Below are 144,179 nucleotides of genomic sequence, written 5' to 3'. Positions count from 1 at the left end.
CTAGGGCTGGGCTAGCTCGTGGGAGAAAACTGGCTGTTGGTTGCACTATCAGGAGAATGCTTAGCCACGGTTACACAGTGGTGTTTCCGAAAGGATGCAAGAGCCTTTTCCCATTTCCCTCATCCACCTGGGATAAGTCAGGACCAGTGAAAACGAAGATCTGTTTCATTCAACCTAGACACTAGGCAGCTGGATTTAAGCTAAATTAGCTGAGGGAGGGAGCTGTGGACGGTCTAGATCTTATAAGAGTAAGCTTTGACCCTGCCCCCAGAATTCTGGAACATACCTGACTAAATCAGAATCAGATTTCAGTTTTATTAATGAATATACATCACATAAAGTCCAAAGGACATAGAAGGCTATGCAGTGAAAATGTAAGTCCCCTGCCCATACATATACCATGTCCATTCTCCCAGTTTCTTTCTCCAAAGGCCATCAGTGTTACCAATGTCTTATATGAATCTCTGAAAGGAACCTGTACATTTCTCAATGTATAATCTATTTCTTCAAGATGATGCTAGCATTCTTTATGAAAAAAATTGTGTCACATTTTATATTGTACATCTTGAGGATCATTCCATATTTGGACACACAGAACTGCCCCAATATAGTAACAGCTCTGTAACTTGTCATTGTACCATGCTTTTTTTTTAAAAAAAAAAAATTATTGAAAATAGATTCTTCTCTCATACAATCCATCCTGACCACAGTTTCCCCTCCCTCCACTCCTCCCAGCTCTTCTCCCGACTTCTCCTCTCCCCCAGATCCACCCCTTTCCATTTCCCTTCAGAAAGAAGCAGGCCTGAAGAACAACCAAACACAACAAAACAAGATACCATAAAAACAAGGCAACAGCCCTCTTATCGAGGTGGGACAAGGCCACTCCGCAGGAGGAAAAGAGTCCTAAATGCAGGCAAAACATTCAGAGACACACCTGTTCCTACAGTTAGGAGTCCCACAAAAACACCAAACTCATAGCCATGACATATATGTGGAGGACCTGACGCTGACCTGTGCAGGCCCCGTGGCTCGCTGCTTCGGTCTCTGTGAGCCCATGTGGTACCGTCTTGATTGATTCCATTTGCCATGTTCTCCTGGTATCCTCCATCCCCTCTGACTCCTACAATCCTTCCTTACCATCTTCTTTGGTGGTCCCCAAGGGGAGGGACCAGATGGAGCCCTCCAATTTAGACTTTCTCTCTGTATAATGTCTGGCTGTGGGTCTCTGTACCCGCTCCCATCTGCTGCCAGAGGAAGCCTCTCTGATGACGACTGGACAAGGCACCCATCTGTGAGTACAGTAGAATATCATTAGAAATCATTTCATTGTGTTTTTTTTTTAGTCAGTTGTATTTGGTTCTAACCTAGGTCTCAGTACCCTGCTTTAATTTAGTTCACCCCCTACTGACGTCCCTTTGGGCTGATGTTAGTCTTTTGCTTTTAGAAGAGCAATGTTGCCTCAGGTATCGTGAATAACAGTTTGTAGGCTAAAGCTAGAAGTGGACATGCTGGGTCTAGAGACATGGCCCTTGGAATCTTGATACACGTTGCATCACTGTCCTGAGTAAAACCTGAGTTGTCTTCCCAGCTGTGCATAAAAATGCCTACATCTGCACCAACAGTATGGGAGCAAGATTTTTGACTCCCGCCAGCTTGCTGAGTGATGATATTTCATTGTGGCATTAATTTGGATTCTTATGTAATGAGACCCATTTTGAACCTTTCATGTATATATATGCTTTGCATGTGTGTTTTTGAATCTCCTTCTCTGTGAGCTTACTCATCTCCCTTTTCCAATTTTGTAATGAATTGTTGCTCTTTTTTTTTTTTCCTTATGATCTGTTGGTACTTCTTGGATAGGGGGATTTCCCGTCTCTGTGTTTTCTGTTTCCAAGTGACAAGACATGATTGGTTGATATCTTCGTGTCACCATGACTCCCTTCCACTCATTCTTTTCACCATGTGAAGGAGCAGTCAATTATCCAGTGGCTAAGTTTGCTAGTTGGATGCATGGATAGCTAGCTCAGCCATTTCTCTGTCCCTCCCTGCTTTTGAAATAGTTCTGCAGCGAACATGCACTTCAGATAGCCCGGGGCTATACCCTAAGCTTAGTCACAGAGGTCTGACACCTGCCAAGTGAAGTCTGTGGGCTTCCAGGACTGAGGGGGTAGATCTGCAACACTTTGGAATCTAGAACCAGGAAATCTACTGTTGACACACTGAGGTTGCCTTTCCCAATGGTTCTGTCAGTAAGAAAGCTGATTTTTGAACACTAATCCGCCTGTGTCTTTGTTAGTAGAGTTTTCACAGAACAAAAGTGTTATTTATTAGACCTCTTAAATTCTAATGAGCTTTAGAAGTATCAAAGAGACTAATCTAATCTTCCTGCAGTTTGAATCCCGAGACTGTCTTTTCAAAGATTTTACTTTAATTTTTTTTTAAATCATTGGGGGTGTGTTTTTCTTCTTCATATGGAAATCTAATGAATTGATTGATCTCATATTTTCTGGATATTGAGGCTTTGTGCTATGCTTAGAAAGCCATTTCATACTGTTAGATTATATAAATACATGCTCCTGTGTTTCCTTCAGGTAAGTCCCTGTTTCATTCTTCATGTTCAAACGTCTGTGAGGTCCCTCCCTGGCGTGCTCTGAGGGATGATCTTTGGGAGGGGGCAAGGAAGGAATTCCTGGGGACAGCTGGGGTATCTCCCTGGGACCAGAAGAGGAAGATACTTTTCCTTCTTGCTGTGACTCAATGATATCAACTCCTAACTCTAAGCCCAAAGTTTGTTTCTAGACTCACCAGAATTCGAGTCCAGGTAGCTTCCACTGGACCAAGAGCTCAGGAAACACTGTGTCCCTCCCTGAAACTGATGGACATCATAGCAGACCATAGAAGCCTTGCTGATACTTTGAGCCTGGATGTGCTGGGTCTCTGCCTTTCTGGAGCTGACAAGGAAACTAAGGCAAGCCTGTAGCTGTGGCCTTGAAGGAAGAGAGTTTGCAGTATTTTGCCTCCTTCCTTCTGATCAAAATCAACCCCAGGCTGCAAACGTGGGATCACTTAGAGACCAAAGTCTTCCTGCATCAGGTCCTTGTTATTCTGTAAGTTCCTTTCTCATGTTATAAGGGAACATGCCTTCCGGGGAGCATAGCAGGCCATGTGCTTCTTTCCATCGGCCCCTCTGGGCTCAGCAGACTGAGGACCACATCATTTTTGTCCCACCTGTCTGTCCACAGCCCCTCCTTCTGCCCACCAGCCCATCCCAAGATAATCAAACAACCTTGTGCTTTCTGTTTTTCATAAGCGTAATTGAACACTGAGACATTTATTGGTCCCTCTCTGATTCCTTGTGTGAATTAGTATGACTCTAGATGAACATCAAGGTGCATTTTATAGGTGTTTGTATACAGGGTGTTTGTTTACATTGTATATATTATACCACACACTGTCTTTTCCTACTGCCAAGATCGATTCTGTGTGATCTTCTCTTATTGTTTCTTTCTAGCCAATCTCCCTTCTCTACTCAGATAGCTCTAAATAGCCTCAGTATACAGATGCACAGGCAGTATACTACAAATTACCCGACTACCATTGATTTTATAATTTATACAGCTGAAAGTTAGCGTGGAGTCAAGGACTGTGGCAGCCTTGTGACCATCCATCCTGTGGTCACAATTTACATAGGCAATTCCAATTCTTTTGTATAATTAATGACTCATATGTTATATCCTGGAGCCACATGGAAAGATTTTTCAGGTTACCTGCTGTTCTGTATTATCCATGCTTAAGTCTTATACTAATGCATGTGATTAAGAGTTACTCCCACTTTCTCAGCTGAACCAAATCGAGGGGGTCAGAAGGAAATGTCAGTTCCCCATTGAGGTGTGTGTGTGTGTGTGTGTGTGTGTGTGTGTGTGTGTGTGTGTGTGTGTTTGTGTGTTTGTTGTGTGTGATTGACTGATTGAGATACCATTGGGGCTGAGGAGATCAGGGAGGACTCACTCATCTGATTCTGAGAGGAATCTTTGCATTTAAAAGATTTTAGCTGTAACGTTATAGCCATGTGGGTGAGCTGCAGAGACAACTTTTGTCCATGTGGGAAAAATATTGGAGAGAGGAGGCTTTTGTTTTTAATTGCCCTGGGGCCCATCAACTCTGTAGCCAGCAGGTTTGAGCAGAGTTTTTCCTGCAGTGAAGCTTTCAACACTTTGTCAGTTCAGGATAAGCAGGAGTGTTCTCAGCCTTCTGCTATAGATACAAGAAAGACAGAGGAGTTGTTTTCTGTGATGCTACCTACTGGAGACTATAGAACTATGACTTAAAGCTTATCAATCAAAGTATCTCCCCAGAACTGGATCTCGGGAGGCCAAGAAGCAAGAATGACTTGGGATTTTCTTGGATTACAGAAGGGTGTGCCTAGGGCCAAGTGCCCAGTGATGGTGGGACTGGGATAAATGTCTACTGGGGTGGTGCTGTGTTCAATGGTGTCTCAGCCTTGCTGCCCTGGGTTCAAGTCTGTTTCCTGAGCCCATCTCTACAGATTTCCCCTGCATTCTATAGACTATCCAAGTACTACTTGTCCTAACAGCCCATTTCTGCTTAGGTCTATCAGTGTAGACTTATATCCTACATAATCAGGAGTCCTGAGAGGACTTCTCTCTCATTATGATCATGGTGACCCTCGCTGGCAAGCTAATAGACCATCTCCCTGGTGGAGGGGGTAGAGGAAGCCTTTATTTGTGGTTCTTGTTTGCCAGTTTCCTTGGCATAAATATATTCACCCACAGGCAATTTTGAAATGCCAATTTCAAAACCCAGGCCTGACAACATTCCTGAAGATGTATTCATCAACTATTAGAAATCTACTGAAGCCAGCCCCAGCACAGTGCTGCTGAGTCCTGGAACCTGGAGGCTCATCACAGGGCAAGAAGGATGTCGTCAGCATAGGACTTTTACAATCAAGGCTACAGCTTGACCACACTGTATGGAGTCCAAACAGAGGAGGTGAACAAAATATAGTTGGTGAACTGGGGCGTTAGAGTTGAGGCCAGGGCCCAACACTGGGGAAAGGATCTGGCCAGCAAGAGCCCCTTTACTTTGTGAAAAGGGGATGTATTTGTATCTATGCTCATTGTTGTGACCAAATATGGAACAGAAACATCTTGGGGGAGGGAGGACTTATTTTGGCTCATGATTTCAAACAGTTTCATCCATCCATCCATCCATCCATCCATCCATCCATCCATCCATCCATCCATCCTTGGTTGGTCCCATGTATTTGGGCAGAGTATTACAGCCTTGGGAGTGTGTAGTGGAAAAGAGCTATCTGCTTCATGGCTAACCGGAAAGCAGAGATGTGGGAATGCTGCCACTTTGGCTGGCTTTCTTCTTCCCCCCTTTTATTCCTTCTGTGTTCTAGCCCCTGAGATGGCATCATCCATATTCAGGGTGGGTCTTCTCTGGAAGCACTCTCATATATATGTAGGGGTGGTTGTCTGTGCTTTACCCCTGAACCACTGCCCCTAGGTGGCAGCAGGTAACTGCTAGGTACCTTCCCTCTGCAGGGTGTGGCCAAGGGGGGGTGACCCTTAAGACCTGGGATGTGTATGTGCTTGCTCTCTTGGCTACCTCATAGTCTTGGATGCTGGATCCTGGGGCTGTGGATCAAGGCAGAGTTCTCCAGAGAACCACGTTGGACTGCATCCTGGATCCTGCGACCAACTCCCTTATGCTTATTGTGAGTTAACCCAGAATAAATCCCTTTTGATTATCAGACAGACTCCACGGAATTACCTCATTACCCATAGGCAAACCTAGTGGTGTGCCTCGCCAGTCTTCTAGGTGATTTCAGATCTAGTCAGGTTGACAACAAAGACTAAGCATCATAGAGAGCAATGTTTTTATGCTAAGCCCCGATTATTAGGGTGGTACCCGACATGCTCATGTCGTAAAGTCCTTCTAATAAGAAGGCCTTCTGTGTGGAAGCCGTGGCAAGACAGCTCTGCAGGAAAAGCTGGGGCTGAGGGACTGAGTCTCAGGAGAGTGTCTCCCCGTGCATGCTTTGGGGCATTGGCACAGGGAATGCCTGCTGTGTGTCTGTGTGGTGTGCATGCTGTGGTGGAATTGGGCCCCAGGGACATTCGGCTCTGTGTGGCTCCAGGCATGTGTCTTGGATTACTGGGCCTCAGCGGGTGAGCAGACAGCAGAACCCCGTGTCAGAGGACATGAAGAGGATTTGAATGTTTAATAAGAAAAGGATGGTCAAAACATGCTACAAGAAATCCACAAAATGTCACTGGCATCAGCTGTCCCGTTCCCTCTGGCGTGTGTTGACAGGGTTTTGTAAATAGTCTGATTAATCCATGGCCTCTTACGACCTAGAAATTCACAATTGGGATTTGGTTTGTTCCTGGGACGCAACATGTTGGCCAGTCGGAGAGAGAAACACAGGAGACACTTGATGATTTCCTGGCCTTACATCAGAAAGGCCTTGAAAATAGCTCATGGGCTTCCAAGAGCCACTGGGCTCCACACGCCAGCAAAGGTCACCCTCCTTGGAGGTCTGAGACACCTGGTGTTTTATGACCTGTGGGTTCTCAGCCATCCTGGTTGAATAGTCTATAATTAATTAGGACTGAGCAAGCATGAAGCTCCAAAGACCATAGGCGAGGCTACCTGACCATTCAAGGGACCCAAATAGACCCTTCAACTTCCCTCCCTTCTTGGCCTCTAAAAGCATCCTGCTGGCATTAAACCATAAATCACTGGGGGGGGGGGGGGCACTTCACCAGCAGCTTTTTATGTAGGAACCCCATTAATCCAAATCACCCCCAATTTACCGTTCTCAACAAATGACATGGCCTAGCTAACGTTTGCTAGTACTTTTGCTAGTACAAGGTGTCTCAGGACTCTTGGTTCTTGACTCATCCCTTAACTCCTCACAGAAGCCCCACTGGCATCTATTGGTTGTAGAGGCTGAACAGAAGATAGCGTGAGGCCGAAAGGGTCAAAGGGTAGCTGGTACTGTCTGTGACCATCCCAAGCAGTTGGGCGAAGCCTGCATGAGAGTCTTTTTCAGTGCCTAAACCCTCCCAGGGCCTCAGGTGCAGATATTGAGAGAGAAGTCCCCTGCATCCGGCTTTACCAACTATTTTACCCAGGCCCTTTGTCTGAGGACCGCAAGAATCCCGATGAGATTAGGGAAGCTTAGTTTAGCAACTTTGGGCTTTGCTTACACATCCTTCTCTTACAATCATGTACTTGCCAGCTGAAACTCTTACTTGCACGTACTGTGAGCATACCTCCCTGCCCAAACAATGTGTATAGCAATCTGCCGGCAATACCTGAACCCCACTTGCATTGAGATGAACATATACCAGCTGTTAAAAGTGGAAGCAAATCACCCAGCAATGGGCTGATCCAGCTTGAACTGGTTTTGGGTGTGGGAGCAATGGTGGCAGAAAGATACTCAAGCCAGGGCGGTGGTGGCATACGCCTTTAATCCCAGCACTCTGGGAGGCAGAGCGGGCTGATCTCTGTGAGTTCAAGGCCAGCCTGGTCTCCAAAGTGAGTTCCAGGAAAGGCACAAAGCTACACAGAGAAACCCAGTCTCAAAAAAACAAAAAAAAAACCCCCAAAACCAAACCAAACCAAACCAAACCAAAAACAAATAAACAAACAAACAAACAACGATACTCGTGTGAAATTTTAGGGAGAGTCTCTTATTTACCATCTTATACTTATGCACAATTGAATGTGTGTACAACAATAACAACAAAAGAAAATCTGCTTATCAAAGCAAAGAATGACCCGAACCCTAGTAACTAAGATCCTCCATCTCTTGAACCCCATAAAAGGAAACTACAAAGAGTAATCCTTAAGTATTTTTTGATCACGTGTCCCACTGTTCTCTGATTCCAATCTTTTCTCTCGCTTTGCTTTAAATAGAATTTCCCTGCTTCTTTGCAGTTTGTGTGGGCTTTTATCTCATTGAATAAGAGGCCAAGATCCTGGAGTGCATGGTCCCCATCCCGACCACTGGGAACACCAAGGGGAACTCGGAGCGAACTCTCTGACCTACTCCCCTTCTCTTTGAATAGCTGCACAAAATGTCATTTGGCTGCAAAAATTAAAGAGAAAGCATGTGCTCAAAGGCACTTTTGGGGGGATAAGAATTTCCCAAATTATTTAGTTTTCCTCATTTATAGCATGCTAAAGTAGCAATTCACTTAGTCTTGAATTAATGTGTCCCAGATCAATACAAAAGTTACTATCCGTCTATGTTTCCAGTTTTCATAGCCTAGAAGGTAATTCCCTTCCCCCAAAGTGACACCATCCATTATCAGCTGTAGAAGTGCTGGACCACGTGGTTAGGAACTGGAAGGAATTTCAGAGATAACTTTCCACTCAGGAAACTTGCACTCACCCCTGACTGTGTTGGAGATAAAAGGCAGGATCGCACTTCCTTGAGTCCCAGATTATTATGGGGTCTTCTTGTTATACAGTAGCAGGGTATTCACTTATGAAATAACCTAACGAGGTGGGATTTATGGTGCTGCTCTGAATATTAACAGTGCTTTGGACACTGAGTAGCAGTGTGTGTGTGTGTGTGTGTGTGTGTGTGTGTGTGTGTGTAGGGTACTGGGAGGGTGCCCGGATATTTTCTTCTTTCAATTTCTGTGCCACTTAGAGCACTCAAAAGTGATTAAATCAACTGTGCTAGGGAAAAGCTTGTGCTGAAAATCAGGGCACTCAACAGTTTGGCTAAGTTAAGGATCCAAGATGAGATAGGTGTGAAGGGACAACTTCTGTGAAATTCTGCCTTTTGAGCCTTTGTGGCTGGTGCCAGTAAATGATCACGGTACTTGGGATGTAGCATGTGGCTGTTACTGGGATTGGTGAAGTGCTCATTAACAAGGATTAAGGCAGGGCTTCCCTTCTTGGATCTGACTAACCCTTGAATGCACATGCTCTTGAGTGTGTGTGTGTGTGTGTGTGTGTGTGTGTGTGTGTGTGTGTCTGTGTGTGTGTGTGTGTGTGTGTGTGTGTGTGTGTGTGTGTTGGGGCAAGATGAGAGGACTCCCTCTTGTGATGGAAAGAACACATTTGATGATGTCATTTGATGTAGCGATATGTTGATGTGGCATTAAGAACACATACTGAGAAATGCATAGTCTTTCCTTTTCTTTGCATGTGTTTAAAAGTGGCCATCGGCAGGCAGGCTCAGACATAGGAGGGGCTTGAGGGCTAGGTGACAGAGGCATGAGCCATATAAGTTACATGATGGAAGCAAACTAGTTGAGAAAAGAAACAATGGGGCTTTGATAGACGGGAGGGAGCTGAACCTAAATCTCTTGTCTTTTTTCTCAGATCATCTATAGCTGTGGTGGAAACCCAATTGAGAGGTTGCGGTCCACAGATGTTTGCACATGCTCACTGCCACCTACAGCTCTCATAGGCCCTCACCCCTCCTCCATAAGGGCTCTATGTTTTCCACTCTTCACTGGGGAGGTCAAAGAGGCCAACGCTAGGGCGTGAAGTTGGGAAGAGTCTGGACAGGCCTGTCTGGCTCTCTGTGGCCTCAGGTATGGGCAGCCTCCCCTTCTGCTAGCTGTTGGGCTCCTCCTGTGCTTGCTTCTGAAGACTTACAGTGCACATCATCTCGTTTCAGAATCCTAAAAAGTGTTGCAGCGAAGGTATTCCTGTTTGATCACAGAATACTAGCTGCTAGGTTGCTGCTACCTAGTGCACAGAGCATAGCAAAGGGTTTGTTTTGACAGCCTTAATGCACACTATAGAACCCAGACAGATGAGTAGAGATCCAGGAGATCTTGAAACTTGCCCTCAACTCAAGGCTCTCCCAGTCTCAGCACCACCTAGTCTATTGCTCATTTTCTCCGTATCCCAAGTGCATCACCTACTTTTCTGTTTGTCACAATACAACACCACGACCAAGGTGACTTGTAGAAAAAAAGAGCTTATTGGGGCTTACGATTCCAGAGGGCTGTTAGGGTCTGTGATTGGCCAAGCAGAAGCCATGGCGGCTGGAAGAGCTGAGAGCTCACTTCCCAAGCCACAAACAGGAAGCAGAGGGAACTAACTCAAAATGGCACAAATCTTTTGAAACCCCTAAGCCCACCCCCAGAGGCATACTCACTCCAGCAAGGCCTAATCCTCCCCAAGCAGCCACCAACTGGGGACCAAGTATTCAAATGCATGTGACTTAGAGACTTAGGGTGGATGTCTCATTCAAACGGCCATACCATGAATCCTCCTCTTTGGACACGCGTGGGGTGTTCCTGACCAAATTGCACCCTTTCCCATCCAATTTGTATGTGAGCCCCCCCCCACACCTCCTTTCCACAGAATGACGTTATATTTGGAGACCAATTACTTTGAAGAAGTAATTCATTTGAAATGGGGATGTTAGTATTGGTGGCCTCTAATCCAACCTGGTTTGTCCTCATTGGGGGAAAAGAGATTGAGACATACACGGAAGAACAAAGATCTGCAAGGCAAGGGTAAGGCCTCTACAGGATCTAGACTGACCAACGTCTTGGTCTTTGACTTCAAAGTTCAGAGTCCAGAGAAATAAACTTCTGTTGGTTGAGATGCCCGCCATGGTTCTCTGTAACGGCAACCCGAGCTTTGCCAACCAGCTGCTCCCCAGGCAGAGCCCAGAACTGAAAGTGCTCCCCACTATAATGTACTTAGGCTCCCAAAATCCTGGGATCATGCTTAATTTCTGCAACAAACAAACTCAGTAGAAAACCAAACAGTTACGGCGGCATACTGGGTTTTGCTCTCCAGTGTGCTTTGGTTCCATAGCGTGCCGTGTTGGTTCATGTAGCTGCCACGAGACCCTGTTGTGTGTGCCCATGGAAAGCCCGGGTCAGCTTTTCTTCCCCTGCTTCTCTTATGATCAGCTGTGTGTGCGCTTACTCTTTTACCTTCGTGTTGGGCCTCTTTGGGTAGAAACTTGTTCCGTGGTCCGTATGTGTGTAGCACAACGGCAGACGTTTAAGAGATGCTCAGTAACTATTTTCCAGGCGGAAGGAAACATTGCCTTGGCGTTCACCCAGTGGAGAGTAGAGTTTGGGATGCTGGGCCTCCCACCTGCATTTCTGGATCAGGGAGGGCTGTGAGGAAGGGTCTTTGAGAAGACCCTTGAGAGATGTGGTGGCGGTGAAATCACATGGCAGAGCGAGCTAGGCTTGAAAGAGCTGCCTGATCTGAATGTCTGAGCCGCTGTCCATATTGATGGACTGGTTTTCCAGGACCTCAGGGTTTCACATGCAGAGCGGACCCGGCAACCACAGGAAGACAAGGGTGGGTGACATGCAAACTCCCTGGGCTGTGGGCTCAGCTCCCTGGTGAATTTCCTTCCGGTGACCCCAGTGGAGCCAGAAGGCACAGGTGACTGGAAAGCAGCCAAGTCTTGGGCCGACTTTGGGTCCCTAGATGGGTCATTGTGAGTGTCGGGTCACCGGCACCAGACCGGTGGGCTGCACGTGCAACTTGTCATGCGTGGTGGTAGTTACACAGCAGTCTATGTGACCCAGCCTGGGCGAGCCACCCCCTGGAGCGGCACTCTGACACCCTCCCCTCTGATCTAAACACAGGTTTTTAATTTCCCAGTGTTCTGCCCTTTCTCCCTCTTGCTGGTTGGCTTCTCTGTCACTTCATTTCCTGCTCAGTTCTCATCTTACAACAAAGGTGAACGGAGCTGACCTCTCCTTGCCCCAAAGCAGAAGCAAATACAGAACAGATTTTTTTTTTTTTTTGTGAATAAAAATAGACCCAAATACCACCAGCCAGTCACTGTGGTGCTCCGCGAGGTCCATCTGGTCTACTTCATACTGGCCCTACAGTTTCAACCCCAGGGCAGAGAAGCAGAGGCAGGGCCAAGCCCCCGGGGCAGGCAGTAGACAGAGGCCAGCTCTCTGAGCCACACTGAGGCTAAACCAGGTGGTGTTGGACCACTCTTTCCTGTGGAGGGCAGTTGGGAACATGGTGACCTCCTTTCAGGTTGCCCTTACCACGGGACCATGTAGGAAAAATCTAAATGCTAATACCTCATGGGGAGGAACTCTTTGGGACATTGGGGAAAATTACAAGAAGGATGCCACTTCCTAGAGTAGCAGCAGTGACTGGTTAGAATCGGACGGACCCTTGCTCCTTCGCAACAGGCTGGGCTATGTTAGGCAGGACACTCCATCTCAGTGTTTTCATCTATGAAATAGATCCAGTGAGGCAGATTTGAGGGTGAGCTTCGAGTTTAATACAATACCACATGGGAGGCGCTCATCATGGGATCTATGAAGTAGGCTTCTACCATTTTGCTATTAGCTTAACTATCAGTGGGGGTCGTCTGGACCCGCATACCCCCATCTTTCATCTCTCAGAACTATCCCGAAGTGTTTTGTCAATTCTCTGCACAGACCGATGCTTCGCTTTGTCTCTGTGGGTGACAGTTGTCTGGTTTCAGAGCAGGTTCTCTGTACCTGTATTTGCCACTGGGCACAGCTCCCATCCATGTTGGCCAGCATGTATGCTCATTAATGCTTCATTAAATAGTGAGATGTACAAATGACAGGTTCTTTGAGCCTGTATTTGCCACTGGGGCTCAGCTCCCATCCACGCTGGCTAGTAGATAAGCTTCTTAATGCTTCATTAAGTAACTAGATGTACAAATGATTGCTGTTTTAAGAAATTATGTCAAGATAATTTTGAGATGCAAATTTAAGTTGCATCCCTCCATGTATTTTCCTTCCCGATTGAAGTGTAAGAGCAGCTATGCTTTCTGGGCCTCCCCTGGTCTTCAGAGAGCCGTTGCTAGGTTCAAAAGCAGCAGCTTCCTGTAAGACACTTTCCATACCAGATTTTGTTTTCAAAAGTTCTGAAAGCACTGATAGGAGTATAGTAGATGCATGGAAAGTAAGCAGCGGGAAGGCACAGGAAGCAGGGAGGGAGAGGGGAAATATGAGGGAAAAGGCATTCTTCACTATTTTCCTGCTCCCAAGTCCCACAGAAATTCACAGAAGCATCTGGAACATGAGCAAGCTCTGGGGCTTCTATGAACAGCTATGGTTGCCCACGTGCTTTGGAGGTAGCATCTTTAGAAGTGGTCAGCACCTGGAGAATGTGGGAAAACTGATCCTACAGCTTCCTAGGGATGGAGTGGGATACAGAATTTCTGTGCACAACTAGCTGGGACTGATGGTTGATGAGCATACAGGTCCTCTTGGTACCCAGATACAACTTACACACCTCAAAAAGGCATAGGCCATGGAGAGGCAAAAGTTAAGCAAGGGAATTAGGGCCAGAGCTGAATTGTTCATCTCCTTTTGCACTATCTAGGCACCAAGTCTTTTTGCAGAGTGTGTAGGAAGTACCCTGGGTCTGTGTTTGGAGAAATGGCACATCTGGATATGAGCAGTGTCCTTCCGGGTCTGAGGTGCTTTAGAAGTGTGATGTGCTTGGTAGGGCGCCCACTGCGGGGCTTGACTGTTGAGCTCAGGGTGTCATTCCTGTGAAACCTGTGTATCAGGGTGCATTTTCCCATGAGCAAGAAAGTTCTTTATCTTTTTCTGTAGAGCAACTAAGTTTCACAAAAGGACTCTTTATACTCTATCTAATGTCTAATGGCTGTGACTTTCAGGGCTCCTTCTCCCTCCCTGTGCCATTTCAAACATCATTATTCAGGAGGCACTTGGAAAAGCCCAGGCCCTCAGATGTGAACAGTGAGGTCGGGGTGCATCAGAGTGGCCAACTCCATGCCTGCTTTGCCAGGGAACTTCTGCTTGGTTGACCCTGGAGTTACTGATTCACATCTCCATGGGACACCACGTGACAGGCTCTCATCCTCCTCAGTTCAGCCTGAGAGTGGGATAGGGTTCCCTTCTCCACTCTGCTCTTGGTGTTTCCCTCTCTAATGGCAAGATGCCCCCTGTTGCCTTTTAAAGAACCAGCTGCCAATGCCTTGCTTAAGAAGACAAAAGTAGATGATGTCCTTGTTAACATGGTCTTCCATGCAAACTTCCAGACTTGCTTGGTGATAGATATTCCCTCCTGTTCTAGAACACAGATGGTGGGGGTATTATTCATTCTTTTCTTTACATTGGTGTTCAGTTCAGTGCTTTGCTTCTATCACATACCACGAACCAGTTATCTCTTCTTAAGTCATCTTTCTCTTTGGGGGCCACAGCCCTTCACCAGGACTGTGCCCAGTTGGGGGACTGTCTTCAGGACAGAGCCCTTGCCTTGGGACTTTGATGATTTTCTTTACAGTTAGATATATTTCCTCATCAATGATAGCTGCTTCTCTATAGAAAGACATGCTGGAAGGAAGAGTTGAAGCTGATCCAGCTTGATGGGGTCAAGGAAAGAAGGCCCAGGAGATCTATTAACTGTGTCCAGTAGTAGGATTTGGAGTCTGCTAAGTGGGTTGGGAAATAAATGCCTGTCTAACTGCTGCAGGGTGTCATGGAGGCTGTGTGGGCAGCATGTCTGAGATTCTGCCCTCTGGTCAAAACCTTCTGCTTGAAGCTTCTACCGTTAAGCCCCTGAGCTGAGAGCATCTCTGGGCTTTCTGGTATCATATTTGTGCCTTCCTCTGTCTCACACAAGGTCAGGCATCCACACAAGTCCTGCAGCATGTGAGGAAAAGCTGATTACAAGATACCTGAAGGCAGAGGTCATCTCATGGAGTGTCCAGCAAAACTCCCAGAGGTAAGTTAGTACTGGCCGAGTGAAAACATGAAGGAAGGACACAGACAGAGTGAAGCAAAATGACCATTGGAGGCTGCTGTGGGGATTCACCGGGTCATTATTTTCCCTTTGGGATTAGAGAAACTCTTTATCTGTGGATCCTCAGAGACTCCTGTAGGACCTGGCTTCCATAGTGACTGGAGATGATGTACTCCATGCTCCTTGGGGGACTACCCTTCAGGTCATCATTCAAACTTTAGACCAGGTCTGGGACCAGTTAGCACATTGTGAACTTAAGGCAGTGGGTATTGTCCAACAAGAAAGAAGAACTGGAGAAGGGTATTGTGTGAAAAGCATTTCACTTTAGTTATATATATATATATATATATAAAACATGCCAGATGTGGATTGCAGTGTAAGATATATTTCTAAGTGTGGTTCAGGTAAAGCAGTGGGAACACCTCTGAGTCACTAGGGAATTCCATGCTTAGTGATGGTCGGGTGGTGGTGGTGGTGGTGGTGGTGGTGGTGGTGGTGGTGGTGGTGGTGTTGGTGCGATGCTGAGTTCTTTTCAGGCAGCTTCTTCAATTGCAGAATAAAACTATGCAAATCATCCACAAAATCTCTTTCCTGAGACCTGGGAGGCAAATGGAGTGGCCTCAGTGAGGAGTTGGAGGCTGAAACTCTGAGCTGTGATGTGTTCCATTCTTACTAAGTGCCTGGGGCACAATGCTAACCCCACTTCCTCCAACTTTCTCTCTGAATGGTGGAAACAATGGTGTCCGTGTGCCATGCTGCCCTCTGCTGGCGGTCTCTGTAACTCGCCGTGGCTTTGACTCCTAGCTTGGATTCCTAATGGCTGTAGCTTTCCAGAATCTCTTGTCAGAAAGATCAAGGTGAGGTCAGTTTCCAGGTGACTTTGTGGATCCCCACATGTGTGTTGTGAGTCTCTGCCAAGGCACTTCCCATTCAAATACCCCCTCCGTGGGGAGCGGGAGATGGCTCAGTGGATAAGAAAACTTACAATGAAAGCAAGAGGATCTGAGTTCAAATCCTAGGTACTCCCATAAAATCCAGATGTGGCTGCTCGTGCTGGTAATGCGGTAGTTTGAATGCAATTGTCCCCCATAATCTCATAGGGAGTGGCACTATTAGGAGGTGTGGCTTTGTCGGAGTGGGTATGGCCTTGTTGGAGGAAGTGTGTCGCTGTGGGGCAGGCTTTGAGGTCTCCTATGCTTAAAATGCCGTCCAGTGTCTCAGTGGATTTACTGTTGCCTGCAAGATGTAGGACTCTCAGCTATTCCTCCAGCGCCATGTCTGCCTGCATGCTGCCATGCTCCCTGCCATGATGATAATGGACTGAACTTCTGAAACCATAAGCAAGCCCCCTCAGTTAAATGTTTTTCTTATAAGAGGTGCTGTGGTCATGGTGTCTCTTCACAGCAATAAAAAGTCCAACTGAGACAGAAGTTGGTACCAACAGTGGGGTTTGAACCCATGTAGACATATCCAGTCAATTGCAGCCAAGACATTATAAGCAAATGTCTACTCTATAGACACAAGGCTGACTTCTGGGCTGAGTTCAAAGCAGGGTCCTTAGCTTAATAATGAGGAGATGAACTTCCTTTTGAAAGGTCCTATGCTGGAAACATTTTGAACAGAAGATAGAAATAGTCCTGGAACTAATGAAGATGTAGAGAAAACGTTAAGTACATATTTAAGTTCTTGTCCACATCCTCTCATAATGAATCATGGAGAAAATGTCTCTCTTATTCTCTTGGTTGGAAATGGCCATTGTTTCTAATAGGAGAGAACAAAGCATGGCCTTCATATCTCCCCACGCCAGAGATTTTCTTGAGGGGCTTTAGTGCTCACAGAAACATGGACATAGAGTGCAATACATGGATTGAAGTGACATTTAAAAGGTTAATAGGACTAAATGATATGATCACAGATTTAAAAAGAACACTGGAATGCTACAAAATAGTTCACGGCAACATTTCCCAAAGCAGGTGACATGAAGGATTATCTTAACAGAAATGTGGGTAAATATTAGTTTTAATGGCTACATCTTCATTTCAACACAATAAAAACATACATATTTCATACAACTTACCTGTGATCTTGTGACTAATTTTGTGACCAGTTTTCTTAGAAAAAGCCTGAAGGAGAAGCAAAGCAAAATCAAAGATGAAGAAGGGAAGAAATGTTAAAGAAAACTAATACTAATATGTAGTTACAATTACGAGGTAGGTACCTAAACAATGAAACTTGAGGAATACATTCCAAAGAAATATTTTTTTTCCATCCAAGGCTGGGAATTCAGTCCAGGGCTTTGGGCATGTCAGGCGAGTACTCTTAGCCCTGAGCTGCATCCCCAGCCCAGAGCATTAACTTTGTGCCATTAAAAGTACTTTTAGGAGTAATTCTGGAGTTCATTTAGAACAAAAACAAATACTCAGAAACTACCAGCAACTTGGGACAAGGCTCAGATACTGTGGCTGTGTTTTCTGAAGTTTTGGGAATGTGGCCACCCTTGGGTTGCAAGGGACCTTTTAAATCTCTGTCCCCGTGACTCCACCAGTGAAGTTCACTATCAGGCAGGAATGACTATGCTCAGTATCTCTTTCCCAGTGGCTAGACTTTCTCCTAAAATGGAGCTCAGAAATCCTCCCAGGGAATCAGAGAGTTCCAGAACCTTCCCTCCATCGTTACTTGGATCTAACTTCTCCCTAGTACTATCATACCCAACAGGGCATCATAGTAGAGGGCAGGATAACAGGTGAGGTTCCTCTCTACCACCTGGAAGTGTGACCATGTGAAAAGTCCAACTGTATCCCTTGAATGAAGACAGGGAACGGGCTCTTCCTTTGCTCATATTAAGGCTTTAGAGACAGAGAAACAACTAGGGAGGTTACATTAGAGAACATCTAGGCTACCCAAGATCTTTTCCAAGGACCTTCCTCATAAATATTCTGAAGCAGAGAGTGCATTCTGCAGCTGGACTTATTTCAGACTTCTAGGGGTGGGTGAGGTGGGTGCCAGCATGCATCAAGGTGGGACGTGGGATGCTGGTACTGGATAAGGTACAAGGAGGACTCATCTTTCTGAGTGCTCTCATGGAGCAGGTACACAGAGCACCCAGAACTGGTGCTGGGGATGCCATTTGGTGGTCTGGGAGTTGCTGATTGCTTTCTCTGTCACAAAGCCTTTGATTTCTACTGGCTCATGTGTACACATGTGGGTATTCCTGGTGGCCTGACCATTGAGCATAATTAAAAGAAATGATTGGCTTTCTCTTGATGCAAACATCTGGTTTTACTTGAAACAAGATGACTTAGCTGTTTCAGAAACATTCTTGTAACCCTGGATTCACATTTTCTTCTTAAAATATATATTTTCTCTGTTCGGGCAGCATGGTAATGTAAACACTCCATGTAACTGACAACCGACACTTTCAGAAGTATGTGGGGCTCCAAGCACCGGAGGAACCGCAGAATGATTGCATTTTTGATTTGATCACTGGAAATCTGTTTCAACAGTCACTCTGATTTAAACAATTACTCTGATTTATACTCCAAACGCTGTAATTTGCAGAAAATGTAACCATGTGAGGACATTTTTGTAGAGTATGTCTTGGCAACTCTGTTTTGTTGTGATGTCATTCCCTCTGGCTTCGAGGAAGCAGAGAGGGAACAGGAGGAGGGAAACGGGTTTTTCTTTTGATGTGCTTTCTTGACTGCCATGGAAAATGTTCCCAAGTCTTCCTGGCATACCCTACCTTACTCCCTGCCCCGAGGGCTACCTCTGCAGGGCTACAGATGGCATTCAGAATGAATGCAATATCAAACCCTCCTGTAACTCAAATAATTCAGCCCAGAGGATGGGCTAGATGATTTTATTATGGTCCTGTTTCCCATTCCTACAATCTAGGCAGGATAGGTGGGATGTCTCCTGTTACATGACCTATACACAAATCCATGGTCATGGGGCTCAATCTCTTCATTAACCAGGAAAGGAGGCTCAGTGGGCTTGAAGAACACCATAAGGGTTCTAGAACAAGGTAGAATCAGAGGCAAGAAAAGGAGCATCCTGCAGATGTTTATAGATGTAAGTGATGGCATGTTGGTCCTGTTCGGTGTGTAGAGACTTCATCTCAACAAGATGAGAAATATGTCAGTTGCATGTTTTATTATTGCTATGGTAAAATGCCGGACAAGAGCAGCCTAAAGAAGGTCTGGGTTTATGTTGGTTCGCAGTTCTAGGGAGCATATTGTGGCAGGCAGGGTGTGGCATCAGGCTGGCTGCATTGTACTCACAACTAAGAAATAGAAAGTGATGAATGAGTACTTGTCCTCACTTTTTATCTCCTTTGTATTCAATGCAGGAAACATTCTCATGGGAATGGTATTGTTCATATTTGGGGTGGGTCTTCTTGCTCCAGTTACCTTAATATAAAGAGTCCCTCAGATGCATGTCCAGAGATTTGTTTCCATGGTGATTCTAAATCCTACCTATCTAGTCAAGTTTAACTATCTAGTTGACTATCTAGTCAAGGTTAACTATCAAGGTTAACCAAGTCATAAACTTGAAAAAAAAAAAGAAAAGAAAAGGTGGCCTGTGTTTTGTAGGGTTCAGCTTGTGGGAGTTGATATTCAGTATTAGCTTTGTTTGTACCTGCCACCCTCCTAATTCACCTAACTGTTCTTGTGCTGCTGGGGAGAAAGCCATGAAGGGCTTGAATGTGGACTGGCCCCAAAGGCTCACATGCTTGAATACCTGGTATCCAGATGGTGGCACTGTTTGGGAAGGCTGTGGAACCTTTAAGAGGTGGAGCGTCAGTCGAAGAAGTGAGTCATTGGGGGGTGGGTCTTGAGGCTTCATGCCTTGGTAGCTCTTTCTCTTCACTCTCTGCTTCCTGGGTATGGATGCAATAGAAGTACCTTACCCCCTGCATTAACTGACATACATGCCTGCCACCATGTCTTTTCACTATTATGGACTGTGGCCCTCTTAAACTTCAGTCCAAAATAATATTCTCTCTCTCTCTCTCCTCTCTCAAGTTTTTATTTTATTTTATTTATTTATTTATTTATTTTTGGGTCAGGATATTTAATTACAGCAACTAGAAAAGAAACTAAGACCACCTCCCTGGTTGGCTCGGGATCTACCGCATCCCCAGAGACCAATGACCTAAGAGGTCCACCCATGCATCTGTTCCAAGGACACTGAGCCACTTGCTAGGATGGCTCCCTTGGATGGCCTGTAGGGATGCCTAGATCCCAAATGTGCTACAGGGAAGTTGGAAATAGCTCAGAAAAGGTAGCACACGTTTCTAGACCTCCCCTCTGCCCCGGCACGTTCCACAGGTAGAGTTATCCTGGTGTTACGGTCATGTTGGTCAAAGATCACAAGAAACTCACCTTGGCATCTCAGTGGGTAACAAGGTGACATGCATTTATTTCTGGATTTCCTCCCACCCCAGTTTTCCAACATTATGGAGCCTGTTAGCGTCACCCCCAGATTTCTTGCATATCATCTCTACTGTCTCTAATCCCTTAGAACAGGAAGAGTTGGATTCCTGGCTTTTCTCTTCCTCTGCTTTCTTCTCTGTTGGGCAGCAGGTATCATAGACTATATTGCAGAAGGAATGATGTGACTTGAATTTCTGTCTATGTTTTCCTCAAAGTTACACTTGTCTCCTGACTGGACCTCTGTTCAGAACTCTATGTAAATACCTGATTGCCTTCTCGACTTGGGTATCTAATTATAATATTATCAAGCCAATCGGGTTTTCTGCCTCTTTCCTCCAGAATCTCACCTCTGTACTATGCTTTTCAATCTTGATGAATGCCATTATCATCCGTTCAATTGATCACGTGAAAAATGTGTCATCCTGGAGTTCCCGCTTTCCCTCATGTCCCACATTCAGCTCATCAGCAAATCACATTGGCTCTAACTTCAGAATGTGCCTTGCACCCTAGGCACTTTCCATAACATTCATGGTTACTTTATTCTAAGCTACCCTCTCCCTCACATGGACCACAGTGACAGCCTCTGAACTGGGGTTCCTGTCTCTATTTTTGTCCCTACAGAACTGACATTCTTTAATTTTTTTTTGTTTTCTGAGACAGGGTTTCTCTGTGTAGCTTTGCCTTTCCTGGAACTCACTTGGTAGCCCAGGCTGGCCTCGAACTCACAGAGATCCGCCTGGCTCTGCCTCCCAAGTGCTGGGATTAAAGGCGTGCGCCACCCCCCCCCCTCCCCCCCCCCCCCCGGCCAGAGCTGACATTCTTATCCTGTGTTTTTTTTCATCCTCTGGGGGACATTTGACCATATCTGGAGATATAGTTGGTTGTAAATGCTGTGAGCATCTTAGAGAAAGGCAACTGGTATGTAGCAGATAGAAACCATGGCTGACATTGAAAATTCTACTTTGCTTAAGATACTCTATTCCTCCCAACTAATTCCTTGCCTCCAAAAGTTGAAAAATACTGAGAGAGAGAAGCCCTTCTCAACACAGCAGCCAGTAGTCAAGCTAATCTTCCTAAAGTGTAAGTTAAAATATTTTATTTCCCATTAATACCAATAACACTTTCTATTGCTGTTAAAATTTTTTTTTACTGGTTTACAAGGCTCTATAAAACCAATTGCCCACCACCACCTTCTCCTATTTCTCATCTCTCCATTTGGTCTATTTACCACAGTAGCCAACAGCATGGATCTTTCCTCTTGTCTTTCATCTCCTCAACTTGCTCTTGGCTCAAGGCTTCTCCCCGGCTGTCACTCCTGTTTGGGGCACTAGGCAGAGTTGCTCTATGCTTAGTATGCGAACATTGCTTAGCTGCTGTCTCCAAGCTGACATCTCAGGTTAAATGTTTCTTCCTCAGCGAGTCTTCTTCGATCTCAACATAAAACAGGCCTCTCGTCAACCCTTGTACTGCATCCACCATGTTACTCAATTTCATCTTTTTCACACGACTTACCCATGCCTAAATCATTCTTTCCCTACTTATTTGTGATCTGTCTCTCTATGCTAAGCTTCTTGGGGATAAGGATATTTTAGAATGGTACCATACAAATTGCTGGCTACTTAGCTGTTTGGTTACTGATGGGTTGGCTAGAAGCAAAAATGATTTAGCACATCCCTTTCTTGTCCATGCCTGGCTTTTGGGTCTGTCATTTTACTGTTAATCATATTTCAAAGACAGAAGCCGAACATTAACTTTTGTTGTAACAGTGCTAAGTACTCTGTCCACATTCCACCCACACATATCTTTGCTGGCTAAGGAACAGAGAATGCAAAAGAGAATATATAAATATATATATATATATTACATATACATATTATATATAATTGTATATATTTAAATTGATATTTTAAAGACAGTCCCCCATTGTAAGTGGAAGCATATGAAGTATCCACTTGTTATTTAAAGTGATACCCCACTTCCCCTTTGCTGTCCACAGTGGGTGAAAGGACTTTTCTTTGCTGGTTGGCCATTCCCACTGAGTGCTGGTCAGCCGTTCACATCCTTGCAGCACAAGGATGACCTAACTAAAACCATTTAAATTATTCCTAGCACTGAGAGTTATAGGCAGAGGCTCTGCACTCTCAGAAGCTATTCGGAACAATGGGCTGCCCTTTGCCACTACAGATGGGGCTTAAGATTACACGGTTCCAGGACACCGGGTGAGTGTGTCTCGTGGGTGGGAGTGTGACTTGGTGACTGAGCGCTCACTCCTCTGCAAGTGGAGTGTGTGTGTATGTTTGGGCCCACTCACGGTACTCCAGAGGCCGAAGACTGACCATGGTAAAGAACACCCTGAGCATTGACCCAGGGAAGGGCGTCAGAGGGGCATTTGAATTAGACCATTTGCAAGGACGGCGGCGGTTTTGCTGATTTTGCTTCCTTGTGTGAATATGACCCAGCTCCGAACCCCTCCTAAGTTGGTTTTAGAAATGTTTCTTAATTTTTCTGAACCTCTTTCATTTCCTGATCTAAAAACCAATCACTGATAATTGACTTATGCTCCTCCAAATACCACACACGCTGCACTAAGCATGACAGGCTGCCTCACCCTGCCATCCTCTGCCTCCGTTAGAGGGAGCTCACGAGAACCCAGGAACTGTATGTCTTGCTGATAGTTCTGGGGTCTTTGTTACTCAGGCTGGGAGGTGGGGGAGAGGGAAAAGCATAGAGGTTTGGGGACTTCCGTCCCAAATGGAGGGTCCTCTGGCTGAAGAACAGGACATAGCTAGAATGGGGACAGTAGGGGCAGGGGGATGGAGCCAGAGTAGTCTCAGTTGGGGGCCAGTTTTCTCACTTACTGATGAAGAAGAATGAGGTTTGAAGACTCTGTCAATCACAGTAGGTAAGAGGAGGAGGCAGGGGAAGATGACTTTTAAAAAGGGTGTCTATGTGTTAGGATGGTCATGCTGCTGGGGGATTTCCTCGAGGGACCATGATACTGATGGATGCTGTCTTTGGTGACTTTGATGGCCAGACCAACGTTTCTTTTCTGAGTCAGGATTCTTAAGAGAATATCTAGGAAACTAGACTTTATTTAGTTGAGAACCAATTTGCACTGTTGTTGGGAGGATTAAATAAGGATTTTGTGTGTGAACCTTTGGCGTAAGATCTGGTAAACATTAGGTACTAAATAAAATTCCATATTTGTTGTACTGATCCACGATGAGGATGATAATCTCTCTCTGCTCTCTCAAAATATTGAGTCTCAAGAGTACACATCTTACTTACTTAGCACTTCTAGTTTGCTGCTTATTTAGTAACTGTTCTTACTGCCATGAATTTTCTCTCAGCAGCTCCTACCCTGGGCTCACGAGTATGGATTTTAGACCCACTATACACTGTTACTTTGGGAGCTAGAACAATGGAGCCTCAGATGTAAGGGCACTGCATTCCTTTTCCTAGATCCCTAGGCTATGTCTTTGTGAAATCAGAAGAGGTATAATTCTAACGAGTAGATCAACTATAGATCTACTTCTTTATAGTAGATAATAATAGTAGATAATAGCTGGGTTCTTGCTGTGCAGCCTGGTAAGGGGTCCCAAGAATCCTCTGACAAGCCTACCTTGCTCCTACCCTATGTCAGTCTCCAATAAGCCCAACTCGTGCTCTGTGGTTCCGAGAGCAGTTTAGTCCTTTACAACTGCAAGCGCAGGGCAATTTAGTTATGGTATCTTGTGTGAAGCATCAGGACAAGGTGTGACCCAGGCATGGACACTTAGAGAGAGCTCACGAGAACCCAGGACCCAGCACAGTGCCTGGATCAGCAGAAAGCCTCTCTCTAGCACTGTCCTTGGTTCCCATCACAGCCCTTTCACTGGGGATATGCTTCCTCCAGTTGGTCAGGGCTCTTCCCTGAGAGGCAGTCACACAGAATGATAAAGGACAGATGCTGCATGCTTAGACCTGAATTCTAGTCCCCTGCCCCAGCAGCTGATGACCCAAGTCAATGACCATATCTTTAGTGCATCAGCTTCCTAACTTGTGACGTGGGCTGTGCTGATGATCTGTCCCACATAGTTGCTATGAATGTACTTGAGTTAATATTGCTGGGCATGCAGTGATCAGTATGTGTTTATAAGGATGATGATGATGATGGCGACTTTCTTCCTCATGACAAAAGCATCCATCCAGGCCTGGGTACAGAGTTGTTTGTTCTAGAAAATACTCTTGCTTAGCATAGCTTAAAGCAAGTCACACTCTGAAGGTTCTGGAGGAGGAGGTGACCAACTCGGCATGTCTCTAGGAGTACTCGTGGCCCCCCTGTGGGAAGGAATGATGGAGAAAGTCTATATTCATGCTGCAGAGAGCAGAAAAGGGCAGCAGCAAGTATAGCCCCGGGCACACTTAGCATTTCATGTGACGCTGAATCGATGCAGATAGCAACAGTTATTGATAGCACAAGGGATTCTTCCCTTTGACCACAAATGCTCATTCCTTTCTGGGAGTGAACTGCCCATGTTGCTATGTGAATGATTAAAATCTCTAAGTATTTGGTTGTCACAGGAAGTGCTTTGGACATGAAAAGCTTCTTCCCATGACCAAGCTCAGTACCCTGAGGATGGTAATAAAAGCCAGCATACTAGGTTTCTAGGTTTCCTTTGGGAGAATATTTTTAAGAGTTTTTTTCCTTCCTTCCTTCCTTCCTTCCTTCCTTCCTTCCTTCCTTCCTTCCTTCCTTCCTTCCTTCCCTCCTCCTCCCTCCCTCCCTCCTCCCTCCCTCCCTCCCCCCTCCCTCTCTCCTCAATATTCTGCACCAGGCAGAGGTCAGGTCTTTCTGGGATGAATGGGTAAAATGAAGTGAGCTGGAAACCTGATGTGTGAAACCCGTTTACCAGAACTGTCTGGGTTTTACACTATAGTAAATTTCATCTAAATTCTCATTTCTACCTTTAGTAGACTTTCTCTCCCTCAGTATTATGGGTTACACACTTAAAGATTTATCAAATGCACAGTGACATCATGAGGCAAAACTGGTCTTTGAAATAGAAAAGACAGTACTAGAGTAAGACACAGCTTGGAGGCCGAGAACTATAGAGTGAAGCTGGGCTGTTCCCTAGGAGGGCTGTCTTCCAGTTTTCACCCTCCCCCCCCGCACCCTGACCCAAAGCTTATCAGGGATGATCTGGCCCCATGAATAAAGTGGGCACACAACTCTCCTCTCGTAGGCATTTCTTACCAACTAGGTGGGAGGATTCAAATGTGCTGCATTGACCCTGGCTGTCTCCAGGAACCTGAGACATCCCCAACCTCTGCCATGCTCAGGTGACCCTAGATACTTTACTCACACTTGCCTTAGGGACTGTGACTTCTTTGGAAAGAGCCAAGGTATGTCCAATGGAGTGGTATGGGTACCATCTCCATTTTGGGCTATATGAATGGAAAGGAAAATCCTAGTAAGGAGCTTAAAATGATAAATCCAGGCAGGTCAAAAGATCCGTATGGGGCCGGGCGGTGGTGGCGCACACCTTTAATCCCAGCACTTGGGAGGCAGAGTCAGGTGGATCTCTGTGAGTTCGAGGCCAGCCTGGGCTACCAAGTGAGTTCCAGGAAAGGCGCAAAGCTACACAGAGAAACCCTGTCTCGAAAAACCAAAAAAAAAAAAGTTCCGTATGGGATCACTGTGCTGAAGCAGTGGCTCCAATGGAGTTAGCTCGTGTGTAGTTTTGAGACTTTTAGATGGTGGACAGGAAGGAGATGTGTAATAGGTGAGTTGTGTAGCCTTGTCCTCAAATCTCAAGTGTTCTCCCCTTAGCAAGTGTGGATGGAGGCTCTGCCTTAGAAGGTCATGATTGCCTAAACTCAAGAATACAATGTTCCCAGATGGGACAGAGCCTCACAAGCTGCTCTCTCAGGGGTTCCAAAGATTTTGAGGTATATTGAGGCATTGGATTTTATCAGCATTTTATGGTTAATAATAGCCATGCTTATGTGTTTTTTTGTTTTTGTTTTTTTAATGGTGGCAACAGTCTTTGTATATACTGAGGAATATTCGTAAGTGTCCAGAAGAGAAACACAGGATAAGTCGAACTAAAGATTCTCACTTATCAATGATAAAGCCACTTTTAAAAACGGAAGAACAGAACTCATGATTCTCTAGGTAGGCATTTGGGGCTGGGATCACCTGGGTGGCCAGGCTCAGCTACTTTTGGTTCGGATGCCTCATCTGTCTGCGATCAGCTACTGGGTGGACTGGAGGCTGGATGGCTGCAAAGGGTTCGTTGAGATGGCTCATCTCTGACCCATGTAACCTGTCATCTGCCCAGTCTAGATTTTAGTCCATGACCATGATGGCACAACCCCAAGAGGCATGTAGAAGCATGCAAAGATGCTTGAGGCTTGATGTTGGAGCTCATCTAACATTCTGGTCTCTGCATTCCATTATTTAAACCAAACCACAAGGTCAAGAAATGGAGTCCACCTCTTAATGGTAGAAGCTGCAAAGAATTGGGGCAATTTTTGCAATTGACCACAGGTGTCCCTTATGCTTTTGTTAGCTTTAAGGATTTGCTTCCAACCTTTTGAAGTCCCTAGAATCATTCAGGAAAGTGAAATCCGAGAAGAATGCTGGTGTTTGAGAGATTATAAGGATTCATTTTTAATGTCAAAAACTTTCCTAAGCTCTGAAGAATAGTTCAAGGACCTTTCAAATGAGTGTTTGAAAAAAAAATTACTTAATAACTACATGTTACTGTGAATTTGAGAAAATCTTGAAGTAAATTTGTATCTTTAATCATGCTGGTATTTATATGTGTTAAAAAGTATTTAAAGTTCATATGAAATCATATGAAATAAGATGCATTAAGGTTATAGGCATTGCTCAGTGTACAGAAAGTTGCACGGAGCTCCTTGGAGTAGCTCTCGGACGTGGGAAAGACCTGGGGACCCTAGTACAGGGACCATTGTTCCAGACCAAATGAAAAATTTGTTGAATGCTTTTGGATTGTACCTCCCCCTGTCTCCTCTGCCCATAGGGAGTGTGCAATGACACCTACTGGGACTGTCCTTACTGGGAGGCTGCCCTGGAACCCCTCCCCCATAACTCCCCACATCCTTTGCATCCTCTCCCTTCACTCTCAAACTATCTTTTGAGTCAACCATCCAGGTAGAAAATTCCACCATGAAAAAGCAATTCTGTCTGTGGGACTCAATGTGTGGCCACCGCTGATGGCTCCCACTATTGCTCTCTGATGAGAAGGTGTGGCAGGTGGAAGCTGCCTTGCTCAGCCACTGAGAGTGGAGGGATAGTGGAAATTCTGCTCCTCTGGACCCTGAGTTTCTTCTGGAAGAAGGAATTGAAATAGATACTTTAGGAGCCCGGTAACGTAGTCCATACTAATAACCTCAGCACTTGACTAGCTGAGGCAAGAGGTTCACAAGATTGAGTGCAGCCTAGGTTATATGGGGGAGACCCTGCACACACACACACACACACACACACACACACACACACACACACACACAGTAATACGGTAAGGGATACCTTTTTCTCTTACCTTCTTGCTTGTCCTTATTTCTCTGATGTCCTGTGCTAAGGCCTGATACCTTAGCAGTATCCTAGCCATCAAGTAGTCAGACCCTTCCCTGTATGCGTCATCCATGCTTTGCAGTTGGTGCTTTGGCAATAGGCTTAGCACACAGGAAACCAACAACTCTGGTACAGGCTGTTTTGCTAAGGGCTCAAGCACTATTTCTAGCTGGCTACAGCTTCCCCAGACATTCATGGAGAAGCAAAGGCAAAGGACCACAAGGAAAGAGGGGGAGAAATGCAGGAGAGAGCTGGTCCATTGGTTTGGGAGTGTTCTTCCCGGGTGGGTTTCTTGGAGGCCTGGCTTTGATGCTGGAAGACACCTTTCTATCTTCCAACACATCTCCATTCTGACTTACACCAGAGCCAGACATGTAGAGCTCTCTTCCTGGCCACGTTGACAGTAGTTAAGACACATTAATTTAACAAGTTGCAGCATGGCTACCTGATCTCATCTGTGCTGAGTTCTTACAGGTACCATCTTTGCCATGAACTCTTCTGTCCATGCTAATGTCTGGAACAGGAAACTGATTTAGATAATTATAGTGTGGTGGCCGAGAGAGTCACCTCACATGTGCATATGGAAGTCATAGACTAATGAAGAGAAGGAGCCAATGTGAGCAGAATAAAGGTGTCACCAAAGCTGAGGTTTAAAGAGTTGTTAGAAGCATAACCTAAACTGAGAAGTAAAGGAGGATTTCAGGTCTGAGAGGTGAGCAAGTTTATCGTAGAGGCCCTGATATAGGAGTGGGAAGACACTGAGGATGGGTGGTTGAGGCCAACTTGTAGCGGGCTGCTAAAGACGGCTGTTGAATTATGAAGGTATGGGCTAGTATAATTTCATTTCCTGTATCTTCAAGAAAGACATGAAATTGAATGCTGATGTTATCTGATTTGATGCAAGCAGCATCCTTAAAAAAAAAAATCACTACCAAATGCCCCCAGTTTTGAACAGAGAGATCTCAGAGCCAGGACAAGGGGGGAACAGGTCCACCTAACAAATGCTTCCCATCCTTGCATAATTTCCATGTCACCAGCAGACATTCCTGGCTTCATAAGCAGAGATAAATGTGTGGAAATTAGAATGAACCACGGTACAAATGTTCCTGTGTTGTGACACACTATCACGGTCTAGCTTAGGAACTTGTGTGGCTTGCTGTCGGGTGTTGGGGACAGTCGGGAGACAGTTTGGGACAGTAGGTCTGTGATGTAGATCTCCCCGGCTAAGGAATAAAACCTTTCAAGGGTGGAGGAGATCCACAGAGAACTGAAGGTGGCAAATCCAGTCCCTTCAGAGTCCCACTTCTAAAGCCATCTTCATCACCTGACCTCCTGTGAATGTCACCTGACCTCCTGTAGGTGTGACGGTCACAGGAAAATCAAGAGCATCCATCACTCTTATTTTCCTCTTTGAACTAGAATGCTAAAGGAAGCTTTACCATTTCCTACAACAGTGCATTTCAGAGTTCACGTTTCCTCCTCAGGGGCTGCTCTGGATGAGATCTCCTCATTTCAAGCCTGATTTCATTCAGGAAGTGTCTGAGAATTAGGCAAGAGCAGTAAGACCAGCAAACTAAAAAATCCACTGCATGACTTAGCTACTGTCTCCCTGGTGTGCGCCTGGTAGGAGGTCAGTCCTCAGGTATTGAATGCTTATTTCTTGCCAGCTTCCTCGTTGTCCCTGACACCACTGATACCACCTACACCATCCTTCCCATCTTTCCAAAAAAAATGTTGACATGACACCGAGATTAACCCTCCATGGACTTTTGTTAGCCTTCCATGAGGAACTTGGGTCCTCCTGGGAGAGCTAACATGGAGGGTACACTGGCTGCGGGTTATCCTCACTCACCTGCTTTTCATCCTGCAGAGAGAGAAGTAGCCTTGTTGGTTTGGCGATCCCCCGTGGTGACAAATAGATGAGAGTCCAGAACTTGTCTGTCTGGGAGGGGGTGCAAGTCAGGAATCTAAAGGCTCATTTTCTATCTGAGGGACACTGACTTGTCCTTCAGACCCTTGAATCCAGAAGTTCCTGGCAGTCCGGGAGTGCCAAAAGTATAGAAAACATCTATCATGGCTCAATAATGTGGTGATATTTATTCATTAATGGGGCCAGTGGGACAGAGTTTTGGAATTTCTGCTGTTTGGATGTTAGCCTGTGTAGAGAGGGCCAAGAAGAATGAAATCTGCTCCCAGGAGATTGTGGTGGCTGAAACCCAATGTGTGACTTCTCAGTTTCGGGACTTGGATAGGTAAGTGGCAACAGAATATCATTTGTGTCTTTCCAAAATCCGTATGTTGATGCATAGCCTCTAAAGTGATACGATTATGAGATGGAGCACTTGAAAATGGTTAGGTTACAAGAGTTCTTCCATGAATGAGATTGGTACATTCATAAAAGAGGGCTGGAATGGAGCTTGTCGGCCCCTTCTACCACTTGAGGATAAGCAGAGGTGCTATACGTGAGGGTCGACCCTCACCGAATGAGTTAGATCTTGAAATTCGAGTCCACAAAACCATGGACAAAAAATTCCTGTTGTTAATAAAGTACTTCGTTAAAGATATGCTGTTGGGGCAGCCTGAATGGACAAAGAAACAGGTGCTCAGCGATGACAGAGAGAGGACAGTGAGGTGACTACTTCTGTTCTGTTGGAACAAAAGTTTCTGCCCCATACACTGATTCCCCCTGGGACACGAGAAGCTCATCCCTCTGGCTCACAGCTATTATAGTCAGACATAGGCTGACAGTCCCACGCTGTGATTTACCAAATGTGTGTCTTTGGGTAACTTGCTTAAGCCCACAAAGCCTTAGTTTCTCCAGCTGTAAAATGGAGATAAGTATAATATCAACTTCAGAGTAAAGGTTAAATGAGAAAAAAAACAAAAAAAACAAAAAACAAAAATGTGCAAAACACTTCCGCCACTGGGGTCACGTATGTACTCAACAAACATGGCTTTAGTAACAGACTCCTGGTGCTGCCATTGTATCTGCCCTATGTTCTAGGTTGGCAGGTAGCAGCAGAGGGAGTCAGAGAAGCCACCAGCTGCCTGCTTTAAATGGTATCAGGGAAGACTCTGTCACATATTGGAGATGTCAGCCAAAGAACATCAGATTTCTAGCCAACCATCTTGTTTGTTCAGCTACCAAGAGTGGGCTAGTTATCGGAGGTAAAGCCACCACAGCTACATTTTTTTTTTTTGTCTCAGGAAATTTAGCCAGAGGAGGAAATTTGAGTCATGGCTTGGTTGCAACCCAAGATGTGGACATTTTCCTTTCTGATAGGCGCATCCACTGCCCTCTCAATGGCCCCAAGAAACATGCAGGAACGGAGAATCTCAGTCAGCAGTCAGCCCAGGAGTTGATACCGTTTGAAAGAGGGTGGAGGATAATGCAACTGCCATGGGATCAGTGCTTTGCACACTCCCTTGTAGGAGGAACAAACCAATTAACTAATGGAATGTGGAGCATCTCGGGGAGCTGCAGGGGTCTGGGCAGCCAAGAAAAGTGGCCAAACAGGTCCCTGTGTGGATAGGAGTTTGCTGCTGCTGCTGCTGCTAAGTCTGGCCAGAAGTAAAGCTTTAAACTGGCTCTAGACATTCGCTTGAATTCTGCTCATTTTCTTTCTCACATGCAGACAGTATATTCCACATGCAGACAACAGTATAGCCCTCTTGGAATGGGTGAATTTCTGTATCGGGGCCAAAGGCCAGACCTGGTTCTTCCCATGCCAGAATCTTGAATCTTGAGTCCCTAAGAACTGGTGGTTCTCCTGCTACCTTCTGTGGCAATGGTGCCTGATCTGTCTTCTCTGATGACTCTTGCCTGTTCAGGCTGAAGATCCCATTCTGTCTGTCTCTTTGTCTCTGTCTGTCTGTCTGTCTGTCTGTCTGTCTGTGTGTCTGCCTGTCCTCTCTCTTTCTGTATCTGCAGGTGTATACACCCACACTTGTGCATTTACAGGCCAGAGATACACATTGGGTATGTTTTTCTTCCACTATCCACTTTAGTTTTTTAAGACGGGAGCTTTTTACTGAACCTGCTGTCTCTGTCTACCTTCCAATACTGGGTTATAGGTGCATGCCACTATGCCTAGTTTTTACATGAGTGCTGGGAATCTTAACTCAGGTCCTCAGGCTTTCACAGTGAGCACTTCGCCTATGAAAACATTTCCCCAAACGCCAAGGGTGCCAAGTCTTTCTATGATTTGACTCTCAGAGACAGAGATTTTCAGTGGATACCCAGTGAGTTAAGGGGAGGATCTGGAGCAACGTATGCAGGGATCAACTAGTGATGTCTGTCATGGATAGAGACATAGAGGCTCAGTAGGAACCATCATGCAGTGAGTGATTTAGAAGTGTTTGTAGGGCGAATGGTCAAGTGAGTAGTGAGTGGAATGGAGAGGGAAGGTATCTTGCTGAAGGTTATGTAGATAAGTTGTTGTAGAGTATAGACTAGAAAGCTGTTTTATTTTTTACTTTTTTGAACAGGGTCTCTCTATTTAGCCCTGGCTGGCCTGGAACCTGGTCTACATAGTAAGTAGAGATGGTAAAGTACTTAAGAGCACTTGAAGAACCACCACATGAATGCCTCTTTTGAGAGCCTCATGCTTGATAAACCCACACCAAAGCCAGGAGAACATCTATACCTCAACTAGAAGAAGAGACAATTCCACTGCCAGCTTCTGATAGTTCCTGAAGTAGCTTTGGCTACAGAGATGTCTCCGTACCCCACAGCAATATCATGGCTTTTAGCCTCTGTGACTTCTGGAGCTATATCAAGTCATTTGGACACAAGAATCACAAGCATCCCTCTCTGCTTGAGCTGTTTATCAGAGAACCCTCCAGAGACATCTAATTCTACAAGGCAAAACTGTAGCTGAGATTCCACACGAAGATCTGCAGTGTCTGTCAGTGTTCTAGGATTGGAAACTATTGTGACCTCTACTGGGTCAAGGGCCCGCTCTTCTGCATGGGACCCGGCTGGGTTTCTTCATAGCACCTAACTCCACATGCTAACCTCAACACAGAACCCTTCCTTCCCAAAGGACTCAAGGAACTGTAGAAGTCAACCCTGACCACAGACAGAAGGCAACTTTCAGATCCCCACCTAGGACTCTAGCCAGTGTCATAGGACAGATACAAAGGGGAAGTGGAGAGTTTGCCCAGAGTCTGCTGCTGGAGAAAGAGGCTGCGTCTGTTCCATTCTGGGAAGAGCAGACCCAAGAGTAGAGTAGGAGGCTGGAGAGTTGTCTCCCTGGAGGAACAGGCTGAAGCCACCAGAGCTCCACGAGACGCTAAACAATGAGGTTGCTGTCCTGGCCCAAGGCCAAAGCCAAGGCTGATCTCCTTGGCACCTTGTACCCATACAAACAGATTCCTTCAACTCATAGGAAAGACTCAGGAAGCATAAGGCACCATCCATCCAGGCACGCTTTTCCCATCTCTACGATGCATGGCAACCTTCCTAAACCATCACACACAGCAATGCTCCCGGGGTACCGTGTCAAACTGCACACAGGTCTTCTTTCCTCCTACCTTGTATTTGTGCTCCTCAGCAGTGGGGATTTGGTTGGTGCAGCCTGGCTTGCCCAGTGCGAGAGGTTTGGTCGCAAGTCCTAGACTATGCAAACACTTTCTGTCTCTTCTAGTTGAGATATAAGCTATTAAGCTAGGGTCCAGTGTGTGAGTCCTGTGCAGGGTACTCAAGGCCAGATAACAAGGCTTTCTGTTGGCTTTCTTTCTCAAGGACCAGTCTTTTGACAATGGCTGCTGTGTCCTGTCCACTTCCAGGGATCAGATATCACAGCCCTTGCTTTCCTGGGACTGTGAAAGAGGGGGTTGGAGAGCAGAAAGAATTTCAGGAGCTAGAGTCTCACAGTGAGGCTGTATGGGGCACATAATGGTTAATTTCAACTTTCACTTAATTTTGACTTTCAACTTGACTGGATTAATCAACACCTAGGGAACTGGGTATGGTGGCGCATGGCTGGAATCCAGGTACTCAGGAGGCAGGGGTAGGAAGATTGCCACAATTCTGAGGCCAGCTTGGCTACATATCAAGCTCCAGGCCAGTCAGGCTACATAGTGAGATCCAGTCTCAAAAAACCAGATCAATTAATTAATTAAAAAAAAAAAAAAGAACACTTTGGGGTTAATAAGGTATACCTTTGGGTTTATCTGTAAGGATATTTCCTGAGAGGTCTAAGTGAGCAGGAGGGATGTGGGTGACACTGTCCCATAGGCTGGTGTTGGACTGAACATAAAGGACAACAGGACAAGGCCAGCTGAGCATCAGCATTCATCTTTCCCTGCTTCCTGACTGTGGACACAGTGTGGCCGGTACCTCAAGCTGTGACACAGTGGACTATAGTCTCTCAGTCCTGGAGCTAAGACAAAGCCTTCTTCCCTTAAGTTGCTTCTTGTATTTGGTCACAGCAAAGCAACTAACACACGGCATCTTTAACTACTTGGGAGGAAGCGCCGAGCAAAAGCCTGAGCTGGAGATGTATACTGGTGGGGTGGTCTGTTCTTTTTGTGTTCGTGCAGGCATACACATATGCGAATGTGTGTGTATGTGAAGTTGTATTTAAAGACAAGTGTGTCTACATTTTTGTGTCCTACATGTGAATGCATAGCGCAGGTACCAATGTGACATGCGCATCTATCTCCGTGCTTGCATTTCTGCTTTGGTTATGATGTCAAGAGGTGATGCTTAGGCTCTTTAGCACCTCGCCTCCCAGGTGCGCTGACCCATCAGATCAGACACTGTTAAGTAATCACTAGGAGTCGTTGGAGCTCCAAATGGCCCTATGGGAGGGGTCAGAATGACAGGTGCCGGGAAGTTTTTAGGAATCTAGGGCAGCAGCTAAAATATTCAACATTTCGATAGCAGGTAGCCTTCTTCATACACTAAACAGTGATTCTGATATTTTTCCAAAGATAAACTCGAGTGAGTAATTAGGGAAGCTCTGGCTAAGGTGGGCTTGGTTTTCAGTTCAAAGAGTGGCACAGTTGGAGTGGCCATATGCACATTTGATAAGGTGGTGAAAGAGGAAGGGAGATAACGCTTGTGCAGTGTGTCTGGCATGAGGAAGTAGTTAACTGACGCCATCATGTTCATTATGAAAATAACCCGGTGTGTTTCCACGAATAGCTATGGAGATAATGCAGATCTAGAGTTTACGCCTAGTTTGCTGTAAACAAATAAACCACCAAAGCAAAGCTTTTCAACCCCCACCCCCCACAGGCCCCAGTCTCTCCATCTATATAATACATACCACAATATGTCCCTTTTGGTTTATTGTAGCATCATTAACCACTGTTCCTACCAGGTGATCTACAGATGAGACCTGTTGTTATTCCTTCAATGACAGTGGTGGAGCCAATGATGTAGGTTGGAGTCCTCTGTAGTCTGCCAGAACCTGAAAGCCTTTTTAGACCACTGGACTAATTGTGTCATTTCACAGAAGGGATTGCTGTGATCTGGAGAGGTGTGACAGGGAACTGACCCCAGGCCTTCCTGGGCCTCTGACCCAAGGATGCCCGCTGAACCGGAAGGAGTTTCCAGCTGGGCATGACTTTGCTCACTTGACTGAGTCCTGGGCTTCACAGCTGATGGTGGGCCTTTTGTGAGATGCCTGTACGGGCTAAACTTTTCATTATTTACAGTGAACTTGGACTTTGATCATCATGGATGACTTGGTTTCATTTTTTTTCATGGATTGTGGTAATAGACACCCTCCAAGGCCTCCAGATTCCTAGTGACTTTAGAGAGAAAGGAGAAATGAGAGGCTATCACTCTCTTCCCTGTTTGATGACCGACTTTGCTGGGCTTGCCAAGTGAGCTGACTCTATTGCCCAAGACCCTTCTCTTCATCTTGGAAGGCCCGGATTGATGCTGGGTTTTAGTGGCAAAGGCAGAAATTCCATTTGACAAGGCCTACCAGAACCCAGGTACCAAATACCACAGAATCCAGTTGCTGCTTTTATTAGGGATGGTGAGAGAGCCAGAGGCTGGTGAAGTATTTGCTTGCTACTCTGCAGAGCATGTTTTTGGAGGAGGAGCCAGAGACAATAAAAATAGCAAAACTTGTAGGGCATTTGCGTCCTGTCCGATACCTGAGCAAATGGCACATGTTAACTTTCACAATCTTCACAAGGAGACTACACTGAGTACAACGACCTCCTCAATTTTACGTAGGAAGAAATGGACAGTACCGAACATTCAGGAACTGCCAGGCCATGCCCCTTGCAGGAAAGAGAGGAATTAGAACTCAGAGAAGGGGTCTGGCGTCTGTTCTTTCTGATCCTCAGTTGGAGGATGGGGCAGAGTGCAAAGCCTCTTCCTCCCCTTTGCGGAGATTTAGGCAGAACGCTGGGAAAGGGAGAGCAAAGGCATTGATGTAGGCAGAGAGAGGCTCTGGAGCTTTGGGGAGGGGCCAGCTGGGGCTCCCAAAGGGCAGCTGATGCCACATTCCAAGGCTGCCACGCACAGTTGCTTAGAGAACCTCAGGGGGATGTTGGGAGCATCATTAATCATGGGGACCCTTGTGGGGACTGACTCTACTTTGCCCTGCTTCTTCTCCCCTCTTACTTCTAGAATTCTCCGTGAGAAAGGGCTCCCATAAGAAGAGCACTTCTGGGTACTCTAGGATGGGCTCCTGGAATCACTGATGGTCTGTGGCGGGGACCAGCTTTGCCAAGTTTGATTGATAACGGCTTTGCCTAGCCCTCCCAGAGAGCCCTGGGCTCCCACCAATAGCTACAGAAAGATCAAGGCTTGTGAAGCCAAGGTCTGGCTATGGGAGTTCCCAAGCCTTGCCAGCAGAAGGAGAGAGGGCTGACAGCTAAGAGGAGAGAGAACCCCTGGTAGGGGAGGGGTAGGTTGAGAGAGGGTCTCCTAGAGGAGAACAGTGCTGGGAGCTTTGTAAGGGGTAAAGAGGTGAGGCGCCATGGGGAAAGGGAGGTAAGTGGTCGAGGGCTACTGGCAAAGCCTTACCAGACATTTGTGAGCTTGTGTCCTTATGTGTCAGCAGGACTGGTGGCTATACAGTGATGGAGCACTGGCCAAAGGGTCTCCTCACAGGGCATGAGCAGAGTTTACCTGGTTCATTTTTCCCCGATGTGTTTCAACTCTCCCAGTCCCTCTGTGCACGCTATGGAGTAGGGATACTCAAGGTAAATGGATTGTGGGAACAGAAGAACTAAAGACAAGTCGTCAGGTGTCTCCCACCCCTGCTGGACTATCCTGGCTGAGCCCACCTCAGGCAGAAGGGCCAACCAAGCTCACTGGAGGTGGTGTGGCTCTTTCCCAGCCCCTCAGATCTCTAGACTTGATATGTTGAGAGACCCCTCGTGGCTCTTTAGAGGTACTGCATGGCGGGCAGCTGCTTTTTTTCCTTAGTATTTCTCCTGCAGCCCTAGTTAAGTGACTACACACTCTCCCATAATGTATGCCTGAGAGAGATGCTTGAATGAGTCAGGGGGAAGGCACAGCCCTAGTTAAGACATTTCATGCTTTAGCTTCCAGAGAGGCAACATCCCTGGCCTAGTCTTGGAGCAAACTGACCCAAGGCCATGGCATTTCCTGGGAGACCGGCCATTGGTATTTGGAGGGCTCCATGTCTCCCTCCAGGGAAGCCCACAGACCATTCAGATGCACTTCTTTTCCCCCAACTCTCAGTGTCTTCCCGTGTCTAGGAGAGGAAGCCCATCAGTCTTTACACACAGGGAAGAATTTTAAGCTGGTGACTAGTTCATATCCCAGCAGGCAAGGGGCTCCTCTCGTCCCTGGGCAAGCCTGAGGCCAACACAATGCCCTCAATGGGGAGGTGAGAAGCGGCATTGGAGAGGGGAGAAGGGCTGGATTCTCAGGGCTCTCTGAGGCTTGGAAGTCACCTCTCTGGGGGCTGCCACCCCCAGCTTTATGTTTGGTTCACAGGCAGTCCTATTAGACGCTGGCCGTTAATTCAGCGTCCATAGAAAATATGCTCTTTTTACTTTTTGACCTTGGGGCCAATTTCCTTTTAAAATAATTCATTACCTGGAGGCCACTGGTGTGAAACCTCAGCAGCAGGGCCCCAGCGACCCTCCCTCCTATAATTCTAAGGCCTCCCCTCTCTCACCCTCCCTTAGGGGGTCCTTGGCCTCTGGGTGTATACACTCATGGTTTTTTTTCCCTCTCTCTCTCACACATTCATTGTGCGATTTTCCTTAATTTGGTGTCCCGCCAGGTGCCGGTGGGGGACCACTCAAATACTATGTCAGTGATCTCAAAATTGAACCCCAGGGCTTTTTTTCCCCCTGCCAGCGGCCCGAGCAGATGTGTGGCACACTTTATTAACTCAAGTACCCACGAGTTGAAAATTTCATTAGTTTGAGGGGAGGGCTAAGTCCCATCAAGAGACCTGGTCTGGACAGATTCTTTGTGTCAACCTGACCCCTAGCCAAACGGATTATTGTTCTAAATGAGACAAGCGATCTAATGTTCTGCCTATTAGGCACCCACGGCCTGTAACCTTTTAAAACACAAGTGTGGGAAAACAGTGCGTTCTGCTGCATCCCTGACTGCACATTCCTGCCAGGTGGCAGCCAGTACCTTAGCAACATCCCAAGGAGCCCAGCGCTATCCCGGGCTTCCCTAAGGCCAGGTATTGGGTGGGGTCAGGAAGCCACCTGCCTGGGGTGAAGGGGACCAGACAAGCAGAGATCAACCTCCATTGCAACCCTGTGATGGGTTAGGGGAGAGCTGCGGCCAGCTTGTCCACTGGTAGGAACATCTGGGGGGGGGGGCGGCCTGGCTTTTGTTCATCCTGGGTCATCCTGGCTCTCAGCTTTGTCGTGGGACCCAGAGAAGGGGAGCCTGGTTGGTTTGTTGTGCAAAGAGGCCTTCAGAGTTCTGGGATGGAGCCTCTAGGGCAGCCCCATCCCCGCAGAGACCTTCTTTCAAAACCACCTCACCTGGCCCAATCCCCTTGTCTTGAGAAAAGGCAGCCATGCTAATCCTGTGCAGCACCTCAGAGGCCCCTCCAGCCTGTGGAGGAGACAGTAGAGCTCCATGGGGGCCCCCCCGGTGTGTAGGAAAACTAACACTGGGAAAGAGATGGAATGGGGCACAGCAGGGGTCCTAGTCACAGGTGGAAGGTGGGCAGAGAATGTTGCATTCTGCCCATGGGGGCTGAGAGGGGAGTCTAGGGGAGGAGGGTGGGTGTGATGTTGGCATAACCTCAGCAATAGGATGAGAAAGCGACACAGGAAAGCGTGGGTCAAGGAAAGGGAAAGAATGGAGCTACTGTGAGTTGCTCAGAGGCCCCCATGACTGTCCATGGTACACTTTCCCTGGATAAACCTTGGGGTTTAGACACAGGTGGCCTGCAGACAGAGGAAGAGTCCTAACAGAGAGTACTCAGGGAACGTTTCTGATGGCCCTCCTGTCTCCAGTGGGGCCTGTGATGGAGATCCAGCCTTTGGCACACCCAGCCCTCTCGAGGTGGAAGGCTGGAAGCCTTGGAATGCAGCCGGAGGGCCTGGGCTTGGATCTCTTAAGAGTTTCAGTGACCTGGCCTCCCAGAGAGCAGAGGGTAGGGCTACAGTGGCCCCTACCTTCTAGCAGACAGAAAGCAGAGCTGGTTGTAAAAACTTAATTAAATGAAATATTTTAACAAGAAATTCCGAGAACAGAATGCCCCACTCGTAAGCAAGCCATCACAAAAATAAAAACTGACAGGAAGCGTGTGTTTTGTTGAGCAGGGGAAAGTTTCTACCAGGAGAAATAAGAAAGTGCCAAGGGCGGGGCTGCATTGTGCTAGTACTGAGCTGCTGGTTTCTAGGGGGCAGAACTCCACTTGTCAGGGTCTGTGTGGGGCTAGAATCATCCGGCTTTGAAGCGTTTGATTCTGTCCACTATAATTCACACACGCGGACCTTTTGTTAGCATCTGCGATGAGCCAGGAAGCGCATGAGGCTGTGAGTGTAAAATGCCATCAGCAGGTAGTATGACGGGGTACCATGGAGGTAAAACTGAGATCAGCATTCAGGACCATTGGATCCCCTGACACCTTCAAAGTCCAGGTTCCTTTACAACTTGATTTGCCTTTCCAGCCTGGCCGTGCCCTTCTCAGGTAGGGGAGGCACTAAGGAGGGCATCTGGCTGAGTCTGCAGGTCCACCAAATTGCAGTCTCTAGATAGAATATGCCCTTCTGGAGAGACAACAATAAGCCCTATTTGCACAGCAGGACTGAATACGGTCTAGGACTCTTGTTCCCACACTGAGTCCTGTAGACCAGATGATCCTGGGACTCATTCTGCCAGGTCATGTCAGAGATGCCTCACCTGAAAGAGCTGAGAGAAAACAGGGGAGATGAACCATTGGGCAAACAGTCAAAAGCCAAGTCAGCTCAGGAGAGGGTTGGAAGTTCTTGAAAGGCTTCCAGGAGGAGGCAGGACTTGAGATGACCTGGAGAAGGCATTCCTGGAAGGGATAGAGAAGGAATGAAACCTGAGATTGGGTAGCAGGGGTGATATGTGACTAAGAGACAAGAGAAGTGTGCCCCGGAGGAAAGAGTGTAACCAGGGTCATGAACTGATTCCTCAGGGCAGCCTTGCCCAAGGCCTGGATCAGAGGATCCTGCTCCAATCTCAGTCCAGGGCACAGTGAGGAAAGTACACTGTCCATGCAAGTCAGGTAACTTGCCTAGTTTTTGATTATTTCTTGGTCTAGAGGTATCTCTGTGACAGCAGGAAAAGGCCCCTTTGCTATTGAGTGTGCTCATTGAACATATTTTCCCAACTGCCTCAACAGACCTGGTACCAATAAGCTTTATAACGCTCCCCCCGAACCTCTGAAATCTGCATGGAAGACGTATTTTCTCCAGAGGAACCTTTGCTTTATAAGAATAGTTCCCATCAAACTGTCTCATATTTGTAAATTTCAAGTACTTTTTGATTTCACCCACCCGTGTTTTCCAGGATCTAGTGAATACAAGGTGAAGCCGAAATCATATCAGGTCAAACTACAGTAATTGTAAGTTCTGTCCTCCAGTCTCACCTCATTTCTTCCTTTGGGGCCCAGGAGAACCTGGCATTTTGACATCGCAGGTCATCACCTACAAAATTTATATTCAAGAACCACACAACTGAGTTATAAAAAGAAAATCACATGATGTTTTAAGTGAGTTTGTGATTTTTCATTGGGCTGTATTCATAAATATCTTCGGTCCTACATGCAGCCTGTGGCCTGCAAGTTGGACACACCTGCTAGGCACAGAGTGGGAGAGAATGTTTTGTCAGGATTTGGAATCCACAAGGCCTCTCTCCTGGAAAGCTACAGGCTTCATCAGGCCCTCTCGGTGCAAGACTCCAATCTCTGCTTTTGGGAGAAGACATGTGTCTAGGATGTCTCTTTACTCACCCACCTTGTTCCAGTAAAAGGACTTGAAAATATTGTTAAATGGAAGCTGTAACAATTGTCCCAATTTTGTTTGTAAAATGAGGAAGAATTGTTTTTAATGCTGCCTGTAGTTAGAACTGGCTAGTTTAAAGGGAAGGGAAATGTTTACAAATTTGAGGGCTGCTTGATCTCTCTCTCTCTCTCTCTCTCTCTCTCTCTCTCTCTCTCTCTCTTACTTTGAGACAGGGTTTCCCTGTGTAGCTTTGCGCCTTTCCTGGAACTCGCTCTGTTGACCAGACTGGCCTCAAACTCAAAGAGATCTGCCTGCCTCTGCCCCCCGAGTGCTGGGATTAAAGGTGTTTTGATCCTTAGGAACTTCATTTGCAAAATGGTAAGATCCTCAGGAACAAAAGCTTAGTTCTGATTTTTCTGCAGGGTTACGGCTGCCCTGTGGACTATGGGATGTGAGGCTCTACCAACGCCCCATGCACAGCCCACATGAGGGTGCACTGGCCACAGATTTCAGATCATCCCACACTGATGGAGCCTTCTTATACTTGGTAGGAAAGATTCCGGACGGGGAGCTGGGGGCAAGTTGAAGGAGAATAGAAAGAAAGTGATACGGAGATGGGAAGAGATGGCTCACGCGGACAGGCGTGTTGTAGACCAGAGAACTTCAGGAGGGTATGTGGGACGAGGCTTAATGGATCTATCCAGATGTTAAAGAGGACATGGCTCTGCAGACCCAGGCAGCATGCACTTGGGAATAGTGACTTTTAGGCTTGGCAATTCCCTGTTCCTTGGATTTGCTTAAAACAGGGCACACTATAGTATAACACAATTTGCAGGATGTCAATATTGGTCAGGCGCTAGGGATGCTGACCTAGAAGTTGTAGTGTCAAAGGTCACACAGCCTGTTATAGTGGCGTAGAGACTTGCTTCTGGTAGGCAGACCTGTTTATAGAAGGACTCTACCAGCTCAGGATATAAAGCTCCTAGAAGATCAAATTTCCTCAGGGCTTTTTCTGTCAGGACCTAGAGCCCCCATGAGGAGCCTGGAGGAGCTGGGTACCCCTGGAGGAGAGGGGAGTTAGAGGCTAGAAAGTCCTGTCTTCATGTTATCCTCTGGGGAGTGGGGACTGTGAGTGCGTACCATCATAACACTGTGCCTTTGCTATACCCAGGGTTGAGGAGAGATCTTATATCCTCACTTCAATCTTTTGCTGTCAGAGAAAAAGAGTTGGTGGGTCAAGGCGTCTGGGCATGTGTATGGGATAGGGTGGTGGGGTGGAGTCAACATGCTATCTCACATGGCAGCGAGGAGCATCTGTCATGGAAAACATTTGCTCAAAGGCGCTAGCCTTAGTCAGTCGGGAGAGCACGGCATCATTAAACACCGTGGATTTCAAAAGCTCCCCGAGTTAACTGATCTAAGACAGCCGTTCTCAACCTGTGGATCGTGACCCCACTGAGGAGTCAAATGACTCTTTCACAGGGTCAAATATCAGATATCCTGCATATCAGATGTTTATATCACAATTTATAACAGTAGCAAAATTATAGTTATGAAGTAGCAATGAAATAACTTAATGGTTGGGGGTCACCACAACATGAGGAGCTGTATTAAAGGGTCTCAGCATTAGGAAGGTTGAGAACCACTGCTCTAAGACTTCGGAGAAAAAGGGAAGCAGTGAGAAAAGTTATGAAAGATGAACCCTGTGGACTAAATTCTAATTCTATAAAACCAAACTCCCTACCTAGGTGTTGCATTAGGACAAAGAAAGTAGAGATGGCTAAGGCTGGGCTCTGGAAAGGTAGCTGGCAGGGGGCGAGGCTAGAGGTCATCAGGAGAGGCGAGAGAAGGCTGGTAGGGACCTCTCCTGGGGTAGAAGGTCACCTCCGGTCTCCCACGGAAGGACTTACACATTTTCTTTTTGAATTTGGAAGTTTAGGATAATGCCTGGCCCAGGAGGAGAGGCTTGCTAAATGCAACCAAAGACATGAAATAACTTCCCCTTGAAATGAAGAGTCAGTCCATCTAAAAACCCAGGGGTCACGAAGAGGAAAAGGCGACAGAAACTAGTTTAGTGCTTAATGTACGCCAGCCAGGCACTTAAATATTTTTCTGTTCCTTCTTTTGTATTCATTAGTCAATTCATTAATATAATTTCACTAGTAACATAATAAACGCTCAAGGTACCCCCTCAGTAGCAGAATAAGGCCATAGCAGTAATGGTACCTCCCACCCAGCTGTGAATTGTCGCTGTCCTTTCTCCTGTAATCCATCCTGAATCCTCAGTTTATCGTTCTCCTGTTTTTAAAACTGTACTTAAAAAAAGTCAGGGTTGGGGATTTAGCTCAGTGGTAGAGCGCTTGCCTAGGAGGCGCAAGGCCCTGGGTTCGGTCCTCAGCTCTGGAAAAAAAAAAAGTCTTTGGTTTTTCACTGAGTTTGAACTTTATTCCGTCTTCTGAGACTTGCCATTTTACTCTGTATCGTATTGGTACAACTGACTTGTCTGTCTCCTTGTAATTGGACTCACACATCACTAATTTTGACCGTCGCCACTGGGACAAGATCCATTTATCCCTGTTCTGTGTGCCAGAGTTGACCTTTGTTATCTAATCCATATTTTCATTTCCAACTATTTTCATTTCCCAGCAAAACCATTCTGTCATGCTCTGAAGTTTACATAATTCATGAATCAGCTGATACTTTTTCCTGAGCAAGAGGATGTACTGACTTTTGGGGTCTTCTTTTCTTGTTTTCTCTGTTCTCAGCAGAGCCACGGGACAGTGCTCTGTCATCCCCCCACTGATCCTTTCATAAGCTTCCAATGCAGCACACCAATGTCCCAGGGATGCAGCTCTGCTCAAGCCAGTCCAATTCTAGCCTAAGGACTTTGAGTCTCCTAAAGTCATCTTGGTATCTATTACTCTGTGAGGACCTGGGTACCCTTCTTGACGGACCCTCTTTGTTGGAGGAGAAGGATGTGAAGCCAAGAGGACATATGGGAAGCTGGGGGATATTTGTGGATCTGGGTTCTTCACAGAGCTGCACTCCCTTCAGGCCAGTGTCTGGTTTAGTGTCTCTAGCAGGCTCTGTACCGTGAGGCTTGATGTTCCTGTGGCACAGATGACAGACACCCTGAGTCAAAGCTTCCAGACAAAGGTGGGACCACCGGCCTGCAGCTCAGATAGCAGGTCACTCCCAAGGCATGAATGATTCCTCTACTCTAAGACTGGAGTAGATAGCGTCAGTCCAGGGGGGAAATGGACACAGGACCAGAGCTTAGTGCCCATTGCTTTGAGTATCATTGAAGTTCCTCTTAGATCCAGAAAGGCAGGAACCATTTTGGAGGATAAGAAGAACAGGGCTCTCCGCTCAAGGAGACACATGTACCTGCCCCACCAACGTTTTATGAGGCTCTGGAATGTTGTTTGTTGGTGACCACCCAGCCATCCCACCAACAAATGGAGCACCCCGAAGGGAGTTGTAGTGACCTCTTAATGTGAAACAGCATACACAGAGATGAGCTAAGAGGAAGGGTCTGTTTCTGCACATTTATCTCTGGTTATTAGACACTTTTAGAGGGAACATCTGTTTGTCCACTCTGGCTCCCATATTGTAGGCCCCACTTGAAGGCTGTTCTGGCCCCTTCTCTGACTGAATGGGGACTAAGTCATAAATTAGAACTAGAAGGGGGCCCTAGGGTGGGATGTTGGGGGGGGGTTACTTATCTAACTGAGAAAGGAAGACTTGAGATCTTCAAGTATTCAGCCTTCAAATGGTAAGCTGGAGAAAATGGAGACCACACCAAAGGTATGTGGTGAGCGCAGTTCAAATGAATCCATTCAGTACAGAGTTTATGCTGGGGACGGTGTGCTCTGTGAGCTGGGGCTGGACCTGGGAGTCAAGTCCCCCCGAGCATGGTTTGATCATGCTCACAAAGTTCCAGGGACCCGGGCAGGGCGCCATTATTTGATTCCTCCTTTGATTGGAACCTTGGATGTTTGCTTTATTAGAGGACAACTCTGTGTTTATAGGAGGGCTTACCACATCACCTGACAATATGTTCTTAGGAGATGTACAGGGTGATTCACTCGCTGGACAAAGAGGCCAATTAATTATGCAAGGAGAAAACAGTGTGTTTTCTTATTAATTTTCCAAAGATGTGTATGACCTGTGTTATGTCGTCCCCATTCTGTTGTTCTCTAGCACACATCTCTATCTTATCCCAGTAGGAATTTTCCATGTGAGCACAGCAGTATGAATTGGAACCTCCTGTGTGATCCCACAGGTGCATGATGGTTGTGGCCGTCTCTGAGGGACAGTCTCTCACCTGCCCCAATGGTCCCCTGCTCATCACATTCTTTCTGGTTCTATTTGTATAGGTTACACAGGTTCAAAATGGTATGACTCTGAGGTCTGCCTTACTCATTGCTATTTTTGAGAATACTCCTAAAGTCTTGTCCTACATCTCCACAGCATCAGTATTATGATAAGGGCACACATCTTATGAATGAATAAAGCCTTTTTTTTGTTTTTTGTTTTTTTGAGACAGGGTTTCTATGTGTAGCTTTGTGCCATTCCTGGGACTCACTTGGTAGTCCAGGCTGGCCTCGAACTCACAGAGATCCGCCTGCCTCTGCCTCCCGAGTGCTGGGATTAGCCTTTTTTTTTTTTTTTTTACATCAAGTGAGTTGGTTAGTTATAAAAAGGGAATTCTATCTATTCCTTCCTTCCTTTTTTCCTCCCTCCCTCCCTCTCTCCCTCCCCTGATTCTCTTGCTCTTTCCTTGAGTTTGCTTTTCATTCTGCCATTTCATGACTGTGCTGGCTAGTGTTTTTTTTTTTGTTTGTTTTTTTGTTTTGTTTTTTTTTTGTCAATTTGACACAAGCCAGAATCATCTGAGAGGAGGAAACCTCAATTGTGCAAATGCTTCCATAACATCTAGCTGAAGGCAAGAATGTAGTGCATTTTCTTAACTAGTGATTGGTATTGGAGGGCCCATCCCATTTTGGGTGGTGCCATTTCTGGGCTGGTGGTTCTGGGTTCTATAAGAAAACAAGCTGACCAAGCCAGGGGAAGCAAGCCAGTTAGCAGCACCCCTCCATGGCCTCTGCATCAACTCCTGCCTCTGGGTTCCTGCCATGCTGGAATTCCTGCTCCAGCTGTCTTCAGGGATGCACCGTGGTGTGGAGGTTGTAAGTGAAATAAACCCCTTTCTTTCTGAATTGCTTTTGGCTGTGGGGTTTCATCACAGCAACAGAAACAGTGACTGAGACGATGACCTAACGTGGAAGCCCTCACCGGAAGCTGGTGCCGCAACAGTGTTTCCTTTCTTTTAGAACTATGAAAACAGTTTATCCCTTATAACTCGCCCAGTCCTTCCCGTGAGCTCCATCTCTCACCAATTCCTCTGATTTCTGACCCTGAACTCACTAATTCATCTTGAGTTTTCACAGCCTTTGCTTTGAACAATGAGTCACTTGATCCTGTCGGTTCTGCCTTTATGTTGGCTTTTCTTTGAATCCTCCTCACCATTCCCAACACTTATGACTTCTCAAGTCCATTTTTTAATATGGACCCAGGCACAGCCTCATATTCCAGATCTCTCCCATTGTAAGTCATGAATATGTTAGCACATCGATTTCTATAGTCACTGGTCAAATGTTCCACTGGATGCCCTTCAGTATCGAGAGCACCGCCTTTCTTCCCAACACTCACATACTCTGAAGTCCTGCCAGGCTGGCCCTTCCATGTAGTCCTCCTTTTACTCTCCCTGTGTTCTAGCTAAAATAGAGAATCCAGTGTTCATGCGACACACTTGCTTATCTGTTCCTGCTCATGTTTGTCCTCTTCCTGAATTGTCCTTTCTCTTTTATTGTCCATGTATCACCGAGGTCCATCCCCACCCTTCCCACGACAGCTTTCTGCTCCTTAACCTCTTCTAATAATCATCACTGTCACTTGTTAATAGTCATCAGAAGACAAAACCCCTCCCTTCAGTTAGACAGATGGACAGATGATCTACTAATCCGCCTCACCATTGCAGGGGATGTTTAGTAGGGGCTCACTGAAGAGGACCAATTGTTTCACCTCCTTTCTTTCTTTAACATGAGCTCACCTTAAACAACCACCTCATAATAATAGTCCTTTGCTTGTAGACAAAATTAAAAGTGGCAAAAATATAGGGTTATTATTATTTTTTGTTATGTATCCCTGGATGGCCTCTGCTTGTGTTTTTCTTGCCTTAGCCCTCTGAGGGTAGGAATTATAGCCATATACCACTATTATCCCTGTCTTATAGGTAATAGAATTGAGGCTTATGGAGTTGAGGAGAACAACCTCTCTAAAGTTCAAGAGGAAGGAATACAGCTATTATTTGAACCCAGAGAAATATTCTAAAACACACAAGCAATCCATAGAAGAGCAGAGTCCTAACCTTCCTGAGGACTCATCTTTCTTTCGACTTTATTCAACATGATGAAGGCATTCGAAGCCAATCACTGCACACGATATGAAGGATAGCAGTCAGGGAGCTGAGCAGGTGTGTTGTGTGATTGCACGATCACAGAATTCATAGCTCTCTTTCTCTCATTTCAGTTCCAGATGTTGACATCATCTCATGAGTACCCAGGACCTTCCTTGGACTCCTCATTTCCCTCCAAACGAAGCCATAATTACAGGCTTCATTACAGTTTGAAGATTCAGCAGGTCATTGCGTTGCTACTCTTAAAACTCATTATGGAAATTCTGACAGAACTAAGCTTGGAGCAAGTTGTGTATCACTCTTGAAACTGAGCCTAATTTTCTACCTTTTTTCATACCCAGGATAGTCTTTTTGGCTCCTAAGTTCTGCATAGAAGAATCATGCTAAGGTATTGATAAACTGTTTCCATTTTTAAAGAATGCTTATGAATTGTAACAATGTGCTTCATCAAAGGACACAAAGGGGAAAATGGTGGAGATTGGAAACCGGTCTTTTCTAAAGAGCCCTCGTGGAGGACTTAGAAGTCACCAACTACTGATCTCTAATTCTTCAAGGGTCTTACTCTTCCACTGTTTTCCAATGTCATTGCTGTGATGTGCCATTTGGTCACCTCCCCACTCGTTCCAGTGGGACTTCCGTTGCCCAGGTGCTTTGTGGCTTTCCAAGAGCTCCACTGAGAGGCAGATAAACATTGCTCACACTCAAAAGCAACCTTTGCAATGAATGCTCCTGGCAGGAGTAACCCTCGGGCTTTGCTGACACTTGGGATTGTCAGAAACCGTATTTACAGCAAGAGGATGTGAGGATGGAAATGGATGTTTGCTTGCAGAAGCACTTAGGGAGTCCATGTCTCTTTCCCACTTACCCCTTTTTTTTTGCTTTGAATGAATGAGTCCTGGCTAAGCTGTAGGGAGATGTCTGGGGTGTCTACTAGTATCCTCAACCTCTTGAGTCTAGTACGCCTAAGTTATTCCCTCTCTACTACTAGTAGGCCAAGTCAGATAAAAGTCTAGTTGGTTGATCCCAGATTCTAAGACAGAAGAATCTTGTCCAACAGACACAGACAGATAGTCGAGGAAGATGGTATGGCACTTAAAGGCATATGACGTATATGTGATGTTCTTCAGGTTAAATTTATACAAAACCCTTTTCCTGTTCACTTAGTTAATGTAGTTATTGAGATCAATTACCTATTTTTATAAGAAGAAAAATATTTTCCTCCATACCTTCTCCCTTTATTTTTATCACTAAAATGTGAGTGTGTGTGTCCTTGTGGAGGTTAGGAAGGCCAGAACCTTTGAATTGATACACTCATTCTATTGTTTTAATACAAATGAGCCAAGCTGAAGGGTATGATGCACAATAAAGAAGTCATTTATTTGTTCACCCCCTCCCAAGTTTAACAAAATAACTCAGATCTTGATTTTTTCTCTAACTTGTAAAAATGTGTCTTCCTGAGTTCCTGGTTCTTATGCCAGTGTGGTTCTAGGCCTAGTTCACACGTGCATCTTACTGTCAGCTGCAGGGCTGGTTCAGTTGGATGGTTTTTATAGTAGCATGTCAAGTCTCCTACTATGTGAAAGTTTAATTGGAATAGATGAATAAATGAATCAGAAAGTGATAATCAGTTCTCCTGGGGCAAGCTTAATGTAGGGGCTCACATTATTGGCTGTGGCCACCTGCAACTCTTTCAGTAACTTGGTGATGTATCTTAGTAACTCATGGTAGCTTTGAATGGATAGATCAATCAGTCTTGTGGACTCGGCAATGAATTCTTCATAGTAATCAGAGAACTGGTCAGAAAAATCCTGCAGTTTGGAACTGAACTGTTGGTGGTACTCAGAAATGGTTCCCTTCATTACAGTGGGCCAGCTTTTAATTGTTTCCTTTGCCATAATAGAAAGCTCTGCAATCTTCTCCTTCCCTTTTCCATTTATATCAGCAAGGATGCTAAGACATTCTTGGATATCCCTGGGCATGAATTGCTCAACCTGAGTTGTGATTTTGGAAGCAAAATCAATAGCCCTGGCACTGTGTTCAGAATAGAAATCCCTCAGGATAACTAAGAGGGACTTGATCAGGTCGACCACCTTTTCTTCTACTTCATAATATTTTACTGTCCAGCCAACCATGCTTGGATCAAAATACTCTTCACGAAGAGCCTTTATGTACTGATGGACCTGCTGTAGTTTGTAGGACCCCTCCTGAAGTATGCTTTGAACAGAGTCATTGAATTCACTGAAGATAGGATATAGTTCTTTTAGGAATTTCAAAGCATTTGGGATATGTATTTTGAAGATTGTATTGATATAATCAGTGAAGCAAGAAGATTCTTTGTTGTTTAGGCATTGAATATGTTCTTCTGTGATGTCTAAAATTCTCTCCAAAATGATCTGAAGATCACTTAGTATTTCTGTGAAGTTAGTATTCTGGAGGGCTTTAGAGTACTCTTGGATTAAGTCTGATGAAATGTTTAAGAGCTTCCTGTATTCCAGAATCACATCTGGCAGTTTGCTGGCTTTTGAAACAAAAGGAAATTTAAATTTTATGCCATTGATTAAGCCCAATTTCTCAGCTAGGTCTTGGACATAGGAAAGCAGTTTTTCTAAACTGCCATAGAAACTTGAACATAGCTGAGACAGTGGCTTCAACGTTTCCCTCATGACCATCGTACAGAGTTCATCGATAGTATACATTCCGCCATTACCTGGGAGCTGGAATGTATTGTTTTTCAGGAAATGAATGAATGAGTCAGTGAGAAACGTGACTGCCATGTGGTACTTGTGAGTAACATATACTAGGCTGTCTACCACGGTGTCCTGGAGTCTCTCTGGGATGCTTTGGCCCTCTTGAGCCAACATTTCCTCATACAGATTCTGGGTCTTGCCTTTCCACTCCTGGTAGGCATCATGGGCTGCCTTCTGGAAATCCATGTTCATTTTATAAATCTTCTTTCTAGCACTTTCAGCATTGTTCTGCAGACTCCTCCTGAGCTCTGAAGAAGCATTTCCCAGGTAGCACTTATTGACATAATCATAGATAGCCTCTGTAGCCTTGGGCACATTGCTTTTTAGGGAGCCCAGCAATCTGGAAGCTGCCTCTTCTTCCCAATTAATTTTGATGTGCTTTCCATCCTCAGGCTTCTTGAACCTCCACTCGGTTTTGAATATGCTGAGTTTTCTGTCTAGAGGGGACTAAAACCAGAAGAATAAATCAGATGAAAAAAAACATACTCTCAATGACTCTGATTATATAATATACTACACTAAAATTTCATTAGCACTTAAAAGTAAAAACCAGAGGAGAGTCGTTCATATTCTGAAGGGGGACTTAGCCCTCCTTTGTTAGTTCATGTGTTTGTTTTGTGGTTAAATAGGCCCACTGATGTTAATTTCTCTTTATCACATGCTTCCTAGAGGATAAAAAGGTATGTGTGATATCTACTTAGTGGCATTTAACACTAAAGACTTCTTGGAATGGAAAATCGGGAAAAGGAGGAAAGAGATAGGAAAAAAAAACACATTCTAGAATAAAGAAGAAAAAGTCCAGCTCAAGAGCTCTAACTTCAGCATTCACTTGCCAAGCTAATGACTAGCTTTAGGCTTATCTCCTTGTAGCAATGTCATCTTTGATTTGGTCCCAGCAGAGCTTATAAATGACATCATATGAATTTGATGTACCTCAATCTAACAACTTCACTGTGGAGAAGAATTATGAAGCCTCAAAAAAGAAAAATCCAGAAAATATGATTTAAAAACTGTATACATGGCAGAGTTTGTGCATGTCTTAGGAGATTAGGTATTGACTCTTGTCTTTGCCCAGAAAGCCATAAAATAATAGTGCTAATTGGGTCTCATGGGCGTGTCTAATAATTAATCTCAGCAAAGATGTACTGTAATGTTTTCAGGACAGTAGTATCTCAAGGAAGGCGTGTGACTTCTCTTTTCTCTAGTTTGAGAATGCTGTCAGAGAGGCGTCTAGAAGGAAATGAATCATCTCTACTTCTCTACTTGCTTTTGAGCACGTGATACTCATCAGCTGAGACCCACCTGAGGAAAGAAGTAAACATTCAGCTCCACACTCTGGTCATCTCTGCTTGACTCCAGACCCACAGTGCCTATGGCTGGGGAGACTGCTGAGGCAGACAGACTTTTCTCATCTTCTTTGTAGTGCAGATGGAGCTCAGTCAACATGGGGCTGGTGATGTCAAGGTGAGCCTCTCCCTGCCAGACCCTGAAATCAGAAAAGAAGATGAGTGATAACAAAATGGGGCCAGAGACAGCAAGTGTCTCAGCAAGTTTTGAAAAGATTGCCAAGTGACAGTAAAACTTTCATACCAAAGTCCTTTAAATACACCATCATCCTTGTACTCCACATTGAAGTCACGGTGTTGAAGTGTTCCTTTGTTCTTACAGATGAACATATGATCTTCAATTTTGTGTGTTCCCACAACTGTATAGGAGAGATTTTATATGTCATTGGTACATCATTGTAAGTGTGTGTGTGTGTGTGTGTGTGTGTGTGTGTGTGTGTGTACTGAAAACTTGGACAGATACCTCAACCAATCATCTAACTTAAAAATTTAAAACATATCCTGTGCAATTTGTAGATTTTTTGAAAAATTATTATTACTATTATTATTATTATTTGTGGTAGTACTGGGGTTTGAACCCAGGGCTTCACACATGCTAAGCATGTTCTCTACCACAGAGCTATATTCCAAATCCCTATGATTTTTTTTATTTTAAATAAATAGAAGGTATTATTAGTCTTTAAATTATTACAGAAAAAAGCTATTTTCTTTAAATTTGTTCTTCAATGTACGTAGGTATTCTAGTTTTGTTTTAAAAATATATGGTGGAACATACATGTTCTCCTTTTCATTCTACATTTTGCTACAGATAACAATTGTTCCTTTAATGCTAATTAAATATGTAATTATTTACTCAAAACTCAATTGAAAACCCATAGTATCCAGGAGAGGTGGAAGAACATTTCCTTACCTTTTAGGTCATACTCCAGAAACTGCCAGATTGAACTGCACGTGGAATCCAGGGAGGTTTCAACATGATCTGCTTTGTTTTTCAAACCAGCACTCCAAGTGACATTATACACAGGAGAAGCCACCCCAACATGTGTAGTCAGTGCTCCAAAGAAAGGAATGAAAATTCCTGCAGGTACAGAGAACTTGACAGGTGGGATCTCAACGGTTTGCTCAGGCAGGGTGACGCTAGGCAGATCCACACCTGCAATCATGTTGGCTATCTCATTCAGACCGAAGCCAGCATTGCCAACTGGAAAGCTCTTTGGAAGTGTGAACTGGGACACAATGAACTGAACTTCAGGTATAGTTACCTCAAAGGCAGGAACAGAGGAGTCCTCCGGTTTAGAGTATTGTGTTAATACATCAATCCCAGGGAAATTTACCTTGGGGAGCATTGTTAGGTTGAGGGCAAATGGTGAGGTACTTAATTTCTTATAGATTTTTATTCCACTGAAGTCATTTAGTTTCAGCCCCGGTATAATGAATCTATCAGCCAGTTCTTGCACAGGCAGTGAAAAGAGATAGCCATTGGGGTTTTTGGTATACACAAGAGACGTTGAAGCCTGAAGATACTGTCTCTTTCCATCCATCTGTAGGAGTTTCTGCAAGTATACTGGTAGAAAGATGGTTTGTCCTTCTGTGGATCCTGCAATATCAAGGTGTACCTCTTCTTGGTCATTGGAGAACTGCACATTGTGCTGAAGGACCTGTGAATCAATCTGGGCTTCACTTTTCCAGATGACCTTCTGGTTCTTAGTATTGGCTTTCAGGGTCACTTCCTGGTCAAAGTGATGGAGATCAAGAAGGGAACTGGGTTGACTCACATGAACCTGTAGAAGGGTTGACATTGTCCATGGGGAGAGCTCCAGGGTGGCTCTGCACATTTGCTTTCCTTTTGTGACAAAGAAGTTGTCTACCTGCAAATGGTTTTTAATACTGTGTTCCCATGTGGCGTAGATGCGTCGGAGAGTGGCTTCCCCAGCAAAATTTTCTCCTACTTCAATGTTCCAGATACCATCAACTACGGAAGCTCCTTGTAGCCTTACTGAAGACCGAGTACCCTTAGGATTCAGGTATGTGTTGGCCTCGCTGGCAACACTTCCTGAATATTCCTGCGAAAGGACAGAACCTTTGATATTTCCTTTGGTGGATGACTCAATGGAAAAGTAGGAAGTGAGACTTTCCAAGCTGAACTTGTGGTTGATACCTCCCTTAGCAGTGGAGTGCAGCTTTGAGGAGTTGAAGTCGTAGTTTAGTTCAATGGATGATGAGAGAGTGGGCTTTGACTTGACATTTCCGTTAAGTTCCTGCTTGAAGTTCATTGTTAAAATGGGAACATGGAGGCTTGCAGTTGTTTTCACGGATGCTTCCATGTTTTTCTTGGTTAAGCTAATGGTGCTGTCATGATTGCCTTTTACAAATTTGTTAGTGAGAGAAACAGCTATGGCCAGTCCTCTTTTCTGCGTCAGACGTGAAGTACCCTCCAATTTGTACTGCAGGGCATCCGTGACAAATGAAGAGGAAGAGAGGAAACGAGCAACAATGTCTGACTGGTTATAAAGTCCAGCATTGGTATTCAGTGTGATGACACTTGATTTGAAAGAAAAGTCATAGGTAAAATTGCCCAGGGCTGGAATATAAATATTGTCAATAGGGCTCAATTCCTTAAAATCTGGGAGGGAAAACTTGAGAAGATTCCTAGGGAAATGAATGAGGGAATTTTTTGTTTTGTACTCATCAAACTTAATTTTTGCTTCATTATAGGATGTGGTAAGAAAATCTAATGTACTGTCTCTGACTTTCTCAAATTTCCTGTCCCAGGAGTTGACATTGTTGAGAATAAACTCATAAAAAGTGCTCAGAGGAATCATAAAGGCATGCCTGTCTCTGTTCTTTTTATATTGAGCCTTTACACTTAAATCAAACGATTGCTTTGTTGTCTTCAAAAATTCTTTCAAGCCTGTTTCTTCCCATATGGAGAAATCCTTCAGTAAGGGAGTTGTGAGCCCTGTATAAGGTAGAGTAATTTCAGGAATTGTTAAAGGTATGTTTAAGAAATCCAAGTTGGCATCTCCATTCATCCCTATATGGACTTCCATGTTGTGTTCATTGTTAATAGCAGAAAAATTTTGATTGTATTTGTACTGATTGAATCTAGCACCTGCTTGCCAGCTTGCTTGCTGGGCATGAGGGCTCAGAAATAGTGCATAGTTATTCAAGAAGTCTATTTTACCAGTCAACTTTAGTGGAAAACTAACTTTCAAATTCCCTTCATTATTTGTGGATGCAGTAATTGTAAACGGGTGTGCCGAAAAGAAAAGAGAATTTTTCAAAGTCCCGATAACTTTTCCATGTAAGTCAGCATGGTGCTGCCCAGTCATTTCTGCCTTTGCGTCTCTGAGCAGTACTGTTCCCTTGCCAGTTAGAATGCTGGAGCCCACGTGCTGAGATTCAACTTTCGATTCAACTTCAAACTTAGAATAGTTGAGGAAGCCAGATTCGTATGCCAGTTTTTGGATGACCCTCAGGTGCTTGCCATTTATGTTATTAGACAGTCCAAAAGAAGCAACGGGTCCTTCTACAGTGAAGCTAATTTTGGATGAATGTATGCCCTCATCTGAGAAGTTGGGACAGGCCCAATTCCATGACCCTGTCCCTGAAGAAGTCCATGCCACATGTCCAGCTTCCAATAGTGTCTTGATTTCATTGTTAAAGGAAGCCTTACTGGAGAAGTCCAGCCTGGGGATACTCAACTTGTGAAAGTACTTTGTATGACTGTCAAGGGTGAGCTGATTGTTTATCTTGACAATCATACTGTTATTAAACTCCACTGTATTTTTCTCTGTGTATAAACTGGCAACAGTGTCTGATTTTCCCTCAATGGCCTTTCCCGAAAATAATAGCTCACCCTCATGCTCCATCCTCACATGTTTACTGGAGAAGTTCATAGATTCCTTCAGGACCAGAGGGTTAGGATTAGGATTTAGCTCCAAGAATTGAGCTTGTGCTTCAAAATCAAAATTGAGAGCTTCAAATTTGGACTCTCCCATAGCAGCGACAGAAGCCACAATCTCAGCTCTGTTCTGTGAAGTAGTTACATTCTGTATGTTGGCATTCGCATCTAATGTAAAGAGGGGAGACTGGATCTTCAGGATGCCATGAAGTTTGCCAAAAGCAGGTATTTCAATTGTGTGTGAGAGACGAGGAAGCTGGAATTCTGGTATGTGAAGATCAGGAACTTGAAAATCTTTGAAATTGACATTTGGGATTGTGAATTCTGGAATTGTGATTTCTGGTACATGGAAGTCCGGCAGAGTGAGTCTTGCAAGAGGGATGTTCACCATCTCCAGGTCTCTCAGGTACACTTCTGGAAGAGGCCACTGTAGCTCACTGCTCAGCATTTGGTCAATAGTTCTGATAATCTTTGCTTTTATTTCCAGCAAGTCTATTGTAAAGGAGGGGATATGGAAGGTATTGAGGAGAGTGAATTCTGGGGTAGAAAATCTTGATGGGATTTTTACATTCTTCAATGTTTTGAAGTTTATCTGAATTGATGGGATCCTCAAATCCGTCAGGGGGACTATGAAGTCAGGAGTCTGAAAGTTAGCTTCTTGGAGAGCACGGAGACTGACCTCAAAGGCAGGCATGGTCCCCAGAAATGTTCGGATTTCGGGGACAGTGAACCCTTGTTCCACCAGCCTTTTCACACTCTCAGCCCAGTTTTGGATAGAGTATTGCTCTGCAAAATCTGTAATGTTCTTAGCAGTTAGAATCCACCAGTCAGAAATATAGGTGACCAGTGTATTGTACACTTGGCTTACCAAGGATAAGAAGTGTTCGAGTTCCCACTGAATGTCCATTTGATAAAGTCGGTCTCGCACATCTTCTAGAGTGTCTTGGAAATGGGCTTTTATGTGAACCAGAGCATCCTGCAGCCAATCAATAAGCACGGTTACTTTGGTGTTTTTGAGTCTTTCCAGGTAGGTGGAGACCGTGGCTTTGAAGTCTCCTGCTAGCAGTTTCAACGCTTCAGTTTTCTGTGGAAGTTCAAGAGCTTGGATTTCAACATTGATTCTCCGAGTCACCTCACGTATTTTGCTGTTGGTTTCATCTATGAACTGGTGATAGTCAAATGCTTTTAACATCTTCACCAACATGTCAAGATATCTATTTAGTTCTTGGATGACATTTTTGAAAGACAATGCTTTCAGCCGCTTGACAGCATCATCGATAAACCCAACAAATTTCTCATAGTAATCTCTTATCTCAATTTGTTGTAGCACATTGCTTAGTTTCTGAAGAGCCTCACCCAGGCTGTATCTGTGGGCCAACTCTACTGATTTATCCATTAAAACATGGAGTTGCCGGTCTACTTCATATTTCTCAATTAACTCATGGACTATAGCTCTAAAAGTATTGATTTTCTCAGTTACTTTAAAATCCTCAATAAGATTCCTAACAAAGTGTTGGACACGCTCAATAATGTCATTTATTCTTTGGAATAGAATTGCAGTTCTCAATTGATCTAAATGCTTGGTGACATCAATAGCTTCAACCTGTTGTTTCAAGTCTGCAGCCAGCTGTTGAATGTCTATAGTCTGAATCTGTGTCCTGAGCTGCTGCAGTTTCTCTTGTATCTGGATTCTGATTTGATATTTAGTATCCACATTTTGGACCCAAGAGGCTGCACTGCTGCCGATTTTGTTAAGATCAACATTTTCAACAAATAAATACAGGTTATGGATTGATTTTTCTAGATTTACACGGATATGATACTGTTCATCAAGAATTTTTAACGTTTCAATGATTCGATCAATGATCTGAGCAATAGCTTTTTTAAAATCCTGTGGATCATAATTATCTCTAATATACTGATCAAATTGTATCACGTATGTCTCAAGTTGAGAAAGTTTTTCATTGAAGTTGATTTTGGCACTATCTAATGCAATTAGTACATCATTGTCTGTAATTTTATAATTTTCCATAAAAGCAGTTAATTTTTCCTTAGCATTGGTTGCTTGTCTCTCCCAGTCAGATGCATTCAGATAATCATGGATTTGCCGTGGAAGTCTGCTCAGGGCTGCTTTGTACTTCCTCACAAACTCATCAATATTGATGCGTTGCAATTCTCCCTGCATGGCTTCCAGTAGAGTTATGATTCCTCTTCGATTTCTCTCCAAATACTCCGGCAGGCTTTTAAAGAACGGGAGGCTGATGGTGTGAACATCCTGGTTCTTATCATACTTCACAAAAGCAACAATTGTAAATTCTTGGGGCTTGTCCACAGCATCATTTATCTCTAAGTCATTAAGGACATTGTCAGGTTCGCTGTGGAAAAATGGCACTTGAATTGGTGAGTCCAGCCCAGAGAGGTCAGCCCGTCCACTAAGCTCAACACCGATTTTGTCTTTAGTGTTGTAGGCTTCAAAGTCCTGGCTGTATACCTTGTCATTCAGTCTGGTCTTGAATTTCCAGCGGCTTGTCTGCTCCGCAGGTGTGAGCAGGGCACTCACTGTATGTTCAAGAACGGTACTGATACTGCTTTTGTGCACAAGATCGTGGTTTGTGGATCCTTTGAAATCGTGAGAGAAAGTGAGTGCCAGGGGTTCTGCTCTCAGCAGAAACTTATTATACAGCTGCCCGGTGTGTTCTCCCCAGAGAGCCAGTTTCCCATCTCCACTCGTGTGTGTGTCGATGCCCAAGTGGAATGGTTTCAAAACCAAGTGGAAAACATTGTTAAAGTGCAGTGGATCTGAATTATAGTTGGTGATGACGTCAACAGAGGAAGCCAGCCCATTGATGTCCGCGTTAAGCCGATGGTTGAATTCCACGCCCTGAACCTTGGCGACAGTGTCTGCTCTGTAACTGGCTACTATTAGGTCAGCATAAGAGAGGGTATAGATGTGTTTTAGCTCATGATTTTGATAGGTTCCTTTAAAGTTCCCACCCACGTTCAGCGTCAGTGGTTCCAGCCGTAACCTCCCACTGTTGGCCACATCTAGAGCGTTGTATCTCAAGTCACTGCTTAAAGCAGCTACAAAAGAATAGGGCTGTAGCTGCAAGTTAAAATTCTGCTTATAAAACTTGTCTGCACTGTAGATGTTGTCCATTTTTGAGGAGACGTCCAGTGAGAGACCTGCAAGGCTTAGACTGTGTGCATGGTCGAGTTTCATTTCAGCATAAGAACCCATCATGTCATTGGACAGCCTCAGCCCTTCTCGGCTGAGTTTGAAGTTGAAGATGTTTTTGCTGTCTGCACCCAGAATCATGGCCTGGTAAATGCTTCCCAACGAGACCTCTGTGAGGGCAGCTTTTCCATCCAGACTGAATTTTGCATGGTGTTCCTTGAAGCGGCCATTTGTTGATAATTTCATGGATGCCCCAGAGAGGCCCAGCTCTGCATTCAACTCATTCTCCAGCAGCAGGGGGCTGTACTTCAAGTTGCTGGTTGCACTGGTGGACAGTCCATCCCGGGTAATCTTTAGTGTTGCCTTGTGAGCGCCGGTATTAATTTGGTCAGTGCCCAAGATGTCAGCATTTAATTCCACACCCTGGGAAGTGACTGATCCAGAAAGGAGGGTGACAAGCCTCAGGGACTTGTAATTGGCCTGATGTTCAGAACGTAGCGATGCACTTTGCTTAGAGAATGTCAGGTCCAGCTTGTTAGAAGCAGCGAAGTTCTCATACTGTCCACTGCTGTCAGATTTCAGGGTCAGCTCATAGTTTTCATATTTCAGGGAAGCTGTGTTCTTGAATATGCCATCTTGCAGATCAGAGGTAGAGGTGAGGGAGAAGGTTCCATCCTGGTACACTCCCACTATCTGGTTGGTGCCCTGGAGGTAGGTGGAGTTAATCCTCATGTTGGATTCCCCACTCAGCTGGCCGGTGGTAGGGTCTCTCTCACAAGACAGGCCATATCTGCCTTGAGCATAAAACGAGGATGCTCTGAACTGTCCATCAACCTTGATTTCTTTGACATACAAATGCTGCTTCTTTTTTGAGTCCAGGTGAACAGTAGCAGACATCCGTGGTCCCAAGGGACTAGATGCTTCAAATGTTAGCAAACCTTTTGAGACTGGCGTGTTTCCAAATTTTTCTACATGACTGACTTTGAATTTTGAATCTAGAAATTTGTGATGTAGAGACCCATCACACGACAATGTGAATGTACTCTGGCTGTCATATGTTGTTTCTCCAGATCCTAACAGAAAAATTAAAGATACTGGTTAAATTAAGCAACACATTTCCAGAATAACCTTTATGTTGAAAGTCAACAGGAACCTTATACAGCTGGGTCAATTGTAGTAGTGGCATTTGTAATGTATACATGAAATATGGAGTCAAAAGGCATTCCTCCAGGAAGTCTTCCTGGGTTGTGGCAGACCTTGTTGGGTCCCCTTATCAAATGTTTCCACTGCACCTCATACTATATAGTATATACTGTATCATAGCATTTCTTAAACTGAATTATAATTGCTCGTATATATGGCTGCTTTATTGTTACTGCCTACCATAGTATTGAACCCTTACCATATGCTTAATAAATAGTTTCATTAGTTGAATGAATGAAAAGACTTCCAAGTAGCAAGAAAAACATCTATAGGCAAGCCTACATTCTTTCCCCTTAGAGCTCTCCCATCAGGATGTGAGATATATTAGCTCCATTGACCCTTTACCCCAGCAGGCCTCACCTTGCACGCTGTAGGAAAACAGGTCAACCGCGGAGTCAGCCTTCATGCGGTACTGAGCCCGAAGGCTGAAGTGGTCTTTGCTGGTGTTGCCACCAGTATAGGAGGCTGACCAGTTGTACAAGTTGCTGTAGACATTTGTGGAAAGGTCTAGAACACCCAAGAGAGGCACTTGCAGTTGATGTGTCTTGGGGATTGTAAAAGTGGGGACCTGGAACGTTTGAGATGGCAGATGGAATCCCACAGACTTGAAGTTGAGGGCTGGTGTTCTCACACTCTCTGGCATCCTTAGATCTTTTGAAGACTTGCCACCCAAAGGCAAAGGAATGTCCAGTTTTATACTGTTCTTGTTCAATGTATATTTGACCCGGCCATCGCTGAAGTGAACAAAGACAGTGTCCCCACAGTTAGACATTAAGAACTCAAAACTCTCTGTCTTGACTCCCCATTTTCCCTAGCCTACTACGTTCTTTTCACCATCATATTTCTTATGCCCTGGACCCTTTCCTTTTCCCTCTACCTGCCAAACACTTCCAAAAACCCTTCCAAGAACCACCTCTGTATCATTATGATCCCTTGGATCAGTCTCAAAGAGTCCACCCTAATTTTGCTTATATATATATATATATATATATATATATATATATATATATTATATATATTAGTTCATTTGTTGGTGTATGCAAGGCCTATCTCTGGCAGAAAGGATGAAACCTTACCCAGTTTCTGTCTTCTCACTGTTTCTACTCTACCATTTTGCATATAGTAGATACTTGATACTCATTTGCTAAACCTAATAGAAGCAACTTGATATGTAAAAGAACACAGGTCTAAGTGTTCGTAAAGGTAGATGGTAGTTTTATCTTCCACCAGTTGGGAATGTTATGTTAGAATTAGCCTCTCTGAGTCTCAGTGATGTTATTTGCATAGTACTCTTTCTGCTGAACCCCAGAAATGACCTTGGGTATCAAAGAGGCTTTGTAATCTTTTCAGTAAATACATGTATCTGATTATGATGATGATCTATAAGAATAAATTAGGTGGTATTTGTTACATTTGAATAACCATTCATTGTTATTCCAATGTATATTCCAAGTGCTTAAATAAATTTCTCTGAAATTTTTCAACAGGAAAGTCTAAATCAGGCTAGGTAAAATGTTCCCATTCCTTTGCACAGTACAAAGATAATGCTTCCCGTTTTCCTCTCTTACCTCTTTAGAAAGAGGTTGTCTGGGATGTGGAAGTCAGGCAATCCCATTTTCTGGAGGTTCAACTCCGAGAGGCCATTGAGGTGATCCTGTAACATCTGGGAGTAAGGGAGACCCCTGGATGCCATCTGAAGCCATGTGTTTGTTGTCTATAAAACAACAGAGAGTTTGAGAGCAAGACATGGGTCTCAGTGGGTCTCCAAGGACAATTAATGTGAGCTGAGAGTTCACATTTGCAGGTCCATTATCAAGCAGGGTGATGCCCTGAGAGTTAAAGGTAAGTTACAGCAAAGTATGGATTTCCAGTGACTGATTTCTCTGTATTTTATTTTTACTCATTCATTTGTGTGTGTGTGTGTGTGTGTGTGTGTGTGTGTGTGTGTGTGTGTGTGTGTGTGTAGGTGTATGTCCATGTGTGCATGTGTGCATGCATTTACAAGTGTGCATATGCAGGCCAAAGGCCAACCTCAGATGTCCTTCCTTCTCTCATACTGTTTGCCTAGCTTGTTGTTTTTAGCCAAGTTCTCTCCCTGGGACCTGGGGCTCATCAATTTGTCTGGCCACTGAGCCCCAGGGATTCTTCTGTGTCTCACTATCTTGTGATGGGATCACAAGTACCTTGCCTGGCTTTATGTGGGTGAAGGGGATCAAACTCAGATCTCCATGCTTGCGCAGCAAACACTTTACTGACTGAGCTATCCTTTCCCTTCTTTACACATTTATATATAAAACTATAACTAACTACATATACATTTATATACACATATATACATACATACACAGACACACATATATATGTATACACACAGATACACGGATACATGCACATACAAATATAGGTTAGATCCCCTAGCCAGTGTACTGAAGCTTCTTTTAACACAGAAAACTCTTTAGCTTAGTGGCATTCATTGGATATTTGTTATATGCTGCTTTGTGTGCCTGGGAAACTAGCCATGCATGCTTTGCTTATACATCTTTGGATATTTCTGCATCTACGTCAGTTGTTGATGCAGTTAGCACCTACAGCCATGTTATTTATTCTGCTGCGTGATCATACTTACAACAATTAATTTGGAACCCATGTGCCGGAAAGTCATGTCTGTCTGAGGGACTCTGTGATCCAGGAGACCATTGGCATACTCATGCAAAGTTCTAGGATAACTGGAAAGATCCACAGGGAAATTGGAGGCTACTTTTTTGGTATCCACGTTGGTTCCCGCGTTCCAGTCAACTTCGATTTTCTCATTGTCTGAAAATGCACAAGGCAATATGGCTGTCAGTGGTGTTAGGTCAGCCCATAGCTTTTACTCTAAGCAGCTACTCTTAAGCACACAGTGCCCTGGAAAGGGCTCACATGACGGGAGGGACACATACCATAACGCCATGCCACTCTCTTGGAGATGGTTGAGCCATACGCTGTAGCAGAGGAGTCCATTTGGAACAGCAGTTTGGTGGGGGACCAGTGGGTGTGGATCTCACTCCTGGCTTCTGCTTGCAAACGTGGTATGGAAATGACACCTTTGATCTTGCCATCTACCCTTCTGTCATAACTATTGAAGAGGAAATCAGGTGGCATCAATGACTTTCGTCTATTCCAGGGAGCTGCCCAGCATTCAATAATTAGAAGTTTCATTTTTGGTGATAAAACCCAGACATGAATAAATCAGGTATCTAACCATACATAGACCAAACTCATTAACTTATAAAGCCAATATTCAGCATGGAGTATGGAGTTTGCAGGGAGGTAGATAAGCTTTATATATATACATATATATATATATATATATATATATACATATATATATATATATACTATTTGCATCTTTCTCTATAGCCTTAGCCAAACAATTAAACCACTCAGAGTTATCATGTCCTTTCCAGTAAATAGGGACAAGGGACTGAGACAATTTTTAATGCACTCAGCATGGTACTTGATAAATAGATAGCAAGTGCTTTTTAAATAATAGAAATGTCCAACTGAACATGTGCAAAGGGTGAACATGTTGAGAACGATATTTGCAGGTAGACTGTAGAATAGAGATGGCTCTGGTTTGGCCAGATGTATAAGGCTTGAAAAAGAAAGCAAAGAGCCATCAAGGCCTCCAGTTCAGCTCAGGTCACTGAAACCTTTCCTTACCTCACATGGCCCACAAGAGCGACCTCAGTGATCTTTTTGTTCTGAATGTCCAGGATGAGTTTGTAAGCGTTTTTGTCCTTAGCGGATTCATCACTGAGTCTGAGGATTGTCCCAAAGTCAACATCAAACCCTGGAATTAGGACTTCGCTGGATAAAGTCCTGCTTCGCCGATTGTACTTGAACACTGCAGTAGCCTCGGACTGCTGTACTCCTGAAAGAGTACACGGGAGAGTTGAGAGATGAGTGCTGTGAGTCTATGCAGAGGACAAAAGAGGCCGAGAAGAAAGCTGCAAACCCCTGACTGCCGTGGGTTTAAATGAGGACACCGGTTAAGATGATTTTCCCCATTGGCCATGCTATTATCCATTCACTTAATTTTTAAGTATTTCCTGATGGTTTATAATGAGCTCGGCACTGTTCTTGGCACTGGGATACCCAGTCCTTGTATGGCTCATCTTTTAGTGGTCAATGGGGTCTGCAGACAGTAAGCAAATCAGTTACCTGTGTCCGATGACAGTAAATGTCATGAAGACGTGGGGGACTGGCTAGGAGGAAAGGAAACAGGGACAAAGGAGGGGCTATTTCTTACATGTTGGCCACAACAATATCTCCCTGTTAAAAGGATATGTGGGCGAGACCACAGTGAGGAGAGGATTGAATCACGCTGAGTTTCATCTGGGGGCGGGGCATGCAGGAAAAGACCTGAGGTGGGGGATGCTCAGATGTTCAAGGAACGCAAGCTCTAATTCTTCCAAATACAACAATTATATGATGACTTCTCATATCATCCCATCACTTACCGTTCTTTCTTGCCTCACTACCTTACAAACTGTCTCCACAGACACTTATCACATTGTGGACTCATCTGTGCTGTTTTCTCTCCACACTATTGCTCTAATAGCCTGAAAACTTACTCAGATCCAAACACCTCCACCTCTTTCCTGGACTACAGAAATCACTTGCATACTAGACTCTCAGTTCTGTCTCTTTCCCACCTTTTCTCAGTCTGTTCCAACCTCAGAGTATTTGCACAGGCTACCCCCTTAGCCTGCAACCTCTTTCCCCTGGGGCTTATCTCCTCTCTATCCTGTCATATTTCCCTCTTTCTCTTTTTAAAAAGATCTTCAGGCAGCGGTGGTGCACGCCCTTAATCCCAGCATTCAGTAGGCAGAGGCAGGTGGATCTCTGTGAGTTTGAGGTCTACAGTGTGAGTTCCAGGACAGCCAGCTACAATGGGGAAACCCTGTCTCGAGAATCACAATGAAAACAAGAGACAAATGAACAAAATTTCACTTTACCAGTGAAAGTTTTCGTTACATCTTTGTTTTATTTCAACCATCCTCCTTTCTCCCTGCCTTCTGTACTCTGTTTTTGCAACCCCTCCACCCTGGACTAACATCCTGAATACATGTTGTCTTGATTACTGTAACTCCCATGAAGGTAAAGACTTCATTTCTAGCCTCAGTTTTAAGAAAAGGCCTGACATCTACTAGGAACTCAGGACATATTTGTTAAATGTATCACCATAAAGCTGTCCTCCTTGTGAGTCTTGAACCCAAGACTGAGGCAGAGATGGAACGGCCTCATTGTGGATACCCACCTTCTGCTTGAACTAGGAACTTCAGTGTGTCCACCTTGTCCTCTTTTTGGAATTCATAGGTTGCACTGGCCGAATACTGCTCCACCTCTCCTGTGGGCTTCAGCTCCAGCTCATACCTAAAGATGTCATGGCATGTCCAGTACACACTGTTAGCTCTTTTAAAGATAGTAATAAAGTAATAATACACTCCCCCCCTCCCCCCGCAACAATCCAGCCTCATAGACCACAAAAATGCATGAATGGTTTTAATCTCTCTCTCTCTCTCTCTCTCTCTCTCTCTGTTTTTTTTTTTTTTTTTGAGATAGGGTTTCTCTGTGTAGCTTTTTCCTGGAACTCACTCTGTAGCCCAGGCTGGCCTCAAACTCACAGAGATCTGCCTGGCTCTGCCTCCCAAGTGCTGGGATTAACGGCGAGTGCCACCCCTGCCCGGCTATCATCTTTCTTTAGCTAGTGATAGTCCTTAATGTTCTACATAATCTCTCCAAAAGCCCCAGGCAAGGGAAGTTTCCAGGATGTCTGGGACTTTTGGATGAGTTGAAAAGTTGACTTGTGCCTTTCATGCTGAGAACAAGCCGTGAGAATGGGGGGTAGGGGATGAAGATGAGCCCCACAGCATGGTGAGGGCTCTGAGCACACTGGTCAGCTTCACAAAGCTTGTATCCGTGGGTCTGGAGACTCAGAAAAGGAATTGACAGACAGGAATATGTTGTGATCACCTCATCCAGTGCATGAAGAGCATGGGGGGGGGGCACCCAAAATGTTGACCAGAGGACTACCGTTTTAAGTTCCCAGTTGGCACTGAGTATCTCTCACCTTGTGTCCCCTGTCAGGGGGTAGTAGGAAGCAGACTCTGTGGTGCTGGCATTGGAGTAAGCCCCCGTGGTACAGTAGTTCATACCAGTGAAGAAAGGTTTGCAAGTTGACCAGGACTGCCTGTTCTCGACCAGAGGAGGGATCATCTCTGTTTTGGTGGTGGAGACCAAGTGCAGTGTGTTGCTGGCGAAGAAGGAACAAGGTGGAGTTATCTTTGTGTCATGAACTGAAATGCCTATTGTTGGGCATCACCATGCACATGCCCCCACCTCCACCATCCTCTATCCCTCTCTTCTGTTCACACCCACCGCACATTATTTAGTCTACCGAGAAACAAATATGAGTATAAAGAGCATCAGTAACATGATTGTAAGGACCCTTATGTTTCAGATGTCACACTAGCTTCTCTGCATGACCTCCCATCCTTCCACTGCAGGCCCAGGATTCCCATTTTACAGTGGGAAAAAAGAGAAGCTTGGAGAGAAGGTTATCATTGAGGTTGGGTGTAGGGACTCTGTGTTTTTTTTGCATGCAAGGTTTCTACATTCTGAGTCCTTTCTACTAGCACTAAAAGGCTCACATTTTGCTGTCTGTGCACCTAATAATGTGACCCCCATCTGCATATCTCTTTATTTCCTTCTTAGCCCATTTTTTTTTTCTCCTTTATAATCGAGGGTTTTCTTCCCTTGCAGTATTCTCGCCAAACACTTTACACTGACTCCCCCTTCTTATGCTCCTGAAAATGCTTCCTTTGGTACCGCCAGTCCCTCCCTTGCCCCTTAATCAATTGTGTTTGTGTGTGTGTGTGTGTGTGTGTGTGTGTGTGTGTGGTTTATCTTTTGTGCCCCTCAGAAGTGTTTTGTAGAGATGCTCGCTCATATCCACATGAAGATATCAGAGTCTAACCTCTGAGAACTTTGAAACACTTTAGAGATGTACTTCAAAAAGGAGAAAATAGGACTAATTCTACCCAAGCTCTGGTTTTTCTTTGGAATATGTGCTTTCTTCGGGATCCCCACCCCCTACTTTGAGTGGTGTCTTAAGCCAAGCTTTGCTCATGTGTCAGTAGCTCTGATGCCAGTAGCACTCTGTCTAGGGGCTGTCTATTTTGCTATACCCCCTTACCACGGTTTGCTACCCATTCCCCCTCTCCATCACATGCTTATGTCATCTGTGCTCTGGCCCGTGTTGCTCCTGTCTTGCCCTACCCTGACTGCTGTTTAGTTTTGCTTCTACATGCTAATCTCTTTACTGGACTCCTAGGTCCATTTGATGACTAGGTACCTTAAATTTGTTGTTCCCTAGGACACCAAAAGCAGCCATTCAACATCTCACTCCAAGCTGCAGCTTTCGCTCTCTGTTTCCTATTTCAATGAAGGCCATGCCACTTCCCTTTCTTCCTTCTTTTGCCTCCATAACCAGGCAACTTGCACTCATTTTTTTCTACTTCATTATCATCGCTAGAGCTTCTTCACTCCACCTTACCCTAAATGTTCCTTCAATACAAGCCACTGCCTTCGCTCACACCTAACCGAGCTCCAGCCACATGTCTCTTCTCCCAGTTTGCTCCCCAGAGTTGGAGGACTTCCTCTAGAACACCAGCTCATCTTATTCATACCCCCTTTCCTAGTTCCTGTGGCTTCAGAAGGGGCCTTAGGAGGCTAGCCATGGTCCAAGATGGACTGCTCTTTTCTACCACAGTGCCCTCAGGCTCCCTGTGCGACTTTACTAATTCAGCTCATTTTAGTGTTTCCAATCATTTTTTCTATCCTTCAGGACATCATATGTACTTTCCTCATTGCAGGGACACACACTCCTTTCTTTTTGCTTATGAACTCTGACACAGGCTTTCTAACAGATCAAAAATGGGTTCTTTTTTTTTATTTTTTTATTTTTTTAGTTTTTTCGAGACAGGGTTTCTCTGTGTAGCTTTGCGCCTTTCCTGGAACTCACTTGGTAGCCCAGGCTGGCCTCGAACTCACAGAGATCCGCCTGCCTCTGCCTCCCAAGTGCTGGGATTAAAGGCGTGCACCACCACTGCCCAGCCCAAAAATGGGTTCTTTAGAAAGCATTCCAACTCCCAAAGTCTTCATGATCTATGATTCTACAGTATCCCACTCCTCTGACATAGCCCTGGTTTCATTATTGCCGTTTCCTTAACAGTGTGCCTTCCCTGCACAGTTAAAATCTGGAAGACAAGGGTCCTCATGTATCTCCTTCAACAAGTTTGATACAAACCAGGCAATCAAATGCTATTTCTGAGCAAGCAAACAAATGTGTTGAGGATACCATTGAAACTGGAACTCTTACTGTGAGACTGGATCCCATAATCATGTGATTAGGAGTGTGGTGCATGTTTCATCCACAGAGTCAGATCCCACAAACTAGTGTGACATTTGGTGTTTTTCCTGGGGGAGAATGTTTATTTCCCAAGTAGGATGTCTCTGGTACTACTGTTTCTCCATTCTTAGAGTGAATGAGAAATTACACAGAACCCCACAGCCAAATAACTCCTGACGAACCATCAGATGTTAAGTGTGGACAGAGAGAGGCATAGGGAACTTTAGTAAAATATGCAAAGTAGAAGTAAAGGCAACTCTCTCCCATTTCACTGGGAGTTACCCCAGTTAGTTATATAGCCCGGCTAAGTCCTGCAGATACATACTCAATTCTCTCTCTCAAACAGGCCAGGTAGACCTTGGTGATAGAATTACCTGCCACTGAACAGCTTGATTGGCCTCTTTGGAGCAGGAATGACGACCTTCAGCTGTCCGGCCTTCAGGGCCACTCGAGCCTCCAGGCCTGACTCATGGAAGAAGTTAGTGTTCATCTGGACGCCACTCTTAGCAAAGTCTGGGATGATGGTGCCCATATTTGTCACAAACTCCACGGACACAGAAGGCTTTGCCACCAGCTCTGCCTGAATCTGGAAGTCAGAAGATGACCTATTGAGTTTCAGCCAGCACCTCAGAACCCTGGCAGACAGCTCAACTTCTCTTTCTGAACTCTGGCAAATGCCTCTGCTAATTCATGCCACAGGGACCATCACCGTGATCTGAGGAAGAAAAGCTGAAGCATCCACTTTCCCCAGAGCCAGTGTGCTATTTCCCAGGACTAGGAAGAGCCTGGACTAACATTACTTTAAGCACCACTGGATACAAAGATAACCAGGGTCTTCATTCATTGAGAGAACAGCTGGGCTCTCTTTTCGTTATTGCATCTCAAGTGGAGATGGTGAGAGATAACACATGCTGGTAAAATCCTAAAATCTCCCATAAAAATTAGCAAGAAGATTGCAATCATAATGCACTTTGCCTTAAGTTGGAGCAGGTCTTAAACATGCATGCAAAAATCCCACCCGGAAGGAAAAGAAACAGTCATTGATTTGATTGCGATCAATTCGGAGTCTTACGTTGGCTAATTCCATTCTCACTCCAGCCTTGATCCCAGGGGTGATGACTCCAGAGGAGGACACTTGCAGCTGTAACCCCACTCCAGTAGGGAGCTCAAAGGCATTGTCCATGAAGATGTAGTGAAGAAACAAGTCATTCTTTGACCCATCCCTGATGGCCTGTGCAATCTGCAAAACCAACAAGGGACAGCAATGTAAAATCATCTGGCTGTGTTAAATGTGATCTCCTAAATGTCACACACAATGCCTCTTTATTCAGAGAGAGGAGCTAGTACGTTTTGACTAGCTAGGTGGACTGATGAATGGAAGTTCATGGTTACCGGCATCAATACATTGGGGTATAAGCAGTTTCTCCGGCTTGAATGTCATGTCATTTTAAACTGCTGATTTAGAGGTCCCTAGCTGAACCTCACAGCTTTATGAACTTTAAGTATGGTGTATGACATTATTCTGCTCTTGTGAAAATCTGAATGCAAATGAGACTTTACCGGAAGTGTACTATATTATGGTAAAGTAAACTTTTTGAAAGTAAGTGGCTACTGAGGAAACGTCTGCATTAATATATATTGATTCTTGCTTTATTTTATACAACATTTCATAAAAGAAGTTAAGACTTGTGTTCCTTTTGTTTCTTCCTTCCACAGTGCAAGGGATGGAACCTGGGTTTTGCAGTGCTGGGTGACCTCTGCGTCACTGAGTTACAACCCCAGCCCTTGAGACCTCTGTTCATTTTAAATTTTTTTCCAGAGCTGAGGACTGAACCCAGGGCCTTGCGCTTGCTAGGCAAGTGCTCTACCACTGAGCTAAATCCTCAACCCCTGGACCTCTGTTCTCGAAGCCCACATGATTATTTATCTAATCATAAGGAACATATTTGTATATTTTCTCCTTTTATGATAAACTTATATAAATATAACACAAATGTGAATAGTGGGCTACAGTTTTCTAAAAACTTTTATAATTGTTGTATCCTTTCAGTGTTTGAAAGAGCTGTCAGCATAGGTCGAGGAAGGTATACTTAGAATTGTTTTCCAGAAGGTCAAACTAATATTCTTGAAAGATATAACTGTTATGAACGGCTTTATTTCCAAATGCTATCACTTTTTTTTAGCTACCAAGAATAATCCTTTAAATAGAGTTTGTGTGCATGTGGTGTGTGTGTGTGTGTGTGTGTGTGTGTGTGTGTGTGTACATGTATTCATATGTATGCAGATGCACTTAACTGTGCATGCATGTGTAGAGGCTAGAAATTAATGCTGGGTGTTTCTCTTTATCATTTTCTGTTCTTTGACAGGATCTCTCACTGAAGTTGTTCTTGTATTGTACAGGCTTCACCAATGAGCTCCCTGGATCTGCGTGTCTTTTTGTTTGTTTTTTTGAGACAGGGTTTCTCTGCGAAGTTTTGGTACCTGTCCTGGATCTCACTCTGTAGACCAGGCTGGCCTTGAACTCACAGAGATCTGCCTGGCTCTGCCTCCCGAGTGCTGGGATTAAAGGTGTGTGCCACCACTGCCTGGTGATCTGTTTGTCTTTGACCTCAGCACTTGGGTCATTGTGGGCATGGCTGTGCCTGGCTTTTACATGAATGTCAGAGATCAATCTCAGGTCTTCATGCTTGCACAGCAACTACTTTACCCGCTGAGCTACTTCCCTGGGCTCTTTATCTTTTAAGACGGTGTGTATATGTGTGTATGCATGTTAACATGTATGTATGTATGTGTGTGTAGACCACATCAAGCTCAGATGTCATTCCTCAGGATATTGTTCACCTTGTTTATGAGACAGGGTCTCTCAGTGTTACCCAGAGCCCCCTGATTTGGCTAGGCTAGTCTGCCAGCAAATCCTCTATATCTGCCCATATCTGCCTCTCCATTGCTGGGATTACTAGGATGTGCCACCGCACTCTGTTTCCTTATGTGGTTTCTGGGGTCTAAATCTAGAGCAGTCTTCAGGTCAGGTCAAACTTTGCTGACTGAACCACTTTTCTCGGCCCTCCAGAATCTTCTTAACTAAAATTCAAGGCAAACTTGTATTTCGAAGGATGTACAAAACATTTTCTCAGGTTTGTGAGGCTGGGGGGCGGGGGTGGGGGGGTGGGTGGGTGGGTGGGGGGAGGACCAGGCTAGTCAATGAGTGCTCAGACCGGGCCTGGGTCACTTACCATCTGGGGAATCCCCTGCAATGTTTGTGCACCATTCAGAAACAGCCTTCCCAGGACTTGGAGGTCTTGGAGCTTGACAAAACCAAGTTCTTCTTCTAAGATGCGGAGGTAAGCTCTGGCTTCAGGGATTTCTTTAGATTTCAAATCTTTGATCAGCTTGTCCACCATGGGCATGATTCCATTCACCATGTCCTAGGATTTTAGTAGCAAAATATCTAGTGAGATAGTAGCTTTGCCCAACACTTACAGATTTCTCAGGCTAGTCTCTCTGTGCAGCTGTGATGTGCTCAAACTCAAGCCCTTTCTGAAAATGTGATAAGGATATAGGGCAGCTGCTGGAATCAGGCCCCACCTTTGGGTGAAGGAGAATTTTTCTCAACAGAGATGAAAAACCAGAAGCTCTTGCCAGAGATAGGAGTTTTCTTAAAGCAGTGCTTAACTTGACGGAAACTTAGAGGAACTCCTGTTCTCCAGGCTCCCTAGGGCTCCTCAAGATTAGGATGCTCTCTGTTTCCCTCCCTTGCTTAGCCCTCTTTCCCTTTACTAGGAACGAGTGCCGGGGATTTCTTGAGAAAAGGTGGCTACTATTATGTAAATCAGATGGAAGTTTGGAAAACACATGCCTACAGATCCATTATTAGAGAAAAAACTCCATAGACTCACATAAGAAAAGACCCAGAATGGATCAGCTTCTGGTGGAGATCAGAAATCAGAAGTTGAGCATGAGACTATCAGTTAACACCTGAAAGCAAGCTATGGCCCTACTTCTAAACCTGGAATGTGATCCATGCCCCCTTGGAGTCTTGTTAAAATCAGTAAGTCTTGGGTGAGCCCAAGAACCATCATTTCTAGCAAATTCTTTTATGGTGCCAATCACAAGACTACACTCTGAGTACAAACAAGTAGAGGAAGAAGACGGTCCAGCATATACAAGCTAGCTTCTGCTCCTTCAAGTAGGGGCTCACTGCCAGCTTCCAGGTGGAATTTGTTCTCATTAGCCAGTGCGCTGATGTGAGTGACAGCCAAGGAAAAGTTGTTGATAATGACAAAAATATTAACTTAAAACTTATAATCGTGTCTGCTTATTGAACCTTCAGTAATAATGTCAGAATCTGTGTGCCTTATTTCATTTAGCCGTTAAGTGACAGTGTGAGATATGGATTGTTGTTAGTACCCCTTTGGTCTAGGAATAGATCAGTTACATGTAATATCAAGCAGCTTCCCCAAGGGTTCACAGCTTGGAGACAGCTAGGTGTGAATCCAAACTTGTGTCTGAGGCAGCACACTCTTAATCATTTCACTGGAGTACCTCTAGTTGATCTTGTTCCTACTAAACTTCCAAGAGGCCCTTACCTGTAGAGGATACTGGCCCATAATCTCACAAAGGAGTCTAATATATGGCCATAGCGATCATTTTGGATAGGTAGAACTTTCATGTCTTCTAGGCATAGAGATGTTTGGCAGTGAGACCCAAAGCTTCCCTTAAAAAAAAAAAAAGACACCTAAAAAAAACCCACATACCTGTTCATGCTTGTCATCTCTGGTATAGCCAAAGTGGTCCACTAAGACCTTGGAGACACGATCAGGAACTTGTCCATTGACCCAATACAAAGCCTTGTTGACACTGTCTGGGAAGAATCCTTGCTTACCAAAAAGAGCTTCCAGTGTCGGCTCAAAGCCCTTTCCTTCTAAACCAATCTGAGAAAGAAAACCAGGCAAAATATGCCATGAGGCTTCTGGTTGTAAGCAGAACATGTTTTTTCCCCCACTTATGCTCATATAATTAAGCAAGCAGCAGATGAACATGACAGACACACTTCAAGGAAGTTGCTTATTTAAATCTCATTAGAATCCTGAACAATAGCACTCCTCTGGCTTTTCCTAGAAGACACCGTTAAGGATTAGAGAGAGTAAATAATTAAACTAAGGATTCAGAGCTGGAAGTAGATTCAGGGTTTGATGGGAGAGAATCATGTATTTAACTCAATGGAGAACCCATGCATTTTCTAGGGTTTGGGGTCCAGGGACTTTCCTGAGACACCTTTGATTTCATTTAATCTAAAGAGTCATGCTTCAGATGACCCCTAGTGGAGCTAGATGGTGTTGTACCGAATGGGCAAACTACATTGAGATCCTTCAGTCTCACCACATACCTCAAAGAGATCAGTTGAAGTAAGTCCAAAGATCGTGAGGGTTGTTTTCAGCATGCTTTCTTTGGGAAGATAACTGCTTGGATCAAATATAAGATTCCCTTCCATTTTGGCTGAGACTGGGTCAAATGATGGGAGAGAAACAGATTTGGAAATTTGATAGTTCCGGGAATATTTTCTGAAGTCCATGATTGTTGGAAGTTGAGAGTGCTCCAGAGCATTTTTGATCAAATTCTTCAGACTAAATGAAAAGGAAGAAGATACTTTGAGTCAAAATCCTATGTTACTTGTTTTTTTTTTTTTTTTGGTCTCCTTATATCCTACAAATTTATGAATTTCTAATCACAACTAAGATATGTAGATTTATATTGTCCCAAGACTTTGGCTTAGGGTCTGTGCACATTCACTTTAAGTAATCCTGAGGACAGGCAATGACACAGTCAGGGATTGGTGTCCCAGCCCAGGGTTCTCAGTGGCTGATGGGTGAAAATTACTCTTACTTACTCTTGGACATACAGTTCTTCCGAGTTCAAGATGTTGGCAATGTGAGACGCCACGAAGTTCTTCACCTGTTCACTCTGTTCCCATTGGAGAAGTTGGATAATTCTGCTCATATCTGATGAAGAAGGGCCCTTCATCAGCAAAAGATAGGCGGCCAGTCTGTTCTCCACAGGAATGGCACTATCCGCAAATGTATCAAAAAGGATCCTTTGGGCCTGCGGGCAAAAGAGGAGACAGAGATAGCTATCTTTTGGTCAAGACCCAGTGAGTGCCTGGCTGATGCTGGTGTTTAGGAGAAAGTCTAGTTGGTGTCTAAAATGGCTACCAATGCTGATACCTAATCTTCTTTTCAGTGTTCAAGGCAACAGCTCAGGGAATGGCGCCCAGAAGACTTGTATAGAATCAGTGCTGGGCTCAATGGCGTGAAAGCACCCAAGTGTTGACCAACTCATGACGTGCCTATAGACCTGCCACTTAGTGAAGATAAAATTGTCTTGATGTCGATTATTTTGATGTAAAGATATAGATGGGGTTTGGATAAGGTGGTTTCTAATGTTCTGGAGCTTTTGTCACCTGAGGTAGGACCCAATTCACTATCTGGTTTGATGAGCTTGGGTAGTACCAATGATGAATGGTACCAATGATGAATTGACAATGATGGTCAATTTCGTAGTAGAATGGCGTGTAGAAACAAAAAAAAAGTCTGTGTTCTGTCTTGTGGATTAGCTACAGAGTGGTGTGTCTTTCATGTCCACATAGTACTAGGATGTCAATGGGCTTATTGAAACTGACATTTAGATGGCAGTATGGGACAGCCTGGGTGGAGACACAGCTAACTGATCACTTTCATACTATGTGAACCTTTCTGGTCAGCATCAGCTTTCCCTTTCAGAACCCCACAGCATGCTTTACCTCATCTCCCAGTTCCATCTTCCTCAAGGCCTGGATAGCAGCTTTCTGAATCAGTGGTGATGGTTTTTTACTTCTCACACAATTCAGGACTGAGGACTTGAGTGCTGGCATGACCTGTTCCATGGTTCTGCCTGTATTTCCAATGACCTTCATTGAAGAGAAGAAACAAGAACTCATCACAGTGCAGAAGTAAGGGATGTCCAGGATGAGCAATTTTGAAAAAACAATGTATATAATGCAAAAGACTAAATGAATACCCTCAGAATCAAGTAGGTGTGGTCTTCATCCCACATGCACTCGTTGTCAATCTTTTTCAACAGGTAATTGGCAATATCTTGTAGATCAGTGCTACTTGAATGGTCCACTGTGTAATAGCTACCAAGTAAAAGAACAGAGATTGCAAATTAGCAAGCATAGTTAAGCTTCTCCTAAAATGCAAACTTGTGTTTGCTTGTTTTGGTGTTTCCTTTGCTCCCAGGAGGAGGGATGTAGCTTGGAGCAAGGCAAGGTCAAGACTCACTTGTTAACCACGTGGCTCAATGCATACAGGGTGGCTCGGCTCTGCTGCTCCCTGGCAGTGTTAAAGATCTCCTGCAGCCTCTGTGTGGAAGGATTTGGCATCAGAGCCACCAGGTAGGTAGCGATGTCAATCAGGAGAGGGTGAGCCTTCTCAGTTTTCAGCCACCGGAGGATGTGAGTGTAGCACTGAGGTTGTCCACACTGAACCAGGGCTTGCAGAGTGATGGGGCTGAGGAGAGATATTCAGAGAGAGAGAGAGAGAGAGAGAGAGAGAGAGAGAGAGAGAGAGAGAGAGAGAGAGAGAGTTACACAGAGGACCTTCATGTCAAATCCAATATCCTCAGCACCTGGCATGTCTTCTGCCAGGAGAGTACTTGCATCCTTTATTCACTACCCAGAGCTAATAACCATCTTTCACACTAGAGCTCAGAGCCCAGTAATGACGACTTCCTCCATGATGTCTCCCCTAAGGATACCGCCATTGCAGAGACATCATGGAGGGAAGCTGAAGGACTCTCAGACCTGAAGCCAATATGAATGGCTGTCACTGTCCTTTTGTTGGGACATAGACCGTGCTTCCTATGACCTTCTCAGCACTTAGAGCAAGTGCTATTTGTATAGCAAGTGGAGAAATTGTACTATTTTGTTTGCCTGAGTTCTCTTTCTACTAGCCTGAAAGCTTCAAGGGAGGTTCCTGAATTTTTCTCTCTAGCTTTTCATAGTGCTTGCAATAGAATGAGGAGTTAGAAGATACCCATAAAATGTGAGAGCCACTCAGTACCCTTCTGTGTTAGCACACATGTATGCCTTCAATGGTGAGTGTGTCTTGCCTACAGAACTCTAAGCGCCTTAGATGATGGTTCTCCTTTTAGTAGGTATTATCTGATTAACTGGTTAAATGAGTTGACAATTACGTAGTTCCCAAGATGCCTGGGCTAAAGGTTCTGCAGCTTCCGCAGGCAGGCCATTGGAGAGTTTGATTTGTAACCATTAAAGACCTACCTGGACACCCCAATCAGCTGTGGCAAGAGGGATGTGATTGCTTCATCCCCGAGGCCTCTCAGCTCAGTCACCAGTTTATTGAAGAGATTTGCTCTCTGAGCATTCTGCTCCGAGACAGACAGTCTTTCCAGTTCTTGAAGGGTATTCAAAATAGCATCAGCTTGCTTTGGGGGTGGTGTGGACTTGGTGCTCTCAAAGGCCAGACCCACCTGCTTGGTACCTGGAAGAAAAGAAGCGTCAAGGGAGTTTTACTTCTGTTCGTAGCTCAACATCTTTGTTGAATCTGAACTGGAAATGGTGTAGGTATCAGTAAGAGGGGGGAAAAAAAGACAATGATTATTTTCTCAACTCTTATTAGACATCAGACTCTGAGCTGGATGTTTCTACTCATACATCACAGCCTTCCTGAGGTGGGGGGGGGGATATTCTACAACTTAAAGAGAGGAGAAGGAAAAATGAGGTGAGTAACTTTATTTGATAATTCTTTAACAATTTGTTTTCTTTATTAACGTGTATTTCTGAGTGGATATGTGTGTCCAGGTGCAGCTACCTGCAAAAGGCAAAAGAAGCTGTCAGATCCCTTGGAGTTACGAGTTTCAGGAAGTTGTGAGCCACCCAGTGGGGATACTAGGAACTGAACTCAGGTCCTTTGGAAGAGCAGCAGCATGTGCTCTTAACTGCTGAGCCACCTCCCCAGCCCCACTACTTTGAGAATTCTTGCCCTAGAACTCTCTAGATCAGTGAGATTCAACCTGGGGTTGAACCCAAGCTTTTGTGAAACTGGTCTCAGACTGTCCTGTGCTTCACAGAACGGCAAGGAGGCACTTCGTCTGCCATGGTAACACTGAGGTTAGACTCAGTGGTCCCCACTCATCAGTTCTTCCACTTGGGCCTCTTCGCAGCATACGAAGAGGGGAGACTCTCCTGCAGCCCCATCAGCTCATGGAAATGAGCTACAGTGTTGACTTTGATTAGAATTGGGCACTCATTCTGTAAAACTACCCCAAAAAGCCTCACTAGGTGTCATTTCCCTCTATGGGATGGACATGTAAGCATATGGCTCCACCCTATGAACTCACAGGCTCTGCCCCCAAGCAAACAATAAAACAATGAACAAATCCAAGTGTTCACCGATAAGCACACAAAGCATTGTTGGCCTGGGATTAGACTAGAATTCTCTAAAGTTCTTTTTAACCCTAAAGATCAAGAGCACCAAGTCCACATCACCCCCAAAGCAATTCCTTAGATTTACAACCTGGCCTGACCCTGAAGTTCCTTTCTGGCTGGCTCCACACCATCTGGCGTGGCTCTGAGTCTTATAGGTGTATGAAGTTGTCAGTACTCCCAGTGTTATCACATTCAGCCTAGTCTTCCCATTTCTTACCCAGAAAATACCAGACCGTTGTGGATATTGTCTCCCTTCCCTTTGTCCCACAACCTCTTGACACCCTGAAATGCTTTCTTGATACCTATGGTCCTGTGACCAGAACACCAGAGTCCACATCACCCATTGGTCTGCAGACATTGAACAGGGACCTACTAAGAGCTCAGCCGTAAATGGCACCCTATGGGCAGATTGCCTGGTACCCAGGAGATGTAAAGTCTTACCTTCATTGAAGAAGCGACTGTTGATCTTAGGTGTGTCTTCAAGACTCAGTGTCTGTGTAACATGTGTCATGATCCCATATTTATTCCTGGTAATACAGAAATACATTATATCGTGGATTACCAGTCATCAAAAAAAATTCTATTCTCTTCAAGTTGAAAAGTTCATCTATTCTTCTGCCTATCTTTCAAAGGATGGTGAAATCCATCCATCTTGATCCTGCAATGGATAGTGCCCACCTCTTCCTGCTCACACTAACTATCCTTTATTTCACTCTAAACCAGTCTGGAAGTCTCAGAGGGTTTGGACTACGGCTGAGCCTTCAAAATCTTTTGTAGCTCTCACAGCACAGACTCAAGGATATAGCAATTACCTAATGAATGTTAGTCGAATGTTGGCTTTTAGCATGGGTTTGGATATATAAGCCTTCATCCTAAATCCTTCACGAAGCTCTTTCTAACTAGGGAATAATGCAACACACAATTCACATCCTTTCTGGTTCTACAAGCTTTTAAGGTCTGAGACCGAGATACCTTTTGTTGGTCTCAAATTGCTCCAATGCTCAACACCTTTTTGGAAAATTCCATGTTAACTTCAAAGCAGGACAGAGATGGACTCTGCCTTGTACCTTCCACAGCCTCCTCTAAGCCCAGCTTAATCTGGAACTGGGCACCCAGGAGGTGTTCAGCTACACCAGCCCGTTAAATGATGAGCTCTAGAAGCAGCAGGTGACCTACTTGTAGGAGAAAGGGAGGAAAAGGTGTTGCTCATTGCAAATGGCTTGAGACACATCCTTCCTCTTGGGGTCCAGGGTGTACTGGCAAGATTGGCTGCTCTTGACCAGAGTTGCCAAGGGGTTGACCTGTGAACAGGATCAGAGGAAAGCATTTTGGTCAGTCCCTGAGATTTCAAGCTGAGTCTTCTGCCATAGGGACATGTCTCTAAGGAAGGAGAGGATAGAAATCTGCAGCGGGAGTCAACTCCGTGAAAGGAAGAGAACTCAACACTTGACATTAGCTAAGGGGACACGAGACAGCACACTCAATGATGGAGACTCTTCTTGTTCCATACCAGTGGAGTGTCCATCAAATATAACATGAGTACCTTGCATCCTACAAGCCCGCCCATGCATATGCACGCCTCACAGCTTCCATTTATACAAGCTTTGAATTTTTCAGGTTTGTTTCACATCTTCCATGACACTGCCCAGTGCAATAGGTGAATGGTGGCTGCTAGATTTTTCCTGGTCTGTCCTAGGGATGCTTCCCTGTACAATTCAGTTTATTATTTTATCAACTATAGTATGTAGTGTCCTTAACTGGCAGATGTGTAAACTCTGTTGTCACATTAGTCTGGAAGTACATTGAAGGGATGCTGTCCATGGTTCGTTTGGTTCCCTCCCTCCCCCCTCCCTCCCTCCCTCCCTCCTTCCCTCCCTCCTTCCCTTCATTCCTCTGTTTTCCTTTCTCCCTCAGTGCTACCCAGAGCAAGGATGAGCACAGAGCAGAGTCTAAGAAAAGATGCCAAGCCAGTACATTGACCTTGTATAAGTCTGGTCCCCATGGTCATCAGACCATCTCTTTCTATCTTCAAGGGCAATGTCCAGGAAGCTTGGTAGGGAGGGCAAGAATTCTTTAATAGCTCATATTGACCAAGACAACCTGTGACTCATGTTCTAGATCGTGTTACAGGGACTGGGCAAACTCAGGTAACATGGGCTATATAGGACCCTGTGTGGCAGCAAAGGAGGCTAGTACTGAGAGGGTGGCTTAGGCAGGACCTGGAGGGCTTAGCTCTAGTTGAGTTCCACTTGGGATGTAAGAATAGAAAGCTGAGACACAATCATGTCACTTCCTGGGCTGAGGGAGATGAGAGAACATAGGCCTTGGAAGTCCTGTAGAGGCCACTCACTTAGGACAACCAGCTCTTCGATGGGAGAAGGGAAGTGACAAGAATGAACTCTCAGGGAGACACAGGTGGACAGATGGCTTGGTGCTGTGACAGAGGGACAGCAGGAAGGACCGGGCTTTAGGGCGGGAGTCCAGAACCCAAAGCCAGTCCAGCATCTTAATGGCAGCCCTTTGGCCTTGGCGGTCCTTCCCATGTCTGGTCCTGGGGTCCCCCTGGTGTCTATCTCGTGGACAAGCCAGGCAGGCTCTCCTCTGAGATCTCCACCAGCTAGAACATTCCAGAAATTTCCAAAGAAGGCTGCTGTGTATGATGCTATGATGGCGTGAGACTCACCAGGCCTTTGATGAGGGCAAGAGGGCTGACGGCCGTGCTGATGGGCTGGAATCCATCACACTGCTGCAGGTTTCTGTCTGTGGAGATTTCTGTTGCCACGGTTCCCTTTCTTGAGTTCACGGTAACCTGGGTTGAGCAGTTTCCATACACAGTATCCTGTGGGAGCCCAAGATATGGTCAGGTACATACAATATGGAAAAACAGCACTGGGTGCTTGAGAGAGGCTGGGAAAGACACCTCGGTTCAGAGGCAGGAGGGATATGGATTGCGGGGGGGGGGGGGGGGGGGTCTTTGTTTCCAGGCAGAGGGTAGCATTGCTGTGCCTGGCCAACTGGTGTTGCAGGGAGCAGACCCAGGGGAGGTGACTCTCAGGGCAGGGCCAGGCAGGATGAGTCTCTCTATTGTCCCAGCAGAGTGGAGTCAAGAGCTTAGAACACAGCGAGGGCTGAAAATGTTCTTGTGCCCAAAGCACATTGAATTCTCTCTGAGGTTGATTTGAAATACAATATATTCTAATCTTTTTGGTGTCTAAAACACACAAGGCTTTCCTGCATTATGATATGAACACAGGAAAAAAAAAAAAAAAAACAAAACCTTAACCAGAGCAAGTGGATTGGTTAAGAGTCTCCAGGAAAAACTTTAAAATTAGACTCAGTATCATCAACCTGCTCAGGATGGTCTATCAATAAGCTCTGGGGACACGGGGAACTGTGATCCCTGGTATTCATATCAATCCATGGTTTCCCATGTAGCCACTATACAGTCCTTCAAGGGACAATGTATTTTATCTAAGGTGAGGATGGGCTCTGACTTGGGAAGAGGGTTTTGGAAGGCCACTGTCGCCAACTTTGAAAATTCTCACCAGGAACAACACTTGCTTGTCCTCTTCGGTCTCAGGAGGAACCAGGAGGGCCGAAATGATGCCCCTCTTGATGTTCAGGATGTGTTTAGGCTCATCATTGTCAGGGTAAAGGACAACTTGTTTCCCTTTAGAAATGGCCAGCTTGAGTTCGAACCTGCCCCAGGGGAAAAAGGAGGTGCATGCTCACAGAAAAGCCTTTCTTCCACTGTGAGCCCATGGAGGGAGCCAGGAGTGTGGGGGACTCCTCAGTTGGTCTTTGAACACATTTTCTTTATACAAAGGCCCATCTTCCTCATACATCTCCCGAATATGTGTCAGTTTCCTCTTCCCCTTTTCTCGTGACTTTTTTTTTTTTTTTTTTTGGCTCGGCTCATCCCTTCCTTCTACGTCCCCCTTGTCTCCCTCCATTCTCACCCTTTTTAATGACCTCTCCCTGGGTCCTTCAACATCACCGCCCTGCTAATATGATTCTATTCAGACTCGCGAGGATGCAAACAGAGATTTTTTTTTTGTCATGTTTTACACAGGTGACATTGCGTTATGCATACTTTCTTCATCTTGATTTTCTCATTTAATTATATCCTGGGCACACCCGAAGAAGTATCTGGTGTAGCTCCACTAGAGTCTTTACTAAAAGCGATACAGCATTTCATTCTTTGGTTACATATGGCTCCTTAAATATTGCCCCATTTAAGGGCATTGACTTCCTCTCTTCCTGGATTTCTTTTTTGGTCACACAAATGATACAGAAATGAATATCCATATATATCTATTTTCACACATGACTGTTTTATTTAGATAGGCCAGAATCCTAGAAATACAAACACTATCAGTTAGACTAGGTATTGGCCTGTGGCTCTCATTTCTACCACTAGTGTATGAGAATATACTTTTCTTTACTGTAGCAATGGGTGCCACCTCAAGTTTTGTAGCTCAATGGACACGGGCGAGAAATCCTCTCCTAATACATCATTTGTATTTAGTGACGACCAGTGAATCTGAGCCTTCTTCGCCGAGAGTTGTCGGACATTTGCAATCTCAGGCCAAGATGGAAGTCCAGGTTAACTTTGGTCTTAGGGACTGCCTTTCTGTTGGGGATTGTTTGGGCTGCCAAGGGCCTGACTGTACCTGCTCTAGTTAAGTCAACGGGAGAAGAGCACCAGGCCCATTTCTCACGATTCTGAACCTCTCAGAACATTCTAGACACGGCAATGCAAGCCTGGCAACTCCTTGTGTTTATAGATGAGAAAGGACCAAGGAATAACTGCCACTTTCTCCCGCCGCCACAGCTCTCCCCTCACATCCCAGTCTTTCATAAAGTAAGGTGTGCTGATGGAAGGCAGGACCCATTTTTCCTGTCTCTCAGAGAAAGGATGAGGTTCTAACATTCAGCAAATCTAAAACAAAGGCAAGGGAAGAGTTTCCCCCGCTACCAAGTTAGCATCCCTCAACTGCCTGTATCCCACACACTTAAGGCTCCCTAAACTAAATGGGCATAAGGCAAGGATGATGTTGAAAATACTTGAGATCGGTACAGCACTGTCACGGTTGTGTGGGGAGAGATGCCAGCTACACATGGCGGCACTGGTCTCCAGTGCACAATGGCTGCCTAGCAGTCATCGGTAGGAGACTGCTAAGGCTCTGCCTGCCCTTTGTCCTGTATTGAACGGATGCCACACCCTCATAAACACACGGGGGTCCACGCCACCTTTATGATCTCCGAGCGGCAAGTGCTGCCTGATCCACCCTGAAGACAGCCCCCCCCCCCCGCCCCACACACCAGGCATCATCCTTGTTCAGTTTTCTAAACAAGATCTTACTTGTTTAAACAAACCACCTCAGCTCTGTAAGTCTCAAAAGTGCTTCAAACGTGAGATCTGTTAGCAGAACAATTTAAATGATAATCAAGGGAACTTATAACTAGAGAAGGGTCAATAATACTTTCCTCTTTTTGATAGATGTGAGGACTTCACAGTAACCTGAGCTATGGTAGACACTGGATATAAATGATAACACTCAGAGGCACGCCTGACGTGAGTTCGCACACTCATATCTCCACACACTCATGCATATGCACATGTATAATGCTCAACTCCTGTAGCATTCACAAAGCTCAGGTACTTTAAAGATATAGACCCAGGCCTTACTTGGACATGGCAGTTGCAAACTCATCCGAGTTCTTGGTTTTCTTCATCAAGGCCTTGCCCTCAGGGTTGAAGCCATAGACCTCTTTCAGGGTACACTGGCTGGTCCTCAGGACAAAACTGCAGAGTTGTGGGACCTCTAGCTCCACCTGAGAATGGAGAGTAGCAACACATTGAGGTTCTCCCTCCAGAATGGGAGACATCCATGCAGCCCAGTCCCCAATCAGGAGACTGAGGGAAAGCTGTTGAGAACATGGCCATGGGGTGTGCCCAGTACCACATGTTCTAAACACACCTCAGGCATCCCCATGCCTAGGCTTATCTTTCGTCTTCCTGAGTTAAGAAGTTTATGTTTGCCCCGATGCACGGGAAGGAGAATATCCTTGTATTGGTTTGAAATCTATGAACTTTGTTTATAAAGAACTTGGGGTGACTGCTTAGAAGGAAAGCAGAGTGGAAAAGAAAACCAGAGAGGTAAGAAAACAAAATGAAACAGTCAAACAGCAAGCAGGAAAAGCAAATGGTTTCCCGGGCATCATTTCCCCAAGCTCTCCCTACAAGTGCCTGCCGAAGGCTTCATACCCGGGCATTGTCAAAACTGGTCCTTGGTTGTTTTCTCGGACTAGTCAAAGAACATTCCAGCACGACAGAGAAGCTCTATGTTTGTGCTGTCTAAAGTGGTTGCATGAGCCACAGGTGGACCGATGCTGGCTAGATGGCAAAAGAGCTAGTGAGAATAAGAACTGAATTTTAAATTCTATCCAACTTAAACGGCCACCTGTGGCTCATGCCCACTGTTTGTCTGTACAGATCAGCACTTATGGCCCAAGAGGGAAAAGGGCAGCTCATCAAAATGGACTTCTCTTCTCCACACAGACCTCAGCAGCAGCCCTTGGATACACGTTATGTGCACAGACAGGAATATAGCAAGTTTTTCAATAAGTACTGTTTCATTTTAACAAGTCAAGTGTTTTAAAATGTTTCTCCATATTATGTTTGGCATTATAAATGCTATGTACCCTGCACTCTCATACGACTACCTTCTTTTGTGTCCTCCCTGGGCCTCTCTCATGGTCAGATCTATAGGCCGATCCTGCTGGCCTCCGAGACCATGACCTCCAATTATACTTTGGAAGCTAATGGGAGAGTAATTTGGCTGGAAAAAAATTTTCTGTGGCAGCCTTCTCATTCGGGTGACTTATTGTAGTTTTGAGGTTCCAGCAGGTGCTGGGAACAGCTAGAAGGTTCTATGAAGGTTTTAGGAAGGGGCCCCCTAGTGGGACAAGGCTAGGTTCCAGCTGCAGGTCTCTCCAGCCCTTGCTCTCTCTGTACCTTGCAGTTGATTTTGGTAGCGCTTCTGGAATCAGCCGTGCCCCGGACGCTGCTGGAACTCTCCGCCTCATAGTTGTACACATACTTTCGCAGGTGCTTGAACCGAGTTGCATCTTCTACAGTGAGGAGAAAATAATCAGTCCCAAAGCTGAAGCAACTCTCTTCAGGTAGCTACCGCTGGGCAGGGACAGGCAGAGGCACAGGTGATCGAGGTGGCGACTGACCTCAAGTTACTTGTGGTTGGCTTAATTTGTCTTTTTAGATTTCACATCGGGACCGTTTTGTGCTGAGTCTGGTGTTTAAATTATTTGGGATTCTTTAGATCCTCTAAAGTACATGGAAGAGAGGGCGCCAAGCGTCGGTTAACGGAGCTACAAAAAAAATCTGTAGGCAGACCCTTTGAAAAATTAAGTTATCGAAGGGAGAGGGCTTAAGCATTTTCTGAGGGTGAAGATGCTATCATGATGCGACTGTGAAGTGCCCGAGACAAAGTTAATTGTTAGGGCTGCCTTGTTGACTTTCAGACACCCCCAAGAAGAAACTTCTGGAAGTTTCTTTCCACTGTGCTTGGCAGGAATTTTGGGATTGATTTGAGAAAAAAAAAAAAAAAAAAAAAAAAAAAAAAAAAAAAAAAACCAACTGGTTAGGAGCCCGGATGTAGTACTGCCAAATGACCACCAGATGGAGGTGCTGCCCCATCAGAGGAGAGGCCAACCCTGGCGCTGTTCAGAGAACTCTGACTATTGCTGCAAGGACTGAGCCTCTGACCCCGGGGGTCAGGTAAATAGGCAGGGGTGGAAGGGTCTGGAGTTATGCACAAAGGTTAAAGTCAGCATTTCCTCATCCCCACATACTCGGAATCAATGATTAGTCAGTGATAAACAGCACAGTAATGTCTCCCCACAGTCTCTACCCAACTCCGGACCAAGCCCTGGAACAGAACAGAAGGGCCATATAGAAAGGGCCAGGGTCCTTCGCCAGAAGAGACTGGGTGCACAGAGACTCAAAACCTCCGCTTCCAGGGCCCTCTCATCTGAGCATGTGGGTACTGTGTGGAAGGAAGGCCCTTAGGAACAGGTGCAGAGGAGGGTGGGTGGAGAGGACAGTCGGGGTACAAGGTGCCCAATGTGTGCCACCGTGAAGAAATGCCTTACTTGGACAGCTCAAGCTGAGGTTTTCCAAGACTTCATCTTCTGTAAGAGAAAAAGGAAATCTTGGCTTTCCCGTGTTTTGCAGAGGATTCCAGGGACTGACAGGAGGGACCCCTCTGAAGCCTTAATTGTTGTTTTAGGGCTATCCAGAGCCTTCTTTCTAATTCTCCCATCCACTGTCCTCACCCGGAGCCTGGAAGAGGCACCTGCTAGCTCTAATTCTCACCACCCTCCTTCCTCTAGGACCCCCTCCCCGCAGCTGCCCTCCCTCTAGCCTGGCCCAAGCTACCTAGCAGTCACCCCGACACCAGTTTCCATTCCCTGGTGTAACGGATGGTTGGAAGCCACAACCCAGGGCTCTGGTCCCCACCCTGGCTTGTAGCCAGCCCTCCACCCTCACTTACGAGCCCAGACGCTGGTGTCCAGGAACAGCAGCAGGAACAGCAGCAGCAGCGGCGGCCGCAGTGCGGGCCTCCGTGGGCCCATGGCCGGTGGATGGGTGGGGTGGCTCCCTGGCTGTGGCCGGGCCACGGCCTCGCCCCGCTGCTGGTTCTGCAGGCTCTTCCGAGGCGGCACCCGGGGCAGGCACCTGGTTCTCCGCAGGCACTGGTGGGAATGCCCGGCCACCTGAAAAGTGCTCCATTTATAGGCGCCCGTGGCTTAGGGAGAATTGCCAAAGGTCCAAAGGGCATGGCCTGGGCCCTGTTTGCTTTTCCACACAAGCTTATATCTGGGTGGCTAAGGCTGAGTCTGATGGGGGGGTCTCGCTGCTGGTTCAGCCACCACCACTTGGCACTTTCCTCAGAGTTGGTCTTTTCCCTGGGGGGTCTCAGGTAGTGGACGGTGGGCTTTCTGTCCTATAAGCCTGCCCTGACTGTCGCCAGGAGACAGCCAGCCATAGGGACCGTGGACCCTGCTCCTGCTCTGACTATGGAGCCGTTTACTAAACTGTTTTTAACGTCCTGGTGGAGGCTCCTTCCGAAGTTTTTTCCCCAATTTTGGTGGACTTTGGGCTTGAATAAACAGCCCGGTCCTAACTAATTTAACCAATACAGGTGGCTGTGGGGAGGGAAGAGAAAGAGGGGGTAACTGGGAAGTCTGGTGAGTCCAAGTCTCCCATAAATCTCGTGGAGAGGGGGCCCCTAGAGGGGACCAGCCCCAGGGCCCATTGTGGGCAGTGCCAGTCATCGAAGGTGGGGTAGAACTGTGATGGCCTGGAAAGGTGAATGAGCCAGGCTGTGCCCTCATAGCCCCTCCAATTTAGCGGAGGGGGGCCAATATACCTCATAGAGAGGAAGTTGCAGGTGAAAAATTAAGGTAGGATGTAGAGAACGTTAATCCTTGGGGGTGTTTGGAGATGGAGGGGCATTTGGGAAGGAGTGGCTGTATGTGGTGGCCTAGGGACAAGGGAGTGGAACTGTAAGGGACTGGAGTCCTGGAAATAGAGTTATAAAAGTCACTATCTATCACTACAGTATGGCGTGTGTGTGTGTGTGTGTGTGTGTGTGTACAGATTCATGGGCACACATGTGTAGATGTGCATGTACCTGTGTCTACATGGCATACAGAGGCCATGGGTCACTTTTAGTGATTTTAAAAAAATCACTCTTTGCCTTAGCTCTTGAGGCAGGATCTCTCACTGATGAACTGGGAACTCACTGACTTGTTGGACCAGCTGGCCAATGAGCTTCAAGGATCCCACCTCTTACTTCTCAGCTCTGGGGTTATAGGAGCATGCTGTCACCTCTAATGCTGCTCCCAGTGGGTGCCGTGCTCAGGTCCTCTGGCTTGCAGGGCAAGCACTTTATGTTCAAACTCCACAGTGTGTCTGTTGTGCTTGATGCGTGATATAGCCAGATGTAACAAGTGTCTTGTGAAATTGCTCAGATGTTCCCATGAGTCTGACAGATGGTTCTAGACTCTAGAGTCTAGAACATTCGTTATGGACCCATAACTAAGCACACCCAGTCCCTTGTTTCCTCAAGAGAGACTCCATCAAATTTCCTCACTCTCTGCATTTGACTCTCCACTCCTCGCTTCTCGTAGATGTTGTCTGGAACCACAAACTCCCCATGGCCAGCTACACTCCCCTTAGCAATATGCTGCTTTGGGCTGTGTATGTCCGTATGGTGAAAGGTGGTTATTTCAAGAGGTCTCACTCCAGGGCTAGCCAAGACCCACAGCACAAAAGGACTAGTAAAGTTATTGCTCTGAAACCTCATTTCTCTGAGCATGGAACTAGCACTGTTAGTGTTTGAGGAGAGGGTTCTGCTTCTCCCATACAGGCTTGCTCTAAGGAGAATGGGCCAGAGTACTTACAAACAGAGGAATAAGAAGGAGATGGATACAGATGAAGCCCATGCCCTATTGTCAGCATCAATGGAGGATATAATTTCTACAAATTGGGAGTCAGGGATGGATCTGGTAACCTGAATGCTGAGCATATGCTGAGATACTTGGATGCCCAGAACCATCTCTGCAGGAGAAAGCCCGAGCCTCTGAAGTACTGAGTTCAGCTTTCTTCTCTTCTCTTGGATGGCCTTTGGAAACTGTTCCCTGGACTGGGGCTTAGCCTCTGTTCTTATCTGTGGACAGGGTCCAGTGCACAGGCACCACACAGCAAATGTCACAGTGCTGAGCTGACAGAGGACACTCAGAAATGCTGAAAGGGCCACAAGTTGATTTTCCTTAACTTACAAAATCTGCCTAGATGGTTGACGAAAAGCCATCCGGAAGTATTTGTCACCACCACTGGGACCTTCACCCATCTCCCTTAAGCAGAAATCTTCTCAGCTCATGGCAAAGAACAACTTAGAAGTTTCAAAGGCCGTTTTCAGAGACTTCCACTAGAATAAAGAGTCAGTGGATCCTGGAGTATAAGCAACTTGTTGAGGAGAGACAATCCTGGTCCCTGGAGAGGCCAGTTGCTGTAAAGAAAACCCGTGGGATGTTTGGCTCAGGAGGAAGTGGGGCTGGGTTCTAGCTGGTTTCATGAGAGGTTTGCAAGTGACATCAACTGCCTAGATCTCTGTGAAGTCACTGGATTAAATTTACTTTCTGGGAATTTTACCGAAAATTCAGGAAAATATTGTGAAACACAAGTCATCGAGCAGGATGTCTGGTGAGGAAAAGACATTTGATAAAGGACAATGGTTATCACTCCTGATGTGTATGTTACAGTGGACGTGTGTTTGTTGGGCACCTGTCTGAGCACAGTAACCACAGCATAGGAACAGAAGTTAACAGAACACAGGTGGCAGATTAAGGCCAAGGGAAAGCAGTGTGTGGGTAGGGCATCGGTGAGGGATGGTGACCCTGGTTAATCACCCATTTTGCATCTCAGATTTCTGAGTGCTTAACATTGCTGCTCGTCCCAAAGAAAATGGAGGCCCCACTAAAGCAAGCTGGTTAAGGAACTCCCGTCGCCGTGACACACAGACTGATCTCAGCGAGTCACTATGGCTATGACTTTGCTCATGAATGCAAAGTCCTGTTGGTTGGATAATCGATCGAGTAATCATAGGGCTCTGGGGTTTTTTATTAGAAAGTCATGTGACCAGTGGAATTTCAAGGAACCAGACCATGTTAAATAGCCCAATTCTAATCCCTGGAAGCAGACTTTCCATTCTGCCTTTTTGTGGGTGACGAGGGGATCCTGACCAAGTTCAGGGAACCATGGAAGCTCTTAAGGTCTCCGTCAGTCTACTAGGCTGAGTTCAGTGGGGGCTTGAGCGTTGGAGGAGCAGCTCAGACATAATTTGCTGAATCTAATAAATGAATCTATGCCATTTAGTTATACTCCATTGCTTCCAAGGAATTTACGTACAGTGACCATGATGCTAAGTAAACATTTTCAGTGATATAAAATGAAGAAATACATTTTGATATCAATTATTCCCAGCCAGCCTGTTACAAAAACAACGGCAAAACTCATGTGGTAAATGGGGACTAGTATTGACAATGATTAATTAGGCTATCTCTTTTCTACCCGTGACAGCATTATAATTGCAAATGATGCCTAGCAGCTAGGAAGTAAATTTCAAGAATTATAGAGATTGTAGATGGACCCATGCCCAGCAATTCAAAACACGCTAATAACAAAGCATGCATCACACACACACACACACACACACACACACACACACACACACCACATACAAACACATGTATACATATACAAACAGAAATACACACACACACACACACACACACACACACACACACACACACACATTCCAAGATAAAAGTGATGCATTTGGTGAATGACTCTGGTGGAAGGCTCTGAGTTGGATCAGTGTCAGCCAAATGGAGACACTACGGGTGAATGATTATTAATCTCCCACGAGGAAGCAAAAACAAACATTTTTTATTCTGTCATTCTGCGACCCAAGAGATAAGGTCAGAATGCAGAGTGGCAGGTTTTACCAGGGAGAAGGGTCAGAGGACAGAGGGATTCAGTGTGTGGAGGGCTCCCCTGGGGAGGGGTTATCTCTCCCTTGACTTCAGGTCATCCCTCCACCCCTCTCTTGGTTCCTGAAAGGAGTCTTCCCGTGAGACCATCCCAGGTAGGTCTCGTGGCTTCCAGCCCTAATTTCCTCAGTCAGTTTCAGTAAGGGACATGAATCAGAAGGGATCTTCACACACACGTGATAAGGAGGAACCAGTGCTGACAACAGTGAATTGTATTTTAGCTGGTAACATTCTTCAATTTTTCACTTATTCACGTATTGTCCTACTATCCAGAGCAGTAAGCTTGGCAGGCAGGGACCACGGTGCACACATTATATGTCCTTCTCTTTGCCTCCTAAGCACAACCACTTCATGCCAGGTGAGGCGGGGCACAGCTAAGGGATTTGCACCGTAGTTGCATGTCCCACGGTCCTTGGGAGAGGGGTGTTTTTCCTGCATGCCTTCAGGATTACTCTTCAGCATGGCTAAGTGTGGTTTACGTTTGGATTTCGGATGTGTGGTGAACTCGAAGCTATGAGAGAAGAAGGAGCTGCAAGCATGGATCACGTGACAGCGTTTGAGACCGGTGTCCATCTCTTCCTGTGATGGAAGTACACATTCAGACGATCTCCAAGGCTTGTTCTATCTCTGACTGTCGTGATTCTGTGGAAGCCCTGGGAATTAAGAAATAAAGATGCAGGTCACATTGTTTCTAAGCTTTGTGATGGTTCAAAGCTCAGGCTGAGGATTCAGGATTCCCGAGCAGGATGGATTTCTGAGAGGCTCTCTAATTCTGCCAAGATCGTACTTTAGCTGCCTACAAAGTGGAGGTTAGCAGATTTCTGAGTGAGGAGAAGACAGGCCCCTCTAAGGACAAGGCAACAGAGTGCATCAATCATGACCGCTGCAATTTCTTATTCAAGTCTGGGTTTAGATTCCATCCCTGCCTTGACCTCATTCTTTTATGAATTTCTTTTTATGGATCTTTTAAAAGTGTGTGTGTGTGTGTGTGTGTGTGTGACAACAATTGTGTGGAGGACGGAGAACAATCTTGAGAGATGGTCCTCGCCTTCTACCCGGTTTGAGGCAGGGCCCTCATTGTTGGATACTGTATTGTGTACTCCTGGCTCGCAGGCCTGTGACCGTTTGAGGGAGTCTTTGGTGTCTTTCTCCCACACTGCCATGAGAGTGCTGGAATTACACACATGCATCACCATGTGTAGCTTCTTCCACAGATTCTGGAAATCTGTGTAGCAAGTGTTTACCCACTGAATCATCTATCTGATGCCATCTTTATTTAGTCTTTTAAAAACGCATTGCTTTACAGTCTCATAAGACTAAAGCCTGAAAAGCACTCTACTCAGAACGGTGAGATGTGTGCCGGCGGTTTGGGGGAGGGGGAGATAGCTGGAGACACAGGTCAGCCTGATCCACATGACCTCTGAGTTCCAGTTAGGATTCAGGGAACCCCCTGAACACTGTCCTCAGAGAGCTTACAGGTGAGAAGAAGGCCAAAACCCTGAGTGGAGGCCAAGTGTAGAGTGTGGCACCTATACAGTTGAACTGCAGAGGACCAGTGTGCTCCACAGGTCAAGAAGGGATGAAGTTGAGCAGAGTCTTGGATGCTGGGCAGGGTCTGGGTTATTGGATGAGTGAAACTACTGAAGACAGTGGCAAGTTAGGGTTATGTGTGAAAGGTTTGACAGTCTGGGATGCAGCCAGCCAACTGGAGTCCTTGGAGAAGTTGGAGAAAGTGTGATCTGGGATCTGGAGGGAGCACAGTGTGCCAGGATTGGGTCAGGGCCAGGGCCATGGCTGCCAGCCTAATTAAAGTCATCATTTTTATTGCAGGTTATTCTAACAGCACATAATATACTTGACATTGAGTGGGGCACGTATGGCTTTAAAACTAGATCGCACAAAAGGCCACAAGCACTGGGTTGGAGGCTCCTTGTCAAAAGCTGTGAAGGAAGATGTAGGGACAGAAATTGAGTCCCAGAAGTAGAGATGATCTTAGATGTCACCCTGAGACTAATTGTATTATTTTAGAAGAGAAAAATTGAGATCTGGACAACTATGGTTTTTGTTTGTTTGTTTGTTATTGCTATACATGGCTTTAAAAATGCTTTTTACAACAATAACTGGCTTGGGTTCACCTCATTTACAATCTAGAATATTCATTCTGGGGTAATTGCACTATATTGACTTCATAAAGCTGCTTAGAGATTGCTCTAAAAAGAGGACTCTTTAATTAGGATCGGTATAGTTACTTATAATTTATTGCTTAATGAAAGTGAAAAAATGTAATTGACTTTCTGTGGTTTTGAATTTAGAGCAACTATTACTCTGTAGTTCATCACACAGAAATATAAAGGTTGGGGGTTTTAAAGGGCTGGAAGTCCTTGAGTATCTCTTTAAAATATGCATGCTCATCAATCTGTAAATTCCTGGGCAGCATTAGTAGGCTGCCTAACTGATGGGATTTGAGGAGATTAAGTAACACTCTACTCAGCTAGCATTTAAGAGTCTGTAAAAGGGGAAGCACCTTAGCTTATCTATGTATAGGTGGGTTGATCTCCGTTACCCTCACTCCCATATACATATTCATTGTGTGTGTATGAGCCCAGAAGAGCCCAGAAGAGGGTATTGGATCTCCCTGCCTCAGCTTCTTGGGTTTTGACATTTTTTTTGATAGGTTGCTTGGGCATTTTATTGTTAAATTCTGAGAGCTTTTATATTCTGTATCCAAGTCCATTATCAGACGCAGTGTCTGTGAGTATTTTCTGTCCGTCTGAGTTGTCTGTTTACTTGATCTGCAGTCCACACATTTTAAATTCTGAGGAAGTCCAATTCTTCTCACCTACTGCTTCTTCTTTTGGCTCCGTCTCTGAGGAACCATTTCTAAAACCATGGTCAAGGAAATCTGTCACTCTGTTCCGTCCTGGTAAGCTGACAGTTTTAGGTTTGTCGCAAGGGTCTGTATAGTACATTTTTAAGTTAATTTTATTTTTTTATTTATTTTTCGAGACAGGGTTTCTCTGTGTAGCTTTGCGCCCTTCCTGGATCTCGCTCTGCAGACCAGTTAATTTTATATAGACGTTTCCTTCTCAGCCTGGCCCTTAGAAATTTCTAGGTTCTGTGAGCTGGTAAGAGGCTTTGAATTGCTTCTTTTGCCTCCTTGCTCATAGGGTGTGACCCTGTCCCAAGAGGATGACATCAACCCTGTTGCTAACTGAGCAGGACAGCTGATTCTCAAGCTCTGCCCCGCCCTGGTGAGTCCCAAAGTGGTGGGAGCCGGCTGGCTCTGGCGCTGAGCTCCTGCCTAGACATACCTAAGACCCGGAAGGAACGAAGACACACACGTTCTCGGTGTCTGAAAATGAAATCACCAGATCCCGTTGGAGTCCACAAAACCTGGAGAATGACTTTTTCCTCGTTTTCTTTAGAAAGTATGTGCGGTTAGAGAAATAAGGCACACAAAACCGATTACCATCTTTTGTGGGAAGCGTTAGTAACAAATGGAGAAGACAAAGTGATACCCAGCACCTTGAGGTGCTTAACTTCCGGTGGAAGGGGAGAATAAATCTTGGAGTGGGGATGGGGAGTGAGGGTGGGAAGCCACTGAACTGAGGAAATGAGGCGGTCCTTCCTCAAGGGGCGGTGGGGGCTCGAGCAGCCGCGGCAGTGAGCGAGCGGCTCATGTCTCCCCACTCCTGGGCACCGGCAGAAAACAGTTCAGCACTGCACACACGTTCAAAACCCTACGAGTTACCAAGGCCCCGAATTTGTGATTTCATAAGCGATCTCATTTACCTATGTTTTTACTAATTTCTAGTTGCTGTACAGAGCAGTGGTTTTTCCTTATGTAATAGCTAACACCCCCCACTGTTTCCCTCCATCTCTCCTTTTCCTGTTCCCTTGCCCCCAGTAATCATCCCTATGTTCTCTTTTTATGTTTGTGTGTTTAAATCTGGATTGCGTGTATGAGAGAAAACACCCAATATTTTGCATTCTTCCCCTCATTCCCTTCTCTTGTTCTTCCCCCTGCTTTATGTCCCTTCTCCCCCACCATAGTTCCCTCTTCTACCTCCATGTCCTTTGCAGATATATAAGTAAATATGCCTTTAGGTCTAGATTCTACATGTGAGAGAAAATGTGGTATTTTCTCCACCAAGTCTGCCTTATTTCATTCACCACACTAACCTTGGTTCCATCCATTTTCCTGGAAATGACATTTCTTAATTACTTCATTAATCATTTCCCTTCTCTTTATGGATGGATAAAATCCCATCATGTGCATATGCCATCCTTTCTTGTTCTGTTTATTTGTTGATGGGCATAAATGATCTCATTTAATAATCAAATGATAAAAAGTATAAGATGGATATTGTTAACCATCGTTCGTAAAAGTGAGAAAGCCAAGGCAAAATGCCCTATATGAAATCAAATTCCACTGTGTTCATTTACGAGTATAGGCACCCAGAAAAGGTAATAATAAATATACGTGCATATCAAATGAACAACAACAGTGTCTCATTGCTGTGGCTGCCCTCTTCCTTGGGAAATGAGCGATTGCCTTCTTACAGTACCGTACAAATTGCACAATATTTTTTTGGTTTGGTGCCCATTAATCTCTCTAATCTTAATAACTGTGGATTTATGCTACATATTGTAGGTGAGGTATCTGGAACTGCCTGCTTTTCAAAGATACTTCAGGACCACTTGCCACCTAAATAGATGTGCTGGAACTCAAACTCAGGAATTCTGACTTTACGACATGAAGTTCATACTCTGCCATCTTCAATCTTAGTAAGAGGGTGAGGAGAGCCAAGATTCTTCATGACATTTGTTGGGAAAACAGTGAGGAGGTTCTGAGTCTTAACTGACTCCCAGGGAGGGCTGTCAGGGAGATAATATGAAAACGCTGTGGTGGTCTACACCTGACAAAGGCCATAGGGTTTAAGGGTATTTCCTAGGGTAGGCATTTGATAACATCCAGCTTTCCGATGGCATTACTCAGGGGAGAGGCACGAACAAGTGGAAACAGCTGTGTTTGCTTTGATGCATTCACAATGTAAATGCTGTTTATCATGATGTTTCTCTTCTGAATGCCTTCCTAAGTTTATTTTTTTTCTCCAAGCAGGTAAGCACAAGAGTTGATGTCGCCAGCTCAGTTCCTTCTCCATAGCTATCTAGTATTTGCTCAATATTGCTTGATGTATAGTTAGTTCTATTGAGTTAACTACCTGATGTGTGAGACACTATATCACACCCAGAAAAAAAACCCCAAGACTGAGTCAGGATAAAATGAGATATGTGTCTTCTTATCTGGACCAGGCCAGTCCTCTAAACTGGAGTCCATGGGGAGTGGCTGGCAGTACTTTGTTACTTGCTGGCCCTTTAGGTGAAGCTTAAGGCCAACTCTGTCACTTTATTTGGACAGATCTGGTGACATGAAACAGTAAAGCAGAACTATTTCTTTTCTTTTCTTTCTTTCTTTCTTTCTTTTTTAAGATTTATTTATTTATTATGTATACAGTGTTCTGTCTGTACATATCCCCGCAGGCCAGAAGAGGCACCAGATCTCATTACAGATGGTTGTGAGCTACCATGTGGTTGCTGGGAATTGAGCTCAGGACCTTTGGAAGAGCAAGCAGTGCTCTTAACCTCTGAGCCATCTCTCCAGCCCCAAGCAGAACTATTGATTTAAATCCATATATTCTTTTTGGACCCTATACCCTTTCTGCTTGGACACGTTAGTCAGAAGTGGTGATGAATGCTGAAATCCAGATAGGGATTCTATTCTCACTTCATGAATAACATCGCTGTGCCTCTTGGTTGTTGGAAGGCTGTCGAGGTGTTCACTACTCATCACAGAAGATTCCTTAAAAGGAGAGAGACAGGGAGGGAGGTCGAAGACCCATAAAGCTTTGGCAGTTTCCAGGCTCACCTCACAGAAGACCTGTCTCCATCATTTGGACAGACCAGTAGCTCCTACTCTCTGGGTCCTGATGCACTCTCCTGCTGTTCTTCTGTGGAGGGAGTGCAAGCCTTCCCGTGTGTATGTTCCTCTCTCTGTCACCCTCTTCTCTTATGTCTGCCTTTTCCTCAGGGCATTTACTCTCCTGTCCCAGATGCCAAAACTCATCTCCCAAATCTACACGCTTTGCGAAAGTGATCTATCCTATTCTCCCCCACAGCATCTTTCTCATTTCTAGCATTCAATGCCCCAAGGTCTCTGAGTGATTTATCTTGAGTTGTTTTATGGGCTGTGATGCTAGCACATGGGGAATGCCCTAGATGACTCTTCACACAGCCCGGGCATTCATCAGTTTGAGCTACTGTACGAATGTACTATAGACTGGGAGGTTCAGACACCAGAACATTTGTTTGCCCTCAACTCTGGATTCTGAAACTCTGAGATGACGGTGTTGGCATGTTTGACTTCTTCTGAGTCTTTTCTCCCTGACTTGAAGATGGCATCAAGTCTGCCCAAGTTCTTCCCCATTGTGTGTGCCTGTACCCTGCTGGTCTCCTTATAGAGATGCTAGTTGTATTGGATTGGGGCCAATCCTAGAGACCTCGTGTAACTTTTTAGTGGTACTGGGCTTTGGTCCATTTGGGGTTTGGCTTAAACAATTTATTTTCTAAATTCTGGAGATTGACAGTATGAGGGCAGGATGCAAGTTCTCTTCCTTGCTTGTAGATTCCACCTTCTTGATGTCTTTTTTACATAACAGGAGACTAAGGGGGAGAGACTTCTCTGGTATCTTGTCATAAAAGGGCATTTATTCCATCATAAAGGTCCTGTACATATTTCCTAATTTAGGGCACACCTCTACATCACTTTGTTGGGGAGACATTGCTGTATAAAGGGGGTCCAGCTAGATTCACAATAACTTAAAAACAGACTTTATAGCTCCTTAGAGTGGGCAATGGCATTGACCTACATTTCCTGTGTCTCCTAAGAATGGCTTTGGAAGGCTTCTCAAAGACTTTGCCAGTTCACCAGGTGGCCAGGGACTACGTTCTGAATGAACTTGTGATTGCTTCCCACGTGCGGCCTCCCTCATAACCAAGTGCTTCCCGAGATGAGTTTCCACTGTGGTGGTGAATGCTATACGGAAGGACACTGTTGGAGAATGCTGCTGTGGCATCTTGCTGGTCAGCATGACTCCTCTGCCCTGGGTGATAGTCATTCTCCAGCGAGGACAAACCCAGAAAACAACTGCTCAGAACAAAGATAGCTTGTTCACAGCTGCAAAACAGCCCAGGGAGAAGTGTGATAACGCTTGTTGACTTTGCCCCTGTAGAGGGATCAAACAGAAACTTCCCAGGGAGCTATGGGCTCTCCTGCATCTTCAAATTAGCAGTCCCTTAGCTCAAGAGACAATGCGAGTACAATGGTGTGCATCTGAAAATGCAGTAACGAGGCCAATTATTTTTGTAGGTTGACTAAAAGAAATAATAAAAAGAGACAACACAGCCTCCAACTTTGCTCTAATCAGGGAGGGAAGATTAATGCTTCAGTGCTGTGAACGGTTTGGCTGGCAAATAAGAGACATAAAAGTACCACTTTGTAAGGAAAAGAACAGACCCCAAACTATGAAATTAGAAGAGGTTCATTTACATGCAATACCAGGCTGCTTCAAAGAAGTGTTAGAGGAAACATTTTTTTTTTTTTTTTTGGCTCTTTCTATGTGATATCTTTAAAGTGACTCTGAGGACATCAGCCAGCGTACAAATAAAAGGAATGCTAATAGAATATGATATCAAAATAAAGTGAAAATGTTATATTACTTCTCTGAACACAACAATAGTTTGATTCCATTATGGTCAGAACATTTATTCTGTATGACTCCAATTCTTTTAAGTTTGTTGAGATTTGTTTATAGCCTTGAATATGGCTTCTATTGGTAAATGTTCAATGGGTAATTGAAAAAAAATGTGTTATGCTGAGAATTTTCTTTTCAGTTCCGACCAATATCAGTTTGATACTACTTGTTGATACTGTTGTTGATTTCATTTATACCCTTGCTGGTTTCGTCTTTGAAGCTGGGTCCCCAAAACAAAAACAGTAAAGCTTCCTGGACAAGTATTAAAGTATTGATCCATGACTCTCAGTATCCCTAGCTCTCTATGGGGTGCTGAGAGAGGACATAAGAGTGTGGTTAGAAAATGGGGTGCTTCCATCATACATGAGATAGATGTGCATTTGTTCATGCTGACGGGCTTGGGTCTGTGTAACTTCCCTTTCTAAAGATTTTGGTCTGTGTTTGGTTAACTTAGCTTGTTAACCACACTTGGTTCTAGGTGGCAACAGGAAGCAACCAGAAGGAAGGCGTGGCTTCTAAATAGCGGAAGGCCCAGGGAGTGACTTGCTCTTATAGACCAAGGCGATTCTTGGCAGACCAAGGAAATACCCACCGTTTTCCAGAGCTACAGTCTCATACTTCTGCCACCTTTTATAGCTCATTAAAAATGCCCCTTATAAGCCCAGATTCAATCTCTATATGTATTCTCAAGATATATATTGATTGACTGTCAAAAATCTCATACGTCATGACGAGGATTCTAGATTTCGTATAAACAAAAACAAATTTAGTGAGAAATTCTATATAAAGAGATGAATGCTGCACCTCCATGTAAAAGATGGGATGGAGAAAGGGACCAGAGAATAGAGAGGCCAGAGGAACAAGCAATGGTACAGAATCGGGGAGGGATGCTCACTTGTCTACCCTCCCCTCCCCCAGGAAGGGATGAACTAAAGATTGATTTCCAGGTCTTTGAGCCCATAAGCTCGAGTTTTTTAGAAACCCTGGAGCCTCACCCTAAGATACAGTCCTTATGTGCAGTCAGTAGTATAGACCCGTGGCTAAGATCCCAGTATCTAAAAGAGTCTGTCTGGGCTTGAACCTTTCTCTGGACCCCCACAGTTTCCAGAAAGTTACTTGATATCCTTATGCCTTAGTGTCCTCACTGTAAAGCTGGAGATAATCACAGTCCTGCCTTTTAAAGGTGTTCTTATTGTTTGTGTTAAATGAGCTAATGTAGGTTAACAGGATTTGGTAATATTAGTATGTGTTGGCCATATACATTGTTATTGCCATGCATATCCAAGCCATGCTTTACCCTCTACGTGTACTTGCTAGAATTTTCCCAGCTCATATGCTGCCTAGCCTTTGATGGTTAATCTTCTACTGCCCTCTGCTCCAAACAGAGTAGGATTTCTCTGGAAATACCAATGCCTATTTATCTGTTAGTCTGAGTGACCGACCTACTTACAACATTATCATTTTTACAGTGCATCAAGTATTGAATATCGAGTATCTTCTATGGTTCAACCTAAAATAAAGAAGGTCCTTGAAATAAGGCCTGTACCCCAGACAGTTTCTTCTTAGTGTTGTGAGTTAGGAGCTGGATATATCTTTTGAAGGATCAACCCTACAACCCCGTCCACCCTCCAAGTCCTAGCTTTGGTCTTTGTGATTTGCCATCCCTTCCTCCATGGCCCCACAGGATTAAGAAAAATGAATAGTAGCAATGCAGGATGCTTTATATCTAAAATTGTATAGAAGCTTTCTAAGAGAAAGCAGAAATTGCCCCATCTTAAACGAGTGTAGCTGATTCTTTATCCTCACATTAGGGCATAGGTGTAAACATGTAATCTATATAGCCATGGCATAGTTTTGCTGTTATTCATTTGCTTCATGAGTGTTCCTAAGTTTGAAAAACGGACAGTGATTTGCAAGTGACAGGCGCTGTCAGCTTGTAGTTTATGATGGATATATGTACATACACCAAGAGACTACTTCGGAGATATATAGGATTAATGATAACGAAGGGCTGTTGTCCTAACAGGACATGGGCAAAACATACAGACAGACAATTTACAACAAAGGACACTGTTCTCAAACATGGAAAGATGAGCAATCTTTCTTTTTAAGGAAAAACACCGTCGTAGATACTGTGCGTTATCACAGGACAGGTCTCCTAGGGGCTTGGGATTGACACCCCTGGAGGAGGCCGGATGGGGAAGGGAGGACCACACTCTTATTGTCTCATGTCTCCGGGTCCTCCGCACTTGATTTCCCAGCCACAGTTTCTGGTTTCAAGGCAGAGCTTCTCCGAGCGGCCCCCTCACAAAATGCAAGGTTTGAGTTTATGCGCTTTATGTCTGTGTCTTATAACTGCCGTTCGTCTTGTCAGCTCTTCTGTCGTGAGGCCTGCCCCATACTCTGCATGTACTATCCACATGGGGAAGACATATACGACACTATTGTCGCTCTCATAAAAACCAGAAAGCAGCAGAAAGTTAAGGAGAGATGTGCGGAGTAAGCAAGAAGAATACGCTGAGCTCCTGACTTTTTTCTCTCCCACTAATTCAGAATTTGTTTTCTTCCCCGCTATTTGGGCAAGCCGCCAACCAGTTGCGCCTGACAGTCCAAGGGAATGTGTGTGGGGGTGGGGTGGGGAGGGCAGGGATGTTACTTTGCTAGGACTCTCTGGGTTTCCTCCGAATAAAGGCGCGATGAGATGCCACCTGTTAAAGGTAGCTGCACTGGATACAGCACACCTCATGCCACCACCTCCTGTCCTTTGGGTGGGGAGGGTGCTGGGGTAAATATTTCCTTAGTCTTCTGAGATCCTGCCTGATCGCACGCGGGGTGCGCAAAGCGCACGTGGGGGCGGGGGCGGCGGGGCGCGCGTCTCTACAAAAGGAGACAGGAAGCCATTCTGTTGGGATGGGGAACTCTGATGAGTGGCAAATGCTGGTCTCTCTTTCTCCTCTCTCTCTCTCTCTCTCTCTCTCTCTCTCTCTCTCTCTCTCTCTCTCTCTCTCTCTCTCATACACACACACACACACACACACACACACACACACACACACACACATACACACACACATACACACATACACCATCTTCTGTCCTCTGGACATCCCCAACTAGGCAGACACACTTTTCCCTGTCTAGTTCTACTAGTGGTTTGCTAAGAAGGCATCACCGTGGTCTCTAAGATTGTTTTCTTCCCCAATCCCGTGCTTTGCACATTCCCAAGCCGCTTGGCATGTTTCAGACAACAAGCTAATTGCTCTGTCTGTGTTCTTACCCTCTCCTGCTTTCACAGTGTCCCAGGTCACCTGCCATGACTGTCTCATCTATCTCAAGCCTGCTCCCTCAGCAACAGGGTTGCTCCAAGCCGTGGAATTAGGTTTGGGTGTTCAGCTTGTTTCAGAATTCACTGGCCTTGGAGTAGGACAAATTGTTTAAGTTCTTAGAACTCGCTTATCCATCTTCAAAAGGTCAACAAGGAATCCCTTGGTTCCACCTGGACTTGGAGACCAGACTGCGGGCTGTTTCCTAGCCTTGTGCCCTTTAGAAAAACTTTGCTTCTTTTCTTATCTGCAAAATGGGTGTGATAATATTATCATGAAGGTCAAACAAAGTAATAATGCCAATTAAAACACTGCCTGGCACAAGGTAGGTAGTTAATAAAATTTTAAATATTATCTTTCAGAGTGATTCCGAAGTGATCTGAGAAAGCATGTTCAGAAAGCCCTAAAATAGCACATATGAAATGTGTTATGCTGCTTGCATATAAAATATCTCCAGTTCATCTGCCATCTTAAAAAAGTAATCTGGACCCCTGTCTCTCCCCACCACTCTTGGTTCTCCTCCATTTCCGGGTAAATGTCTTCACAATGTATTTCACATGTATCATCTCCATCCCCTCATTTCTATGAATTTCTCAGTTCAGCGCTATCTGATGCAGCCCTTCCTTTTGCTAAAACCACGACACTGCCTTGTTAACATTGCTGAAACTTATTGCATGAATCCAAGGGCAGCATCTCAATTACTTCTCTGCTTAGCCCAACTCCTAGCTGGTTTTGTTTAATTGAAAGATGTCTAACCTATGAAAACTGCTCCACATCACCAGTCACTAGGAAAATGGAAGTCAGAACCACACTGAAGACTTTGAGAGATGGCTCATTGGGTAAAAGTGTTTGCTACACAAGTCTGATGGTCTGAGCACTGTTTCTGGAGCCCTTCGGTGTGGTGGTGGACACTTGTAATCTTAGTATTCCTGTGGTGAGATGGGAGGCAGAGCTGGGGAGATTCTGGGAGCACAGCACACAGCCGCAGAAATAAGAAAAAGAGACCCTGTGGAATGAGACACCTAATCCTGAAAGCTATCTTCTGAACTCCACATGTGCACCATAGCAACCATCCCTGTACTCACAGCCCTTGCATGCAAGCAAGTGAACATGTACACACACACACACACACACACACACACACACACACACACACGTGTGCACGCGCACACTAAACCACATCACCACATTGAGACAGTTATGAAAAAGACAAACATTGACAAATGCTGGGGAGGAAATAGAAGAACTTTTATATGCTGGGGATAGGGATGTGTGTTAGTGCAGTTACTAAGGAAACACAATGGTGGCTCCTCAGAAACAAGGAAACAAGCAAACACTACGGCTCCTGGAACTGTGTGCACTGTTCATATCTCAGAGCCCCGTGTTCCTGCTGGCTCTTACATCATCATGTCCCACGGGTCCTTGTTCTAGCTCGTGCATAGGGTGTTTACGGATGGCTTCATACCTACTCTTGGGTCTCCTCTTTCCATGTCACTTGGCTCTTGGGCTCTACCTTTGCAACTCTAACTCGTATCTATATACCAACGGCTCCATATTTATAGTTTTAGCTTAGTTCCCACCCCACCCCTTGCTTCCTGATCTACTGAATATAATGACCAGCCAGATATGTCTTGAAGGCATTATCAAACAGGTACTCAAAAGCGGCATACATCATTTCAAGCATCTTTGATGCCAAATAAATCTCTTCCCCATGTATCTTCCCTATTCTCCTAAGTGGTCCTTAGTTTCCCAAGCCAGCAGCCCGATGGCTGTTATAGCCCTCTCTCTCGCTTACTGCTCCCACCCCATCCGCCATGACAACTAGAAAGCTTACTTTCTAAGCATGTTCACACATTCCTCTGGCCTCTCTCCATCGCTACCCATCGTATCAGGTCTCTAGTGCTATTGAGATTCTCTACTCTCTGGTTGCCACAGACACAAAAATCAGTCCTTGGTTTCCTTGATAGCTCATGCTGCCTCATGACAGCGAGTCCTTGGAGATGTCTATCTCTCTGCCGGGAATGCTCCCTTTCCATTACTTTGACAAACAACCTTACATTCCTCTCCGTAGCCTTAAAAGAGATCCCTAGCTAATTTAACCATTGCTTCCCGTGCTGTCCATGAGCTTGGTATATATTTTCTTTATAGAAATACCCGATTTTACTGTGAATATTCACCTTACTGTAATTGCTCATCTGGCCAATCATCCCTCCATGTCTCTGAGCATTTGGAGCGGTGGCTCTGGACTTTCATTTTTTTGTCAGCTGCCTGCCAGGCACAGCAGAATGTTTGTGACTGGCACAATGTCCTGCAGATATTTCAAATGTGACACACCGGACGTGTGGATGAATTAATTAGTTGACAAAACCTTTCCTCTCTCCTGTTTTGTGAATGTGGGAAGAAAACACTTTCATCATCTTTAGCGACAAATATTTGATGCTTGATCATATCTTGATAATCAGTTCGCTTCTGTCATTTATAGTAGCCTACCACCACCACCACCCCCCACCCCCGCCGCCAGACCTTTAGTTGTCTGTTTAAATGACAAGTACCCCATTTCCCCCCTCTGAGGCAATTCCCATTGTTCCATGAAAAGCTGTCATTTGGTTAAGTCTCAGCATTAATAGGAAGGCTTCCTGCATGCAGTGGGTGATTTCTTCAGATGTACTTTCCTTTTATACAACACGTATTTTAAAAGATTAACCAAGGTAAAAATGGAACCATTGCAATTCACCTCTTAAAGGATCATGTATGCGCAGATGAGATTCGAGAAATCTCAAAGCCGTGACCTCTGGTGTGCTGAGTCACCTTACTTTTGAGCATTTATCCAGAAGGTTTGCTATCCAGGGTCTCAGGGAGACCCTCACATCCCTTGTTTATTGCTGTGCTGTGCACAGCAGCGAAGGCACGGAAGCAGAGTTCATGCTCATCCACATGTGCAAAGGGAAAGGAAAGGTGATTATGGGTGAGCAATAGGATTCTGCTGGACGTAGAAAAGAAGGAAGTGTTCACTATGCACCGGATGTGGATGGATCTCAACAAGCCAGCCACAGAAAGACAAATACTGCATCATTCCTTTTAGAATGAGTTATTTTTAAAAAAGCAGCTGAGTCCAGAGACAGACTGGATGGCAGGTTGCCAAGGTTCCAGTGGAGGGGGAATTACTAACCAGCAGACTAAAGTTTCAGTCCAGTATGGTGAATGAGCGTGAGAACCTTGCTGTTTGTACAGTTCACAACAGTGTTACACACTTAGAAGTTTAGTGTGTGGGCAGATCTCATGTTGTGTGTTATTACCATACACCACTCCATTCCAGGGACTATAAAAGGGAAAACCTTCACACACTTTAGATCTTTTCCAGTTTCCGCTGCTTGCTGAGACACAAAAGAAATGTTCTTCCTTTGGGTCATGAGAAATTCCTTCTAGTTCTGCTCTTTAAGAAACGTTGCCGGCTAGGCCGGGCGGTGGTGGCGCACGCCTTTAATCCCAGCACTCGGGAGGCAGAAGCAGGCGGATCTTTGTGAGTTCGAGGCCAGCCTGGGCTACCAAGTGAGTTCCAGGAAAGGCGCAAAGCTACACAGAGAAACCCTGTCTCAAAAAAACCAAAAAAAAAAAAAAAAAAAAAAAAAAAAGGAACGTTGCCGGCAAAGGCACACAGTGTACTTTATCATCCTTTATATGATTCAGTAATAAGCTACAAGCGTTATTGAATGAAACTCTGTGAGATTTCAAAAAAGGAAGTCGTTTAGTATTAATTAGTTGACAAAACCTTTTCTCTCTTCTGTTTTGTGAATGTGGGAAGAAAACACTTTCATCATCTTTAGTGACAAATATTTGATTCTTAATCATATCTTGATAATCAGTTCACTTCTGTCATTTATAGTAGCCTGGAAATACAAACTTTTTGTTACAGGGACCGCCAGCTCAGTTCCTTAGCAAAAGGATGTAGCAGTTAATAAGAACAAACCAGCTGTTTGGAAGATGCCATTGAGAAGGCTTTAATCATCTTTTCCATTATTATTTGAAATACACCATCATGCACTAAATGGATATTTCTAAACTGTCATGTTAAAGTCTCACTTGTCACAAAGCTGACATCGTCTATGACTTGAGCAGCCAGTCGGAACTTATTTTGTGCAAATCTTACACAACTGTCCCAAATCAACATTACATAATTGGAGACACATGATATGGTTAACTGTTAACTTCACCCTTTATTACTCTATGAGGAATGACCTAGTTCTGATAAAGATATTTATTAACAAAATAATTGAGAATAAATAGAGAGGTTACTTTTTTATGAAATCCAACTTTTTACCTGTCTTATTGCAACTTCTAGTGAATAAATTAGTTTTGATAATATAAATTACCCATAAGGTGCTTCCTACCATAAGTTAGACCAGAACAAGCCCAATTATTCATATGCCTTTTCTTCTCAGGTGAAGCATTATCATAAAAAGAAAAATATAAACTACTGCTTTCAATGTACAGTTTTACATTGTTTGGAAAGCTATTATCTGTGGAATTAGTCTGCAGTTCATCTTTTAACAGAACAGCTAGACTTCAGTTACACTTCTTTAGCAATTTAGGGGACAATTCCCACATGTAAACTCTTTTTTTCCCTCCCAGTTCCTCAACAGTAGGAGCATTCTCAAATTAGAAAAGGACTTGTCTTCACCACCACAAAAGAATAAGAATAAAGTTTAGAGTTTCCTGGACACAGATTTTTTAAAATCAGATTATATATACACACATGATCACATGAACAATTTGTGAACATGGGTCTTTGGATTGCAGTAAGCTCACTCAGACAGTAACAGGATGGCAGACCTGGGGATGAGGTCTACATGGTCTTTACTTTCTGCATTTTTCCTATCAGTGACAGAGTCTGCTTTGGGGGCATTCTTAGCATGTCTCTGATCACAGGACCATAAATTGCGCTGTTCAGTTTTCTTGCTTTTGAACATGTTGCCATGGTGGGACTAGAACTGGAGGGACTGCATGGATGCTGTCAGGAGCAGTGGCATGTCACACAGAACTTCTCGGAAAATCAGGGCTGCCCCTTAGTTTTGCCCAAAGCAGCCCAGTTGATGTTTCTTCATGATACATATCCCATCAAAGAAGATACAATTTGACTGCTAGAAGCTGCTATCTGAATTCTTATTTTAAATGTTAGATGGACATCGCATGGATGACAGTTTCTACTAGTGTAAAGACTTCCTCCCTTGTTTTTATCTAAAATATGAGGCCACTTTTCTTACCATGGAAATACACAAAAGTTACAGTTGAGTGAGGAAACTGATTCTTATTTTTTTTCATTACGTATCCCTTTGAATGTCTGATATGAACTAGAGTTTTCTTATATAAAAATTGTCTACAAATGCTCTGAAACTTCAAGTAGAACTTTAAGAAACTGTAGACCCATGAATTCCACCTGTGGACCCTTCCAACTCCTCAGCTCAGTCGTTTACTGAGATGACTACAGGGTGGAAGGCCTGCCTCGCTCACCTTTCACCTTTCTGCCACAGAGACTGGACTAGAGTAGGTTTCCAGTTACGGTGGGAATGAGTGACTACATGGGTCTGGACTGTTCTCATCCACAGATCTCTATTGCACAAGTGGAAAAACCTTCTGGACCGTCACTGCTCTAGAACCGTCCATCTGTGGATTTTTGAAGCCCACCAGCCATGGTGTACTGTCTGTGTTCAGGATGGGAGGCTTCCAGGGTGACTGAGAAGGCTGGTCCAGGCCCTCTTATTTCATGTCATGTAAGGAACGACTCTAATTACCCACAATGAGGAAGTCCTCAATGAGGTCACCGCCATTAGGATGACCCTGCTTGAACTGCCTCTGTCTATGGGAAAGGAATGGTAGATGTCAAAACATGACTCCCTAGGAGCTGGCAGTGAGTCTCTGGAATGAGATCAAGAAGTTGCGTGCTGAGTCACGGGTTCCGATGATTAATTTTGATAGTGGTGAATCCAGGAAATAACTTCAAATTTGTCTATGTTCCAGCCTTAGAACTTTCAGGGTGAGGAGGAGACGTGTGTGTGTGTGTGTGTGTGTGTGTGTGTGTGTGTGTGTGTGTGTGTGTGTGTTGGGGACAATTTGAAGAAGCTCCCAAAGGCTGTGCGTCTTCCCATGGTCAGAGAGATGACTTCAAGTACACTTTCCTGCATTGATTTGTGACCTTTGCCCTAGGTTCAGACCCTCAGCAGCATCTCAGAGGCTAACCTGTAAAGTACATTAACAGTGCAGCCACACCAAATCACGCAGGTAGGATGTGTCACTGATAACTCAGTCAGTGCTGATAACAGCGCTCTGTGAGAATGTCCTGTGGGCAAAGGTTTCCTTCAAGTACACTACATTAAGAACACCAGTATGGTGGATCAGCTTGCCAGGCTTTTTACATTGTGCTGTTTCCTGTGTTTTGTTGAGGTCTTTGATTCATCTGGGGTTGAACTTTGTACAGAGTAGGAGACAGGGATATAGTTTCTTTTTTCTATATGCAGATATCCAAATTTTCCAAGCACCTTTCAATGAAGAGGCTATTATTTCTCCAATGTGTCTTTGTCAAAAATGAGATGACTGTATCTGTTCGGGTTTGTATCTGGATCCTCTATTCAGTTCTGTTGCTCTGCATGGCTGTTTTGTGTTGGTACCGTGTTGTTTCTGTTATTATAGTTCTGTCGTATGAAATCAAGTATGGGTATGCTCCCAGCACACTTCTTTCTGAACATCTTTGGTTGTTCAGAGTCTTTTGTTTTTCCATATGACTTTTATTATTATTTTTTTTTTATAATTTTATGAAGAAGTTCTGCCTCTTGCCCTGTCTTGGTTGGAAGGATGTATAGTAACCAGCCAGGGTCAGGGCTGAGAGAAGATAATGAAGGAAGGGAAGAATCAGATTCTATGTGGGTGCTCAGAGTGGGGGTGATCGAAGCAAACAAAACTTCACAGGATGTAGGAAGTTGGCAAGAGACTATCCTACATGTATACTGCTTCTTTCCAAGCTTATGCCCAGCAACCCCTCTCTTGTCTCAGGGAGACTGTGCAGGCAGACCGCACTTTCTTACCTCTATTGGCTCAGGCTCTGTCCTCCATTCTAGGTCCTTCCATTTTCTTACTCTGTGAATCAATTCTCACTTTTCCCCACGGATTGCCCCAGTGGGACATCTTGGAAATTCATTCTAATCTCCCAGCTCTACCTTTTGTTCATGACATGCTGTTTCTGAAGAGTGGCCTGGTGTGGCAGTTAAACATTCTCAACATTATCTAGTTATTGCTTATCGTTTGTCTGCCAGAGGCAAGTCCTGGAGAGCAAGATGTCTGGATAGAGCAAATATGGAAACCAAGAAATGTCGGACTAAGCTCAGAATCCAACTATAAAGTCATAAAAAGGCAGTGAGGCTGAATCCAAATAACTTTGTGCCTCACCTCAGTAGTTTTAAAAACTTTTGAAATTAATTAATTTTAAAAAATGGTTTCCTCATCACAATACAGTACATGCATACAAAAGCATAAAATAGAGACAAAATTTATCTGAAGCAAAAGTTACTCTTACTCTGCACGCTATACCATATGTCAGCATTTTTAAGTATATATATGCTATTTATATTGATAGCAACTATATATTATGCACATAATATATATACATATATATATATATAGCCATATATAACACTGGCATATATTCATTGTACATGATACTGGGTTATAAAAGAACATTTTAATGAAAGTATATAACATACCTTGAGCATATTTTTGCAATCATGACTTTTTGCCTCTTCTTTCTCAGCCTCTACTCCTTTTTTCCATAGACATTTTTTGCTTCTAATTTCATGTCATATATGCATATGTGGTTTTATGCATACATATGAAATCTAGGAACCACATCTAAGAGGAAAAAGGTGATAATTGCTTTTCGGAGACTGACAATTTGCTCAAAATGATGACCCCTAGGTGCTTGCATTTTCCTGCAAATAAGTCTATTGTTCTTTATGCCTGAGAAAAATTCCACTGAATCTATGTAGCATGTTTTGCTGATCTGTTTCTCTTTTGATAGAAACCTGGTTTGGAATTCATCACTTAATGGATTTATCTGACGGCCAGTGAGGTCGAGCACATTTAGATTATCTTCATTGACCAACCGTATTTCATCTTCTGAGAAATTTCTGTCCATTTCATTTGCCCATTTAAAAATATTGGTTTTTTTGGTATTCAGTTTTTTGAGTTAATGTTAATTATTAATCTTCTATAAGATGTATTGCTTACAAAGACTTTTCTGCCATATTGTTGGCTGTCTTTTCATTTTGTTGTAGTTTTCTTTGGCCATGTATAAGTTCCTTGAGTTCATAAATTCTTATTTGTTAGTTACTACAATTGTTCCTAAGCAACTGGAGTTGTATTCAAGTAGCCCATGCTTAGATCATGAAATGTTTCCTTTACATTTTCCTCGCAGTCTCAGAACTTCATGCCTTATGTTGAGGTCTTTAATTCATTTGGGGTTGAAATTTGTACTGAGCAGGAGGCAGGGATATAGTTTCTTTTTTCTATATGCAGATCTCCAGTTTTTCCAAGCATCTTTCAATGAAGAAGCTATCATTTCTCCAATGTGTCTTTCTTATACTTTTGTCAAAAATGAGATGACTTTATCTGTGTGGGTTTGTATCTGGATCCTCTATTCAATTCTGTTGCTCTGCATGGCTGTTTTGTGCTGGTACCATGTTCTTTTTGTTATTATAGTTTTGTAGTATACTTGAAATCAAGCATGGGAATACTTCCAGCACATTTCTTTCTGAACATCTTTGGTTTTTCAGAGTCTTTTGTTTTTCCATGTGAATTTTATTATTTTTTATAATTATATGAAGAAAGACATTGGGATTTTGATGGGGGATTTTATTAAATCTGTAAATTGCTTTTGATTGTATTAATTGTGAAATTAATCAGCCCATGAGTATGAGAGACTCTTCACTCTTCCAGTGTCTTATTAACATCTTTCTTCAGTGATACACTCTGCTTTCTGTCTCATTTCATTAAAACAATGTTCATTAGATTTATTTCCTCACACATTAAATAGATAGTTACTTGTTTGGTAAATACTGTCTGACTCCAGTGTGGTTGTATTACACCTGATAAGGAATTTTACTCTGCATTCTTTTCTAAAACCCCTAAGACTTCTCCCTCCTCATTAATTTACATACTATCTAAAGTGAATCTTAACCACAGCTCTGCACTGAGTTTTTACCAGGTCTTAAGGCTAGTAAGTGTTGACACAGTTATAATTAGTCTCTAGATTCCAACTCAAAACCTATTTCCACTTCATGATGTGTACCCATCTAGCCTTTTCAACCAAGTGATAGTAACAGAAAGGCCAAGAATTCACCCAGTGCCTCACTGGATGTCTAGAAAGTATTCAACAAATAGGTAAGACACAGAATGGAATAATAAATACCTCTGGTCCCAAACATGTCCGAGTTCTGACATGGTCTTGGGAAAGAGCTTTCTGCTTCATCTTTGCATAATATGTTGTAGTCCTGTTTTCTTCTCATTCTAGGGTCTGCCAGTTAAAAGATGAACCGGTAGAAAAACTTTTCTAGTGCTTAGCAGATTCTTCAGTGAATTTTGGAGGTGCTTACAACTGGATACCCCTTGGTCCCCAACCATTTCAGAAAGACCAATAAAATCACTAAGCAGGAGGCATCTGTTTCCTTACATTTTCCAAATCTTTAATTTCCTTAAGGCTTTAATTCATGGACCAGATTTCCACCATACTCTACAATGGATCAGTGGTTACAGAACAAGCATATGGCACGATTTCAACTGCCTGGGATGCTTTTCTAGATAAATCAAACAATCCTGGAAAAACAACAAATTCCTCCTGTCCTGAGGTATACACGTTGTGTATGAGGAAGTATGTAGCTAAGTTGTGGCACTGAAAAAAAATCACAGAATAATCAACTTTATATATATTCAACTATATATATATATTTCAAAGCATGAATGGGTTCTAATACATTGAGGCATTCATTTAAATATTTAAAAATATTTTAAAGTTTGAATACAAAGTGATGGGTCTTACTGTGACATTCTCACATATATACATATTTTATACTTTGTTCTCAAGACTTTTTGGTGCATTTTTTTGTGAGTCTGTTTTTCTAGATGATCAATGTAGAGATAGGGGGAAAAGAAAAGACAGGCAGAAATAAGAATTGTGAGAAGAAAGGAGAAGGTAAGGAGACCATGAAAACAGTTATGGGAAATGTGTAACTGGAGCGGCAGGAAGAGGCCAACAGTCTGTGGGGTGGCGGCAATCTTTGTTAGCTCGAGACTCAACTTTATCTTAGCTGAACTCAAAGTACAGGTTCCGGTGATGGTAGTCCCTTGTTGACTCGTTCTTCCTGACCCAGGGTTCCAAGGCTTGTGTAACTATCTCAGCAGGTTTCTTGTAACTGATACTTCTGAGCTGAGGTAAGGGCTAGGGTCCAGCAGTGCTGTGGATTTCTAAATCCAGTTGATGGGGAAGACCGGAAAGATAGAGCAAGCCTTTCGAGATGCCGAGTCAAATGGAAAACTTGTGGGCAGGAGGAAAACAGGAGTGTTGCAATCATAGGATTCACCTTTCTCCCTCAGGCTTGATAAGGTTTGGGGGAAAATAGCAACGTTCTTTTCAAAAGTGAGGTCAGCAGTCTCTCTGGACTTTGGTTTCCCAATCCCACTTTGCAAAGTCAAATAAACGGAAGCTCTTGGCTCAAGTGAAGTTATCAGCAAACATCTCTGCTGTCCTGAAGACTGTGTTCTATACCAGAAGTTCCTGAATTAGCATTTCCTGCCTCAATAACTGCTTCATCTTTCAGTGAAGCATGTCGTGGTAGACGTTAAGTCTGGAATTTGGGGCTGTATCTACTCAAGTGCCTTGAACAAGCAGAGTTAGGGACTTGGCTTCTGGAGCTGTATTCTGTGGATCTGAGTTGCCTCTGCCACCAGATATACAAGTTACCTCATCATTTCATGCTTCTTATGTGGAAATAGAATGAAATGATCTAACAGGAATAAATAAGTTATTCCAGGTGAGTCCCCCAAACAGGACCTATATAGAACAGGCATTCAGCCAAGTACTAAATACTAGTGCATTTTCTAGATGCAACGATTACCTTTATGGCTTGTTCCTTTGGTGTAATAATTAATTAATGATCTTAGGGATCTTATGATGTTTGATTTGAAAAGAACTTTGATGATACAGATAGGTAACTGAGACACATTCTTCAGGACTGTGAAGAGAAATAGTAGTAGATCCCAGGTCAAAAGCCAAGATTCCTGGGTCTAGATCACTATTGGCTCTACCACACTTCTTCCCTGAAGGAGCACATCTAGATGTGATCAGAAAAGGTTGACAACTAGAACAGATTGCCCCTTGTTACAAGGCCCCCTTGTCACAACAAAGACAATCTTATGCTGAATCATTCACTCATTTATTCATTCAGTAATTTAGCACTGATGTATGTTACATTCAGAAAGTGAAGCTTCTAGAAGGTATCAATTGCAATTAGAGAAAACATATGCAGAGATAAAATTATGCAACAGTGTCGTCATCTGCCCACAGTGAAAAGTGCTAGAGAACGTAGGCATCTGCTGCATAGCCAATTAACCCCTAGAAAAAAGCTATGACACAATTAGTAAGTTTATGAATGACTAAAGTGAATGAAGCCAACTAAGGAAAAAGATGTGTGGAACACGTTAGAGAAAACAAACAAACAAACAAATAAACAACAAAACAGTTTCTTCTGGGAGGATCAGTAAAGTCTTCAGGGGGTAGATGGCATTAGATTTGGTCCTCAAAACATGAAAAGGTAAAAAGTAAAACCTGACTCTTGCCTTTCTGTTCCGTGAATAATCACCTTTCAAATATAAATGCTTGCACACTTACATGTACACATATGCATGGATAAAATGCAGCTCTCCATAAAGTTTCTTTAGAATGTGGAAGATAATTTAATGAAGAGTAAACGAAACCCCCCATAAACAAGAACTGTAGGTACTTTGGGTCTACTTCAACACGTGGCAGCTGGGGAGGAGGAGAATTTGGTTCAAGCATTACCATCTCACAGAAGTTATTTCATCTCTGACAGAGACAGGACAAGCCAGTTCTCACAGGGAAGAACTGTAGTGGCCAGATTTGAAGAGGTAAAGTGAGAAGTTTGAGACCTCCTGCCACCCATACCTCGTAGGTCAGGGGTGGTCCTAAGCACACTAATCCTACTGCAGTAGACAGCCAGAGGCTTTTGTTGTGCTCTGGTAGCTGGAGGAGTGAGATTAGAAATGCTGAAGGGGCTGGTTCTCAAACCGCTGCCCTTTCATGCCATTTTTTCCCCCATTTCCACCAGCAAGGAAAGAGGGCACTAGGCTTTTCCACACCCACGTTATGTGTTTTTTTGGTTACAGACATCCTAGTTAGTATGTTACTGTAGTCTCAGTTTAGGATTCCCCAGTGGCAGAGTGACCGTGGGCATCTTTTCTGTGCTGACAAATCATCAATACCTGATTCTAAGGGTCTGTTCAGGTCACTTGTCCTTTTAAATGTCTTCATTTTTTGAGATTATTTATTTATTTATTTATTTATTTATTTATTTATTTATTTATTGAAACAGGGTTTCTTTGTATAGCCTTGGCTGTCCTGGAACTCGCTCTGCAGACCAGGCTGGCCTTGAACTCACAGAGATCTACTGCCTCTGCCACCATTGTCCAGCTCAAGATATTTGCTTTTCGTTTTGGAGCCTGTCCTGGATCTCACTCTGTAGACCAGGCTGGCCTTGAACGCACAGAGATCCGCCTGCCTCTGCCTCCTGAGTGCTGGGATTAAAGGCGTGCGCCACCACTGCCTGGCATGGACACGAGTCCTTTATGTATGATTTGAAAATATGTATTTGCTCCCACTCTTTGGCTGAATCTTCTCACTTCCTTGATGGCGCCCTGTGAAAAGGTGCAAACATTCTCAGGTTTTTTATGAAGTCTGAGCCAGGCCTGCTTCCCTCTTCTCATTTGTGATTCGACCGTCATTTCTGAGAAGAAACAAAGGTCACAATATGGAAAAACGAAAAGCGACTGTCTAAGGGAGAGAAGGGAAATGGCCAGAGGGGGGCAGTGGGTATGGGAGAGCACTAGAGGAGCGTGGTATGTTAGCAATAAGTATAAGGGAGCATGCCCAGGGAAATGTCACTATCAACCCATTACTTTGTCTGCAAACTTAAAAAACAATAAAAATAAAGAAAACAAGGCCTCCAAGATGTAATCTCTTTTCTTCTTTCTTTTTTCTTTATTAAGAAATTTTCTACTCACTCCACATACTATCCACAGACCCCCCCTTCTCCCTCCTCCCACCCCCAGCTCTCTTTCCCAAGCCACCCCGCATCCCCGCATCTCCCAAATCGAGGTCTCCCATGGAGAGTCAGCAGAGCCCAGCACACTGAGCCTAGGCAGGTCCAAGCCCCTTTCCACTGCGCCAAGGCTGTGCAAGGTGTCACACCACAGGCACTGGGTTCCAGAAGCCTGCCCATAGACGAGGGACAGATCCTGATGCCCCTGCTTGGGTACCCCCCCAAAAGTTTGAGCCAAACAACTGTCTTTCGTATCTAGAGGGCCTAATCTAGTCCCATAGGGGCTCCACAGCCACGCGTCCACAGTTCATGGGCTTCCACTAGTGTGGCCAGTCATCTCTGCACGTCCTCCCATCATGATCTCAATGTCCCTCGCCTGCAGTATCTCTCCTCTCATCAATTGGATTCCCGGAGCACAGCCTGGTGCCTGGGCATGGATCTCTGTATCTGCCTCCATCAGTCACTGGACAAAGGCTCTATGATGACAGCTAGATTATTTGCTAGGCTGGTCACCAGAGTAGACTGGTCCAGACACCCTCTGGGCCACTGCCAGCAGACCAAGGTGGGGTCAACCTTGAGGATTGCTGAGAGCCTCCCCAGCACCCTGCCTCTTCCTATTCCCATGATGTCCTCATCTATCATGGTATCTTCCTCCCTGCCCTCCTACTCTGTCCCTTTCCAGCTTGACCCTCCCATTTCCCTATGTTCTCATCCCCCACTCCTTGCCCTCTGCCTCCCTCCACACCCATTCCACTCATGTAGCTTTCATCCATTTCTTCACAGAGTCATCCTTGTGTCCCTCCTAGGGTCTTTCTCTGTTAGCTAGCCTCTCTGGAGTTGTGGGTTGCAGTCTGGCCATCCCTTCCCTCACATTTAGTATCCACTTATGAGTGAGTACATACTATGCTTGTCCTGCTGGGTCTGGGTTACCTCACTCAAGATGATATTTTTCTAGTTCCATCCATTTGCCTGCAAATTTCATGATATCATTGATTTTAATGCTGAGTAGTACTCCATTGTGTATATGTGCCATATTTTCTTTATCCATTCTTCAGTTGAGGGCCATCTAGGTTGTTTCCAGGTTCTTGCTATTATGAATAATGCTGATATGAACATATATGAGCATGTGTCCTTGTGGTAAGATTGAGCATTCCTTGGGTATATGCCCAAGAGTGGTATAATTGGGTCTTGAGGAAGATTTATTCTCAATTTTTTGAGAAACTGCCATACTGATTTCCAGAGTGGTTGTACAAGTTTGCATTCCCACCAACAGTGGAGGAGTGTTCTCTTTGCTCCACATCTTCTCCAACATAAGCTGTCTTCAGTGTTTTTGATCTTAGCTATTCTGACAGGTGTAAGATGGTATCTCAGAGTCATTTTGATTTGCATTTCCCTGATGACTAAGGAAGTTGAACAATTCCTTATATGTCTTTCAGCCATTTGAGATTCTTCTATTGAGAATTCTGTTAAGCTCTGTATCCCATTTATTAATTGGATTGTTCAGTATTTTGATGTCAAGCTTTTTGAGTTCTTTATATATTTTGGAGATCAGCCCTCTGTCAGATGCGGGGTTGGTGAAGATCTTTTCCCATTTTGTAGGCCGTCATTTGGCCTTATTGACCGTGTCCTTTGCTCTACAAAAGCTTCTCAGTTTCAGGAGGTCCCATTTATTAATTGTTGCTCTCAGTGTCTGTGCTACTGGTGTTATATTTAGGAATTGGTCTTCTGTGCCAATTTGTGCCAGACTACTTCCTACTTTCTCTTCTATCAAGTTCAGTGTAACTGGACTTATTGTGAGGTCTTTGATCCACTTGGACTTGAGTTTTGTGCATGGCGACAGATATGGATCTATTTGCAATCTTCTGCACATTGACATTCAGTTATGTCAGCACCATTTGTTGAAGATGCTTTCTTTTTTCCATTGTACAGTTTTGGCTTCTTTGTCGAAAATCATATGTTCATAGGTGTGTGGGTTAATGTCAGGGTCTTCAATTCGATTCCATTGGTCCACATGTCGGTTTTTATGCCAGTACCAGTACCAAGTTGTTTTTTATTACTATAGCTCTATAGTAGAGCTTGAGGTCAGGGATCATGATGCCTCCAGAGGTTGCTTTATTATACAGAATTCTTTTAGCTGTCCTAGGTTTTTTTGTTTTTCCATATAAAGTTAAGTATTGTTCTTTCCAAGTCTGTGAAAATTGTGTTGGTATTTTGATGGGGATTGCATTGAATCTATATATTGCTTTTGGTAAGATTGCCATTTTTTACTATGTTGACTATGTTTTTTACTATCCATGAGCATGGGAGATCTTTCCATTTTCTGATATCTTCTTCAATTTCTTTCTTCAGGGACTTCAAGTTCTTATCATACAGGTCTTTCACTTGCTTAGAGTTACCCCAAGGTATTTTATATTATTTGTGCCTATTGTAAAGGGTGATGCTTCTCTGATTTCTTTCTCAGCCCCTTTTTCATTTGTATATAGGAGGGCTACTGATTTGTTTTTTGAGTTAATCTTGTATCCTGCCACTTTACTGAAGGAATTTATCAGCTGTAGGAATTCCCTGGTAGAATTTTTGGGGTCACTTATGTATACTATCATATCATCTGCAAATAATGGAAGTTTGACTTCTTCCTTTCCAATTTGTATCCCCTTGATCTCTTTCTGTTGTCTTATTGCTCTAGCTAGAACTTCAAGGACTATGTTGAATAAGTATGGGGAGAGTGGACAGCCTTGTCTTGTTCCTGATTTTAGTGGCATCGTTTTGAGTTTCTCTCCATTTAATTTGATGTTGGCTGTCGGCTTGCTGTAAATTGCCTTTATTATGTTTAGGTGCGTTCCTTGTATTCCTGATCTATCTGGAACTTTTATCATGAAGGGGTGTTGGATTTTGTCAAAGGCCCTTTCAACATCTTTTAGCACTTTGGCACTTTGGCATTGTGTGAGCAGTTTTTTTTTTTTTTTTTTTTCGAGACAGGGTTTCTCTGTGTAGCTTTGCGCCTTTCCTGGAACTCACATGGTATCCCAGGCTGGCCTCGAACTCACAAAGATCCGCCTGCCTCTGCTCCAGAGTGTTGGGATTAAAGGCGAGCGTCACCACCGCCCGGCTAAGCAGTTTATGACTCATTGTTGCATCTGATACACTGATTGCATAGTTGCACGCTGCGAGGAAGGGGTCCAACTTGACTTCTTAAAATTGAATTTTTAGGGCAGTTTTAGATTTACAAAATATGTTAGGAAGGTAGTACAGAGTCCAGTGCTCCTCTGCACCTAGTTTCTTCCATTGCTGTAAACTATTTGCTATAATGAATGAACAGAGTATATTCACTAAGGCCCATCACTTATTTGGATTTTCATTTTTTTCTTTTCCAGGATCCCGTCAGGGACATCTTTACATCCAGCCCCCTTATGTCCTCAGGGTTCCCAAGACTGTGAGAGTTTCAAAGAATTGTTTTTTTTTTTCTTTTGTGGTTTTGATGACCTTGACAGATTTGAGGAATAATGGTCAATATATGCGTGTTCTATAAATATATCTCACAAACAAGCAAATGCATTAATTCCCTCTCTTCTCTTATCTGTGGACATAATACAAGAGTCTGTCTCAGGTTCTGCTGTGAATTCCTTGTAGTGAGAGGCTGTAACCTGGTATTGTGAACTAAAACAAAGCCTTTCTCCCATAAATTGATTTTGACAGGATATTTTGTCACAGCAAACAGAAGTGAAATTAGGGGAAATCCCGCGCTCCTTTTCTTTCTCAGTTTGTTCTATCTTTGGCCATTAGGGAGTCTTTTCCAGTTACATCTGGTGTGCCCTTCGACACTACTTGTATTACTGTGTGTTTTACCTCCTACACCATTCCCAGAATCAACCATTTGTCCAGGAAGCCCAGTCAGTGTTCCTGGTACTAGAGGATAGTATTAGAAATCAAGATCTGGATGCAAGATACATTCCTTGATATATTCATATCATTGCTTCAGATCCTTCTGAGGTGTTACAGCAAGAAAATTTGTGTGTATAGGAGCCCATGTGTGTACACAGCTGTATATATCTACAGATGCGACATCATATCCAAATCAAGTTAAGTATGAACTGTAAAGTATCTTACCCCTTATGCAACATAAATCATTGTGTTCTTCTCCCCTTGATTTTTATAATTTCCCTCTCCAATGGAAGGCCTGGCTTCCTCTGTCCTTCCTCCACCAACATGTAACTGTTCAGTCCTAGAATGCAACATTATCAGAATTGTATTCACAGTGAAATGCTGTATCAACCAGAGTATAGGACACACACACACACACACACACACACACACAAGTACACACTTGCATACACAGATGCACATACATATGCACATACACACATATATGCATACACACATGGACACACACATGCACACACATGTATACACACACATACACACACACATACATATGCTTTTAATTTACAGACATCATTTATTTCCAAGCTTACTTCGATGAACGACATTCCCCTGCCTCTCTTCAGTGATTTTGTTCCCTATATTTTTAAAAAAGTTTTTATTCATTCAATTTGAGGGTTTCCTTTGCTTCCTAAATTATTTTTAAATATTTGCATTCATAAAGATTTTTCTCTTGGTGCTGCAAAGTTTATTAGGTATTGGCAAACATGTAGCATTTTGGACAATATTTTCAATCTCCTAAAAATATCCCCTGTACTTACTTTACCTCCTCCAATTATAACCTTCTCTCTCTGAGTTTTTAACAGTCACTAATATTTTAAGTGACTCTATGTAGCTATTTCCCCTCTTTAGGATGTCATAGAATCAAAATTATAGAATTCCACATATGTGGCATATCTTGAAATTAGTTCCTTTCTTTTATCAATATGTATTTGAGGTTCATTTATGTGGTTTTCTTTTCATTGCTGAGTAATATTCCACTGTACAGTGATATCACAGTTTACTTTGTATCTATTACAATTTGCCAGATACCTTAGTTGTTTTTAGTTCTTGGCAATTATGAATATTCGTGCTATAAATATTTGCATGTGGGCTTTTGATTACCTGGCCTGCATATATGCCTGTGCACAACATGCATGCCTGGTGCCCATGGAAGCCAGAATAGGGAGGTGGATCCCATGAGACTGGAGTGACAGAGAGTTGCAAGTCACTATATTGGTGCCAGAAATCAAACCCAGGTCCTCTGGAAGAGTAGCCATTGCTCTTAACTATCCAGTCATCTCTTAAGCCCAAGCATTTGGATTTTAAAGGGAACTTGAACTTATAAACTGTTACAGGTTCTTATTTATTTATTTATTTATTTATCTCTCTCCCTTCCTCTGCCTCCCAAGTGCTGGGATTAAAGGCGAGCGCCACCACCGCCCGGCTAAGCAGTTTATGACTCATTGTTGCATCTGATACACTGATTGCATAGTTGCACGCTGCAAGGAAGGAGTCCAACTTGACTTCTTAAAATTGAATTTTTAGGGCAGTTTTAGATTTACAAAATATGTTAGGAAGGTAGTACAGAGTCCAGTGCTCCTCTGCACCTAGTTTCTTCCATTGCTGTAAACTATTTGCTATAATGAATGAACAGAGTATATTCACTAAGGCCCATCACTTATTTGGATTTTCATTTTTTTCTTTTCCAGGATCCCGTCAGGGACATCTTTACATCCAGCCCCCTTATGTCCTCAGGGTTCCCAAGACTGTGAGAGTTTCAAAGAATTTTTTTTTCTTTTGTGGTTTTGATGACCTTGACAGATTTGAGGAATAATGGTCAATATATGCATGTTCTATAAATATATCTCACAAACAAGCAAATGCATTAATTCCCTCTCTTCTCTTATCTGTGGACATAATACAAGAGTCTGTCTCAGGTTCTGCTGTGAATTCCTTGTAGTGAGAGGCTGTAACCTGGTATTGTGAACTAAAACAAAGCCTTTCTCCCATAAATTGATTTTGACAGGATATTTTGTCACAGCAAACAGAAGTGAAATTAGGGGAAATCCCGCGCTCCTTTTCTTTCTCAGTTTGTTCTATCTTTGGCCATTAGGGAGTCTTTTCCAGTTACATCTGGTGTGCCCTTCGACACTACTTGTATTACTGTGTGTTTTACCTCCTACACCATTCCCAGAATCAACCATTTGTCCAGGAAGCCCAGTCAGTGTTCCTGGTACTAGAGGATAGTATTAGAAATCAAGATCTGGATGCAAGATACATTCCTTGATATATTCATATCATTGCCTCAGATCCTTCTGAGGTGTTACAGCAAGAAAATTTGTGTGTATAGGAGCCCATGTGTGTACACAGCTGTATATATCTACAGATGCGACATCATATCCAAATCAAGTTAAGTATGAACTGTAATGTATCTTACCCCTTATGCAACATAAATCATTGTGCTCTTCTCCCCTTGATTTTTATAATTCCCTCTCCAACAATGGAAGGCCTGGCTTCCTCTCTCCTTCCTCCACCAACCTGTAACTGTTCAGTCCAAGAATGCAGCATTATCAGAATTGTATTCACACTGAAATGCTGTATCAACCAGAGTATAGGACACACACACACACACACACACACACACACATACACACTTGCATACACAGATGCACACACATATGCACATACACAGATATATACACATATGCATACACACATATACACACACACACGCACACACAATCATACACACATACATATGCTTTTAATTTACAGACATCATTTATTTCCAAGCTTACTTCGATAAGCAACATTCCCCTGCCTCTCTTCAGTGATTTTTCCCCCTATATTTTTAAAAAGTTTTTATTCATTCAATTTGAGGGTTTCCTTTGCTTCCTAAATTATTTTTTTCCACATTCAATGAATTTAATTAGCAAATCAACATCACATTCATCAAAATCATGTTCATACAAGTCAACAGTATTGTCACGTATATGTGAACATGAAGAGTCAAGGCAGAAACACACTGCCTCAAATACTTTTCACAGACATTTTAAGAGGGTAAAACATACTAGTTATCCTAAAGACTTGAAAACAGTCTTTAATAGTTGAACAAATAGAAAGGAATGCACATCTTTTTGTAAGTTGTTGTTTTTTATCGTGAGGTTTTATTTGTTTGTTTGTTTGTTTGTTTGAGGAGGACCTAAATTATTTTTAAATATTTGCATTCATAAAGATTTTTCTCTTGGTGCTGCAAAATTTATTAGGTATTGGCAAACATGTAGCATTTTGGACAATATTTTCATTCTCCTAAAAATATCCCCTGCACTTACTTTACCTCCTCCAATTATAATCTTCTCTCTCTGAATTTTTAACAGCCACTAATATTTTAAGTGACTCTATGTAGCTATTTCCCCTCTTTAGGATGTCATAGAATCAAAATTATAGAATTCCACATATGTGGCATATCTTGAAATTAGTTTCTTTCATTTATCAATATGTATTTGAGGTTCATTTATGTGGTTTTTCTTTTCATTGCTGAGTAATATTTCACTGTACAGTGATACCACAGTTTACTTTGTATCTATTACAATTTGCCAGATACCTTAGTTGTTTTTAGTTCTTGGCAATTATGAATATCCATGCTAAATATTTGCATGTGGGCCTTTGACTGGAAATACATTTTCAAGACAATGGATTATCAGAGTGTGCAAACTAGTGTGCAAGCTTCACAAGGCACTGAAGCAGCGTGATCATTCCACGTGGATTTCTCCCCACAGTGAATACAATTTGTTGCTGTGCGCTGCCATTAGTAATTAGTATCATGTCTGCTGGACATGATACTAGGTGCAAGAGTACATTAATGTTGTTTGGATCTGCAGTGCTTTAATTATGCACGATGATGTGTCTTTCCATGTGCTGACTTTTGCCTGAGTTTCATCTTCTTTGGTGTAGTGTCTGTTTAGATCTTAGGCCCATTTTTAAGATGTGTTGTTTTCTTAGTGTTGAGTCTTAAGAGTTCTTTGTGAAGTTTCAGAAGGAAGTGAAGACTCCTGAGGCCATTCATGTGATCCTTTGGCTTAAGAATCTATGGAAGTAAAACCTCTAGTGAGCAAGAGATTCTGGTAAGCCAGAATCATCTATGATCAATAGAGATCAGTATCATTGAGGCGGAATCTCCTGAGGAGTATTTCCTAAGAGTCAGCACACTGAAGCCCGTGGGGTAAAGCTCCACACGATAGGGTTGGAGTTCCTACAGGGAGGCACAAGGCCACTGGAGCAGATCCAGCCTCAGCGGCAGGCAAGACCCCAGCCTATGCCAGGACTGTGGTGTGACTACCAAAGAGAGCAGTTGCTGTGGAATGGCTCTGGCCTGAACTCATGAGACAAGCCGTGTGTGCTGTAGAAGGCAGAGCTGGATAGGTGGGGCCACCCAAAGTCCAGAAGATAATGAGTGAGTCCCAGACTTTGGAAACTGAGCTATGACAGAGTTAGAGTTTGGTTTTTGCTATGCTTATTGTAACTATGCCTTGGCTATTCACTTTTGAAACAAGAAATTATGTAAGTTGTTTTTTACTTTATAGGAGCCCATAGCTAAGAGACTTTGGAGTTCAAAAATTATTTATTTCATGTAGATGATTACCTGGCCTGTGCACAACATGCATGCCTGGTGCCCATGGAAGCCAGAATAGGGAGGTGGATCCCATGAGACTGGAGTGACAGAGAGTTGCAAGTCACTATATTGGTGCCAGAAATCAAACCCAGGTCCTCTGGAAGAGTAGCCATTGCTCTTAACTATCCAGTCATCTCTTAAGCTCAAGCATTTGGATTTTAAAGGGAACTTGAACTTATAAACTGTTACAGGTTCTTATTTATTTATTTATTTATTTATTTATTTATTTCTCTCTCTATTTATTTATTTATTTAAGACTGAGAGACTTTTAAAAGAGGGACTGTGGTTTTTATTGTGATATTAATATGAGCTCATGTGGGACAAGAATTGAAAAGTATGTGTCTTAAAGATATGTTTGTGTGTCAAAGTTGACAAAGGCTGTGATGTCATAGATTTTTTTTTAATCTGCTTGTCACAAAACTAAACATATCTAGGAAGAAGGAATCTCAGCTAAGGAATCTCCTCTATTAGATTGACCCGGGAGTCTGTCTGGAGGGCATTTTCTTGAGTGATGACTGATGTTTGAGGTTCCACCTAACTGTGGGCAGTGCCATCTCTGGGGAAGTGATCCTAGGCTCTCTAAGAAAGGTAGCTGAGCAATCCAGGTGAGGGGGGCAGTACCTGGCATTCCTCTATGGTTTTTGCTTCAGTTCCTGCCTCCAGGTTTCTACTCAAGTTCCTTCCCTGACATCCTACAGTGATGGGCTCTCATGTGGATGTGTAAACCAAATAACCTCTTTCCCCCTGAGCTGCTTTGAATCTTGGTGTTTATCATAGCAATAGAAAACAAAAAAAGACATTTTTTAAAAAAATTCATGTTCTAATTGTTCATTATAGGCATATAGAAACTTAACTTTTGTATATTGTTATAATCATCTATTAGTCTAAAGAGATTTTGTGGCAGATTAATTGGGAAGATTGGAAGAACCGTGGGTATGGAGCCAAGATGTATCCAAAGAAGCAGGTCTTAGATACAGAGCATGCTTAAGACATTTAGGAACAAGAGCTTTTCCCTGCCACTTACAGTGGTGAGATTTTTCTTGGGTCTTAGTATGAAAATGAATGAGGTTTCTGGAGGTAAAGCTCTTGAATAGGCAAGGCTCCCCCATGTACCCAAGGCCCCAGGGCTTCCCCACTCTCAAGTTAGACCACACTCAACTCCACCAATATGCCAAACATTCTCTTAAGTGTCCCTATTAATTTATGACTCCAGTGGTTTCTGCTTAAGGTAACTCAATCCCCAATTCCTTGGATTCAAGTTTGTTCAGGTTTGCATTTGGCTGTTTAACTTACAACTCCAGCTCCTGGAAGCATCCTTAAATAATAATTGATTTTAGCATTATCCAACTTGTTTATCATTGTAAGATGATGAGTACTGATTTTCAGTATTTTTTGTATATTGAGCTGGGCCCTCTCATTTCAACTTTTTGTTCATTTTTGAATTTGAAGTTGCTCCAGCACCATTTCCTAATTTACTTCCCTCCCTTTGGCACTCTTGTGAAAACACTGATCCATAAACGTGAAGGATTCTACCTTAATTCTCAGTCCTAATCCATTGATCTGGGCTTGCTCTTTGTTGGGCGTATAGTGTGTTGATTACAATGGAATGTAGTCATTTTAAAAGTAGCTTTTCATCCTGTCCCGTCATTGCCTTCCTAGAGAGGCTGTTCTAATTCCTTGGCATTTCCATATGAACTTTAGGTTAGCATGTCAATATCGGTAAAGAAACCAGGTAAGATTTTGAAATTATCTTTCTTGATCAAATCTGTCACTGAAGCAGAAAATCTGCCAGTTTCAACAGTGTGAGAACTTGATCTCTTTCATTAATTTATTTCTCTCTGGGTGTTTCACTTTTTTGTTAAATGTATTTCTAAACATTATATTGTTTAAATACTGTAGTGAGTGAAATCCTATTTCATTTCAGTTTTGACTGTTCATTGACTTTATAGGAATAAAATTCCTCTTCATGTACTGATATTTGTATTCAGTAATCTTGTAGTCCTTTTTTATTAGTTTTTTATTAGTTCATTTATTCATTAAAATGTTTCTTATAATTTTATGATGCTTCTTCACTTAGAGTGATCAGATAAACCTTCTCTATGAGTCAGAGACATCGGATTTAAGGTGGGCACAAGACTGGTCAGTTAGGCCCATTATTATAAAAGAAAGCATTCCCTGCCAGTGTTAATAAGTTACAAGTATCGAGAAGGAGTCCTAGAATCAAGAAGGCGTGTTTTTGTGATATGTGGGTTTTTCTAGGCAGGAGACAGAGGCCCTGGAAAAAATGGTTTTCATCTTTGAAAGGAGTTAGAATGAAGTGGGGCAAGGCTCTCTCTCTCTCTCTCTCTCTCACACACACACACACGTTTTGAGAAACCTTACAGTTTCTCTTCACCAGGGCACAGGGGTGTAGATATGAAAGAGCACATGGGCTAGAATACACTTTAAAGGTGTTGATGGAAAGCCAACATCTGCTTGAGGGAATCCTTGATGGTTTTGATTTCTCTGTGATGTCGGGAGTGAATGACTGAGGGAATGGGTTTGAAGAGAGAGGTAAAGTTTGAAATAATGATTTGGGAAACTATTTGGAACCTGGGAATTAAAGTGAGTCTTTAACATGGAAACTCTGTAATAAAAACTCTCTGAAGTCATCTTTATACAAAGGATTCTATTTTAAAAGGTAGAGAATTCTCGGAAGTCTCCTTACAGCCAATTTCCATTATTGCTGAAGCAACGGCAATCAGACCTGAGTGAAGGCAGATGTATGAAAGGTCCTTGGTGTGTTTCTACCTTCTGGTGAGTTGGCCAAGAAAGCTAAGGAAAAATTTAATTAAGCTTTGCGTGTACTATTCTATATCCAAAGCCCATTCAACTTTAGGTCTCGGCAGACCTGGTCCCTTCCTGAACTCTTTGTCATCTCTGAAATGTATCAGTGAGATAATGACTTCCCTCCAGGCCCTTGATGGGGATAGTAAACCCATCTTTACACTTGATAGACTGATCCTACTCCTGCCTCAGGGCCTAGGGGAGAAAGCCTAGAATGGGTTCTTTGACTAAAAACTGAAATTCCAGCTTATACCTGAAGTCCTGGAATAGATTTCTTCACATCCCTTTGGTAGAAACTAACTCTGGGCAGGAAAGATCTGTGATTTTTAAATACAGAGGGGTTACAGACTGCGTGTCATGATCTGTCACTCACATCTGTATATTGAAACGCTGACCCTTATTAAGGCGGTGCTTGTAGGCAGGCTTTTTGGAGATAGTTTAGGATTAGATAAGGTTCGGAAGATGACCATCACTCTCTCTATGCACACACCAAGAGGTAACATCAACACAGAGCAAGGCAGAAGCTGCCTACAAGCCAAGGGGAGGCTGCAGAGTGAACTCCTACTTGCTGACATGTTGCCTTTGAACTTATATTCTCTACAGTTGAGAAAGTAGCTTTCTATTTTTTTTGAAGATTTATTTATTTATTATGTATACAGTGTTCCACCTGTATGTATGCCTGCCTGTCAGAAAAGAGCACCAGATCTTATTACAGGTGGTTGTGAGCCACCACGTGGTTGCTGGAACTTGAACTCAGGACCTCTGGAAGAACAGCCAGTGCTCTTAACCTCTGAGCCATCTCCCCAGTCCTAACTTTCTATTTTTAAAGCAATCTAGTTTATAATATTCTGAAATGCCATCCTGAGCTGAAACAGAATGTACTATTTGCTAAGGACCAGCTATGTGCTAGGTATCCTTCCTCATTTAGTTAACTGGACAGTGCTGGAGGTATTTGTTATTTCCAGGTTTCTAATGAGGAAATAAACTCAGCACCACATGGCTAGTAAGTAACTGGCAGATACTTACCACACCACCTTCCACTCCAAAGATGCTGCAGGGACTGATTCTCACACCAGCAATCCACACCCACCCACCCTTGATCACTGACCCCCAGACCATTGCAAGGTCCGTGGTAAGCCTGTATCATCGTAAAGTCTTAATCCTACTAAGTTCTTTTGCAAGATAATGGTGAAAAGTGAGAGTAGCTCCTGAACTTGGCACAGATATTGTTTCTTAGGAGTTAATTTTTTAAAAATTATTTGTAGTCATGCCTCTCTCTCTCTCTCTCTCTCTCTCTCTCTCTCTCTCTCTCTCTCTGTGTGTGTGTGTGTGGTGTGAATATACATACGCTAGTGCAGGTGCCTGAGGAAGACGCCCCTGGAGGTGGAATTACAGGCAGCTGTGAACCACCTGATGCAGGCATAATACAAAAAAAAAAAATCTACATTTTCTCTAGGCACAGAATAATAGAAGAGCAGTTTGGCTGTCTGCAGTTTTCACTCTTGAATAAATGTGCTTTTCTAAGAAGTGAATTGAAAGTTTGTAATGGAGATTCACTGTAAGAAGACTTCAGAGAGTTCTCTATTCTTTTTAAATGGAATCCTTGTATAAAGATGGCTTTGGGGGGCTGTTATTAGATAGTTTCCATGTAAAAGACTTACTTTAATTTACCCTTTTCTCACTTCCGAGAGCAGAATCTCAATGCTATTGTCTATTAGTCTTGATTGGTTTAGGTATTTGTCCAGTCTCTCAAAGCAAATGGAAATGTTCATCATGCCCCTTTTGTATCTGTACCCTCCATGTTCTCCGCTTAGTCGTCTCTGTCTCTGTTTTTAGCATTTCTGAGTATTTACCCAGGTGACTCCAAGTCAGCAGATCACAGATACTTGATCTTCAGTGTTTACTGTAGCATTTTGCAGTAGCTAAGTTATGGACCCCACCTGGGTCTATCCAGAGAGGGGTGGAGAAAGACAATGTGGTTTTGTATACACAGTGGAATTCTTTTCAGCCATAAAGAAGAACAAAGCAACATCATTTGCAAGAGAATGGAGGAAACTGGAGATCATGGCCAGTAAATTGACAGTCTCAAGAAAACAAATATCATGTTTCTTTCATTTGTGGGTCCTAGACTTGATAGTTCTATAAAATATGTATAGGACTATATATCAAGGACATGAACTATATAGAAGATATGAACTAGAAGTGAAACCAGTTGGGAGGACAAAGGGGACCAATAGGAGGAAGGATACACAGGGGATAGCAATGGGGTGTGGGAGGGAATATTCCCACAATGCATTGCATACTTCGTGAGAATGACCTTATGGAACCCAGCATAATAAGATAAATAGTTTGTGATGAAATAATCATAACATAAAATTTACTATGTTAACCCACTGTTAGTATAGAGTCCAGTGGTATTGAGTAATTCACTATGTTGTATAACCATCACCACCATCCATCTCTAGAACTGTTTCATCATCCCAAATGCGAAAATGTCTGCATTCAAGAAACACAACTAGTTCCTGACAATCACCACCCGATTCTGTGTCTGCGTCAAAGACCTCCAAGTACCGAGTACAGATTGAGTTACACGATCTCTGATCTTTCCTGTATGACTTATTTCACTTAGCATTGTGTTCTTAAAGTTTTATCCATGTTGCAGTATATATCACTTTTATATTTTTGACTAAAGCTGGATCTTCTCTCTCTCTCTCTCTCTCTCTCTCTCTCTCTCTCTCTCTCTCTCTCTCTCTCTCTCTCTCGTTCTCCTGTCAATGAACTTTGTGTTGTTTCTACCCATTGACTATTGTGAACAATGCTGCTGTGGGTGTTGGTGTGTGTCATGTGACAATATTCTTGGGGGAGATGTGAACAACTAGTTAGTCACCTAGATAGGGAACCAAGATGCCAAAGTAAGGATGCTACCAAAGTTCAACTGGGTGAACTAATGAGTTTTATTGGGGTTATTTATAGAAATATGGGTGAGAGATTAATTATAGGTGCAGAAGTGACTCAGAGACAGCCGTATCACCAGAAGCCCACCGAGCCTGGGTAACAACTCACAAAAGTTGGAAATCTTGAGTGTCCTTCACAACCTCTAGACAGCTCAACAGGTTGAAGGATGTCCTTCCAAATAGCTCAGTTGGTCTGAGCCTTTCCTTGGCAGCACCACTATCATCTCCTTTTTCCAGACAGCTCAGCTTGCATGAGAGAGACTCTCAGCAGTCCTTACTGCTCCTATGTGCTTGGGGAAGGAGGAGCCTAGTGAACCTGGTTCGTGTCAGCAACTTCCTGAAGCCTTTCCAGTCATTTACTTCCCAAGCTTTAAGGACCTTCCCTGTAGGATGGGATGCTTCAGCTTCCCTTAGCACATCCTGATAGTTAATCTTGGTATGAATAGAATATCCTGTGTCTTAAGGAGATACCCTTGAAGATTGTAGATTTTAATCTTGGTGGAAACCTCTCTATAGAGTACAAGTATCTTTCTGAGTCCTTGCTCTCAATTCTTTTGGATACCTACCTAGAGGCAGAATTGATGGATGGCATGATGATTCTGTTTCTAAGGCCTTTGAAGAAACTGCTACATTGTTTTCTACAACTGTTGCAACACTATGCATTCACATAAGCATGGACTAACATTCAAATTTCCCTATACGGTGCCAATACTTCACTATAATTTAAAAAAATTATCTATATTACAAAAGAAATTAGAGTTCAAAAATAGTGCATAAAATAGCGTTCAAAGTAACAAAGTGAATGTGTATAAACAGTAAGCAGTGCTGTTGTTTCAGGGTTTGTTGTTGTTGTTGTTGTTGTTTTTCCAAAACAGGGTTTCTCTGGGTAGCCCTGCTTGTCCCGGAACTCGCTCTGTAGACTAGGCTGGCCTTGAACTCAGAGGTCTGCCTGCCTCTGCCTCCACCTCCCAAGTGCCGAGATTAAAGGCATGTGCCACTACTGCCTAGCTTAAGATTGGCTTTGATTAATGGGAAAATTAAAGAATCTCTATTCTCTGAGAGTCTCTCCTGCATATGTTGTTGATTTTTGAGTTGCCGAAGAGGACAGCTCACATATTGAGAAAATATTTGAAAAAGGGAGCCACACTCTACTCTCAAGTTACATAAATAAATAAATAAATAAATAAATAAATAAATAAACAAATAAATAAATTGCTACATAATACCAGGAAGGATTTAGGCTAGATAATACCTGAATGGCTGGTGTCAGTAAGGTATTGGGAAGGATGCTGTGGAACAGTTCAGGATCTGAAAGAAGCTGTGTGTTGAATCCTACTCTAGCATAGTCTGAAGGCATGGGAAGCCATTCAGAAAAGCTTTGTTGATCTACTTAAAATCAAGAGACAAACTGGATGATTTCATACAGAATCTTCAGCTTCTCTGATTCTACACAGAATATTTCAAATGGACGTGTATCAATGAAGAAATTTAGTCTTTGTGACAATGGATAAATCTTGCTTCTTTAATCCTTTTGTCCCTGATCTTTAGAGAACATGAACCCCCACACTCAATTAAATTTATTACTTTTAGAGTCTACTGACATCTCAGAAAAGATGTCCAAAATGATCTGGTTGATTAGGGGTCCTGAACCTTTTTTTGAGGGGGCAGGTAATTTTTTTTAAACAGGGTCTCATTTTGTAGTCCTTGCTGATCTGGAGCTAACTGTGTAGACCAGGGTAGCTAGCCTCAAACTCACAGAGATCTGCCTGCTTCTGTCTCCCGAGTGCTGGGGTTAAAGGTGTGTGCCACCATACCCTGGTTTGGATGGGCAACTTTTTGTAGCCATGTTGAGTTGTTTTTTCTGCTTTCTCTGTGAAAGTGTGAAGGAGTTGTGATTTTGGTCTGATATTAAAGAAGCCAAGACCAGTATCTGACATTTATACATTTTCAGTGATGAAGTAAAGAGTGGGTACCAGGCTTAATGTATCCAGCCTGGGGGCATTCACGTATCTACATACTTATCTAGATTCATGTGTCAATTGTGTGTTTAGAGTGACCCGTAGGGAATGTTCAAGTCTGTATGACCTGATTTATGCCGTGTAGAACCAATGCTGATTATTTCAGTGTTTAAAATCCATGCCTAGTTTCCTTGCTGTGGTAAAGGAGGAGTCAGAATTGTTACATTAAATGTCATTAGAAATCAACAGACAGAGCCAAGGCCAACAGAACCTAGGTCATCACTTACTTGGTACTCTTTCTTACCCAAACTCCCATCTATACCTAATTTTACATCTCCCTTGTTTGTAGAGACTACCCTACCAAGACCAGTCTCTACTTCTGCAGGGCAGCTCTAGAAGCTGTTGGCTACACTAGTCAGTACAGGGTCAACAGTAGCTCACAAACTTTCATCTTCCTGTTTCCCCCCAGGCAACTGCTTTCTCTCAGTTTTAATTACCTAGATTTTAGCATCTGTGATAAGAACTCTGGGGTAATAGAACACATCTTTAGGACCCACTCATTGCCAAATGAGGCTACCAGGATCCAGGATGTGGCCCAATTTCCCAGTTTTCACACCTGGCTGCGAACAAAGTCCTTGTGTAAGCATGCTTTAATGGCCTCTCCAATCAGCTGCAAAATATAGGGTTAAAGAAAAAAGAATCAGAACCTGCAGTTTCATTTTCATCCTGTGGCCTGTTATTGGACAAGTTTATCATTAATCACAAAAATGCCTGGTGGATGAAATAGGTTACAGTAGGATTATGAAATACAAAACTTATAATCCTTTTGGGGAAAAAACAACAACAACAATATATATTTGTGAGTTAGAAACACGTAGTTTTAAGGTAGCTCACCAAGTTTGCTAAGCATTGTTAGACTTGGGGACACTGTATCCTCATCTCTCATTTCAGAATGAAGTGACACCCTGACATTGAAACTTTTGGCTACTTTAAGGTCATGTGATTCCACAAAATATTTAAACTCATCATCATTTTAAATGGTGGGCTTTGGAATGATTTTAGGTCCTAGTTGTGTCGTTTAAAACTGAAGGTTTGGAGTCTTAACATTCTAATAATCTCTACTTGGGGGGCAGGGCACAAAACCAAAGACAGAGGCAAGCAGCTTGAACACCGGTCTCCGCTGCTTCCATTCTTTTTTTCTCTGTGTGACTAAGCAAAATGCTCTTTGTCCTGCGTTCAGAGTCAGAGACATCCGTGCCACGAAGCACACAGATTTATAACTCCGGCCAAAGGTTTCGGCAAATACAGATTTCTTCAGTCCAAAGGCCACCTGCGTATGTGCTCTCTGAAACTAAAGTGGAGCGTTTTTGTCCAGATCTCTCTCACTTCAGAACCTTGGGTAACAGGAGCAAGAGCTGCCAAAGGTCTTACAGTTTTGGTGATAACGGCTGGTGTGGCTCTGGGGAAACCCACAGCTTTAATCTATCAGTCTCTTTTCAAACTGAGAGAATGTCAACACTGACACAGCGAGACCAGAACAAAGGAACAGTGTCCACCATAATGTTTACTGAGGGTAAATGGAAAGATTATGACCCAAGGAATTGATGAAAACATGCTTCTTGTCCAGAGCATCTATTATGTTATAGTTGACAAGCTCCTTTCAGAGAAAGAAAAATCAAACACAAAATCAGGACAAATCCTGGGGAGTCTCTGGATTTCGTATCACCATCTAGGTACGTGCTTGAGATATTAATCATAATCTTCAATGACGATATTGCCCTGTCCATCCAGGCCAACCCCTCCCATGAAGATAGGGAACAGGGAAGGTATGTGACCTCTTTCTGGCCTCAGTGGGTATCCCTGAGACATTCTTTTTTTTTTTTTTTTAACACAAATGTAACTGGAGTAATAGTTTGCTCACCTTTGTGCCAGTTAGCAGGGATATGGTTTGACTGTATGAAGTCTATATGACCATACCATTTGAAAAGCATCTCACTGGAAGCCAGTACCATATCCACCAATATAATGATACCATATCCACCAATATAATACCATATCCACCAATATAATGATACCATATCCACTATAATGCTACCAGAGTAATTCTATGTAAGGCGTCTGGTTTGGAGATAAGTCTCCAAAGTAGTGGAATTCAGTAATATAGGGTAGTCTGTTTTACCACAAGGTCTTGAGGCAGAATACAGGTATGGGGTTAACCTTTGAGTTATCTTGTCTGGGAAGGAGCCAATTGCCCTAGGGAGCACTTGAAAATGAAACACCATCCACCAGAGATGGGAAAATATTCCTGCCCATTCCTATTAACTTTGATAAGACGTCCTTGATAAGCAAACGTCACATGAATGGCAGCAGGTTTCAATTCTTGGAAAGTTCACGGTCTATTGAGGAAGCACGGAAAACAGGCCCTTAAAAATTATAGTTGAAGGGCCATGGATGGGCACATGCAGAATGCTCTCAGCACTCCCAATCTGAGCAGCCAGGCAGAGTCAGGACTGTCATAAGACACAGAAGGAAGCCAGAGACCTGCCAACACAGCTTGTCTGAAGATGAGATCAAACTCATCCCAGGGATGTTCCAAGTGCCTTAGCTCTCTTCCCATCCTCCCAGCATCCATTCACATCCTAGGTGAATGGAAGAAGGGCTGGAAACAAGGCTCCTTGACACAGCTTGGTGTAGATGTAACCGTCTTGTTAAATAAGGAACACAGAGCCAAATACAGAGTTAAAAGCCAAGAGGTCAGAGCAATAGCTAAGAGCTGAGATTAAAAACCTTACCCTTCACTGCCGCTGCTGTCCCACCTCTCCGCAAGTGCGCTACTTCCTATGTGTCTGTCTTTATACAGACTTTCTGTTCTGCCTTCTCATTGGTTGTAAACCCAACCACATGACCTCCTCATTACTGTCTGTCTGTACAGACCTCCAGGTCTTCTATGGTTGGTATTAAAGGCGTGTGTCTCCATGCTGGTGGTATCCTTGAACACACAGAGATCTGCCTGTCATGTGATTGGGATTAAGGGTGTGTGCTACCACTGCCAGACTTCTGCTATGGCTTGCTATTAGCTCTGACCCCCAGGCAACTTTATTTATTAACATACAAATAAAATCACATTTCAGTATAAATAAAATATCACCATAGCGTGGTGCTTCCATTTTGTCATTTTTAATTCTACAGATTCACCGAAGACTAGGATGACCAGTCAATGCATGTCTACTATAATCTGCAATGATCCGTTCAGGGAAATTCACATTTCTGTCTGCTTCTGACCCATTGTTGGGAACCTTCCAACTCCTCTCTTCCAGTGCTTCTGAACATCCTTATGAAGTTATTGTCAACTATGGGGTGTCGCTGTTTCTAAACCCATGTGACACCAAGCAATTTGCTGAACTGACATTTTTCCATCATTTTTTTTTGTCTTGTCTTCCAAATAGAACTTCTGCTTGTCTGAGACAATTCAATATCATTTCTTTTTAGCCATGTAAGTGCTTTAAATTCATGGGACATATTTTTTTTTCCCATAAAAGCCTATTACTTATTATTTTTTTTAATTGAGGGTCTGTCTCACTGTGTAGCTCTGTCTGACCTAAAACTCACTATGTAAACCAGGGTGTTCTCAAACTCAGAAATCTGCTGTCTCCACCTTGCCCATGTACTGGGATTAAAGGCGCATGTCACTACACCTGGCCCATGGTGACTTTTGATACTTTCTTTGGTTTACATGAGGCAAGATTTTACTTCACTCAATATTCATCCCTGCCTTCTCCTTCCTGTATACTCGATGCTGTCCTGAACATGCATGAGCCAGCACTGCCAGCCTGACTTTTCACTTGGATATGAGCCCTCATTTTATATATGAGATCCTAGAAATGTATTCATTTCTTGTAAAGCTCACCAGATATGTGAGTGCCCTGAGAGGTGGGGAATGGGTTCTGAGACTGCAGGGAGAGTTCACCGCCCTAAAACCAACATACAACTTCTAGCCTTTCCAGGTTGCTTATGCTCATCGACTCAAGGTGGCTCCTGTACCCAGGGCAACATCTGACCAGCTTGCCTTGTGACAGAATGAGGCAGGATGTTGGAAACATCTTTTCCTATTAATCTTTTCTCTTGGGAAGTGATCATTACTCTGGAGGAGGATTTGGAGGCCGAGAAGAATCAGGTGTTGCAAGAATGGGTCCTGTCAGTGCAGGCTGGGGTCACTCTAATGGTGTCTTTCATAAGTGTACATCACCCCATAATTTGCTAGAGCTGGATGATTTTGTTGACTTAGGACTGATCTCAGTTTTCAGCTCATATTTGGATACGTATCAGGGCCGCATCAGTTTTTGTGTAAATAAGGAGGTTATGGATAGCAGATAGGTTATTTTGGAATAATGCTTTTAAAAATCCACTTCCAGGGCTAGGGGGTTAGGTCTCTAGGTAAAATGCTTTGCTGCACAAGTGTGAAGTCATGAATTCAGATCCTCAGCATTCAGGTACAAGCTAGGCATGACAGTATATGTCTCTAATCCCAGCACTGCGGGGTGGGGAGCAGGGGACTTGTTGACTAGCTACTCTAGCCAACTAGTGAGCTCAATGACAGACCTTTTTTTTTTTTTTAAATAAGGTGGAGAACAGTTGAAGATGACATTTGGCATTGACCTCCAGCCCTCCCCCCCACTCCACATACTACTTCTAGTTCAATATATATATATATATATATATATATATATATATATATATATATAGTGCACCAATTAGCATGCTTAAATATTTTCTTATTGGGTCCACTAATGTGCTAGAGTTTACTTTAGTTTGGATATAATTCATTTAACATGTAATTTATGCAAAGAAGGCACATAGTTTTTTAAGCACAGCCACAGAATTATACACCTATCACCATCATTTAGCTTTAGAATCTCTCCATTACCTCCAGGAGAAGTCTAATATCTATTATCTACCATCACCAGCTTCCCTCTTTCCATTCACCTTAGCCTTGGGCAACCATTAATGTAGTTTCTGCTCTACAGAATTTTCTATTCTGCGCACTTCAGGTAAATGGGATCACATGGTCTTTTGTGACCAGTGTCTTTCTCTTAGCATTAGTTTAATGTTCTTCTGGGCTGTGGTGCAAATCAGTAGTTTTATTCTTTTAATTACCAAGTAATTTTTTATTGTATACTGTGTGTCTGCAGCATATTTTGTTTAACCATTCGCCAGTAGAACATCTGGGTTATTTCCACCTTTGGGCTATTACTAATAGTGCTGCCAGCATTTGAACATGAGTGTTTGTGTGGACATGCTTTTGTTTCTCTTGGGAAAACAGAAACGTCATTCTGGATTATATGTTATTTATGTGTTTAATCTGCTAATAATTGATTAAAAAAAAACCAAGCAAACAAGACCACAGTGAAAACTTTACTCAAGAAATTGTTAAGGAATGACTGACACTCAAAGGAGTTTATTACTGGGACTGACACAAGACCACCCCCCCCCCAGACAGACTGTTTCAACTCTGACAACCCGAATGTTGAAGACGGTTAACCAAACTGTTTCCAAGGCAACCCTTAGAAAACAAAAGTGCAAGCAGATCTCTCTTTGGTCCCAGTATCCTAAGGTTATTCTCAGAGGCAGGGGAAGGTAGGACAATTTTCATATTCGTACACATTAGTTTGACATAATGGATCTCAGAAGCACTTGGGGGAAATCATAGGGGCTGTATTGCTTACAGGCAGATCTGGGGTAAATTTATACTGTCTAATATAATGCCTACTAGTCACACATGACCTTAACACGAAATTCATTAAAAATAAAATGAAACAAAATGTAGTTCCCAGTAGTGCTGGCCACATTTCAAGTGCTTCGTCGCCATGTGGTGTTTGTGGGAACAGCCCAGGACAGCCCAGGACAGCACAGGATAGCACAGGACAGCCCAGGATAGCACAGGACAGCCAAGGACAGCACAGGACAGCACAGGACAACACAGGACATGCAGGACAGTGCAGATAAAGCCATTCCTCTTCTGCTGTGAGCACCCTCAGATAGCATTGTTCAAAATGGAAATATTTTGAACTGCTGGTGATTTTCATCCCCTAAAGGAAAAAGGCAAATGCCTGGGGACATCTTACTTCATATAACGCAAAAGAAATTAGTGCTACTGAGTGGAGGCCCGGGATGCCGCTAAATATCATATGACACTTGGGACGCTTCCCCCAGCAACTGGTCATCCCAACAATCAGTAGTGCCCAGAGTAAGCAATAATGTATAAACAGGGTTAGATTAATCAAAAGATGGAAAAGGGGTTGGGGAGATAGCTCAGCCAGCACAATGCTTCCCTTGCAAGTATGAGGACTGAATTCAAGTACTGGAACCCAGTTATACACGGGAGATATGCTGGTGTGTGCTTGTAATCCCAGCGCTGGGAAGGCAGAGATAAGTGGATCACTGGGGTTCACTGTCAAGACAGCCTAGCCTACTATAATCAGTGAGTTCCAGGCTAATGAGGGAACAAAGGAGGGAGATGGTATTCTTGAGGAGGACACCCAAGGTTGTCCTTTGGCCTCCAAGTGTGCTCTACATACTTCCTGACCCCCAGATCTACAACACAGATATTGAAAGAATCAGTTAGCCATTTAAAACAAATTCATATGTGGGTCCCACGTTGCAGGGTCTAGGGAATATGAACAGACTTTTGGGATTTATGTAGTTTTCCAAGTGTCTCCTAGGCTCAACCAGACTAAAGAACTATTGCATTAGATTGAGTCTCAGTTCTCTGTTCAGAACAAAATCACCTGGTAAACATTAGCAATACTCCCAGACTAAGCTAATGATTCCAAGGCCATTACACCTTCTGTTTAATTTCTGAAATTACTTCTCTCTCAATTAATGGGGTCATTAAGCACTTAAGACCTGAATTAATTTCCCTCCTCTCTCTTTCACTTCTTTCATTCTGCATAAATCTAGTTTGCAAATGATTGCATCTTGTTAAATAGTGTACACTTTCTGTTTATAAACAGAACAAATGGCCTAGAAAATGTTTGGCAGCTGTCTTTGTTCATTGGGGTTTAACAGAAAGCAGCTGAGCAGACAGGAACACTCGCCCTGTAGGCGGCAGGGCACGGTGTACTGTGGTCCACTCATTTGCTGCCAGATAATGCAGGACAGGCAAGTGGGATTTACTTCAAATGGCTTTAAGTTGCATATTCAAAAGTCAATATGATGCTATGGAACTTTAAAAGTATTTAAATGAATTACTTTTGTAATGAACATGTTTTCCCCTCGGCTTTACTGATATCACTCCCTGATGAATTATGGGAATACGTCATTCTCTTATGACACTGAGAAGGTCCCATAGTGCAGACGTAGAAGCGGGGCACAAATGCTGGCCACTGGAAGGAAAGAGCTAAGCACTCTCAGAGGAGGTGGAAGTTTGTGGAAAGGCCTTTCCAGTAGAGATGTGGGAAATGTCCATGGAAGGAGCTGCATCTTACTTTCTCTTTATCAAACTCTAACTGCTTGCCTGGACCTACTTTGTGCCAGGTCCACCATACCAGCAGGAGCTGCCATCCCTCTGCTTATGGCATCAGTCACCCTGGAAGGTAGCCACTCAATGCATAGTTATTTATTCTGTAGCTACTACATGCTGAGAAGACAGACAGACGGACAGGCAAGATGGACAACTAGGCTTCAAAGTGGTAAGTGTTAAGATAGGGGCAAGACATGGTACAGATAATTTCCTTTCTGGTTTTCACATCAGCTTTTTAAAGCACAGACATTTCATTCGCATGGCAAGGGTCACAGGGCATTTGCCCACCCTTAGCAATGATTTATCAGGCTTTGGAATGTAAAGCAGGCATTTAGTGACAGGTTGCAACTGTCTGGTGGGAACTAGCCTTAATTCTGGCCTCCAGAAGTCAGTAAATAGTTGGAGCCAACAATCTACTGATGCAATTCTCAGCTTGTTAATGCCTCTTAAAGTTTTTTTTTTTTTTTTTTTTTTTTTTTTGAGTGAGATGGCTCAGTGGTCAGTGGGTATAAAGTTCTTGCCAGTTTATAAGTTTTGTGACCTGAGTTCAATCCTCAAAACCCACGTAAGTGTAGAAAGAGAGAGGTGACACCATAGAGTTGTCCTCTAACACCCCCACTGTGGTATTCATGCCCCCGCACCATACACACACACACAATAATAATAAATAAAAAGTTTAAAAGTCTTCTGATAGAGATAGCATGTGTTGCCTTTTTCTATGACTAGAGTGACTGCCACTTGTGGGATTTTTTTTTTTTTTCAGGAATAGGATCACTGTGCAGCACACTTTGTGTTAAATTTTTAGTAATAGCTGCCTTTAATCGACTCTCAAATTATTTTATTAGAGTTTACAGATTATCTTTAATTACATGTAGTAAATCCATTCTTCTTCAGCATTCAGCTGTTGAAGTTTTGACAAATGCCGAGATGTATAAATAAAGATAAATAAAATCTCCCTCATCTCCGAAGTTCCCTCACATTGCCATTAGTCATAAAATCCTCCCCATTTCAACCTCTGGCAATGGCTGACATGTTCTCCATTACTATTGTTTCTGGTTTTCAGAATGTCTTAGGTGAAGTGGTAAGCTTTTACTTGGACTTGTGTGTATTGTGCAGATGACATTCCCATTTCACAGGATGTTCTTTGAGCATGCTCAGATCCTCCGTCTTGTTCTCTCTCTGTCTTTCTACACCCTTGCCAGTCTCCTCTTCATGTGCCTTGTCCTCTCTTCTGCTAGATTGTGCAATTTAGAGAAAACATGTGATACTTGTTTTTGTGAGACTGGCTCATTTATCCCTTTAAAAAAGTCATTCATACCTATTTTAATTTTATTATTTTATTTATTATTGGCACATGCTAATTATACATAGACATAGGTTTCATAAAGGCGTCCTCATTCAAATGCACCATGTACTCTATCTTAGTGTCCTGTTGCTGTGAAGAGACACTGTGACCATAGCAGCTTTTATAAAGGAAAACATTTAATCAGCCTTGGTTACAGATTCAGAGGTTTAGTCCATTATTGTCATGGCAGGAAGCATGGCAGCATGTAGGCAGACATGGTGCTGAAGAAGGAGCCAAGAGTTCTACATCTGGATTAGCAGGCAGCAGGAAGAGGGAGGGAGGAAGGGAGAGAGAAATGGATCTGTTTTGAGCATTTGAGACCTCAAAGCCCACCCCCAGTAGCACGCTTCCTCCAACAAGGCCACACCTATTCCAACAAGGCCACACCTACTCCAACAAGGCCACACCTCCTAATAGTGCCACTCCCTGTGAGCCTATGGGGACTGTTTTCATTCAAACCACCACAGACTTTAACAGTATTTACTCATTACTTCCCCTTTCTCCTCCATCCTTCTCGTACTGTTCCCCGTCCTTCCCACAGTCTCACTTCTGCTTTAGTGTCATATATACATAGTGGGGTTTATAGACAAGATCTAGGATCCCCAAACGAGAGGAATGATGCAGTATTTGCCTTTCTGCATCTGGCTTACTTTGCTTTACCTGGTGCTCCCCAGTTGTGGCCATTTTCATGCAAAGAATGTAACTCTATTCTTTGTGGCTGAAGAGAACTCCGTTGTGTACATGTGCCACATTTTCTTTCTCTAGTCATTGGTTGAAGGGCTGCTAGGCTGACACTATAACCTGGCTAATGTGAGAAGTAGGCAGATATGTGCAGTTTGGTTGATTTTGGGTTTTTTTGGTGGGAGTGTATACCTTGGAGTGGTGTAATAGGGCATATGGAAATTCTGTTTTTTGTTTTGTTTCCTGTGACACTCCCATAGTGGGTGGACTAATTTACAGTCTCAGGGCTGTGTGTAAGGGGCCTCTTTCCTTCATTTTTTTACCATCATCGGTTGCTGTTTGTTTTATTAGTATATTAATTATGATATTATTATATTAATGACAACCATTCTGGGTGATATGAGATGGAACTGTAATGTAGTTTTCATTTTTATCCCCTGATGATTAAGGAGGGTGGATGTTTTTCCTTGTGTTTATTGGCCATTTGTACTTCATCTTTTAGAAACTCTGTTTATTTCATTAGTCCACTTATTGATTTGGTTGTTTGGATTTCTTTTGGTACTTTTTTTTTTGACTTCTGTATATATTCTAGATATTAATCCTCAGTAAGATGCATAAATAGCAAAGTTTTTTCTCCCGTTCGGCAGGTTGTTCCTTCAGTCTAGCAGTTGTTTCCTTCACTATGCATCTCAAATTATTTTAAATGATAACTCATTTAAAATACACACACGTCTATAAAATAGATACTGCTATACGACAGGCTTTCCCGAGGGAGATGCAACCCACACAGGTCTATTCCCACAGGGAACTGGAGTCAAACCAATGTAACATTGGTACCAAGGTCCAGCTTGGTGAGCCGATGAGTTTTTATTGGGGTTACCAATAGGAGTATGGGTGAGGGGTGATTGACAGAAGCAGGGGTGACTGAACAGCAAGCGCATCACCAACAAGTCCACCCCTGCAAGGGTGAAAACCCAGAAAAGCTGCATCCCTGGAGCTTTCTGCACGAATCGCAGGAAGCACAGCAGGTCTCAGAGTCTCTGCTCCGCCAATCAGCTGGTCAGTTTCCTCCTTGGCAGCTGTTTACTTTGTCTGTAAAGCTGGGGGTAGGGTGGGGTGGTGTCTTAGGGTTTTTAGTGCTGTGAGGAGACATCATGACCATGGCAACTCTTATAAAGAAAATATCTCATTGGGGTGGCTCACTTACAGTTTCAGAGGTTCAGCGTATTATCATCACGGCAGGGAGCATGGCAGCGTGCAGGCAGATGTGGTGCTGGAGAAATGGCTGAGGGTCCTATGTCTTACAGGTGACAGGAAGTTGACTGAGACATTGGGCACTATCCTGAGCATAGGAAATCTCAGAGCCCACTCCCACAGTGACACACTTCCTCCAACAAGGCCATACCTGTTCCCACAATGTCACACCTCCTAGTAGTGCCACTCCCTATGAAATCATGGGGGCTGACTATAGGGAGGGCATCTTGCAAGTTTCAGCCTTCCTCCTTCACAAGCATCCCTGTTTCTCCTTGAGGAAATGTTTCAATACCCACAGCTACCCACAGATACCTGTAGATAAAATTCAACATCTCCTTGTGTGGAAGAGACTATCTCACAGTAGACCTCCTGTTCTTCTGGATCTCACAATTTTTGTGTTCCCTCTTCCATGGTATTTTCTGAGCCTTAGGAGTAGAGGTTGTATTGTAGGTGTATCAACTTGTGACGAGCACCTCATGGTAACTTGTTGTAGATCTCTGTAGTAGTCTCCATCTTTTGCAAAAAGATTTTTCTCTAATGAGTGTGAGCAATGCATTTGTCTGAGGGTATACAGATAAGTATTTAGAGTACAGTTTGGAATTACAGTGATTTAGGCAATCGGGAATAGCACTTTCTCCTCTAGGATCCATGCCTTCTCCAGCTATGAGTAGTCCACTAGATTTACAGTACCAGACATGAATTCCCTCTATTGAATGCACCTTAAGTACAATTAGACACCTGTTGGTTACCCTCAAGATGAAAGTGCTTTGGGTAGGTGGTGGTGGTGCATACCTTTAATACTAGCACTCAGGAGGCAGAGGCAGGTGGATGCCTGTGAGTTCCAGGTCAGCCTGGTCTACAGAGAGAGTTTCAGGACAGTCTTGAACCCTGTCTTGAACCTGTCCCCCCCCCAAAAAAGTGCCACTATTGCACCACTGGGATATTTTGCTGGGGGCCTTTCATTTTAGACATTATTTGTAAAACACCTAAGAGTTTGAGAGGGCCATGGAGTACTGTTTCTTATTAGTAGAGAGTTGTGGACACAGACACTGTGTTTTTACTGTTATGAAAAACAACCTATAAAAAGCAGACAGACCTTAACATATTGACTTACACAGGGCATTTGGTATAGAGGCCAACAGTCCTTCTTTGTACTATGCTCTGGTGTAAACTCACAACGAAGGCTTTGAGATGCTCAATCAAGTTAAATGTTTAAGAACAGAGGAAATGCATTCAAGGCTACTTCCCATAGCCAAACACTTGGCCACCTCCTGGAGTTCAGCTGAAGAGAGGGAAGAGGGATTATAGGAGCAAGAGGGGTCAGGATCATGAGGGGAAAAACCATAGAGATAACTGATTGAAGCTATCGGGAGCTCATGGACTCTCGACTGACAGCTGGGGAGCCTGCATGGGTCCGTACTAGGTCCTCTGAACGTGGGTGACAGTAGCATGGTTTGATATGTTTGTGGGCTCCCTGGCAATGAGACCAAGACTTATCCCAGGTACACAAACTGGCTTTTCAGAGCCCATTCCCTATGGTGCGATGCCTTACTCAGCCTTGATGGGGTGGGTGAGGGGCTTGGTTCTGCCCCAACTTGGTATAACAGCCTGTGTTGACTACTCAACTGAGGCCTCCCCCCTATGAAGAGGGGATGGGGGTGTGATTGGGAGGAAGTGGAGAGCTGGAGAAAGGTTGGAGGAGGAACTGGAAATGGTATGTAAAATTAAAAAAAATAAATTAAAAAAAAAGAACAGAGGAAATGTATAACATGCAATGCATTTTAAAGAAATTCTTGCTAAAAAAATACCTATAGTAAGGATTTGGTCTATAGAAAAATAAGGGTCTGGTTTGGGGGTATCTCAGTACTAGGGCACTTTGCCCAACATTTGAAAGACCCTGGGTTCCCATTCTTAGCATCCTAGCATC

General features: G+C 43.8%; 1 protein-coding gene across 1 annotated transcript; it reads right to left on the bottom strand.

Moving 5' to 3' along the window:
• Positions 1-49,007: 49,007 nt before the first annotated feature.
• Positions 49,008-86,746, bottom strand: Apob (apolipoprotein B). Its single transcript, XM_028861764.2, has 29 exons — positions 86,547-86,746; positions 86,146-86,184; positions 84,992-85,107; positions 83,663-83,808; positions 81,516-81,669; positions 80,654-80,809; positions 79,147-79,271; positions 78,412-78,497; positions 76,804-77,023; positions 75,803-76,030; positions 75,540-75,657; positions 75,283-75,429; positions 74,374-74,585; positions 73,873-74,110; positions 73,241-73,417; positions 71,720-71,911; positions 69,559-69,726; positions 68,861-69,072; positions 66,147-66,329; positions 65,334-65,449; positions 63,734-63,944; positions 62,971-63,146; positions 62,658-62,845; positions 61,600-61,745; positions 60,392-60,765; positions 52,660-59,901; positions 51,994-52,108; positions 51,706-51,889; positions 49,008-50,850 (listed from the first exon to the last, which is right to left on the bottom strand). Exons 1-29 carry the CDS (start codon positions 86,626-86,628, stop codon positions 49,267-49,269), a joined length of 13,335 nt encoding a protein of 4,444 aa, XP_028717597.1. The 5' UTR covers positions 86,629-86,746; the 3' UTR covers positions 49,008-49,266.
• Between the last annotated feature and the right edge of the window lie 57,433 nt (positions 86,747-144,179).

The sequence above is a fragment of the Peromyscus leucopus genome, chromosome 22, assembly GCF_004664715.2.
Source record: "Peromyscus leucopus breed LL Stock chromosome 22, UCI_PerLeu_2.1, whole genome shotgun sequence".
Lineage (NCBI taxonomy): Eukaryota > Metazoa > Chordata > Mammalia > Rodentia > Cricetidae > Peromyscus > Peromyscus leucopus.
The sequence above is the reverse complement of the archived record's forward strand: the minus strand, read 5'-3'. Positions and strand labels throughout refer to the sequence as shown.

Coding starts and splice junctions, on each gene's coding strand:
- Apob (XM_028861764.2), bottom strand. CDS start 86,628: ATGGGCCCACGGAGGCCCGCACTGCGGCCGCCGCTGCTGCTGCTGTTC. Junction 81,670..83,662: donor TTTGCAACTGCCATGTCCAA/GTAAGGCCTGGG, acceptor CCCCTGGGGCAG/GTTCGAACTCAAGCTGGCCA. Junction 50,851..51,705: donor ATGTTTACTTCTTTCCTCAG/GTGGGTCTCAGC, acceptor TTCTGGTTTTAG/TCCCCTCTAGACAGAAAACT.